Source organism: Arvicola amphibius, chromosome 1 (assembly GCF_903992535.2).
Source record: "Arvicola amphibius chromosome 1, mArvAmp1.2, whole genome shotgun sequence".
Lineage (NCBI taxonomy): Eukaryota > Metazoa > Chordata > Mammalia > Rodentia > Cricetidae > Arvicola > Arvicola amphibius.
The window spans coordinates 111,569,197-111,713,375 of NC_052047.1; the positions used below are offsets into that span (position 1 = coordinate 111,569,197).

A 144,179-nucleotide genomic window follows, 5' to 3' on the forward strand; every position below is an offset into this window, starting at 1 on the left:
ACCACCATCGCCCAGCCAGTTTCATAATTTTTATCAGAAATTTCTGACTACTGTTAAGACTAAAGCTACTGCAAATATACTCTTAATTGTTTTTCTCTTGAGTCTTCCTATTGGGTTAAATATCTACATTAGAGTGTTATACAAAGTAAGTACAACTCTCCCACATAGGCATAGAAAGGAAAAATTTCTATTTTAAGTATAATAATCTGTCTGATTTTATAAATTCTCTTTTTGACTCTCAGGGTTAAAAGAAGACAAATTGAAAAAAGGATAGAATATTTACCTTCACATAGTAACTCTCAAGTCTCTTGCTTGAAAATAAAGGAATCTAGTAGCCGAATAATTCCCAGAGCTTTCAGGAGTAATGGAACAGGGCCATGGCCAAGAGAAGTCTCTGGATAAAGGAGATTTTATCCAGATCTTATTCCCAACCTTGGCCACCTGACTGCAACCTTTAGTTCCCACATTTGGAAAAAGAAAATTGACTTTCACAAGTTCTCTGATTTCTGCACACACACTGTGGCACACACAAGTGTGAACATACACAAATAAAATAAATAAATGCAATAAAAATTGATGAGCTGGGCTAGGAATGTAATTCAGTAGTAGAGAGTTTGTCTAGCTTGCTCAAGGCTCTAGATTCAGTCTTGAAAAATACATTAATTTTTTTTTCAAGACAGGGTTTCTCTGTAGCTTTGGAGCCTGTCCTGGAACTAGCTCTTGTAGACCAGGCTGGCCTCAGACTCACAGAGATCCACCTGCGTTTGCCTCCTGAATGCTGGGATTAAAGGTATGCACCACCACTGCCTGGCTACAGTACTAATTTTTTAAAATAAAAATAAGAAACCTGGGCAGTGGTGGTATATGCCTTTAATCCCAGAACTCAAAAGGCAGAGAAAGGCTGATCTCTGTGCAGTCGGTGGAGCCTGGTCTACAGAGGAAGTTCCAGAACAGCCAAACCTAAACAGAGAAATCTTGTCTCAAAAAACCAAAAAATAAAAATAAATAGAAATAGGGGTCGAGCATGGGGGTGCATGCCTTTAATCCTAGCACTGTGGAGGCAGAGGCAGGCAAATCTCTGTGGGTTTGAGGCCAGTATGGTCTACAAAGTGGGTTCCAGGACAGCCAAAGCTACACAGAGAACCCCTGTCTCAAAAAACCAGCCAACCAACCAACCAACAAACAGATAAAAAATAGGACTGGTCATTTGGTTTTATTTTCAATCCCAATGCTCAGGAGTGTTGTGCTATATTTGTATGCTGTATGAGGGTGTTTTGCTGTGACAGGTGTGATAAAAAGCTAAATAGCCAACAGCTAGGCAGGAGGTATAGGCAGGACTGTTAAAATGAGCTGCAGGCTGCGTCCCGCCACCCAGCTAGCTTTGCCCAAAATAATTACATGGAAACTGTATTCTTTTAAAACACTGCCTGGCCCATAGTTTCAGACTCTTATTGGCTAATTAACCCATATTTAGTAATTCGTGTAGCACCACGAGGTGGTCGCTTACCAGGAGAGATCTTAACCTACGTCCATCTGGGAGAGGAGAGGCATGGCAACTCACTATGGCGACTGCCTGAAGCGTCTCCCCAACTCTGCTTCCTTTCTCCCACAAATCTGTTCTGTCTACTCCGCCTACCTAATTTTCTGTCTCTTAAAGGGCCAAGGCAGTTTCTTTATTAATAATGAAAGTAACACATAGACACTCCTCCATCACAGGACTTAAAAACAGAGATAAAAAAGAGTAGTAAGAATCTAGAGATGCGAAAGAGACCAGGAGACAGGGAGAGGAAATGGGGTGCAAGCTGGAAGAGAGGTAATGGCACATGATAGGACATAGATTAATATACATGGGTTATTTAAGCTTTAAGAGATATTTAGGAACAAGCCTAAGCTATAGGCTGAGCTTTCATAATTAATAAGATATTTCCATGTTATTATTTGGGAGCTGGCTTGCAGGACAGAAAAGGACTTCTTACACAGGAGGCAGAGGCTGGTCGAGCCACACCATAAACAAACAAATAAATAAAATAAGAGAGCTGGGGACATGAACCAGTGGTTAAGGGTATGTAATTGCTCTGACAGAGAATCTGAATTCAGTTCCCAGCACCCATGTCAAGCAGCTAACAATTGCCTGTAATTTCAATCCAAGTGCTCCAACACCCTCTTCTAGATTTTGAGGGGGGGCAAGGGATGTGGCTTACTTGGTAGGGTACTTGCTTAGGATGTGTAAAAACTTGATACCCAGAACCAAATAAATTGATTGCTATGGTTGTATTAGTTACTTTTCTATTGCTGTGTTAAGACCAGGAAGAAAGCAACTTATGGAAGGAAGTTTGTTTGGTTGTAGATTTCAGAGGGGTGAGTCCATGGCAGAGCAGAGGCATGGTAGCTGGAGGAGGAAGCTGAGCATACACACCCCAAACTCCAGAGTAGGCAGAGTTTTCCTGTCCCAGCAGCCTGCTCCCACATTACCACACATTTATTAATTATAAATGCTCAACCATTGGCTCAGGCTTGTTACCTAGCTGGTTTTTACATTTAAATTAACCCTTATTCCTTATCTATGTTTTACCATGTGGCTTGGTAACTTTTCTTAATACAACTTGACCATCTTGCTTCTCTCTGTGTCTCCTTGAGACTCTACTGACTCTGCCCTTCTTCTTCCTTTCATTCTCATTTTGGCTCTCTCTCCTAACTTATCCTGTCCAGCTACTGGCCAGTCAGCCTCTTTATTAAACCAATCACAGTGACAAATTTACACAGTGTACAAAGAATCATTCTACAGCATATCCCCCTTTTTGTCTAATTAAAAAGGAAGATTTTAACTTTAACATAGTAAGATTGTATACAAAAAACAGTTGTGAAGTTAGAGGTAGTGGTGGTACACATCTTTAATCCCAGCACTTGGGAGGCAGAGGCAGACAGATCTCAGTGAGTTTGAGGCCTTCCTGATCTATGAAGGGAGTTTCAGGTCATCCAGAGCTGTTACACAGAGAAACCCTGTCTCAAAAACAAAACAGAACAAAATAAAAAAAAAACACGCAAAAAACTAAAAAGAATTATAGTTATAATACCTAATCTATTTTGTATTTGAAAAATTAGGGAATATTCTATTATCTATTTTATCTTTGTGACTCCATGTAACTAATTTACCTTAATGATAACTGTAACACTGATTTTGTGTTACCCTCTCGGTATAGTTCACACGCCACTGTACCTTATGCGAGCCAGGCAAGGGCCTGGAGATTGAAAAAACACACAAGGAGACCTGGGTCATTCAAAGAAGATCAGCCAAATGCCATTTATTCCAATTTTGGGGAGATCCTTAAATACCTAGCTGCTGCACAAGGAATTCCCCCCAAGGCAGGTGGGAAATTGCCACACCCAAGATTGGTGAACAATGCCCTACAGCTAATCCACCAGGCAGGGCAGAGGGAGCACGGAACAAACAGAAGGTTTAGCTAGCTGACCAGAAACTGTCCTCAAGTAACCCCAGGAGCAGGGTAGACCTGGGCCCTACACTTAACTATGTAAAACTATAACTATCTGTCTTTAACACTATCAAAACCTCAGAAGGGTAAAATGTTACCTAACAAATGGGACATCTGGTTGCCTGGACAATCACTTTAGGTTTTTCTATAATGTTGGAGCATCCAACTTTGGCCCACAGGCCTGGTATATCTGTGAGATTTTTCTGAGAAGCAAGAGAATTTTGAAGGACTCTCCTACCTTATCTGGCAAAATTTGGCAGTTGTTTTTTTTTTTAAAGATTTATTTATTATGTATACAACATTCTGCCTCCATGTATGCCTGCATGCCAGGTCTCAATTACAGATGGTTGTGAGCCACCATATGATTGCTGGGAATTGAACTCAAGTACTCTGGAAGAGCAGTTGTGCTCTTACCCTCTGAGCCATCTCTCCAGCCCTGGCAGTTGCTTTCTTTTGCATCCTGCTGGTTCAGTTTGGAAAATATATACTATCAGTAATTGAAGCAAGGGCAGTTTCTTTGCCCATATGGCTAGCTTTTGTCATAAAGAAAGTAAGCTCCATATGGAGTTTCTTTGATGTCCATCATCTTCTTTGAAGTAAATTGGTGCTTTCAGGAGAAGATGTGTCTCACTATCATGAAAATCTTTAGGTTATTAAACATTTTTACATACCATATTCTGTAGGTCTTTGAAGTGTTTGAAGACCATCTATTTAATTATATCTGTGTATGTCCTTGAAAACATTCCTAACATGAATATAAGTTTGACTATTATAGATTACTATTAGTCTGTATTTCTTAATTATACATTATAATTTAAATGAGCTGTAAAAGCACAATACTCCAAACAAGAGTAAAAACATATACAGTATAACAGAAATACTTTAAATTGTATTATATACCAAAATCCATACCAATGTAAAATATTGTGATATTAATAGTTGTTTTGAATTATTAAAGTATATTCAGTAGTATATCCTTTTACCTCATCATTTCTATATTATATCCCTCCCTTTTTTCTAAAAAAATCTTGAATTTATTTTTTTTTTAGTTTTTTTAAGGAACATGTAACCAACTCCCCAACTTAAATGATATAAACATCCATAACCCATTTGTTTTGGTGGGTAGTATGAGCATTGTTCTCTAAACTACTACCTGTTCTTTGGGGCCACTTAAATCTTTGGGGGAACCTGAGAAAATCAGGATAATTGTTAAGTCTTGGCTTGAGTATTAAATGAGGCTGAATCCGTCTCAGACACCAAGCATAGACAAACAAGCTGCAAGTAGTTAGACATTTTACACTAAATCGAGCTCCAGTGATATACTTTTTCCAGCAAGGCTGCACCTATAGCCACTTCCCAAACATTGCCACCAATTGAGGACCAAAGTGTTCAAACACCTGAGACAATGGGGGCTATTTCTCATTCTGACCATCATAATGGTATTCACCTATAATCCCAGCACTCTGAAAATAGAGGCCAGAAAGACCAGAAGTTTAAGGTCATCCATTCATACTGATAGATTGTGTGGTCAGCCTGGGCTACATGAGAACTTGTTTCAAAATAAAGAACGAAACAAAGCAATCCAAAAACATGGAACCAAACCTGAAATTATTTCACTGAACAATAAACAAACCAGCTGCTATTTTGGACAATGGCTTGCATTCATGAAAAAAAGATAGGAAACTTTATTCAATCATATAACATGCACAATATCTACCATGTAATTAATAAGTAGTCAACTGTCTCAGACTCATTCCTCAGAATATGGAGCAAGGAGGATCAGGTGTTTGAGGCCAGACAGTGTTACATTCTTAATTTGAACCATCTTGAGTAACTGATCAAGACTGTGCCAAAAAAACAAAATAAAACAGCAAAACTACATAGAGCAAAGGCCATCTATAGAAACAAAATGCCAGATAGAGCTGCAAGTTGCAAAGTAGACAATATTATTAATGTCAGATTGAGAAGACATCACTACAGACACTAGAACCTAAGTGAATATATAGACTTAGAACCTTAAGTGAATAAGTGTCTGGCTTTTTGTTTTTTATTTTTTGTTTTGTTTTTATTTTTTTTCTTTTGTGTATTTATTCCCCCCCCCCGTGTGTGTGTGTTTGTGGTAATTGGTTTTTAAGACAGAGTATGAAGCCGGGCGGTGGTGGCGCACGCCTTTAATCCCAGCACTTGGGAGGCAGAGGCAGGTGGATTCTCTGGAAGTTCGAGACCAGCCTGGTCTACAAGAGCTAGCTCCAGGACAGGCTCTAAAGCTGCAGAGAAACCCTGTCGCGAAGAAACCAAAAAAAAAAAAAAAAAAAAAAAAAAAAAAAAAAAAAAGACAGAGTAGGTATAATGATCCATAGATCTTGTATGTAGTCCCAGATCTTGATAGGTAGACCAACTGGTTCTCAGACTCACAACGATCTGACTACCTTTGCATCCTGAGAGCTGGATTAAAGCAAAAAAATCAAAACATTTTTTATTCCATCAGAAGTTAAACTTAATAGTCAATGAATAGTGGTGTTCTCTGGTGATCCCCGCATTTAGGAAGCAGAGCAGGATTACAGATTTAATGCTGTTTATACTACCTGGGGAAACCTTGTTTCTAAAAGCAAGAATCCCAATCTAAACACACCTAGGAATATAGAAATATAGCTAAGAGCATCTATTTTTTTGTTGTTGTTGGTTTGTTTTTGTTTTCAAGACAGGTGTTTTTTTTTTGTAGCTTTTGAAGCCTGTCCTAGAACTCCCTTTGTAGACCAGCCTGGCTTAGAATTTACAGAGATCCACCTGCCTCTGCTTCCTAATTCTTGGATTAAAGGTGTGCACCACCACTGCCCGGCTGAGAAGCTTTAAAAAGTTTGAAATAATTGGTGGTTGAAGAGATGATCCAACACTAAGAGTAATTTGTTTACTGTTGCAGAAGATCCAAGTTGGGTTCCCAGAGACCACATTATAGGTAACGACTACCTGTAACTCTGGTTTCAGCTTGGACAGCTCTGCAAGAACACGCGTGCTTCAGACATATAAGTAGGCCAAACCGCATTATCATAAAGTAAAAATGAATCAACACTTTAAAGTCCTAATTAAATAGAGAACTATATTATGTTCATGGATCAGAATACTTAATATTGTTAGGGGGCTAATTTTGCCCAAGTTGATTTAGGGATTAAATTTAGTAATTATGAAAATCCCATCAGGTTTTATTTACAGACTAACTTGTATTATTTGCCATACTTGAAAATAACCTTGAACTATCTAACATTTGAAAAATTAATTACAAAGTTGGAGGATTACAACATACTGGCTTCAAGAGTTGAAGAAAACCACTTTAATGAAGATATCATAGTATTGCAGGGGAAGATATATAAATCAATGAAACTGATAGAGTTCAGAAATAGATCTATTTATATTTGGTAAATTAATTTTCTGCTCTAGAGCTCAGGTAATATGATAGTTTATATTTTCTAGGTTACTTTTAATACCCTACATGATATTACAAATAATGGCTGTACTATATTCTTTTTTTTAAAAGATATTTCATTATTTTATGTTTTTGAATGTTATGTCTGTGCACCACCTGCATCCCTGATGCCTGCAAGGCCAGAAGAGATCTGTTAGATCCTTTTGCGGACTGGATTCATAAGTGGTTGTGAGCTGCCATGTGGGTGCCAGGAGTCAATCAGGGTCCTCTGGAAGATTGACTAGAGTTCTTAATCACTGAGCCTTCTCTCCAACCCCTTAACTTTTCTGTTTTTATTATGTATGTATAAACGTGCCTGGTTAAGTTTGTGCAAGTGAGTCCAAGTGCCCACAGAAGCAAGAACAGGGCATTAAATTTCTAGGACTGGGATTTGCTTTTTCTTTTTTTCTGAGACACTGTTACTATGTAATTTAACCTCCAGTTTCACAAGTATTATTATTTGTTTATTGCTTTTTTGTTTTGTTTACTCCCCTTCTCCAGAGACCATGATTTTTCTATAACAATCCTGAGTGTCCTGGAACTTGTTTTGTAGATGAGGCTGGCCTTGAACTCACAGAGATCTGCCTGCCCTCTGCCTTCTGAATTATTAAAAAAAAAGATTTATGCGGGAGAAGGTGCAAAATGGAAATTTGGATTGGTATTTCTTAAAGTAATAAAAAATAAGGAGTAGAAAAAAAAGATTTATTTTTGTTTTCTATTTGTATTTGTGTGCCACATATGTGCAGGTAGAAGAGGTCCTTGACCCCTGTAACTTTAGTCCCAGGGTGGTTGTGAGCAGCCAGATGTGGGTACTGGAGCTGAATTCCTGTCTTCTAAAAGAGCAAGGAGTTGGCCGGGTGGTGGTGGCGGCGGCGCACGCCTTTAATCCCAGCACTCAGGAGGCAGAGGCAGGTTGATTTCTGTGAGTTCGAGGACAGCCCTGGTTTATAAGAGCTAGTTCTAGGACAGGCTCCAAAGCTACAGAGAAACCCTGTCTCAAAAAAAAAAAAAAAAAAAAAAAAAAAAGAGAGAGAGAGAGAGAGAGAGAGCAAGGAGTCATCTCTGCAGCCCCCAGTTTCTTTGTTTTTGAGACAGGTTTGTAGTTTGTAGTCCAGACCTGCCTGAAGCTCAGTATATAACTTCTAACTGGACTCTAATTAAAATTGATTTGGTTTTCTAACTGAAAATGAGTTAAGATGTAATTTAGTTGTTCTTAACCTTCCTAATGCTGCAACCCCTTTAATATCGCTCCTCATGATGTGGTGGACCCAACCATGAAGTTATTTTCATTGCTACTTCATAGCTGTAAGTTTGCTACTGTTATGAGTTGCAATGTAACTATCTGATATGCAGGACCTCTGACTTTTAACTACCGTGAAAGTTTTGAACTCAAAAGGTCGCAACCCATAGGTTGAGAACTACTGAGTTAGAGTGCTGTATACTCATACCTGGGAAGACTGAATTTTCACAGACATTATACATTTACTCTGTATTTAGAAATGATAATGACCTAGCTGAAATTTGAACACTTGTTGGTTAAGACATAACTTTAGTATATTGTAGTTACAGATACTTAAATTGCCATCTTTTATAGACAAAGATATTCAATCCTGTGTGTGTGTGTGTGTGTGTGTGTGTGTGTATTTTCGAGAGAGGGTTTCCCTGTGAAGCTCTGGCTGTCCTAGAACTCACTACGTAGTCCAGACTGCTGGTTTTTTTTGGGGGGCGGGGGGCTTTTTTGTTTTGTTTTGTTTTTGGAGACAGGAGCTCTCTGTAGCTTTGGAACCTGTCCTGGAACTAGCTCTTGTAGGCCAGGCTGGCTTCGAACTCACAGAGATCTGCCTGCCTCTGCCTACTGAGTGCTGACACTAAAGGAGTTGGAGCTGAGTCTAAAGGAGTTGACTGCCACCACCTCCCGGCACATTGGATCAGTGTTTTTCTTAAGATAAAAAATCTCACAAATGAGATTAGTCAATCGGAGTGAAACAATTTTTATGGCATTTAGAAATACATCTCAAATCAATTTTCAGAAAGTTCTATTTGGGAGGCCGAGGTAGTGGCATTGCATCAGTTCAGGTCAGCTTGGGCTACACAGCAAGGCTGTCTCTCAAAAAATAAAACAAAAGTTTTCTTTGTAACAACGGATTGTGTCACACATTGATTGAGAACCTCTAGGGATATCGTAGAAATCTTTGTAACGGTTTGCTTTTCTTTCCGTGGCATTTAAACGTTTTCTCTTTCAGCAGCTGGAGCCAGCCACGTGAGACGTGCCTGCGTTTGCGGACTACATTTCCCAAGGTGCTCCGCGGGTGCGATGACAGGAGTGGCCGGAGCATCTCCCGGCCTCCACGCCGAGGCGAGAAGGTTCTATCCGGGGCCTTGGCGCTTCTCTTTCCTTTCGCGCCGGTTGCCGCTGCGGAGCGCTGGCCGGTCCATGTGGCGCAGTGAGTGGCGCTATTTCTGGCTCAGTAGCACCGGTTGTCCCGGGTCTTGACCGACCGCGCGGCGATGGATCCCAAACACCATCATCGAGGCCCTTCGGGGCACCATGGACCCGGCCCTGCGCGAGGCCGCGGAGCGCCAGCTCAATGAAGTAAGGAACGGCCGGGGTAGCGGCTGCGCTGGCTGGTGGACCGGCAGGCCGAGCCTTCCGGCCTGGCCCGAAGGCGCGTACTGCGTCGTCGACGGGTCCATTTGAGGGGTGGGGGCGGAGATCTGCCCGCCGTGCAGGCTCTGGTGCCTCGCTGTGGGCCCGCGGCGCTCAAGCCGCCTCGGTCGGCTCCGCGAGTGGGCCTCTGGCTGCGGTCTGAACGTGAGGAGTCGGCCGGGCTGGGCGGGCGTGACGGTCTGGACACATGGCCGGTCGGGTGCCCCCGCCCTCTGGCTCTCTCCCAGCTGGTTCCTTGCTCCCGGAGGGGGCGAAACTCTCTGGGAGGGTGTACAGACGTGTCCCAGACCAGTCTCGCCGGCCCGGGGATGCCGGGCTTCCTGGGAAGGCTAGCTGCTCCGCTGGGGGTTTGTGCTGTCAAGTCTTGTCTCGGCACTGGGCGAATCAGTGACCTGCCTGTCGGGTTACAACTTCGCGTCTGCCGAGCTGCTAGGGACAGATTTCAGATGTAAGCCTGCTGCGCCTCCTTGGTAGGGCTGGGGTAGTCGGGTTACATATCCTCTTCTCCGCTCTCATTCTGTCACAGTGCTACAGTTGGAGGCGGGTTGATGTAGTGGGAAGGGTCAGATAAGGTGCGACCTTCTAGGTATCTCCTCACAGATTCGGGAATGACCTTGGGCAAGTCCCTTAACCTCTCCTGGCCCTGAGTTTTACTCATTCACGAAATTAGGGCCGCTGGGTTGCTGTGGATGGTCAAGTGAGATAGTGCAAGTCCGCCTATAGATCTTTCATAATTGCGGAGAGTTGGTCTCTCTCCCACGTGTTTTGAGGAGTGCCCCTTGAAAAAAGTTTACATAGATATTTTACTGTACTGATTTCATTGTCGTTCTTTGTTTCTGAACGTTGCAGTTTTATGTAAGAATTTAAGAGGTTTGTAAAAGCGACTATTTTGGTGTATATATATATATATATATATATATATTACTGAGTCTCAGTGAGGTTTTGTGTGTGTATGTGAGAATGTAAAAAGAAACCTCTGTTTAAAGAAATTTTGAAGCATTGACTTACAGAAAACGTCAGGGAAACTACTAATTAGAGGACGTAAAGTTTCAGCACAGTGCTAGATATTCCTGTCCGCGCGGCTATTTACCGTTCCACCAGAACTACCCACAGTTCAGATAACTCAAGTTATTTCAGAATGAAAAGGTAAGTCTTCTATATGTAAATGAGACAATCATTCTAGAAGATAGACCCTAAGTCACCATGGCAAGAACTTATCTGGGGCATTGAAATGATAAGATAAAAACAGATTGTCCCAGTTGGGTGGTGGTGGCCCACACCTTTAATCCTAGCACCTTGGAGGCAGAGACAGTCCCATCCTGGGAGTTGAAGTCAACCTGGTCTACAGATTGAGTTCTAGGACAGGCTCCAAAGCTACAGAGAAACCTGTCTTGAAAAACTGGGGAAAAAATAGTCCCCTTAAAATGTTATTAAGCCACACAGTAAGTTAGGGGTCACTTGTTCTGCTTTAGGTGGACATTACTTATAATGAATAGTATTTTGCTTATGAAGTGTTAGTGCCTAGAAAACCAAGCTTTGTGTGATATCTCACTCCTGTAATAATCCCAGCACTTAGAAGGCTGAGGCAAGAGGATTGTCCAGGTGTTTGAGGCCTTCCTGGGCTACAGAGTGAGACCATGGCTCTATAAAATAAAATAAACCAAGAACACCTGAAAGTTTTGTCTTAGGTATTTCTATCATGAATACATGTGGCTCATAAAATTGTTTCTTCACAGATTTGATTTCTTTTGTGTAAAGGTTGGGTAATAATGCTTTCTTAAAATTTTGTGAACAGTTACAGTATTTCTAGGTTTTTTGTTTTGTTTTCAGACTGGGTTTTTCACTCTTTAGCCCAAGCTATCTCAGATTCCTGGGAAATCTTTTTGCCTCAGCCTTCCTAGTCCTTGTACCAGCACATCCAGTTTTGCGTGTCTACTTGTGTGCACTCAAATGAGACTTGGAGAAGGTATACTCAGCCATTGATCTGCTGTTCTGGAATGCCAGGGAACAGTAAACACTGATAATCTTTTCTGCCAAAGAAAATGTATTATCTGGCCTGTATTTCTGTGATTTTTCTTTTTTTTCTAAGCTCTTCACTTCTTATAATCTTTCAGTTACTACATTTAGATTTTAAGTAATTTGCCTAAAGTAGCTTTTAGGATATTTACTCTGATTTAGGAAACATTCCAGATAAGTCTTGAAGAAATGAGAACAGAGCATCTTGATTTGTGAGGCTTTTGCTTTTAGTATGGTGTAAGGTGCATGATTTATCATCCATTCATTAAAGCTGTTTTTGCTCCTTAGACATTGAAAATTGCTCATGTTAAAAGATCCTTGTATTTGAACGAGTCCCCCTCATCAGTGAGATAAACATTGTTTAAAAACTGTAGATGTTTTCAGCATTTTTATTTTAACCTACTAATTTTTATTTTTAATTTTTGCTTTTGAGGGGATTTGAACCTCACTAAATTCCTAACTAGCCTGGAATTTGCTGTCAACCTGACTGGCCTTAAATGCAAGAAATCTCCCTGCCTTTGCCTGGGACTAAAGTCATACACCCACCATGCCCAGCTTTTCAAAGTTTTCAATTTGAAAATATGACAGTACTCTTGCTACTGAGCTTGTTTGCTCAGCTTTGGAACTTTTGTCTCTTTTCAAATGTCTTGTTGCCATGGAGGAAGACCACATTTCACGTATCTTCCTTCCCTTGTTTTATAAAGCTTAGCTCTCATGAATATCGTCTGTACTTAAAGGATATTTTAGTTATTTTTTTATATCACATAAAAATGTTAGACTAAGCAACTAGTGACTGGATTTTTTTTTAACTTTGTTTTTTCTTTTTGAAACATGGTTTCTTTGTAGTCTAGGCTAGCTTCAGATTCCTGAGTACAGGGATTACAGGCATCAACGCCACTATGCCCAGCCTAGAAAGTGTCTTAAATCACATGAGTGGTAGAGAACTGAATCTTGCTGATGTCCACGTGTGTGCTGTGGAAAATATGTGTGACCATGTATACATACATGTAATTTTAAAATTCAAAATTCTGTACAGTCTTCCCTAGGCAACAATGTATCTCCCTAAGGATATCAACAGTGGTCAAGTCTCCATGTAAGATGGAATAACATTTATATATTAGCCTATGTACTACTGAGTTAAATCACTACAGCCCTGTACTTTAAATATTTAGTCACCTGTAATGTCCAGTGCATTGTAAGAACAGTTATTATACAGTATTGTTTAAGCAAAAAGGCAGAAGTTTGGTGCAGGTCTTTAATCCCAGCACTTCGGAGACAGAGGTAGGAGGATCTCTGAGGCCAGCCTGATCTACAAAGCAAATTCCAGTACAGCTAAGGGTACCAAAGGAGAACTCTGTCCAGTAAAAAAAAGAAAGAAATGACAAAAAGTCTGTATGTATTAATAGAGGTGCATTTTCTCCCTAAGTATTTCCATCTACATTGGGTTGCGTTCCTGTCAGTGGAACCTCCTGAGCTGGTTTCTTTGTGTGTATAATGAAATAGTATCTGCCTTGTGTTGTATGGTTTAAGGAAGTGGTGTATGTAAAAGTCTAGGGAAATGGCATCAGTACGTCCTCCAAGTTTTTGTATTGCCTGTGCCACTTGCTGTACAAGTTCAAGAAGTCTAGAGTTTGTTTCCTGCCACAGCCTGCTACTTCTGTCTTAGTCATACTACTCAGTTGGAATGATTGTTTGGACACTGAGGTCACTGTGAAGTAGCGTTGACAGGAAAATTGACACAGTTCTAGCTGTATATAATAACTGGCACATAATAGACACAGGAAGTATTTGTTGAATTTAAGACAGAAGAAACTAAATATAGAAGTGTTAAGAGCATTCATTTGGGCTCATTAAGAAACATGTTGATCTTTGAGAGGGTCTGGGTTTGGTTCCCAGGGGCTCTGATGCACTCTTCTGACCTCAGGCACGGGGAGCATATGGTATACTATATGCAGGCTGAACACTCACGCACATATACAATAAACTTCAACAAGTTTCTGTAAAGAACACTTCAAAAATTTATTTTTTAGAGTGTGGTGGTGGTGGCACATGCCTTTAATCCCAGCACTAGTTCGAGGACAGCCAGGGCTACAAAAAGAAAGCCTGTTTAGGGGAAAAAAAGAAAAAAAAAGAATTACGTGTATGGGTGTTTTGACGGTATGTATTTCTGTAACATATACATATGTTCCTGATAGCCTTGGAGGCCAGAAGAGGGCTTTATGTCCTCTACAACTAGAATTATGAATGGTTGTGAGTTACAATGGAAGTGTTGGGGGTTGAACCCTGGAATCCTCTAGAAGAGCAACCAATGGTAACTCAATGGTATTCTTAACCATTGAGCTATCTCTCCAGTCTAGAATACTTGTGTTTTTTTTGTTTTTTGTTTTAAGAATACCTTTTCTTCCTTACAACTTCTTTCATTTAGGCTAAATCTTTTGTTTAGACTTTTTTTTTCATTTTATATGCCAACCACAGTTCTCCCACCTCTCCTCCTCCTGCTCCCTTCTCCCCTGCACCCTCCCCCCATCCCCATCCACTCCTCAGAAAGGGTAAGGCCTCCCATGGGAAGTCAGCAGAGTCTGGCATGTGAAGTTGAGGCTGGACCAAGCCGGAGGAAAATTGAAAGCCCATTTCCAGGCTGAGCAAGGTATCTCCATAGGGAGTAGGCTCCAAAAAGCCAGTTCATACACTAGAGATAAATCCTGGTTCCACTGCCAGTGGGCCCACAGACTGTCCAAGTCATAGAACTGTCACCCACATTCAGAGGTTCTTGTTCATTCCTGTGCATGTTCCCCTGCTATCAGTCCAGAGTCAGTGAGCTCCCACTAGCTCAGGCCAGCTGTCTCTGGGTTTCTCCATCTTGATCTTGACCCCTTTGCTCATATAATCCCTTCTCCCTCTCTTTGACTGGACTCCCGGGAGCTCGGCCCAGTGCTTAGTTGTGAATATCTGCATATACTTCCATCAGTTACTAGATGAAAGTTCTATGATGACAATTAGGGTAGTCATCAATCTGGTTACAGGGGAAGGTCTGCTTAGGTACTCTAGTATTTCTAAGAGTCTGAGCTGGGGTTATCCTTGTGGATTCCTGGGAATTTCCCTAGCACCAGATTTCTCCTTAACAGATCCCTCTATCAAGATATTTCTTTGCTCTCCTTCTCTGTCCCTCCCCCAACTCAACCATTCTGTTCCCTCATGTTCTCCTCCTGGCATCCTAGTTGGTCCTTTGGAAGCTTGCTTGGTTTCTTTTGGTACCATGAATGCTGGTTCTCAAGGAGGAGGCTTTAAGGTCAGTTCCAGCTCAGGGACTTCTGTTTTCAGCATAGGATGCCTATGAACTATGACAATGCTCATTATAACATGGTAACCCTAAGGGTACAATAATGGCATACTTACCTTGACAGTATCCAACAGTTACTCAATTGGACGTAAGACCTTCTCCTCAAGAATAATTTGGTGTATCTAGAAATTAATTGGGATCTTTGGTATATTTTTGAGAGACCAGAGTTGCCTATGTTTTGAACATCTTTATTTGCTTGAACAGTCTTGTGCATGAATCCTGGACTTATCTTGAATTTGAAGTAATTCTCCTGTCTTAGTTTCCCAAGTGCTAAAATAGCAGGTGTCTTCCTTCAATCTTGTTTTTTGTTTTTGAGACAGTAACCTAGGCTAGTTTTGAACCTTGAACTCCTGGGCCTCTGTCTTTTCTCTCTGGCTTATGCTCCACCACACCCAGAAAATTTATAATATTTGTTTTTGTTTGTTTGTTTTGATTTATTTTTCCAGAAAGGGTTTTTCTGTGTAACCCTGGCTGTCCTGGAACTTATTCTTTAGACCAGGTTGGCCTCGAATTCAGAGATCCACCTGTCTCTGCCTCTCGCACCACCACCACCTGGCTCATATAATTTCCTTTTATCTTTCTTTTTAATATATTTTATGTACATTTGTATTCTGCCTTCATGGATGTCTATTTGAGGGAGTCAGATCCCATATAGATAGGTGTGAGCTTCCATGTGGATGCTAGGAATCGGATCTAGGTCCTCTGGAAGAGCAGCAGCCAGTGTGCTTTAACTGCTGAGCCATCTCTTCAGCCCTCATAACATTTATTACCAAGAATACTATTCAGAATTTGGGAAAATCCCTGACTACTTTGGTTATGAAACAAGAACTTAGTGACAGCCTTGTAAAGATTTAGGAGATCTTTAGGCTAAATCAATGCTATAAAATCATCATTTAAAAATTATAAAAAAATTATAAGAACAGGCTGGAGAGAAAGCTCAGTAATTAAGAGCACTGACTGCTCCAAGGGAATCACATTCCCTGGCCTCCGGAGGCACAGAGAATGCAGGCAGGTAAAATAGCCATATACATAAAACAATTTAAAAAGAAAATCATCTGTCGAATGTAGTAGGTGGCTGTAAATATATATATAATATTTATGTATTTTATATATTTATATAATTTCTGTGAGTGGCACTTTTATTATAACTCTAAAGTAGGCTTTTTGGTCTCTTAATTTAGAAGCAAACCTTCCTAGTTTAGAAGCATGCACATAATTTGATGAAAGCAAGATGGGTACAGTGAAAAGGCTCGGCCTGGTCTTGGCCCTACTACTGTGGTGACTTAATACTTAACCTCATTATGGCTCATATTTTTGTATTTTGAGAGAGTTTCTCTGTAAGAACTGTAACAGATCTGATCGTCCTGGAACTTGCTCTGTAGACCAGGCTGGCCTCAAACTCACAGAGATCTGTCTGTCTCTGCCTCCCGTGTGCTAGGATTAAAGACGTGGGTGACCGTGCCTGGTTCCAATATTATCTTTTTAAATTGTTTTAATTTTATGTTTATGAGTACATCATGTGTGTGCAGTGTCTTTGGAGACCAGAAGAGGATGTGTGATCCCCTGGAATTCTTTAGGGGATGGTTATGAGACTCAAACTCAGGATTTTTATGCTTCCACCCTCTGAGTACTTCCTTGTGAACTGAGATTAAAAGTGTGAGCTACTGTACCCAACAGAATACAATCATTCCAGTATATACTTATATAAAATAGCAGAAAGTAGACATTAAGTCTTTGATACCCAAGCAATCCCAGCACTAAGAAGACTGAGGAAGGAGGATGGTGAGTTCAAGGCTTACCTGGAATATGTATTGAGACTGTCTCTTAGTAAATAAAATTATGTTCATCTACAGAAAGTCTTTGTTTTGCTTGCTTGTTTTGTAGGCACACAAGTCTCTGAATTTTGTTTCAACACTGCTCCAGATCACTATGTCAGAACAACTGGATTTACCTGTGAGACAGGCAGGCAAGTTTCTTGAATTATTTCTTGACTATACAAACAAAATATATTGACTGAAAGTTATGTTAATGGACTAGCGAAGTATTGTGGCTTGGCCCTTCAGTAATTTCCTTCCCTGAGTGCTGTGGGACAATGGTCTTTTAGCCTGTCACTTGTATTAATAAAATGCTGATTGGCCACTAGCCAGGCAGGAAGTAGAGGCAGGGCCATGAGAACAGGAGAATTCTGGGAAGAGAAAAGAGTCAGTCTGCAGTTGTCATCCAGAAACAGAGGAAGCATGATGTGACAACCTCGCCGAAAAAGGTACCAAGCCACGTGGCTAACAAAGACAAGAATTACGGGCTAATGTGACTTATAAGAGTTAATAAGAAGCCTGAGCTAATAGGCCAATCAGTTTATAATTAATATAAACCTCTGTATATTTCTTTGGTCAACGCTTGAGAATCCATTTATTTCTGGTGTGTATAGTAACAGCAAGTTTCTGGTATTTGGCAGAATTTAAAGGAAAATTTGAGATTTATTTATTTTCATATTTTGTGTATAGGTATTACATACATGTATGTCTGTGTACTGTATGCATCTATTGCTCTTAGGTCAACAGAGGGTGTTAGATCTGGAAGTGGAGTTAGAGAAAGTTGAGCTGCTTTTGTGGGTGCTGATAATCAAACCCAGGTCCTGAAAAAGGACCCAGTGCTCACAATATACTTGTTTATTTGTTTAATGTGTGTGCCTGTGGAGGCCAATGAAGGGTATCATCCCCTTGAACAGGAGTTAAGATGCTTGCGAGCCACCATGTGGGTGCTCATAATTGAACTGGTTCTTCTGGAAAATAGCCAATGCTCTGAGCCTTCCTTTAAAAAAAAAAAAAGTGTTATCACAATTGCCTGTAACTCCAGCTCAAATGAAGGTTACATTACCTTTAATTCCCAAATTTTACTAGAATGAAAGTGTTTAATGTATAAAAAGTTTGGTTTTTAATACATTGTAGTCTTGAATTTTAGACTTTAGAAGATTACATTATACTTAAATTATTTCAGTGTGTATAAAATGGAAGCATAAATAAACTATGAAATTGATTCGTGCACGTCAGTGGTAGAGCACATGTTATCAAGTTTAAGTCCCTGTATTCTATCCCAAGCACTATAATAAATAGATGAAAATGTGGGCCAATTAGGTAACAACCCATAAACTTAATAAAAATTTAAAACATAATTGTTGATTTTAGGGTGACATTCTTCGGCTGATTGAAATTCTAGTGTATGACTATGGGGACTTCCATCTGTTAGGCTTTGAATGATGAGTTCATTTTGTTAGAACATTTGGGTTAGACTGAATCCTGTATACATGGACTGTAGTTTTCAGTTGTTTATGTTTTGTCAAAATGAAACTTTCACACTACCAAATCAAATACGTATACATTTGATTCCTGTGTTTGTTATATTGGAAATATTTAGCTATAGTGAGGATTACCAGGTCCTATTTTTGTTCTTGCTGTGTTTTGGGTAATAAAGCTAATTATTTAGTAGTGTTAATCTGGAATATGTCAGCCCCATATCTTTTACTGTAGTTATAGTTTAGTTTTTTTAATATCTTAAGATTAAGTAAGTATTCATTAAATTCTTAAGATTCAGTTACCTTTATTTAAATGGGTGTTGGACTTCAGGTCGAATTTACCATCAAAAAGCTAGTCTACAGAATTAAGGGATTGATTTCATGTTATACTTTTGTAATCCACATTCCCTAGATGGCTGAATAAAGAGCCTTGTTAGTGATATACATCACACTGCATCATCAGCTTGTTAACTGTCAGACAGCAGTGTGCAAAGGTAGCAGTATGGTGGCTGGCAGCAGATCATAATTTAGGGGTTTTTTGTTTTTTTTAATAATTTATTTAATGTGCATTGGTATGAAGGTATCATATGAGATCCCTTGGAACTGGAGTTACAGATAGGTATAAACTAACATGCGTGTGCTGGGAATTTAAGCCAGGTCCTCAGGAAAAACAGCCCAGTACTCTTAACCACTGAGCCATCTTCCCAGTCCCTATAATCTAGGGTTTTGAGCACAGCAAATTTTCTCATAAAATAATATGAATTTGAAGTGCTGTGTGATTAAAAATAATCATTTTAGACACTGAGAACCTTTATATACTTTGTTTTTTTCTATGGTCATGTTTATGTAGTCAATTGTAGGAGCAGTAATTTTGGTTTTTCAAGACAGGGTTTTTCTGTGTAGCCCTAGCTGTCCTGGAACATGCTCTGTTGACCAGGCTGGCCTCAAACTCAAGAGATCCACCTGCCTCTGTTTCCCAAGTGCTGGGATTAAAGGCGTGCGCCACCACCATGTGTCCCCCCTTTGGAACTGTATTTGTATGGTTTGGTGCTTAGGGGTTTTCTTTAGAAAATGATTTTGGTATACTTTATATTTTGTGTTCTTTTGGACTGTATTTTTTATTATATGTTTTCATTCTTGTTTTAAGATTTATTTATTATGTATGCAGTGTTCTGCCTGCATGTTTGCCTTCAGGCCAGAAGAGAGCACCAGATCTCATTAGGGGTTGTGAGCTACCAACCATGTAGTTGCTGGGAATTGAACTCAGGATCTCTGGATTGGGCTATATGTTTAATAATTTTGTGTCTAATGCCTACCAGTGAATGTTAAATGTGTGTTTTGATTATTGGCTTGAAATAATTGTTTATTACTTTGCATACAAAAGCATCTCTTCCTAATATTAATGTTTTCAAGAGATATTCTCACTGTTTTTATAGTAAACATTACTTTATGAATGGTCTGTATTTTAGGTGTTATTTATTTGAAAAATATGATAACACAGTATTGGCCTGATCGGGAAGCAACACCCGGGGACATCTCCCCATATACAATTCCAGAAGAAGACCGACATTGCATTCGAGAAAACATTGTAGAAGCCATTATCCACTCACCCGAGCTTATCAGGTATGTTTTTAAAATTTATCCATTATTGCAGATATATGTGTTTTGTGTATGTCTATATAAATTTTCTTTTTCAGAACCCCCCCCCCCACACACACACACACACTTATTTTTTTTGGAAACGGTTTTACTTTGTAGACCAGACTGGCCTTGAACTCACAGAAAACCACCAACCTCTGCCTACTGGTGCTACAATTAAAAGTACTTAACCTGACATTTTTATAGCATAAAGTTACATCACATGTTGTCATAGAATGAATGCACTTAGATTCATTGTATTGTGATTGAATTTTATGTTTATAAAGCCAAGACTTGTAGGACATCGTGTGATCAGACAAATGGTAGAGCCTGGTGTAGTACATGGCTGCAATCAGCTTTCAGAGGCAGAGGTAGTTTACACCGGCGGAAAGCCTCTGTCTCAGAGAAGGCAAGTACTGAGGGTGTGGCTCAGTAGTAGAACACTTTAACACACATACTGTCCCAACTTTTATTTCTGCACTGAGAAGGAAAAAGAAAGATGAGGGAAAAAAATTTTGATTACTGTTTTGCAGTCTGTTGGTGATTTAAAAGATCTCCACTGTCTCTGCAGAGCAGGCATTGAAATAAGGTCTGCTCTGGGGAGTCGAGCGCTCTTATCACTGCCCTGTCTAGCCTGGAACACACTACGTCAGACTGGCCTTGAGCTCAAAGAGATCACCTAGCCAGGCAGTGGTGGCGCACGCCTTTATTCCCAGCACTCGGGAGGCAGAGGCAGGCGGGAGGCAGAGGCAGGCGGATCTCTGTGAGTTCGAGACCAGCCTGGTCTATAAGAGCTAGTTCCAGGACAGGCTCCAAAGCCGCAGAGAAACCCTGTCTCGAAAAACCAAAAAAAGAAAACAAAGTAATCAAAGAGATCACCTGCCTCCCAAATGCTTGGATTAATAGTGTTCCTGCTGGCAACCACTATTATTTTATAGGACATTGCAAATTGCTGGCTGTCTTAATTATTTTGTGCCTACTTTTTGAGATTTTTAAGATAAGGTTTCTCACTGAACTCAGAGTTTATTAATTTGACTAGGCTAATTAGCCAACAAGGTCCAGGGGTTCATCCTGTCTGTCTTCCTAGCACAGTATTGTACAGGTGTACTGTAGCACAAATAATAAAAACACAAAGACAGACAGTGGGGTTCGACCTGAAGATCAGAAAAGCAAAGCAACCAGCTACTGGTTCTTACCTCTCCCTTAGAATGAAAATGGGCAAGATCCTGCCCATAAAATCTAGCCAGTGACTGGTTGCTTTGCTTTTCTGATCTTCAGATTGAACCCCAATATCTGTCTTTTGAGGTTTTATTATTAATGCAATAGTGCACAAAGCTGCACTTGACTTTATCTGTGGGTTTTGGAGGATCAAACTCAGGTCCTTATGGCTTGCACAACAAGTACTGTACTGGCTATGTCATTTGGATTCTGGACTTTTGAGTCTTCCAAAGCAGATCTGGTTAACCTAAGTAGTCCTGGATAGCCATGACTGCTACCAACTTTTTCTGGGAAGTAAATATGAGCCACTATGTTTTACTTTGCAAATGTTTGTGTACTTGATATTTTCTCCAATGAAAACTAGAAAGGCTTTTTATAACTGTGTCTTGTGTACCTCAGACTGACCTCTGCCTCTACCACATGTGTGTATACAATTAAGCTTGGGTGGCTTTTAGTTATTTGTTTCTTTCTGTGACCTTGATTTTCCTGGAACTAGCTCTGTAGCCCAGTCGGCCTCGAACTAAATCCGCCTACTTTTGCTGGTATTAAAGACTTTTGCCACCATACCTGGCTGGGTTTCTTTTAAATTGGTAGTAAGAGACAGTGTTCCTAAGTGAGTTGATGGTGTTGCATTATCTACATTTTATGTGCATCAAAATACTTGATGGATTATTTGAAATTAGACTTTGTTGAAACAACTTATTTTTCTTTGTCTGAGTTACCAAAGTATTATCTAGATTAGGTTTTTTCTTCTTCTTTACTGTTGAGTTTTGACTTTCAGGGTACAGCTTACTACATGCATTCATCATATCATCAAACATGACTACCCGAGCCGTTGGACTGCCATTGTGGACAAGATTGGATTTTATCTTCAGTCTGATAACAGTGCTTGTTGGCTAGGAATTCTTCTTTGCCTTTATCAGCTTGTGAAGAATTATGAGTAAGTGTTCCTCCTAATTCTAGTTAAGTTTTTGAGAAGTGGAAGTAATTGAGAAAATTTAAACCAATTTCAACATAAAAAATGCTTTCAGTATAAGAAAATTAGTGATCTATGATAATTTAGTATTTTCCTATTGAAGTAGGAATCTTATTCTGAATTTTTCTTCATTATACTTACTTATTTTGTGTGTGTGCATGTGTGTTCAAGTGGTTCAGTGCACAAATGGAGGCCAGAAGATAAGCTGGTGGCATTACTCCCTCTACCATGCAGGTGCCAAAACGTAGCTGACTGACTCAATGCAGGGTATCCACCCTACTGAGCCTTCCCACAAGCTCATGGTACATATTCTAATCCATAATGTTTCTCTCTCTTTTTTTTTGTCAATGCCACTAAGAAACTCTGCCCTGCCCAGTGTCCTTAATGTTTTGTTAAAATCATTGACTCTTATTTAAAAATTGTCTCTAAAATTGGGGCTCTTTAGTAAGTACTGACAGCAGGCTTTTAGATTTGTGAGTGTGTGCTCGTTTGGAGGTGATTGGAGTGCAGTGAGCAACAGAGCACTTTATCAGTGAGTTCCTGATCCTTGTGCATTTGCCCTGCCAAGAATTAGTATATTATAGTGTGACACCAGCCCAGCTCTTGATCTAAGAAATTCACAGTAATCTACTTATTCAGTAACCTGAATATTTAAATGAATTATAGTTCATGTAAATAATTTTCGTGAGTTAGTAAGACCAATGGGTTGTCTTAGCTCTGAGTTTGATTCCCAGCATCCACATAGTGGCTTAAAACCATCTGTAACTCCAATCCCAGGAAATCTGAAGTCCTCTTTTTACCTCTGGCAGCACCAAGTATGCAAATGGTGCACAGAACACAAAATATGCAGGTGAAACACTCATACACATAAAAAAAGACTTTAAAAAAAAAGAGTAGTAAATCAAACAGTGAAGGATTTTTTTTCAATCAAGCATGTGGTTAAAGCAGTGAAATTGGTAGGTAGATGAAAGTATGGTGTGGAAAATTTATAAAAAATAATTTAGTATGATATGGTGACTTGACCTCCATTCCTAAGAGCTGGATAGATGCCATTGTGAGGATTCTAGTTCTGGGACTTGTAGGCAACCTCTGACACCTTTCTGGTATCCCATTTCAAAGAACTGTGCTGTTCTGAGTAGGTGTGAAACACACCATTTACACCCTTGGTACTGGTGTTTTCTTGTGTCCCCACCAGCTACCCACCTTCCTGCTAAGGAATGTTCCAGCTGTCGCTCCAACTTCTATCAGAGTGCCAGTTGTAGTTCTGGTAAGTGAGTGACCAAAGCCAGAGAGAATAACAATAAGTTGGCAATGTCATTAAGAGGGTTTGAGTCTCTCTTATAACCTTAGCAGGAAAGAATGTGAAGGATTTTTAAATAAAATATAGAGGAAGCAACTAGGATATTGGAATTTCAGTTTATTTTCAAGCAATGTTTATAGACTATAAGGTATTTACAAGAGATGTGGCTTGGAGAAATTTTATGAAAGTTCATGAAGAAATTCTTCAGCAGCATCTTTTATCCTCAGAAAATGCTTGTTTGTAGGAGGAGATGAAAGGAAACACTGAGGAAGTTATATCACATCTTACTGAATAGTAGTGGCAAACAAGTAAAAGGGTAGAGAGCCAGAAGCATAAACTGGTAATAAGGGGAACACCTACTGGCACAGGTATTCAACCCTTGGGAAAATTTTAGGGGTACAGCTAACTTGTCATGAAATGTTAGGAGTTAAGGCAACTCCTGGTGAGTGTTAGGGTACTAGTTTTGGTCTGTAACTGGGACAGAGCTGGCCTTGCAATTCCTCCACAGTAGAGGATGACTTGAGTTTTTGATCCCATGCCTCTGATCTTAAGTTCTGGGTGTTGCCACACTTGGTTTGTATGGTGCTAAGAATCCAAAGTTGGGTTCTTAGATATGTTAGACAGCACTCTATCAGTTGAATTGTTTTGCTTGACAGGGTAGGAATTTTAGATATTAAAGAACTTCTGGGTTTTTATTTAGAAACAGAAAATTAAGCCAGGTGTGGTGGTGCACACCATTAATTCCAGCACTTGGGAAACAGATCTTTGTGAGTTCAAGAATAGCAAAGACTACACAAGAGAAAGAAAACAAGAAAAAAATTTAAAGGCAAAAGAATTGAACTTAATGGATGCCTATGAGTGAAGTTCATTAGTTTGGTGCATCGCTGGAGATGCTAGGCTTTGTGTTTTTATTTGCAAAAATCTACCTGCCTCTGCCTGCTATAGGCTTCTTATTAACATCACGCATTTAGAAGCTTTGGGTCTCAGCAGTAGGTAGTGTATTTTATGCTGTAAATTACTTTAATTGCTACTAACTTAGATTAGGTTCTGCGAACTAATTCCCAGTCTAATATTCAGTGTGATTAGTGAGGTAAGGGAAAAGAAATTCTACCATAGAAGTTTTCATGTTCTGGATGACTAACTGGGCTGGAAGGAGGGAAGTACATAATATAGTTCTTAACTTTATTGTTAGGGAAATTTGTAGTTTCCATAGTTCAACTGCAGAGTTCACGTGGTATTCTTTCTTTCTATAGGTATGTGAGTGTCAGTTAGTGTATTTGAGTATGTGGTGCATTTGATTGAGTACCTCAGTATGAGCTCTTTGGCCTGCAGGTGCACGTGCACATCACATCGTCAATGAGAGGAATACACAGGCCAGAGGATAAGTCTGGCATCTTGTTCTGTCACTATTGCCTTATTCTCATGAAACACTCAACCTGGAGCTTAGCTAAAAAGAACATGGCTCCCCATAGCACCTTGGCTACATTTGTATGGCCATGACTGCCTTTTTCTTCTTTTCTTTTCTTTTCTTTTTTTTTGTGGATTCTGGGATTCAAATTTAGATACTCTTATGCAGCAGTCTCTTACCATACGCTGAGCCATGTTACTAGCCCACATTATAGGGATTTCTTTTGTAAGTTATTACTGTTTTATTGACTAAGAAGCATGATAATCTTTTAAACATATTTAAGTGTGTGTATAGTATGTATGTGTATGTTGGTGGGGGCACATGTGAATTAGAGGACACCTATTCTTTCCTCCCAGCAAGGATTATGGACATGGAACTCAGGTTGTTAGGTCCACATAGCAAGTGTCTTTTTATTCTTGGGATTTTTGAGACAGTGATTCTCTGTGTAGCCCTGGCTGTACTGAAACTTACTCCGTAGACCAGGCTGGCCTTGAACTCAGAGATCTAACTACGTTTGCCTCCTGAGTGCTGGATTAAAGGTGCGCACCACCATGGCCTGGTTTGTTTGTTAGTTTGCTTTATAACAATTAAAAGCATGTGCGTACCAATGTGCATGTCTTGGCCATAGGACAACTTGTAGCTGTTAGTTTTCTTTCCACTGCATGGATTCCAGAAACTGAACGCAGGTCATTACAGCACCCTAATCTCCTGAACTATCCTATGATCCTGCCACCTTAGTTTTTAATAAAGATGGGAGCTTGCTAATTTATCTAGACTGTCTAGCTGGCAAAGATGCAGTGAGCTTCCTGTCTACCTCCCCAGTAATAGAATTATGAATTTTCTATCCCTAGAATTTTTTCTACTTAATTTTTATAGGTATGTATGCCTGGGCATATGTGTGTGAACCATATGTGCAGGAACCCTCAGAGGTCAGAAGAAGGCATCAGATCCCTGAAACTGGAGTTACAGGCAGTTGAGTCACTGTATCCTTATGAGTATTAGGAATTGAACCCTAGTCTCTGCAAAAGCAGTGAGTGCTTTTAACTGTTGAGCCATCTCTATAGCTTTGCAAATCAAGTCAGGTCCTGATGCTTGCACAGCAAGCATTGTACAGGCTGAACCACCTCTTCAGTCCTCTTGGTATTTTTTTATTCTTGACCATTTACTTTGGTTATCATTAAACTCTGTAAGATAATTGAATGCAAGTTTTTTTGCTATTAAGATAAGGTCTTTTCAATGTGGCCCAGGTTAGCTGTACCATTCTTCTGCCTTAACATCATATTCTGGGATTACAGAAGTGTACTTCTGTGCTTGTCTGGGAAATCCTTTTGTTTTGCTTGGGATAAAACAAAACAAAGCCAGGGTCTCAGTTTATAGCCACTGCTGTCATAGAGCACTGATACTTGCTTATGTCTACCTCCCACTGCTAGCATTAAAAGTGTGAACCAACACACTTAGCCCAGTAATCCAACTTTTAAAGAAAACCTGTCCTGTCTCTCCCTTAAATATGGAATGCTTCACAAATCTACCATCATGAAACAGGAGTCCTGCCAGCTGTCTTTGCCTTGTTTCAATTTCAGTATGTATGCCCTGGAAGTGAGCGCCTGCCTTACCTTTACCTCTTCACTGCTGGGCGTGGTTTTTGTTTTCCTTAGCAGGCTTTTCTTTCCTTATGTGTCCTCAGTTTGGTTAGAAACTGTTGCTAGTACTTGTGAAAGCAGATTTTTGTATGTATCAGTTATGGAAGTACATTCTTACAGAATTAGTTTGTATTCCTGTCCATAGGTACAAGAAACCAGAAGAGCGAAGTCCATTAGTGGCAGCAATGCAGCATTTCCTGCCAGTTCTGAAGGACCGCTTTATCCAGCTGCTCTCTGATCAGTCTGACCAATCTGTCCTCATCCAAAAGCAGATATTCAAGATCTTTTATGCTCTTGTTCAGGTACTATTGTTTTTTGATGTTTATTACATTTATTGTGTGTGGGAGGGAGGGGCTTAGTGCGGAGGTCAGAGGACAGCTTGGAGTTGGCTCTCGCCTTCCACCACCATTTGGGCCCTGGAATTGAACTCAGACTTGATAGTAGACATCTTTTAAAAAGTGCTTTTAGTTCTTTATTTTAAAATTTTTAATTTCTTTTATAATTTCATACATATATTTGGTATATATATATGTATGTATGTACGTACATATATACAGTATATATCCTGACTATATATATATATTGATCATCTCTATTTCCACTTCCCCTGATTCCTCCTAACATTCTCTTCTACCTTCATGTCTTTTTTTTTTAATAGAAAATAATACACAGAGTCTAATTAATGCTGCTTATATAAAGTGACAATTGGTGTGAACTTGTTCCACTTCTTTTTAAAGCAGGGGTCATTCCCCCACTCCACCCTAATTTTTTACTTTCGAAACGTTATCACGTAGCCCAGGCTAGCCTTAAATGCTTTAATCCTCCTGCCTCTGCTTTCTGAGCGCTAGAATTAGAAGCATGTACGACTGATTGTAGCTACTTATAAGGAGTATGCATGCATACATGTACATGTAAACGCTGATTGTTATTTATCCTTATTTAGAAAAATAATTTTATCATTTGTGTTAATAATTAGATTTGACAATCTAAATTGAATGTGGTAGTATGTGCCTGTGGATGCTAAGACAGGAGAATCAATCATGAATTAGAGGCCAGCCGGGGCTATATGGTGTATTATAGTCTTGTCTGGGTAGTACAGCAGAAGGACCTTGTCTTAGAGAAAAAAAATATAAAAGAACTTGAGTGTGACTGGATGCCACCATTTAGAAGTTATAGTAGGAGAAGCACATTTGAAGCCAGCCTGTGAGGAGCTGTCTTAGAAAAGGTTTGTTGCTATTATTACAGGTCCAAAGCCTAAACAATTATGCCTTCAACAGACGAGCAGTTCTAATAGATCTGATATTGTAAATGGGCAGTTAGAATTTTCCTAGCTGTCCAATGTAACTGATTTTCTATTGTAGAGATGGAGGTTTTGCTGTGGAGCCCAGGCTAGTCTTGAACTTAGTTTCACACCATCTGCTGGCCTCTGCCTCTTTATTAACCAGGACTATGGATATATATCACCACTCCCTGATTAAATTAGTAAAGCTTTTTTATAGTCTTTATAAGTCAGTGAGTCGTGTTGGTGCACACTTGTGGTCGATCCAACCAGGAATTGTTGAGCTTGGGAATTTTGAGATCATCCTGGCCAACACTGTGCACAATTATATGCTGACTTCTGAGGGTACCTGTACTCAGCGTGCATGTATAGATATATACAGGCAGACTGGCCTATCGTGGTACCAAAGTCTAGTACCACCTGACTATGTAATTGAGTGTCCTAATCCTGAATTGGATGACCTGGCATGATAGTGCATGCCTGCTAGCCCAGCACTTGGAGTGGCATAAGGCAGAAGTTTTGTCAGTTTGAAGCTTTCCTGCTATAAATATGAAGTTTCAGGCCACCAGCACTATATCAAGAGACCCTGTCTCAAAGCTAGCAAATCCTGTTGCATGATTTTTATTTCCAAATGCCTATTAAAGCATCCATTATAATTTATTAAGCAATTTTTCCTTTATAAAAAGAGAACAAGCCAGGGAAATACAGTAGAATTTGCCTGGTATACCCAAGGCCCAAGGTTTGATTTCCCATCACTGCAATAGATAAATTATTATACACACACACATACATGCATGCATGCACACATACATACATGCATGCATACATAAATACATACATACATACATGCATGCATACATAAAATGGAGAAAAGGGAAGATGAATGTTCTGGTCTTAATCCAGGAATTCCTTTAACTTGATAAAAATATGTTCATTTGAAATCTGTGGTAACTAGTAAGTTGAGCAAAGTAATAATGCCCCTGGTAAATGCCGTTGTTCTCTAAGGAAATTAGTCCATGTACTGATGTAGAAATGGTGACTGAGGGATCTGATAGGTATTGTAGAGAACAAGGAAATGGCACTTGGAACTTTAAAAATACTAATTCTTGGTTTTTCTTTAGTATACACTCCCACTGGAGCTGATAAACCAACAGAATCTGACAGAATGGGTGGAAATTTTGAAGACCGTTGTGAATAGGGATGTACCTAATGTAAGTTCTTTTGTGTTCCTTCTCTTTCTCGTATGTGTTCCTTCTCTATGGAGACAGGTTTTTTCTTTATAGTCCTGTTGTCCTGGAACTCAGTACACACCAGGCTGACTTCCAACACAGAAAAACACCTTCCTCTGCCTCCCTAGTGTACCACCATAACTAGCTCTTCTGTTTCCTTATGTGCTCAAAGGGCTAGTTCTAGAAAAAAAAAAAATAAGCTGCTTTCAGTTTTCTTTCTCTCTTTGGTTTTTTTTTGAGACAGGATTTCTTTTTGTAGCCCTGACTGTTTTGTTTTGTTTTTTTTTTTTTTCTTCTTTTTTCTTTTTTTTTTTTTTTTTTTTGGTTTTTCGAGACAGGGTTTCTCTGTAGTTTTTTTTAGAGCCTGTCCTGGAACTAGCTCTTGTAGACCAGGCTGGCCTCGAACTCAGAGATCCGCCTGCCTCTGCCTCCCGAGTGCTGGGATTAAAGGCGTGCGCCACCACCGCCTGGCTCACTTCGGTATTTTAATACATTAAGAGCTATCCAACTATTTTTATACTGTTAAACGTGGCGATTTTTACAGTTTTACTATTTCTACTAATCTTATTTTCTGTAGCAGGTTGGGATTAAATAGGTTGTTAAATACTTGTTAACATTTAAGTATTCATATATCTTACCTATAACAATCTTGAATTTTATTTTAAACTTCTACATTATGGTATGTAATTATGACAGAGTAATACTATTATTAATGGAATGAATGAGATCACATTCTTGTTATTTGGTTAATTTTGTATTTTTTCAAATGCTAGGAATAGAACGCAGTTTACTAAGCACAAATGCAACTACATCTGCTCTAATTTAAATATTCAGTTTGTTTAAAAAGTTAAACCTGGTGGTGGTGGTGGTGGTGGTGGTGGTGGTGGTGGTGGTGGTGGTGGTGGTGGTGGTGGTGCACACCTTCAATCCCAGGACTTGGTTGGCAAAGGTGGGTGGATTTCAGTGAGTTCAAGGCAGGCCTGGTCTATAGTTTACAGGCTTTTAAACTACACAGAGAAACCTTGTCTCAAAAAAGAACCATCACCACAACAAAATTAAGTGATTGAGGAAGTACACAAATTATTTTTCTTACTTCTTAGGATACTTGCTTTGTGTAAGTTTTTCCTTGTATATTAAATATGAGATATATAATGTTTCACATATAAATTGTGCAACTTTTGTGTTATAATTTATTTCCAGTAACAAGTTACCCTGCTGAACTTTAGTTCATTAGAATGGTAGAGTTTGTGTACTTTCTATCCAGTTCTTGTCATCTATCATCCTTGTTACCTTTTGTGTTTTTATTTTTGGAGACAAGATCTCGTATAACAGCCCTGGCTGTCTTAGAACTCATTCTGTAAACCAGGTCAGTCTCAAACTCACAGAGATCCACCTGCTTCTTCCTCCTGAGTGCTGGGATTAAAGGCATGTAGCATCGTGCCTGGAACTTTTTCAGTGTCTGTTAATGTTATATCTGTGTGCATGAAGGTTCCTTTGGAGCCCAGATGAGGATGTTTAAGCTTTTCAGCTAAAGCTATAGGGGTCTGTGAGCTACCTAACTTGGGATTTGAGTTCCACTTGTCATAATAGAACAAGTGCTGTCAAGTACTGAGCTCCCTTTCTCATTTCTTACGCAGTAGATTTTTGTCCATTTTGAATTAATAATCTTGCTTGTAATTTCTTTTGCCGAATATATTTAGGATATTTGTTCATGTTTTGTATGAATTGTATATTTTCTCTGCCATATAGTACCCTTTGTACCATGCTGATGAGGATACTCGAGGTGTGCTTTGAGATTGTCCCCGTGAAAGTGTTTATGAATCGGTATTTTCAGTCACATGCTTTTTATTGAGCTATATATTTTTCTCTGCTCCCCTCCCCTTCTACCTTCTACCATGATCCCCACATAGTCACATGCTTTTACTCTTGCATAAACATGGAACGATAGAATGGCTGAATGTTTGACTTTATTAATAGTAATTTCCAAAGTGACTTGTACCTGATTTGGCATTCTTCTCAGTGGCAGTGTATGAAGGTTTCAGTTTTGCATTTTCACGTTATAAACTTTAAAAAAAATGTCATAGATGTCTTAATCTAGCTCATTCTTTTAAAAATTATGTTATTAATCATTAATTTGATTTCTAATGCTTAGATTCTTTACCTCTATGATTGAGTCTGTTCTTACTTGATACATAAAGTTCTTTCAAGATTATAGTTTCTCAATATTATTAAATAAATATCTCTTTAAAGGAAACACTTCAAGTTGAAGAAGATGATAGGCCAGAGTTGCCCTGGTGGAAATGTAAGAAGTGGGCCTTACATATTCTAGCACGGCTCTTTGAAAGGTGTGTCCTTGTCCATGTGTGTCCTTGTCCATGTGTGTCCTTGTCCATGTGTAGCAATTTATTGTTTTTCAAGCTTTTGCTATAATGAATATAGATGTAAAGCATTATAAGGAAATAATGGGTACATTTATGTTTGTGTAGATATGGAAGCCCTGGGAATGTTTCTAAGGAGTATAATGAATTTGCTGAAGTGTTTCTGAAGGCATTTGCTGTTGGCGTCCAGCAAGTAAGTTGTTTTTTTTTTTTCTTTTTTTTTCTTCCGAGACAGTGTTTCCATGTAGTTTCTAGAGCCTGTCCTGGAACTAGCTCTTGTAGACCAGGCTGGCCTCGAACTCAGAGATCCGCCTGCCTCTGCCTCCCGAGTGCTGGGATTAAAGGCGTGCGCCACCACCGCCCGGCCAGCAAGTAAGTTTTAACATTTAGGTAGAAACATGCCACTTTTGTTTGAGTTGCTGTAAAGAGATTAATTTTATGTTAATGGATGTTCGGCATGCATTGTGAACCATTTGACCATTCCTGGTGCCCTGTGGGTTGAGATCCCTTTAGAGTTATCCTTTTCACAGGGTTTGAATATCAGGTAATTGCATTATGATGCATAACAGTAGCAAAATTACACTTACAACTAGCAATGTGGGGTTACTACAACATGAAGAACTGTATAAAGGGCTTAGGGTGTTGGTTGTTGTGTGGTTTTTTGTTTGTTTGTTTGTTTTTTGGTTGTTGTTTTGTTTGTTTGTTTTTTGAAGACATGATTTCTCTGTTTAACAATTCTGACTGTCCTGGAGTACTTGAATTAAAGGCATGCACTGCCATTGCCCAGCCTATTTTTAGTTTTTAATGAATGAAATTACCAAATGGTGGACAAGGGGAAGAAGGAAATATTGACAAATTGAAGGCCTCCAGCAGAAAATGACTTGTTTATGACATTTAGCTGGAGATCCAATTAAGAGATTTGGGGTCAGAGGATAGTGTTCTCTCAGTGAAGCTTCCAAGTCAAAGAATAAATATATGGATAGAATGAAATTAGCTAATAACACCTACCAGAAACTGCCTTGAGTTGAGGCCTGCATTCCCATTTAAGCTTTCTTGTCTTGGGACCTTACCATGCCTGAACTTCAGGCTTCTCTTTTCTACTGTAGACACTTTAAGTATATGTATGTTTGTCTGTGATACACATAGACTCGCTCTTTTGTACATAACTTTGTAGCTAACAGGGCTAAAAAGTAGATAAAATAATATAATATTTTACAGTAGCTTTCCTTTATCTTTCAGAGCCTCTGAAAGGGTCTCTCACTTTGAATTTAGTAATTTAAAATATCAGGTTGAACTGGAACTGTTAATTGTAAATAGTAGGTGACAAACTTAGTAAGGCTTAATAAAAGGAAATCAAGACTAGGACTATCTCAGTAGTGTGGTTGGTATGTTGAGTAGGTAGCATAGGGTTTGTCTTGTTTACTTAGCTAGACACCAGGCCTTTGTCCCAGTCTTACTTAGGTTTATTATTTTATTGTATTTAAAATATTTGTTTTGACATGTACATGTGTATAGGAGTGTGCATTACATTGTATGCCTGTGAAGGTCAGAGGACAATTTACCAGTTCCAAGGTTATACTTAAGGTTGTCTGGCTTGGTGGTCAGTATCTTTAACCCAGAACCATCTTACTGTGCCATCCATTTATCTGTCTGTCTGTCTGTCTACCTACCTGCTTACCTACCTATAGTTTTCAAGACACGCTTTCTTGGTATAGCTTTGGTGCATGTCCAGGAAGTAGCCCTTGTAACCAGACTGGGCTCAAACTCACAGATTTGCCTGCCTCTGCCTTCCGAGTGCTGGGATTAAAGGTGTGTGCCACCATCGCCTGGCAAGTAATGTAGTTAAAAGACCAAGTGGGGTGTGGGGGGTGTGTGTGTGTGAGAGTAGGGGGGGGGTATATGTCTAGGCCTGTATTTTTTATTAGCTTCTGGTTAAAATTTATCTGACTTTTGTTTATGATTGAACTTTCTTTTTTATAAAGGTTTTATTGAAAGTGTTATATCAGTACAAGGAGAAACAGTATATGGCTCCTCGAGTTTTACAGCAGACATTAAATTATATTAATCAAGGAGTTTCCCATGCTCTAACCTGGAAGAACCTGAAACCTCATATACAAGTAATGATTTTTTTCCTCTGGAATGGCTTTTTTGTTTTGTTGATTGATTGGTTTTGCTATAATTATACATTAATTATACATTATTAATTATTTATATCTAATAATATATTTATAATAATATTATTATATTATATTATATTATATATTAATATATAATATAATATTATAATATATTATAATAATATATTTAATAATAATAATTAATTAATTATACATTAATTGCTATAAAGGTTGGATAATTGCTGAGATTTGTTACCTAGTGTGAGTCTGGTAATTATTTGGATAGTGCAGCAGAAAAAGAAGAGAACTCTGACAAAGTAATGAGAGATAGTGTATGAATATCCAGCTACATTTCAGTTTCAAACTCATACTTCGAGCTAAAATTGAAGCTCTGACCATTGGATTACAGTTAATATTTTAGTCATGTGATTTGAACTTAGCAAGAGACTATTTCATCACATTGCTATTTTGATTTGCTTGTCTTTCTTTCCTTGCCTTTTTTTTTTTTTTCTCCCTGCCTTTGGGGTGCTATAGATTGGCCCTGCGCTGCTTGCTGGTCAGGTTCAGCATTGTTGTGCTACATAACTGCTATCTATGTAGACATATGTATCTGTATGTAATCTTTATAAGTAGATGTAGCTTGGATGTTGGTCTAAAAATGCATTAAATAAATTACCGTAGTTTGTAAAATTTTATATATAATTAGTTTTGCTACTTAAACAGATTTGACAGGCTAAATTTGAAAGCTGAAGACTGTTACTTTTCTTAACTTTTAAATTGCAGGGCATTATCCAAGATGTTATTTTTCCATTGATGTGCTATACAGATGCTGATGAGGAACTCTGGCAAGAAGACCCTTATGAATATATACGCATGAAGTTTGGTAAGAAAATTTATCTTGTCTTCTGTGTTTGATGCAGGCCTATAATCTCAAAATTAGGAAGGAAAACGTAAGGTTACCCTCAGTTGCATGACAAATCTGAGGCCAGTTGAACTACTTAAGATACTGTCTCACAAACAAGAGGGTCCACAAAGATGACTCAGGTCCGGTGCTTGCTGCTGAGGCTGATAACCTGAGGAGTCACAGGATATCATCCTCTTATGAGCACCACATACCTGCTGGCTTCAATGCATCTGCCTCTGCCTCCTGAGCGCTGGCAATAAATGCATGTGATGCTACTGTGGGGCTGACCCTGAGCTCAAGATTCTCCGACTTCAGAATTAGAGGTTTGCACCACCACATCTAAATCCAGGGTTTTGTTTTTATAGAACATAATCATAAACTAGGGAATATGTATTTTGCCAAGAAAATTAGTCAACTATGCACCGTATTCCATGTCATTAATCCTCATACTTGGGAGGTTGAGGAAGGAGGATAAGGAGTTCAAGGCCAGCCTAGGATTCCTGAAAGATTTAGGGACCTATTACAAAACAAAGTGAAAACTATTATTTCCTCTAAATTTTCTTCTAAATTTTCATAATTTATTCTCTAGATGTGTTTGAAGATTTCATTTCTCCTACTACTGCTGCACAGACACTTTTGTTCACTGCCTGTAGTAAAAGGAAAGAGGTGAGTTATCAGATAACATTTGCTTTATTAGTTTCAATTTCGTCAAATATATTTCCTTTTTCAGTGTTAATCATGTGTTATTTTTGTCAGTGTGCTCGTCAAAAACCATAGGTTAGTCTATAAAGTGTTGCTTGTCTTTTATTCAGGTACTGCAAAAGACTATGGGATTTTGCTACCAGATTCTTACTGAACCAAATGCTGATCCTCGTAAAAAAGATGGAGCCTTGCATATGATTGGCTCTTTAGCTGAAATACTTCTGAAGGTATTCCTTTGTGTGCAAGAGAGTATGATATATTTGCAATAATATATTTATATATAATTAATCATCTCTATTAATATAGATTTCCTGTCTTCTGTAACAAATGTGTGCAGTACTCACCTACAGAGACCAGAAGTCACTGATGGGTAACTGAGCTGGGGTTAGAGTTGTTCTGAGCCTGCTGCTGTGGGTATGGGAACTGAACTCTGGATTTCTAGAAGAGCAATGAATGCTTTTAACTGCTGGCCCATCTTGCCAGCTTCTAATTTAATAGTTTCCTCGTTTTTAAATTTAAACCCGGGGTATGATATATATAGCATGTAATCTGTCTATTTTAAAGTATTTAACTACAGCTGGTAACCACCAAACCTGATAGTTCAATCTTTGGGGCTCACATGGTAGGAGAGAATTAAATCCTGGAAACATACAGACAATAAATACGAAATACTAAAAATTCTAAGAGCGTGTACCTCAGTACAGTGACAAGTACTGCATCTATCTCATTTCAAGGCATTTTCGTCACCACAAAAGAAATCCTGTCTTGCCTTTAATCCCAGCTGTGGGAAGCAAAGGCAGGCAGATCTTTGTGAGTTCAAGTCCAGCCAGGTCTACAACATAAATCTCAGGACCCTATTTCACAGAAGCAAAAAATGAATAAAAAAAAAGAAATCCCATATCTATAATAGAAGTTTTTCCCTGTTTCATGCCTGGTCTCCTAGTACTGAGCCCATATTTCTATGAATTTATTTTGGACCTTTCACACAAACTGAATGGTATTATGTGTTCCTTGTGACTGGCATTTGGATTTAGTGTAATGTTTTAAAGGTTTCTCATCTAGCATGTGGCTATGCTTATTTCGCAGTACTAAATACTGAATTGAATGTTAACATTGCATTTTCTTTGTCTATGTTTCAGTTGATATATATTATTTATGGCTCTACCTTTTTATTCTGAACCATGTTGCTGGCAAGCATTCCTTTACAAGTTAGTGTAGGGTATCTGTTTTGCATTTTCTAGGAGTCTAAATTGCTCCTTATGTTTTAAGAAAGTTATACAAAATGGCTGCTACATTTTAGCATCAGCAGCATATAAAAGCTTTAATTTCCACCGCATATTTATCATTGATCATTAGTTTTTGGTTTTGATGTTCTTGATTTTTAGCTAACCTCAAACATGAGACACTTTAGTTCCAGCCCCTCCAATGCTGAGGTTCCCAGTCTTTACTCGCTATTTTTTTTCAGTGCTCACTTTATCATTATAGCCATTGTCGGCTGACATGAACCAGGTTCAGTGGTGGTGATCTCCCGCTTTAGCATCCCAGGTGGCAGTCTTAGAGGTGTAGGCCGCCACAACAGGCTACAAAGTAGTTTTTTGACTAGAGCCATCTTATGTGATGTGGCATCTCTCTTTTGAGTGGTTTGTCTGTCGTGACTGACAAAATGACAGTGAAAATCTTTTCATGTGCTCCTTAAACATTTTTCTTTAGAATTGAAGATAAACTGTTTTTTTTTTGTGTGTGTGTGTGTGTGTGTGTGTGTGTGTGTGTACTAGAGTCTCGAGCATAGGTTGTGCCCTCCTTTTTATGCTCAAAATAGTTTTACTGAATGTGTTGTGCCAACTAAGCCATTTTTCTAGCCTCAAAGTTTCTTAGCAGACAAGGTTCCATTGAAGCTTGGTGTGGTTTTTTTCTAATTAGGGAATTCTAAAACGTATAATTGCTAGGACTTGCTGGGAATGGGTGGGGGGGAGTAAAAGGAGGCAGTAAGATGACTCATGCGGCAGACTTAGATATATACTGAGGGCCTGTCTCAGGAAAAAATAGTCACAGTATAAAAATGAATAAGTTGTGTATCATGAGATTTAGGGAGGAGAATAAATGTATGTCTTTTTATTAGTACTTTTTGATAATATGTGTGTTTGCAAATTGAAACTGTTCAGACAACTTTTTGAGATACTTTTTTTGTATTTACAGAAAAAGATCTACAAAGATCAAATGGAATACATGTTGCAGAATCATGTATTTCCTCTCTTCAGCAGTGAGCTAGGCTACATGAGAGCAAGAGTAAGTTGTAAAGTTGATGTATTTATTTGTTTTGTAAGGAATGATTAAAAATTGAAACTCTGTCTTGAAAACGTGTCTCAGTTCTGTGAGTCTTACCTGGCTGCTGTAGTACTGTGTGCATAGTTGTCGTCTATGTCTGGTAGCAGTGTCTGTTTGTGTTTTGCATTCAGATCTTGCTATCCACACAAAGATTGTGCAGCCAAAGAGTAACATGGGATCATAGTACTGGTTTAGTGTTGTGTGCTTGAACACATCTCCCACTGGCCAGCCTCCAAATTCCCAGACACAAAACTCTGGGAAGAGCTCATTTTTGGGAAATCTATTATAAGATGTTTATACTCACACACACGCATCCATCCCTTCCCCCTGTATTTAAAGGCTTGCTGGGTACTTCACTATTTTTGTGAAGTGAAGTTCAAAAGTGATCAGAACCTCCAAACAGCTTTAGAGCTGACAAGAAGATGTCTGATTGATGACCGAGAAATGCCTGTGAAAGTGGAAGCTGCCATTGCACTGCAAGTATTGATAAGCAATCAAGAAAAAGGTATGTGGTTTTTATGTCATAGATACCGTTACCTAACTGTAAAACAGAATTCTAGGAACTAGCTTGATAAAAATCTGTGAAAACACTTGGGGTTTTCTCTTTTTGTATTTAACTTATTATTTACCTGCTTAAGTTCCTTTCTCATCTCTATTACAGCTAAAGAATACATCACTCCATTTATCAGACCTGTAATGCAGGCTCTTCTTCATATTATAAGAGAAACAGAAAATGATGACCTTACCAATGTAATTCAGAAAATGATCTGTGAATATAGTGAAGAAGTTACTCCTATTGCTGTAGAAATGACACAGCATCTGGTATGTTGTTTGAACCTGTTCCTATTGCAGAGATGTTAATTTAGCTTGCTCTGTGAGTCATGCAGTTTGTCACAAGGTCGTGCTTTTCCTAAATGCAAATGTTGTGTGGAACTTACTATATAACATGTAGTCTAAAGCCCTTGAGAAATATTTACCTCGTTTATTTCTCACATGGTTCTAGTTGAAATAACTCTTCTACTTTATAAAAGTTTGTGAAGTTAAAAACAATATGGAGTTACTTGCCAGAGCTAAGCGTAGCGTGACTGGGATTCATCCTTGTTTTGTCACTGCAGCCTTTTAGGTGTGTTTGTCTCAGATCTTTCTTGCACTGGACTCGGTGTTATCTAGTCCTTTGGCACTAAGAATATTAATGATTAGCACATTGTGTACCTTGTCATTAACCTCGCAGTCTCAGTATCCCGCCCCCAAGTGCTATGGCAGAAAGTTTGAGGCCTGCCTGGGATGTGCAGCCTGCCTGCTACTCTCTTTGTTGTGTTCTCACTCTTCTCCCAGTATTAAAATCAAAACATTGAAACCATTTCATTCTCTTTCTTCTAGGCAATGACATTTAACCAAGTCATCCAGACTGGACCAGATGAGGAAGGGAGTGATGACAAAGCCGTCACTGCCATGGGCATTCTGAACACAATCGACACACTTCTGAGTGTGGTCGAAGACCATAAAGAGGTACAAAATAAGCAAGTAATAGAAAAAAGACTCATGCTGCACATTTTTTATGGGATGTTATAAAGCCGTTTCATCTGCTTTTATTTGATCACTTAATTACTTCTGGCTTCAAGGTTAAAATTGGTACCATACAAATGTTATTAAGTTATAGAGTACTTACAGAGTGTTTTGAAGCTGATAATTTTTATTAAAGTCAGCATATGGTGATTTCTTTGAAAACATATACTAGTTTCACTGGGAGGTGTTTTTGGACTAGAGAGGAAAGCAGGGAAAGGTCCTTGTCTCCAAGGCTGATGGCCTGAGTGCAGTTCCTGGACATAGACAAAAATGAGTGAATATACGAATACACAAGTAGGTGTAAAACACTCTTCTGATTTTACCATTATCTTCATCCTTTTTGCCTTTTTACTTTTTGAAATGTAAGGAGAAATAATCGTGAATATTAAAGCTTTAATTTTTTTTTTCGAGACAGGGTTTCCCTGTAGTTTCTAGAGCCTGTCCTGGAACTAGCTCTTGTAGACCAGGCTGGCCTCGAACTCTTGTAGACCAGGCTGCCTCCTGAGTGCTGGGATTAAAGGCGTGCGCCACCACCGCCCGGCAGCTTCAATTATTTAAACCATAAAAATATAGCTAAACTAACTGATTTCACCCAAATTTATATTTATATTTTAGCATTTTCACCATGTTTCCTTTGGATTTTATTTTCCATCAGAAGCCAATTTTATTTTATCAGTTTTCTGGTGTTGGCGTCAAGACAGAGCTTCTTCTATGCTAAGCAATTGCTGTGCCATTGATCTATAGCCTAGCACAAACTATTTTGAATAGAGGAAATAGAATTCCTCAAAGGTTACGTCACTTTTTGGAGATAAGGTCTTGCGGTGTGTGTGTGTGTGTGTGTGTGTGTGTGTGTGTGTGTGTGTACCCCATAATGACTTGAAAATCATTGTACATATAGCCTGTGCTTGTGCTGGTTTTATGTATTCCTTGCATCTTCTTAGACTAGACTACCACCATGCTTAGCTAGTGATAATTTCAACCCTGCTTCTTTTCCCACAGTCACTGTCATGAATTTGGTGTTGATAATTGTACTGTGGATGTTTATACAGGTGATATAGGTCATCGACAAGGAATATTTTCAGATGCCTATTAGCTGTTGCATAAATGGTATTAGAATATTTTTGCATTTTGTATCATAATTACAGATAGGCAGAATCTATAAAATCGTCCTTTGTTTTTTATTTAGCAAATGAAAATCTTTGAGAAATTTAAGTGGTTTATTAACATGCTATATGTTTGAAATTAATATTTCAATGTATCTAATTTGTAAATAAATTTTTCTTCTTTACTTAATGTTCGTATGTTCTTCACAGATAGGAAAAGGGCCAAGGAGGTGGTATTTCCCATTATTCTTAGATGGAGTTGAGACTTAAGTTTATATTTCATGGGTCACTATCTGATGATTTGATAAATGGTACAGGGCATGCTAACATGCATTAAACCTGGCAGAAACAGGTGGATCTCTGAGTTTGAGGTTCGTGTAGTCTGCATTGTGAGTTCTAATCCAGCCAAGGCTACTCAGTTTGGGGTCTTAAGTAAGAACCACTCTTAGAAAACAAAGGAAAAAGTAGGGAAATGGCCTAACCAGAATTACTGGCATTGATGAACACTGTATTCTTTCAGACAACTTTATTATAAATCAACCAGTGACTTTTTAGTTTTGTCTGGACTGAGTATAATGAACATAATCAAAAGAAAAAGACTTAATAGTATTTTCCCATTATGCAAGTGATTTTCTTATTTTTCTTTTTGTTGTTAGACTTGTTTGTCATTTTATGTGTTGTTTCAGAATAGATTCTGAATGCTTTCTTAGAAAAACGTGACATTGCTTAGAAATTTTTTTTCTTTTTTAGATAACCCAGCAGCTTGAAGGAATCTGCTTACAAGTCATTGGGACCGTTTTACAACAGCATGTCTTAGGTATTATACCTGATTTCACCATTTTTACATTATTTGGGATGAGTAAGCATGTCTTGACAACTTGATAATTCTCTTCTAGAATTCTATGAGGAGATCTTCTCTTTGGCACATAGTCTGACATGTCAACAAGTGTCTCCACAGATGTGGCAGTTACTGCCCCTTGTATTTGAGGTATTTCAGCAAGATGGCTTTGATTACTTTACAGGTAAGGTTAAATCAGCATGAAAATATTTACTGTTCCCCTACCCCATTATGATTACCTAATAATTTATAATTTGAATACATCAGTAACAATGAATGCCCAAGAATAGCATGTGGGTATTACTTATTATTTATGTTTGCTTTTTAAAACATATGTATCGTAATTAATGGAAATAAGTATGTATATGTATTTTGTCTGATGCAAAGAAGTTCTTTTTAAAGTAATTGATAGAGACATAATAGTGCCAGATTTGCATTTAAATTAAAGATTAAGTATTTTTATTATAAATATGTATAAGCCCAGTGCCGTGGTACCTATCTGTACCAGTACACGGGCGCAGGTAAGTAGAGATTCAAAGTCATCATTATCTACCTAGCTAGTTTGAGGTTAGCCTATGATATAGGAGATTCTTCCTTGTGGGCAGAGGGGTATTATCACAGGTAAATGATGTATAAATTGATTTTCTTTTTTTCTTTTAACTGTAGACATGATGCCTCTTCTGCATAACTATGTAACAGTTGATACAGACACGCTTCTATCTGATACCAAGTATCTTGAGATGATATATAGTATGTGTAAAAAGGTAGGCTCCTTTTAAAATACCAGGTACATGAACGTGTTACACTAAATGATAAAGATACACGTGCTCCTAGATTGTGCTGAACACAGAACACATTGATCAATGAAGGACATGATTACTCAAGTTGTGGGTTAATATAAGATTGGGAGTTCAAGGTTATGGGGTACATAATAAGTTTGAGACCAAAAAAATTTGAATGAAAATTTTGGGGTGTGTTGAAATAACAGTTCAGTTATAGAGCACTTGATTCTGGGTAGATAAACAGACAAAATATTTTGAACATGGGATTTCTTAAACATCTGACTTTAGACTTGAGAATGGTAGCATGCTGCTTTAATTCTAGCACCGTTAGAAGTTACCCTCACATGTAAAGCAAATTCCAGGCTAGCCAGAGTTATATGGTAAGGCACTGCCTTCAGACAAACAAAAACCCAAAAAACTAACCAAAACTATGCTATTTTGTGTGTGTGCGTACACGTGCGCCCTTAAAGTTGGTGGTAGACCAGTCACCAACTACACATCCTGCTGCCTTCGTCTCTCTAGAACTTTTAATTACAGGCATGTGCTACCACACTTGGGGTGGTCGGTTTTGTTTTGTTCTTTATAGAAGAGCCAGATGTCCTTGAGAAAAGTTAGTGTTCTAGCTTATACCTCTCTACAAGAGAGCTTAATGTTGCTAGAAGATAAGAGTTCAACATGTGCTTTTACCTCACAGACTAGGGTGCCAGAGGGTAAGCTGTTACACACAAATAGCATCTATTCCTTTTATGGTGAACATCACAATTGTTCACAAAAAATAGAACTTTAGATACCTAGAGGGAAGTTATTTCTCTGATTTAAATGTTTCACAAAGCCTTCTTGCCATTTGTATTGTGCGTTGATCAGGTTCTTACTGGAGTTGCAGGAGAAGATGCAGAGTGTCATGCAGCAAAGTTATTAGAGGTCATCATTCTGCAGTGCAAAGGGCGTGGCATCGATCAGGTTGGTTATGCTGATTTAATGCCTGAGGCTTTCGAGTGCTGGTTCTTGGGGTACATTTAAATGCCTTTGGGGCATGTATATTCTGCACATGGTTATAAGCTGATGGCCAACATCGTTAAATGTTGAGGTTACATGTGATGAATGTATATTTAATGTATATATTTTCATGTAAATTAGCTTTGGATAAAGGGCTTTTTTTTTTTTTTTTTTTTTTTTTTTTGGTTTTTCGAGACAGGGTTTCTCTGTAGCTTTGGAGCCTGTCCTGGAACTAGCTCTTGTAGACCAGGCTGGTCTCGAACTCACAGAGATCCGCCTGCCTCTGCCTCCCGAGTGCTGGGATTAAAGGTGTGCGCCACCGCCGCCCGGCAAGGGCTTTCATAGTTTGGTTCAGTGACTGTATTACCATTCACGTTAGGACTCTGAACCCAGGACTGATAACTAGTGAGGTTTTCATGGGTCAGTGAATACTTGCTTCTCTTTAAAATTAGATTTTCCATGAAAGTACTTCAACAATTCAAAGTGCTTCAACTCGTCATCTTTAGACGTTCCCTTTAGGGTCAAAAGGTTCAGTTAAAGTAATGAATAAATTAATATAATAAGCCAACGAGGATGCTATTACAGTCTTGGAAGATCTTGTAATGTCTCTTTACAGTGTATTCCATTATTCGTGGAAGCAGCTTTAGAGAGACTGACAAGAGAGGTCAAGACAAGTGAACTCCGAACAATGTGCCTGCAAGTTGCAATTGCAGCATTGTATTATAATCCACATCTACTACTTAATACCTTAGAAAATCTTCGCTTCCCTAATAATGTTGAACCAGTTACAAATCATTTTATTACACAATGGCTTAATGACGTTGACTGTTTCCTGGGGTAAGTGATAATAAATTACAACTTTATCACAGATTCTACTTACAATAAAATAGACTATAGTGTAATTGCCATTTTTACTTATGTTTTTAGGCTTCATGACAGGAAGATGTGTGTTTTGGGCTTGTGTGCTCTTATTGATATGGAACAAATACCACAGGTTTTGAATCAGGTTTCAGGACAGATTTTGCCAGCATTTATCCTTTTATTTAATGGATTAAAAAGAGCATATGCCTGCCATGCCGAACATGAAAACGACAGTGATGACGATGATGAGGCCGAAGACGACGATGAAACTGGTAAGGGATCTGTGGTGTGTGAACAAAACGTGTCTGCTTAGCATCACCACAGAGTTCTGCATCTCAGGATCATAACCAAATGGTTTTAGATTCACTCATGGGAAAGCCAGGTATAGATAGTACCCCGTGCAGCTGTTGTGTTCTCTCACTGAAGGATTGCCTGAGCTAAGTAGACCCTTTGCTCTTTTGAAACAGGGTTTCTTTGGCTATCCTGGAACTTGTTTTGTAGACTGGGCTGGTCTCAAACTCACTGATATATCCCCCTGCCTGCCAAGTGCTGGAATTAAAGTGTGCCACCACTGCCCATATTTTTTTTAAAATATAGAAAAAATAGACCATATTTTTTGAAAAAGATAAACCTAAAAGCTTGTCTTTAGCAGAAAGGTAAATGTTGTTTAGCCAAATTGTACTAAATGGAATAATGATGCTGAGTTTATTTAGTTTCCTTAAGAGTTTAGGAAGATGAACTGAGGATATAAGTCAGTTGGTAGAGTGTTTGCCTAACATGCACAAAGCCAGAATTGTATCCCAGCACCATATAAACCCAGCACTTTAAAGGTAAAGACAGGAAAATGTCAGCATACTGACCAGAACTAGTCACTCTATCTGTAGGAATCATGCTCTCAACAAAGAAACACATTTAAGGCAGGTTCTCTTGGCTGGAGATATGGCTCAGCACTTGCTGTTCTTCCAGAGTACTGGGGTTGAATTTCTGACACCCACATGGCAGCTCACAACTGTCTTTAACTCCAGTTCCAAGATATGTGACTCCTATACACCAATGCACAAAGAGTTAAAAAAGTGACACCCTCATGCAATCTATAGAGCCCTGTCCTGGAACTCACGATGTGACCAAGCTGGTTTGATCTCAAATACACTTGCCTCTAACCCCAAGAACTGCTGGGGTTAAAGGTGACTGCCACCATGCCTGCCTCACAACCAGTTTTTATGGTTTATTTTTATATGCATTGGTGTTTATTTGGATATATGTCTGTATGAGGGTATCAGTTCCCCTGGAATTGGAGTTCAGCCATTTGTGAGCTGCCATGTGGGTGGTGAGAATTGAACTTCTGTACTATGGAAGAGAAGCCAGTGCTCTTAAGTGCTGCACCATCTCTCCAGCCCCTTGCAACCGTTCTTAAAAGACAAAGCAAAATTCAGGCTCCCTGAAGAGTAGAAGGTGAAAGATTCTTGGGAGGAAAAGTGGTGGGGTTCATTAACCTGAAGCTTTCTATAGTGTTTGATCATGTGACTAGCGTGTTACTTCTGTTGAATAAAGAGCTTTATTAAGTATAATTTATCTTAGAGACAAGTTTTTACTCTGTAGCCGATAATGGCCTGGAACTCTGCTTCTTGCTTTCATTCCCCAGGGTTGGGATTTCTTGACCATGATTGGCCCTGGAGTTCTTTTTAACATGGTGGATTATAAGAGAAAACCATTCAGTATCCTCATATATCACATGGGAACAGTAATCTCCAGGAGATGAGTCAATTATTTCCCTTTTTGTCACCTGTATTTGGATATAGAAAAGAGCCAGGTTTTGTCACACACACCTGCAGTCTCAGCAGTTAATAGGTTGGAGCATGATACTATAAGACCAGGCTGAGCTTGTCGAGAAGCCCTGTCTCAATAAAACAATACTTTATCAGTTGATTTTAGTTGGGTTTCATGGACATCTAAGAGTGGTGAAGTAGTTGTTACTTTGCTGACAGTGTTTCATTGTATACATAATTGACTTGGCAGAAGAACTAGGGAGTGATGAAGACGATATTGATGAAGATGGGCAGGAATATTTGGAAATTCTTGCTAAGCAAGCAGGTGAAGATGGAGATGATGAAGATTGGGAAGAAGATGATGCTGAGGAGACTGCTCTGGAAGGCTATTCCACAATCATCGATGATGAAGACAACCCTGTTGATGAGTATCAGATATTTAAAGCTATATTTCAAAGTAAGCCAACTTCTAAATGAAATATTTAAACAGATCTGTTCTTGTGGTGTCTGATCCTTAGACAATAGACACTCACCTGTCAAAGCATAGAAAATACTTGTGTCCTTTGAGTGTGAGTATTTTCCCTCCTTTTTTGGAGATGGAAACTTACTAGGCAGACCATATAAATGTACCACTATGCCACTCGCGTGTACTACCATGTCTGGCTTCTTCTTTTATTTGTTCATTCTGTTTCTACATTTAATGTACATTTGTACATTTGTCTCAAGAAAACAAAACTTTTGTTTGTTTTTTGTTTTTGTTGTTTGTGGTTTTTGAAGACATGGTTTCTCGTTGTAGCCATAGCCATCCTGGAACTAGTTCTACAGTCCAGGCTGGCCGTGACCTCAGATAGATCTACCTGCCTCTGACCTCCCAGGTGCTGGGATTAAAAGTGTGCACCGCCATAATTTATTTGGGTTTCCTTGCCCTTTTATTTGAAGTCTTGGTTTTTTGTTTTCGTCAGTATATGTGTGGGAATGTGAATGTGGGTACCTTCAGAGTACAGAGATGGCCATTGGAGCCCCTGAAACTGGATTTAGAGGTGGTCGTGTCCCACCCTACACGAGTGCTGAGAACTAGACCCAAGTCCTGGCAGAACAGTTGAAAGCACTTTTAACTGCTCAGCCATCTTTACGGTTTCCCAACCTCTTTAAAAACCAGATCTTTAAGAGGAAAAAAAAAATTAAAGGGGAAAGGCTTAGTGAATCATGCCTTTACTCCCAGCATTTGGGAGGTAGGTCTACCTCCCAGATTCATGGGAGGTAAACTCATACCTCCCAGCCTCTACAAGTTCTAAGACAGCCACTGCTATTACACAGGCTGGCCTTAAACTTGTGAGCCTCTTACTTCAGTCTCCCATAGTGTAGATTGCAGACATGTATAATAACATGAGGTTGACTGCAGTTTGGTACAGGCCACAAAATCTTTGATAGTATTTGAATTTTATAGTATTAAGAACTAATTGATGCTAGTATTGCTTACTTTCACTGTGCATGGGTTTTATTTTGTAGAGATAAACATGCCAGTTACAGGACCTATCCATAGATTTAACAGTAAAACAGAAAATCATGTATTGAATGTTAGTCCTTCTTCCTCCTTAAAAAGAAAAATAATACCTGAGTCAGTTTAGAGCCCTTTCTCTCCCCTCCCTCCACCCCTTGCCAGACAAGGTCTTGTCTGACCTTGATCTGCCTGCTTCCTCCCTAATCCAGATCCTCAGCACAAGCCACACGTGCTGACCCATTTCTCTATTGCCATGTATATATCACTGTTTGTGAGATAGGGTTTTATGTGGTTAATTAAGCCTTGCCTAACTTACTATGTTGCTGAGGAATACCCTCAACTTTTGATTCATTTGCCTCCTCCTCACAAGTTTTGGGATTGCAACAACCAAACATTTAAAAATATATGATATGAGCATTCTATTTTTATGTCTTGGTACAGTATTTTTTTTTTTCAAAATTAAGGAATGATGATTTGGTGTTTTATTTAATTTTGTTGTGAATTATTTGTGGATGTTTGTGTAGGGGGCATGTACATGTGAATTCATGTGCCTGTGGAGGCCATAGACATCAGATCACCTAGAACTCGAGTTAAATATATTGTAAAACCTGTGATAGCTTAATTTTTGTGACAATTTGGAGAAATTTTTTTAAAAAAATATTATGTATACAATACTCTGTCTGTGTATATGCCTGCAGGCCAGAAGAGGGCACCAGATCTCATTACAGATGGTTGTGAGCCACCATGTGGTAGCTGGGAATTGAACTCAGGACCTTTGGAAGAGCAGGCAATGCTCTTACCCTCTGAGCCATCTCTCCAGCCCTGGTTTTAAAATCTTTTGTGGAAATTAGGTTAGCTTTATTTCTGAAGTCTATCAGATATTACTTGTTAAAAACTGATAAGACTCAGACTTTTAAACTACACCTGGAATCAGGCTGATCTGGAACTCAGAGATCTGCCTGTCTCTGCCTCCATGCTGGGATTAAAGGCTTGAGCCATAATGCCAGGGAAACCTTATTTCTTAGATGAGTTATCTAGACCAGTATTATTTGAGATAAATAAAATCGGTTATCATATCTAATGTTCTTCTATTCATCCTCTTTTCTTCCCTGTACAGCTATTCAAAATCGTAATCCTGTTTGGTATCAGGCTTTGACTCATGGTCTTAATGAAGAACAAAGGAAACAGTTGCAGGATATAGCAACTCTGGCTGATCAAAGAAGAGCAGCCCATGGTATGTTAGTTAACCTAACTTCCACTGATAAAATTAATGACATCACACAACTTTACATTCATGTGAAGGGATTTAACATTGTGTAAAGGTATGTCAGCTAGAGGTGTACACACTGAATTGTCTTAAGAATAACTTTAGATTACACTCAGTGTGTAGTAGCTTAATACAGTTGCTTAAATTTTGGGTAATTTGGGGGGGGTCGAGACAGGGGAGCCTGTCCTGGAACTAGCTCTTGTAGACCAGGCTGGCCTCGAACTCACAGAGATCCGCCTACCTCTGCCTCCCGAGTGCTGGGATTAAAGGTTTGTGCCACCACCGCCCAGGAATCGATAATGTATAGAAATCCTGTTGATCTCAAATTTTGCCTTGTCAGTGAAATCACAGATACTTCATCTTTAAACATTTCAGCATTCACTGATTAGATAGGTTTGCTCCTTTTTAAGATTTAATGATTTGCACAATGAAAAATATAAAGCTTTTCTTTTTTTTAGTAAATCAAAATTGGCTAAGAAGTCTAGATACAGTTTACATAGTACATATATCTGTTATTTTGTATTGGCAGTTCCTTTTCCCCAAAGCAGTAAGTGGTCAGATGGCCATTAATGCTTCACCTCTTTCTTTTCTAGAATCCAAAATGATTGAAAAACATGGAGGATACAAATTCAGCGCTCCAGTTGTGCCAAGTTCTTTCAATTTTGGAGGCCCGGCACCAGGGATGAATTGACTTTCCACTTTGTTTCCTGCTGTGTGAGTGTAGTGAAGAGCTTGTGTTCCTCCTAGTAGTGGTTCCAGAGCCGGTTCATGTTATCTACTAACTGAGAAATAGATGGACAGAGACCCCAGCAGGTGGGAGCTGATCGTGTAACCTGGCGCTGGACGAGAAACTAGAGGGGTCTGGGGAGGGGTTAACTTGGGGGGCTATTTTCTTTATTTTTTGAAGAAAGTAAGATCCTGACTCTGAAGCTTCAAGAGACACTGTGGAATTCTGAAACGAGGGGATGTCATGAAGGCAGCTTTTCTTTTTCTGAGGAAAAAAATAGGCATGGGCTACAGGACTATTTAAAATGTCTCATTTACAGTATAAAGTTCAAAGGTAGATGTAATTCTTACACCTAAGTATTTGTCCGATTTCTGTCTCTTCCTTACCATTGGGTATCCTTTATGTGTAAATAAGATAAGGTAATCAGATAGCCTTATTCAGTCTTTATCATTTTCATTCATCAGATTGTTCCTATGTAGATTGGACATTTATTGTAGCACTACATAACTGATTTTAAAATCTGTAAATGAATTAGCACTTTCATATTGAAACAAGCCTGCTAGCCTATGTATAAAAGCAAAACTGTTTGCTGTTTATAAAAAAAAAAGGGATGTAATGGGGTGGGGGGGGCGGGTGATTTCAGGTTAATTATTAATTTAAAAATGAACTAGCAATTTTGTATCTGGTGACTTTGTGGTGCACTCACCTCTGGTAGTGACTTGAATTCGGTATGTAAAAAGGGGTTAGTGATGTTTCATTGCTGCTAAAAATGGCAACTCCCTCTGTCCTTTTTGTTCCTTAAAGCTCTCAGTGTACAAGTGGACATTTGGACACAAGACCTTATGTAACAAAGGTGATATCTGAAGCATGTAAATTGGATATAAAAATTCTACTCTTAAAGAGTTGATATAGCGTATGGCTAAACATCTATATATGCAATCTATTAAAAGAACTTAATTCGGCAATTATGTCTTGATCTGATTGCAATTTATTCCTAATTAATCCTGTCCCCGTTGACCTGTTTTTATCCTGTACCAGAAAGAGTGCAAAATGTACTTAATAATAATACCTGCCCGTTCCCCTTTCCTCATCTCTTCTACCCGCCTTGATTATGGTATTTTTATCCTAACTGTAGACAGAAGGCACATGGTTCCCTCTAAAAACCACTATTGATACCACTGCAGAAACAAGCCAGCAACAACAGGGTAGCGAGGTGGGCTTCTCCCCTCTCTTCCTAAATAAATGCATGTTCAAAGATAAGCCTTTATTGATCTTAAACATCTGTCAGATGACTCATACATTGGATTATTTTTTATATACATGTATACACAATATTTCAAATTGAAAGCAACATCTCAGTGGATTCAAAACTACTACATACTGTTGTCTAAAACAAAATTTATAAACTGTACAAATGAAATGCACATATTGATATTTAAAATGCATAATTAAGAAAACCCTTTGGTGTTGTGTTTTTCTTGTATACCAATATTTAAGCCACTAATGTTGGCACTGTTAGGTTTTCTATTTTAACTCTGAGGGAGTGAATGTATTTTTTAATTTAATACTAAAGTCTTGGCCAACAGAAAAAGATGTCTAAATGTGTCGGTACAAACTTAATCAAGTGTGCTTCTATTACTGTCTCATAGTTGGGCACCAAGTGTATACCCTAGGTTGCTTAAGGAAATGTCACTATTCTATAAAATCAATAAAATAAAAATGGAGTAGTTACATATGCAACATTGAATACAGGGGGAGATACTGAATATTAACATCGTCTTTTATGTTTTGCACCCTAATATCTATTCTTTTTAAATTTTCAGACTTCACTGATCTTTGAATTGATCCAGGTTACCGGAAAACCATATCTAATAAAGGTTTTAGTTAGTCCCATACACAGAATGAAAATTCTCATTTGGCGAGTTTTTTGTTTCAAGAAGATGTATTGGCATATCTTTAAGAACACTTACTGTCAGGCACACCTTTAATCCCAGCAATTGGGGGGGGGGGGCAGAGGCAGGCGGATCTCTGTGGCCTGGTCCACAAGAGTTAGTTCCAGGACAGGCTCCAAGTTACAGAGAAACTGTCTTGAAAAAACCAAAGTGAAAAAAAAAAAAACATTTACTGTCAAGTCATCCAGTCAGCACTCTGAAAGTAGAGCCAGGCAGAACTTTTTTTATTCAAGGTCAGAACTATTAACATGGAGAAGCCCTGACTCCAAATCCCCCCTCCCGAAAAAAAGCGCATATTCTTGCAGAGGACCTGCTTTCACCCGCCACTCCAGGGTGGCTCACAACCATCCCTCATTTCAGTTTCAGGGTGACTCTAATGTTGTCTTCTGTCCTACTGTGAACTACAATATACAAGGTAGAGTATTGGTCACCCTTGGTATAATATGATATATACTCTGCTTTATACACTAATTACAAGAACTGGGTCTCTGAAGGTTAAGTATATTGGCTGCTTTTCCACAGGACCCAGGCAGGTTCAATTCTCAGAAGCCACGTGACTCACAAGCACCTTAACTCCAGTTTCAGGGTATCTGACTTCCTCTTCTGGCCCCTTTGGGCACTGCATGCACTTGGAGGCTAAACCACATGTATACCTCAAATAGAAATTTACAAGGAATATACTTTTGCAGGTGTTTAATGACCTACTAGGGAGGCATTGAGTTCAAGGCCAGCCTGTAAGTTACAGGAAGCAAGGGTTAGAGACCCTGTCTCAAAAATACCCACCCACGATTTTAATGATGGGGGTTATGATCATCTAGAATGAAACTTAAAATCACTTGAACACTAAATAAATGGAGATCCTGTAAATGGAGATTATATTACAAAAAAGATAGTTTGGGGTTTTAGAAGTAATTTTTTAGTTTTAGAAGTAATTTCTTAAATTTTTATGATTTACTTGTATGTAGCTCTATGTACCAAATGAGGTCAGTGAGGTGTGCCAGCTCCCAAATAATGAACAGACTATAAAGGTTGGCCTCACCTCAGCTTATACCTCTCACTAGCTTTTATAACTTAACTCATTTATTTTCTGTTGTGCTGCCCGTGCTGTTTTCCACTTTTCTTCCTCTCAGTCTCCAGAAGCCCTACCCAATCTCTCTGCCTAGCTGTTATCCATTTGGCTCTTTATTAAGCCAGTTAGCATAAAGGAATATACCACAAGTGTCAGCTCCCTAAAGCTGGAGTTCAGACAGCAGTGAGCTCCATGATGTGGTTGCCAGGAATCAAATTCTGGTTCCCTGGAAGAACAATTTGTGTTCCTACCAACTAAGCCATTTCTCTCGCCTCAGATTTTCTTAAATTGGGGGGGGGGGGGGGTGGCTCTGTGTGTGTGTGTGTGTGTCTATGCCCCTCCTACACAGTGCCCAAAGAGATGAGCAAAGGGTGTTAAATCTTCAGGAACTCAACAATAAGGGTGCTGAGAATTGAAACCAGCTTTTAACCTGATCCATCTCCAGCTGCAGAACACAGGTTCATAAATTCTTAAATACCTAATAGTGCTTTTCCGGAGGCTTAAGAGAACTAGGATGTAACTGGCTAGCTAAAGTAATAAGTTAGTGGCACTAGAGGCTCCTTACATTTGAGTGCATCATGAAATGTGAACAAGGCAGCTCAATACTCATACACTGAATAAATCATATGTGATGAGGCGTATTTCAAAAGAGCTACACGTTCATAAAAGGCCAGAATTACTCTCCTATAGCAATGTCAACCACGATTTTTTAAAAATTGGGTTCTCTTAAACCAAGCAACTAGGATAAAGGATCTTCCTGTACCCGTTAATACTACAATGTACTCCTTTAAGTTGATCTACATGCAGTCCTCATACAACCCCGACCAAGAATTGACAGATTTATTCAGTTTGAGTACACAAAAGCGACCAGAATATCTGAAACAAGCTTGACAGTATAGTGGTACTGGTTTTGGTCAAAGAACAAAGAGCCACAAAAGAAACCTTATAAACAGCCATGATACAAATACTTAGATGCAAAGGTCTCTCAGCTCACATATCCTAAAATTAAATGGATCAATGATCTCTAATCTCTAGAGATAATTTTAGATTAGACAAAGCAGAAACAATTAGACAACTAAAAATTTATGGCTTTGCCAGTCATGTTATATATATGTACATTATAAATCTGGCACAGTCTCAGGTGCTTAGCAAGTTTTTTGTTTTAATTTTATTCCTTAGAGAATTTAGTACAGGACTGAAAACCTGATAGATTTAAATAAGGTAGCCTAATCCAGTGTCATGTCCCATTTTTCTCAAGGGCTAAAGAGTAATCACAACTTTGCATTCCTGTGAAGAAAGCCCAGGTATATTGCAATTCCAAGTACTTCTAACGCAGGGTTCTCAACCTGTGGGCCATGACCCCTTATTGGGTCAGACTGCCTTTCACATTGGTCATGTATGACTAGCAGAATTACTGTTATGAAGTATTAACGGAAACGATTTTATGGTTGGGGTCACTACAACTAATAAAGGATTGCAGCGTTAGGAAGGTTGAGTACCGCTGCTGTAAAGAATATTATATTGGCCGGGCAGTGGTGGCGCACGCCTTTAATCCCAGCACTCAGGAGGCAGAGGCAGGCGGATCTCTGAGTTCGAGGCCAACCTGGTCTACAAGAGCTAGTTCCAGGACAGGCTCTAAAATAGCTGCAGAGAAACCCTGTCTCGAAAAACCAAAAAAAGAAAAAAAAAGTATTATTATATTGTTCAGAACCAGAAATGGTGACACATGCCAATTATTGGCCAGATGGAGGTAGAAAGACCCTGTCTAAGGACAAAAAAAGGTGGCATACACCTGTAATGCCGGGATTTGGGAGTTGGTGCCTGTTGGATCATTCTTTCAGGGTCGTTATCGCCCACTACATAGCAAATCTGAGCCACAGAAGACCTCTCGAGTCAAAAAAAAAAAAAAAAAAAAAGTTATGTTTAAAAGCTCCAAGTTCTATTCCCTTTCAAATGGCATTTGCGTATCAATTATGTAGTTATGCCTAACTGAAACGACTTATACCCAAGTGGAATGATGTTGGATCTGGTGGCACACAGACTTGTACTAGCACTCTTCGAGGCTGAAGCAGGATGAGCAAGTTTATAGCATGGACTATACTGCAAAGCTCAGTCTCAAAAAACGGGGTGAGGGTAAAGAATATGTAACACTCAAGTTTCAACTAGATTCAGTTACAAATGTAAATATTTTCTACTTGTCTTTAACATATTTTTACTTATTCTTTTATCTATTCCATCCTTACCTGAAATGCAACAAACTGAATAAAATGTGCTACTGCTGGTTATCCTGTCTATTTTATTGGAATAAAAACTGCCAACTCTATTTAACTGCGTACACTGCCGTTCACGTCATCTTTACCGAGTACAGCCTGAAATTCCTCCTATTTAAAATGATTTTCAAAAGGACTGGGTCGAGAGCACCAATAAACATCATACCCACACGCCACAACTAATGTCTCAATAGATTCAAAGAGCACGACGGATGCTTTCTCTATCCTTCAGTTCGGACACAACAGAGACGCCAAGTCGGTCGACAAGTTCACGGACAGTCTCCCAGCGGAAGCGCGGCTCCGCCGGAATTGCAGAAGCAGCAGAGAGCGCAAATTTCCCCGCACGGCCGCGCCCTGGGACGGAGAAAGGGCAGACAGGTCCGGAAGCCGGTGCCGCCATCGGCGACAGGGACAGAAGAGCCCCAGAGCGAAGGCCTCGGCCAGCTCAGAGCCCCTGGGGAGCGCGTGGGCCCCACGCCGCCCTCCGTCCCGACGGAGTCACAGTCGCCAGGAGCATGGCGAGGCCCATCCGTAAGCCCACGGGATCCACAGCCGCCACCTCCGTTCTGTAGGGAAAATGGCGCCCATCACCCCATTTCCCTCCCGGGCAATCAAAAGGACCAACCTCCCTCCCTCGCTACAAAATGGCGCCTCCCGCTGGGGCCCCGGACTCGGCATAATTCCCTCGTCGGCAGGGTGGGGTGGTCTGGGACGGGCGGTCCTCCCAGCCAGTCAGACACGGAAGCTGTGATGCTGCACTTGGCGCCAGCCACTCCGGCGCGGGGCGGAAGCCCGGTCTGCGATGACGCACAGAAAGTGGGCGTGGTCGGCGGCGCCTTCCTGCCCCTCACGATATGTCGACCAATAGAGAGCAAAAGTCTCCCGGTGAGTGACGTAATGGCAGCCCAATGGAGGCTAGGGGCGGGCTCCAGAATTGCTATGCGGGTTGCGGGGCCTGGGGGCCGGGCGGCTGTTTCCTGTCCTGGTGCATGGTGGTCGGACGAAGGAATTGTTGGAAAATTTTCTCGGAGGTTCGTATATAAATGTGTTTTTACCCAGTGTGCATTATTCTCCGCCCGGCCGCCGCCCTCAGCGCGACGGCGCGGGCCCACTCGGGCCCCGGCTCTCCCTCCAGCTCTGCTCCCGCCGGGCCTGCGGCCTGGCCGAGCCCACGGCCGCCTTCGGAGCGCAGCCTGGGCAAAAGCGGAGTTTATTAATAACCCAAGGCCGCCACTCTGGGGCGGCGGAGCTCGTCTCGCTGAGGACGCCACCTCCCCCCCTCACGCCGCGCCACGCCTGTTCCCCTCCGGGGGCCACTAAGGGGAGGGAGAGCGAGAGGGGAGGGTGGAGCTCTCGGGAGCCGGGCGGCTTAGCTCTGTCTGACCTTCCGAGCGGAGAGCGTCCCCAGGCGCGCCGTGGCGGAGCTCGTCTGCCTGGGCCTCCGGGCCTCAGTTCACCGCAAGGACCGGCAGGGACGCGGGCCCCACGGCTGGGGACACCGCCCGCACATCGTACCCGGGTTTCTTCCTATTCTGATCGTGGGCATAGTTGTTCTTTTTCACAATTTTTCTTTAAAGGCCTCTGAGATCTAACATCGAATATTCAAAAATAGCCATTTGTCATTTCCGTTTGCTTTCCTTTTGGCCAAATGAAAAAATGGTTTATAGTAGGACTTTTGTTCACTTTTTTATTAACTTTTTCCCTTTCATTACATGTAATGAATAGAAAAGAATACCACTGCCCACCTATTATTTGTTTAGAAATACCCAAATCAGCTGGCATAGTACGTTGGAAATGCTAAAAATTGCAAGTTTCATTGTATTGTTTGGTTCTTAATTTTCCTAGGAAAGATGTGTTCTGTAGTAGGCAAAAACCTGTGTAACACTTTTATTCTAAGTATATGTTGTGAAGTGTTTGAGACTACAAATCATCAATAAGCATATATTTAATCCTGATGTTTTGACTATTTGGAGGTTTAATCAACTACAAATATTCTTTCCTTTTATTTGGAATAATTTTATCTGTACTTAGTGCCTTTGTATATAATCCCAACATTCAGAGTCTGAGACTGGAGGAGTACCCCAATTCAAGGCTACCCATTATTGCATAGTTACAGCTAGCTACACACTGTAAGGTACTATCTCAAATGAATTAAGTTTTTGACAGAATTCACATAACTTCAAATTCACCTTCCAAAATATAATCAAAACTTTGTAATCTTCACTCCCAAAACTGAGATAGGAAAAATTACAAATTCATGGCCTTCTTTGACTACAGATTGAGTTTAAGGCCAACCTAAGCAACCCAGTAGTGAGGCCCTGTCTCAAAAAAGTAAAAAGCGGGTTGGGAATGTAGCACAGTGGTGGAACATACTTACTTGTGAGGTAGAAGGCCTTAAACTTAGCCCCTGAGACTGCAGATGAAGTCGCCATGCTAATACTTAAGAGTAGAGACAGGAGGGTCAGGAGTTTGAGGTCATTTTTGGCTACATATTGAGTTCAAGTAAAGCCAGCCATGGTTACACTAGACCTTGTGTCAGGGAGGAAAAAAAAGCCAACTAGCCTGGGAAGGCGGTGCATGCCTTTAATCCTAGCAGCACTCAGGAGGCAGATGGATCTCTGAGTTCAAAGTCAGGGCTACGCAGAGAAACCCTGTCTCAGAAAGAAAATTATTATAAATAACCTGTCTGGCCTGGAGTACAAGGAGGACAGAAGAAGGTGTCGGGTCCCCTGGAGCTGGAGTTACAGTGATTGTCTGCTTCCACGTGGGTGCTGGGAACCAAACCCAGGTCCTCTGGAATAACAGCCAGTGATCTTAACCACAGAGCCATCTTTCCAGCCCTCTAAATAGACATTTTTTTTCTCTGTGCATGTGTGTGTGCCACACTGTACGTGTGGAGGTTAGAGGACATTTGGATGGAGTCTCTCCCTACACCATGTGGGTCCCAGGGAGTTAACTCTGCAAGGTTTGGCAGCAGGCACCTTTCCCTTAAGTCATTGTGCTGATCCTCCAGTCACAGAGTTTTATGGCTCAGGTGTAATGTCCTAGTCACGGAACTGTGTTCACAGCTAGGTGGCACCCATATATAATCTCGGCAAGTGGGCAACAGAAGAATGTTTGCTGCAGGTTCAAGACCAGCCTGGGCTTTATAATGTGTTCCAGGCTAGTTAGCAGGGCTACATAGAAAGACCCTTCCTCCAGAAAGGGGAAAAAGAATGAGATTGCATGTACCATTTGCACATTTACACTGCTAACTGCAGGTATAGGGGTTCTGAGTTCCTTATCTTTGCAACTTTTGTTTGGGGTTTTTTTGTTTGTTTTTTTGTTTGTTTGTTTTTGAGATGTTTCATTTAGTCCTAGCTATTCTGTTTTGTAGGCTAGGCAGGCCTTGAATTCACAGAGATCCTCCTGCCTCTGCCTCCCAAGTGCTGGAATTAATGCCCAGCCTTCTTTGCCAGTTCTTATTTCTACAGTCTTTTGTTCTCTTCTGAGACAAATCATGCTATGTGGTCCATGATGCACTTAAACTTAGCATCCTGCCTGACCATCTGTATGCCACCACACGCACAATGACATTCTGTTTCATCATCGCCATCCTATTGAGTATAGAGTAGTGACATCTCTGTGGGTTTGGTTTGAATATCTCTGATTGCTAGTGAAGTTGATCATTTGTTGATCTTAGAAGAAACGTCTGTATACTTTCCCTATTTAAAAATTGGGTTAGGGCTAGAGAGATGGCTCAGAAATTAAAGGCTTAGGCTCACAACCAAGAAGTTAAATTATGTGGTGAGTTATGAAGCTTGCTTATGTACTTTTTTTAGTTTATTACGTGCGTGTGTGTGTGTGTGTGTGAGAGAGAGAGAGAGAGAGAGAGAGAGAGAGAGAGAGAGAGAGGAGAGAGAGAATGAGTTTGGGTGCTCATGTTTGTTAAAGGACAAGTTGTGATAATCACTTTTCTCCTTCCACTGTGTGAGGCCTGGGACTTGAACTCAGGTTGTTAGACGTAGCTACAGCTCAGTGGTAGAGCACTTATGCACTTATCCTGGATGGATCCTCTGCAGTGGGGTGGGGGGCAGTGATGGGGTGGAATATTGAAAGTCTCTTCTACATTATCTTAGTCCTTCCTATTCCTGGGAAGAAATCTTGATTTTTTTATACACATGCTTGCTTTGTTATTACATAAAGTTTTCAAAACCCGGGTGTAGTCATACCAGGCGTACCCCGCTGCCACTTGCTTTTTTCCTCCCTATATACTTTGGACACATTTCTCACCATTTTATGAAGATCTCTCTCCACTGCTGGCTGAGATCAAGCCCACCATCCTGCAGATGGTAGCCAGGAGCTCTAGAGCAGAGCTGTGCCGTGAGAGGTGGTTTCCTTTTACTCTCTCATGCTTCATTTAGTCTTTTTGATGGACTTTTAGATTGTTGATAACTTTTTCCTACATACAAATAAATATGGTATCATATAACTAATATATAATGTATATCTGTCTATTGCTGAGTTCCCTCTCTGGAATGTATGTCAGTTCCATAGGAGCAATAATCTTAACTACTTTCAACACCACCTTTCATGAAAGAATTCTCAAAATGCAAATAATGTTCTGTTGAATGTTATTTATTTCAGGAAGGTCATGCATTTGTTGCAGTGCCTGGGTGGAGGTCGGAGGAAAACTTGAGGGGATCTTTCTCCGTCTCCTCTGTAGGTCCCAGAGATCCAATTCAGGTTATCAGGTCATTAGTGGTTGGATATCTTTGTGTTTGATTATTCTGTGGTTGCATGTGATATCACATGCCTTTAATTCTGGAGAGACGGAGGGGATATCTGAGTTCAGGCCAGCCAGGGTTGCATAGTGAGGCTGTATCTCAAAAAAGCGAAACAAATAAAAAGATTCCTTGTTTTAATTATGTGTATATCTATGGGTCTATATATGAGTGTTGTTCAGGAATGCCTGTGGAGGCCAGAGGCGTCCGATCCTCTGGAGCTATAATTACAAGCAATTGTGAGCTGCCTGATGTGGGTGCTGTCAATTGAACTTGGGTCTTTTCCAAGAGCAGTTTGTACTTTCTTAATGGCTGAGCCTTCTCTTTGGCCTTCATATATCTTTTTAATAATTAGTACCAAGTTGTCCGATTACAGTGTGAATTTTTTTAACCTCCACACTAATTTTTTTTTTTTTTTTGTTTTTTCGAGACAGGGTTTCTCTGCAGCTTTAGAGCCTGTCCTGGAGCTAGCTCTTGTAGACCAGGCTGGTCTCGAACTCACAGAGATCCGCCTGCCTCTGCCTCCCAAGTGCTGGGATTAAAGGCGTGCGCCACCATCGCCCGGCCCCTCCACACTAATTTAATGTCCAATTTTCATCATGTCTAGCTCTGAAATGATCCCCCTTTTTTTAAATTTATTATGTATACAATATTCTGTCTGTATGTATGCCTGCAGGCCAGAAGAGGGCACCAGACCCCATTAGAGATGGTTGTGAGCCACCATGTGGTTGCCGGGAATTGAACTCAGGACCTTTGGAAGAGCAGGCAATGCTCTTACCCTCTGAGCCATCTCTCCAGCCCCCCTCCTCCCCTTTTTAATGTTTTTTTGAGACAGGGTTTCTCTGTATCTTTGGAGCCTGTCCTGGAACTAGCTCTTGTAAACCAGTCTGGCCTCGAACTCACAGAGATCCACCTTCCTCTGTCTCTTGATTGCTGGGATTAAAGGCGTGCGCCACCACCGTCTGCCCCCCCCCCCCCCCCGTTTTTTAAAGACAGGATTTTCCTGGAACCAGCTCTGTCTATAGGGCTGACCTTGAACTCACAGAGATCCACCTGCCTCTGACTCCCCCCAGTGCTGAGATTAAAGGCGTGGGCCCCATCACTGCCTGGCCTCAGTGATTGTTTTTAGTGAGAAAACAATATATGTCTGGTACATAATAAGAAATGATAAATGGTGTGGAAGCAAAAGATTTGTCTTGTTTGGTGCTAGGAATTGAACCCAGAGTAGTGTGTATATTAAGCATTTAGTTATGTGAACTCAATACCCTGTGCTCTTAATTTGCTAGAAAAGTAACAGCCCACCTCCCCAAACTTTTATGTCAGTGAAGAATAGTCGTTATGAATAAATGTTGACCTAATAAAAATTTACAGATGTGAAAAATGCTGTAGAGTATAATTTTAGAGATCATTTCTGTAGTTTATTAGAAATTGGGCTGGTTATGATGTAGGTGACTGCACTCTCCCACTGATCCATCATCTCTCTAGCTCAGCTTTAAAGTCTTTGTCTGCACCAGGGCCTGCTTCAAGGTAATGGTGGCACACACCTTTAATCCCAGACTCGGGAGACAGAGGCAGGTGGATATTTGAAATCAAGACCAGGCTGGTCTATAAAGTGAGTTCCAGGACAGTCAGGGGCTACACAGAGAAATTCTCCCTGTCTCAGAGAACCAAAAAAGAAAGAAAAGTGGGCTAGGGAATCTAGCACAATGGAAGAGCAGTTGTCTTAGCATGTCTAAGACCTGGAAAAGCTTCAGCACCAAACACACAAAAAAGATGCCTTGATATAGTTTACTCAAAAAAAAAAAAAAAAAGAAAAAGAAAAACCTCAGTGAATACAGTGTTATCTCTAATAACACCACTAAAATATAAGTGAGAAAATGGACAGCAGGCAGTAGAGAATAAAAAGAGAAGGAATTTGATTCGTTAAGTGATTGAGAATCATCTTTCTCTCTTTTCTTCTCTTCTTCCTTCCCTCTTTTCCTCCCTCCCTTCCTTCCTTTCTTCCTTTTTTTTCCTTCAAGACAGTTTCTCTATGGCTCTGGTTGTCCTATAACTTGCTCTGTAGACCAGGCTGACCTCAAACTCAGAGATCTACCTGCCTCTGCCTTCTGAGTGCTGGGGAAAATCATTTTTTCTTAACTTTAAATTTTATATTATAATAAGAAAAATGTAATAGTGTAGAAAACAAAGTAATTGGGCATGGTAGCATGTGGCGTATTCCTTTATTAATCTCAGCACTGGGAAGTATAAGCAGGTAGAGATCTGTGAGTTTAATGCCAGCCTCATCTACATAGCAAATTCCAGGATAGCTAGGGCTACACAGGAACCCTGTCTTGAAGGAAAAAAATATATTTTTGGAGGGTATTTGTGACAGGGTTTTCTCTATGTTGCCCTGGCTGTCCTCTGAATTTCACTGTGTAGCCAGGCTGGCCTCAAAACTCAAGAGATCCGCCTGCCTCTGCCTCCCAAGTGCTGATTTTATAAGGCGTCTGTCTGCCACCACTGCCAGGGGATTTTCTTTAGTTTTGTTTAGTGTATTCAGATTTTGCTTGCTGTTACTACTTGTGTAACTTGGTGATGCAGAGGCCAAGTAAGAACATGTTGGATCCCCTAAAGCTGGAACTACAGGTGGTTGATGAACTGCTTTATGGGTGCTGCCAACTGAACCCAGGTCTTCTGCAAGAGCAGGTAAGCACTCTTAATGGAATGAGCCATCTCTGTAGTCCTGAAAAAGAAAATTTTTTTGTTTGGTTGGTTGGTTTTCTTTTTTTTTTTCTTTCTTTGTTTTTTGAGACAGGGTTTCTCTGCAGATTTTTTTAGAGCCTGTCCCTGGAACTAGCTCTTGTAGACCAGGCTGGCCCTCGAACTCACAGAGATCCGCCTGTCTCTGCCTCCCGAGTGCTGGGATTAAAGGCGTGCGCCACCACCGCCCGGCTTGGTTGGTGTTTTGAGACACGGTTTCTTTGTGCCTGCCCTGGCACTAGGTCTATAGACCATCCTGGCCTCAAAGTCACAAAGATCTTTTTGCCTTTGCCTCCCAAGCGATTAAAGATGTGTACCACCACACCCAGCTTTGAAAAAGAAAAGTTTAGAAGGGTAAAAATCATGACAATTCATGACTACACTGCTGTAATTGTAAGAAAACAGTTTAGTCACAGGGGCCTTGAGAAGTTTCACCGCGAATGTCTGTGCTGGAAATAGGCAAGTACAGATGACAAACCTGTCAGAGCATAAAGAGGAATTGGCAGCCTTAGTGGGGTGTGTGTAATGGGAGGTGTTTATTCTGAGAATATATTCGATTTCAAAGGAATGCAAGATAATCTATTCCCAGGAGATTGCCCAGCTGTTATTCGGACTCTTTCTTGAATCTTAGGCTGAGGGACAGAGCTGGGGTTGTGCTCTTGCCTAGCATTTTGTATAAGATTCTTCCCCAGCACCACAAAAGGCTTCATTAAAAAGACAAGGGATATTCTAATTTATTCTTTCTTTTTCCTTCCCTTTTTTTGTGGTTTTATTTAAGTATGAAGGAAATGAAATGTACATGTGAATTGTCTGTTCATTTCTTCTGCTGTTGAAACTGGTGACCAGCCAGGCCACTCTTTCCAGGATGGCTTTGAGGAGGAAACGTTGTCCCAGGTTTCAGCACAGTAAAGTTGGTTGCATATCAGAAACCAGCATGTGCTTGTGTGCTTGTGGCTTCCATAACCTATATTGGGCATCAGGGTTCGGGCCCTGAATCTTCAACACATGCTCCCACCAGTAACCTCTGGGGCTTTTGACAGTTAAGCTTAATTTTGACCTACAGATCTGACTGGTGCTGGATAAAATTCATCTTGGGCTTCACCAGAATTCATTAAAAATATGGAGTTAGAGATAGTAGCCACCTCCAGAGGCAAAGTCTCATTATGTAGACCAGGCTGGTCTTTAACTTGCAGTGATTCCCCTACCTCTGCCTCCTTTTTTTTTTTTTTTGTTTTGTTTTGTTTTGTTTTGGCTTCCTTCTTTTTTAAAAATATTTTTATATTTATTTTATTGTGTATTTGGTATCTTGCTTGTATTAGATTCTGTTTCCCAGCAACCCAGTTCACCGCTTGTCTGTAACTCTAGTTCCAGGGAATCTGACATTCTCACACTGATATACATGTAGGCAAAACAACAATGCACATGAAATAACTAAATCTTTTAAAAAGGAAGTCTTTGGTAGGTAGTTTTTATTTCTTTTGGGTAGGATTCTAGAAATAATTTCAGCTCATTTAAAGATCACTGTATCTACAGAGGATTTACAAAAAATTAAAGGTACACACTAGCAGATAATGAGAAATTAAGTATGATCCCTCACCGTGTGTGTGTGTGTGTGGTGTGTGTGTGGTTTAGTGGGTCCTTGACACAATGAGTTACACCCTCAGTCTTCAGGAAGTGTTCTTGGCCTTGAAACAAACAGTAGTTGTGACGAGGGAGAGTGTAATAAGCTGGCATATGAGTGGTATTTGGCGTGCTTTATTACACTTTCTTGGATCCAGGTAAATGGATGGATGCTGATGCTAAGGAATTGGGGGTGGGTAGTTATAGCATTCACACAAGGCCCCTGAGCTACTTGAGGAGGAGAGGTGAGAAGTGTAGCAAACGGGAGAAATTAAGTGCAGTTTGGCACTGTAATTTTGATGGTGGGTGTGGTTTATGTTATTGTTTGAGATAGGGGGTCTCACTGGTGTAAGCACCTTGCTGGCCTAGAACTATATAGATCAGACTAGCCTCAGATTTTCCAGAGATCCTACCTCTGGAGTGCTGTGGTTAAAGGTGTACACTTAACACCCTACCAATAAGTTTCTCAGAATTGCAGAAAGCAAGCCTGGGCATATTTGCCAAACTGTGCTATGTAGATGTTCCCTTTAGCTATGCCATTAGTATGTCTTGCTGGAGTTTTAAGAGATGTTTGTTAGTTTTAATAGCCCTACCCTGCATATTCAGTGAAATTTTTTCTTATCTTCTGTTAAGTACCATTCATATCTTTAACTTTTGTGTGTGTGTGTGATTCACAAGTATTATTTACAGCTTTTTTTCAAATAAAAGGGTTTTTGTTTGTTTTGCTTTTTGAGATAGGGTCTCACTACATAGCTCTGACCGTTCTAGAATTAACTGTGTGCCAGGCTGCCTCTGCCTTCTATTTATTTATTTATTTATTTATTTATTTATTTATTTATTTATTATGTATACAATATTCTGTCTGCGTGTATGCCCACTGGCCAGAAGAGGGCACCAGATCCCATTACAGATGGTTGTGAGCCACCATGTGGTTGCTGGGAATTGAACTCAGGACCTTTGGAAGAGCAGGCAATGCTCTTAACCTCTGAGCCATCTCTCCAGCCCCTGCCTCTGCCTTCTGAGCGCTGGAATTACAGACGTGTTGCCATGTCTGGCCAAGGTTTTACATTTGAGTATTTAGTGTGCTCACTGGTGTGTGTGTGTGTGTGTGTGTGTGTGTGTGTGTGTGTGTGTGTGTGTGTGTGTGTAGGTGACTTGTAGAAGCCAGCTCTCTCTTTCCTCTAAGGGAATTCTGGGGATGAAACTCAGGTCACCAAACTTGAAAGTGAGTGCCTTTACCACCTTAGATTTATTTCGTGTGCATCTTCCCTTGTTCTCAAGTGTTCATATTTTTCTTCAAGGTAGAAAATGTTGTTAGCGCAAATAAATCGGGATTCTCAAGGAATGACAGAATTTCCTGGAGGAGGAATGGAGGCTCAGCATGTTACCCTATGCCTGACAGAGGCAGTAACCGTGGCAGGTAAGCAGTCTTGCTAGAAAGGATCAAGGAAGCATGGAAGTTGTAGTTTAATGAACTTTTTTTTTAATTTTTGAAAAAAATCCCATACATGTTTCCAGTGTATCTTGATGATATCTAGACCCCTCTCACTCGCTGACATTTTCAATTTGGCCAGATAATTATTTTTGTAAATTCTATAAAAAGATTCTACTTGAGTCTCTTTAAGAATTAAACAACTTAGCCGGGCGGTGGTGGCGCACGCCTTTAATCCCAGCACTCGGGATGCAGAGGCAGGCGGATCTCTGTGAGTTCGAGACCATCCTGGTCTACAAGGGCTAGTTCCAGGACAGGCTCTTAAAGCTGCAGAGAAACCCTGTCTCGAAAACCAAAAAAAAAAAAAAAAAAAGAATTAAACAAACTTGCTTTTGCCTTGTTTTTCATTTATATAGAAAATAATTTAATGTCATTAGCATGCATATATGTAGCTATCTGAAAAATAATTTTGTTTTTTCATAGATGGTGACAATTTAGAGAATATGGAAGGTGTGAGTTTGCAAGCTGTAACACTTGCAGATGGCTCTACTGCTTACATACAGCACAACTCTAAAGGTATGTGCCCATCACATGTGGCCGCTGGTTAACGCTGATGACTCAGAATCCTCACCCACTAAACCTCCATCCCAGCCTCCTAAGGACTAGCTACCATTGCATATGATGCTTGAATGGTTGGTTGCTTTGATCATTTTGGCTACCCTTTGGAGATAGCTTGAAAGATATTCTGGGAACTAAAAAGGGAAGGGGGTGAAGAGTAAGACATTTTTTACTTTTTAGTCTAGGTTGTAATTCAGTGTGTTTACAAAACATGTAAAGATGTATTTGGTTTTTCTTAAAATGACATTGTCTCTGAATTGACATTTAGTTGCTTCAGGAAATAACTCAGTTCTGAAAACTCCTTTTTTGTATGAAAAACTGCCATGTGTACGTGGACAAAAGGTATATACAGCTCTCAGGGGTGAGAGTGTCAACTGAATATCACATACACTGATGTGTCTGTTTCAGCTCTTCCTCCGTGCTCAGGGTCTTTGGTACTAAATGGCCTCTGAGAAGAATACAGAGGTTCAATGCATGTAGCTTACTGTGATGAGCCACTCTTCCTCTTGAATTTATCTGATTGGAAATTGGAGGGAGGAAGGATGGCTGAGGGAGGATTTTCTGCTTTCTGTAGGATCACTGGATGTGATATTGAATTGCCTCAGAACATTGAGGGAAGAACCAAGATGAACATGAGCTTAAGTAGTGTATGTTTTTATAGTTGATATTATTTTGAAATTGTATAAAGTTTTAATTTTTTTGCTTTTAATTTATGGGCTTGAATATTTTATTCTAGATGGGAGACTCATTGATGGCCAGGTCATTCAGTTGGAAGATGGTTCTGCTGCCTATGTTCAACATGTCCCTATACCTAAAAGTAGTAAGTATTTAAGACACAACAGCCAGGCATGGTAGCACATGCTTTTAATTCCAGCACTCAGAGTGGGCGGGCAGGTCTCTGTGAATTTGAGGCATCTTAGTCTTTGTAGTGCAGGGTATCCAGGGTTACACAATGAGACCATAAATAAATAAGTAAATAAATAAGCACACAAAAACCTGCCCTGACTCTCAGACTTCAGAATTTGCTGCCTCCAGCTTGTCTTACTACCTAAATTTGGTCTCATGTCTAGTCTTTTTCAGAAGAAAGGTCAATAGATACCAGACTGAGGATCAAACTTAACCAAGACTCCTCTAAAAGATAATGACAGAGACATTGCTGCGCTGAACCCGGGAGATTGGTAGACAGCAATCCTAAGGAAATATGGCTATGTTGGAGCTGAATCCCATGTCGCTCATTTTCTTTTATTCTCCTTCTTTCAATTCTCCTCATCCCTGGAGTACATTCTTAAAACAAGTCTCGAAATGCCCTTTTCCTTGAAATAAGTTTCTCAAAGCAGCTTTACTGAGATTACTAAGTGTCTAGTGACTCCTAAAGCAGGTAGATGTGTTAGTCTGACTCTGCTGCTGCTGTGTGAGTTCCCTGGAACACGCTGAAAATGAGGTCTAAATGTAAGCATTGCTCTTGAGCAGGGGACAGTTTGCGGCTGGAAGATGGGCAAGCCGTGCAGCTAGAAGACGGAACGACTGCGTTTATCCACCATACTTCTAAAGGTACTATAGTTCCGTGGGAGTGGTGTGGGAACAGCAGAAGAACTGTCTTTGGCTTGTGAGTGTTGTTCCATGGGAAACAACTTGAAGTCCAAAGCAGCTGGTCGGGGTGTTATTTAAGGACAGAACCGTGTGGGCAGTTTGAGTTGTCCAGGAACAGCTTATCACAGCAAAGAGCATAGACTGAATACCAGGACCTGACATGAGTCCAAATTTTGGTTTCTCTATTTGTACTCAAAATGAGTATGGTTATTCTTTTAGGTTAAATGTTAACTGTTATCAGTAAATATTGAGCCCCCTCCCCTATTTTTAAATGTTCCTAAGGAAGTGACTTTAATGTCCCAGACCTCAGGTTCCTATCTATACAATAGAGGTGGTGAATTCTCTGCCTCACAACACTTCTGTACAGATTAAATGAGTATAAGACATATAGTCAGTATAGATATGGGAGCCTATGCCTGTAATATGAGCGTTTGGGAAAACAGCAGACAGGAACATCACTACCTTTAAACATAGTGTTGCCTCCATAGTGGGAACCAGGACAGCCTAGACTACAAACAAAGTAAATAAATTGCGTAGTACAATGCTCATAGTAACTACAAAAAAAAAAAGTTTATTTCTATTTCTCCTTTAAGTATAAAATGATGCTTCTGTGTCTGTGTGTGTGTCACAACTAGTTCCTTGATTTGAAGAGTCTTTCACTTCAGCTCTGCTCCTTTGCCCTTTGTAAACCACATTTCTTTCTGATGGAAGAAGACTATGAGAACTCTCCCAATTTTTTATGTAGGCACTTAGTGCTGTAGAATTTGCTTTTTAGAATTACCTTCATTGTGTCCCATAAGATTGGATATGTTGTGTTTTCATCTCATTCAATCTAAAAAGTTTTTCATGTTCTTCTTGATATGTCTTGACCTGTTTTTCATTCAGTAGTGAGTTTGCTCAGTTTTCATGAATTTATACTTTCTACTGTTTCTGTTGTTGATAATCCAGCTTTAAATCCATTATTGTCAGAATGCAGGGAGTTATTTCAATTTTCTTATCTTATGTGTTTTGAGACTTGCCTCTGTTCAGTGTCGTGAATAATTTTGCAGAAAGTTTCATGGCTGCTGTGAAGAAAGTGTATTCTTAAGTGTTTAGGTAGAGTGTTCTGTTAGGTCTGTTTGACATATAACATTTAATGCCAGCATTTCTCTGTGGGTTCAGTATGTATCATAGTGTTTCTTTTATGAACTTGGGTACCTGTGTATTTGGTGCAGAAGTGTTTACAATTGCAATATTGTCTTGTGGTGGGTTTTTTCCTTTATGAGTAGTTGTCCTTCTATACTTCCCTATCTTTTTCAGTTAGTTTTGGTTTAGAGTCTACCTTTGTTATTAAATGATGGCTACACCTGCTTGCTTCTTAGTCTAATTGCTTGGAATATCCATCCATTTACCCCGAAACAATGTTTGTTTGACTTTGATGGTGAAAGTATATTTCTTGGATGTAGCGGAAAAGATGGATCCTGTTTTCCTTCCTCCCTTCCCTCCCTCCCTCCCTCCCTTCCCTTCCTTCCTTTCCTTCTTTCCTTTCTTTCTTTTCTGGTTTAGTTTTGGGTTTTTTTTGAGACAAGATTTCTCTGTGTAGCTCTGGGCTGTCCTGGGAAAACTTAGAGACCAACCAGGCTGGCCTCAAACAGAAATCTGCCTGCCTCTGCCTTTACACCACTAAGTCCAGCTTGGTATTTTGTTTGTTTGTTTGTTTGTTGTTTTTGTGTTTTTTGTCTTACTCCTGTTTTCTAATCTCGTCTGTTAATTGTGCCTTTTAATTGAGGATTTGAGACCATAAAATGCTGAGGATCATCAATAAGCATTGTTAATTGGTTCCTATTATTTTGTTCTGGTGTGGGCTTCCCCCTTCTTTTCTTTTTGCTCTTCTAGAATTATTTATTCTTGTGTTTTCTTTGGTGTGGTTAACCCTTTTCTGGCTGACCTTTCTTTCTTGTGCCTTCTGTTAAAACTGGGTTGATAGATATTATTAATTTTTATTTTTATTGTGGATTTTTTTCTCCAATTTTGGTTGGTAGTGTTGCCTGGATATAGTAGTTCTGGGGCACCTGTGTCTCACAGAGTTTGTAGAGCCTCTGCCGGGCCCTTTGACTTGTAGAGCTCATAGTTCGGGTGTTAGTCTAATAGGCCTGCCTTTATATTTGACTTGGTCTTTTTTTCCCTTGCAGGTTTAATATTCTTTGTTCTGTATGTTTAGTGTTTTATTATGTGACATGGGGAATTTCTTTCTGCGTCCTATTTGGTGTTTCATTGTGCTTTTTTGTTGTTTGGTTGGTTGGTTTGAATTTTCAAGACAGGGGTTTCTCTGTAGCTTTGGGGCCTATCCTGGAATTAGCTCTTATAGACCAGCTGGCCTCGAACTAATAGAAATCCACCTGCCTCTACCATTCCCGAGTGCCGGGGATTAAAGGCATACACCACCACCGCCCGACGTTCAGTGTGCTTCTTATACCTTATAGGTGCATCCTTCTTTAGATTGGGGGGAAGTTTTTTTTTTTCTTTTCTTTTTTTCCCTTTGAGACAAGGGAATTCTCTGTGTAGCCCTGGCTGTCCTGAAACTTGCTCTGTAGACCAGGCTGGCCTTGAACTCAGAGATTAGCCTTCCTCTGCATTCCAAGTGCTGGGATTAAAGGCGTTTACCGCCACTGCCCAGCTCTATGATTTATTAAAATTTTTATTTGTATTTTCATATCTTGAACTGTTTTCATTATTTCATTCAGCTGTTGTGTTTTCACAGTCTTCATTAAGGCATTTATTCATACCTTCTTTAAGGTCCTTGACAATATTCATAATTGCTGTTTTGATGTCTTTGATTTTTTTGTTATTTGTCTGTTTGTTTGTTTGTTTTCGAGACAGGATTTCTCTGTATAACCCTGGCTATCTTGAATTCACTCTGTGGGCCAGGCTGGTTTTGAACTCATAGAGATCCACTTGCCTCTGTCACCCAAGTACTCTGGTTTTGTGGGGCTTTTTTGTTTTGTTTTGTTTTTTTCCGAGACAAGGTTTCTCTGTAGCTTTGGTGCCTGTCCTGGAACTAGCTTTTATAGACCAGGCTGGTCTCAAACTCATAGAGATCCACCTGTCTCTGCCTTCCAAGTGCTGGGATTAAAGGCATGCACCACCATCGCCCAGCTCCCAAGTACTCCGATTAAAGGCATGCGCTACCACCTCTTAGCCAAAGTCTTTTGTTTTGTGCTTCAGCTAAATTGCATTTCTTGGGGTCTGTTGCAATAGATGTTACTGGCTTCTGGCTGTTTGTATTTTTGTGCTGGATCTAGGCATCTGGTGTTTTTGGTGTGGACATCTGGTCTTGTCTTTGTTAGGTGGGTGTTCCATTCTTTGGTAGCTGTTGCGCTCTCTGGGTCCTATGCAAGTGTGGTAGCGATGGGGTCCTAGTAGAGAGTGCTTCTGTGGGTGGACCAGTGCCACAAAGGAATGGAGATAGGCTAGGAAGAAAGGCTGATACAGCCATGGGAAAGAGCAAGGGGGACTAGGGCCTGCACCAAGAGGCAGAGTTTCTAGAGAGTAAAGGTAAGAATGGGAGGAGGGGCTCCTGCACATAGGAGAAAGAATAAGTTTAAATAAGAAAATAAGAATGAAGAGCTAGGGAGACCAGAGGCCGAATCCCCAGGGGAGGTGTTGGAGAGAGGGACTCCTGTAGGCAGTCTGCAGTAGGGGGGAAGAGTAAGTCTGGAGAGATCAGAATGAGGGGCAGGAAGAACAGTAAAAATCACCTACCTACATCTTAACCCAGTCTTAGCCACTGTGGGTCCATGGTAGAAAGCATTTTTATGGATTAGGGACTGACACAGAGGAATGAAGATGAGCTATAAGGGAAAGCTGAGAGGGTTGTTGGACTACTGTGATGCTTTTAATGTAATGCCTCTTTTTCCCATCCCCCAGATAGTTATGACCAGAGCTCACTTCAGGCAGTTCAACTGGAAGATGGCACAACAGCTTACATCCACCATGCAGTGCAAGTCCCACAGTCTGATACCATCTTGGCAATTCAGGCTGATGGGACAGTGGCAGGCCTGCACACTGGGGATGCCACAATTGATCCAGATACCATTAGTGCTTTGGAGCAGTATGCAGCAAAGGTATGGCATTTTTGCAACTTCAGTACCATCCTGACCACAGTGTATTTAGTTGTTACCGTGTTTGCTGTTGACGTGCACAAACCCTAAGTCAGCACTAGCATAAACCAATGTGGTAGCACTCACCTACAGTTCCAGCACTTCAGAGGTCGAGCAGAGGGTCAGGAGTGCATTGTCATTCTCATCTACCTAATAAGTTGGAGGCCAGCCTGGGATAGTGAGACCATGTCTCAAACACAAAAACAAACAGATAAACCACCACCAAAAAAGAGAAGCAGTACTGGGGAGAAGACTCAGCAGTTAAGGTACTGACTGCTTTCCAGAGGACCCGGTTCAATTCCCCAGCACCCATAGACTGCTAACTATCTGTAAACTCCAAGATCTGACACCCTCAAAGAGACATACTTTTAGGTAAGACACAAATGCACATAAAATAAAAATAAAATTATTTTAAAAAAGAAGCAGGCTGGAGAGATGGCTCAGAGGTTAAGAGCATTGTCTGCTCCTCCTGAGGTCCTGAGTTCAATTCCCAGCAACCACGTGGTGACTCACAGCCATCTGAAATGAGATCTGGCGCCCTCTTCTGGCCTGCAGACATACAGACAGTATACTGTATACATAATAAATAAAATATTTTAAAATAAAAAAAGCAAAAGCATCAGCTAGCAATTTAAAAAAAAATATGTGTCAGTACTAAAGAATTCAGCATTTATTTTCAAATAAGTGAATGCCAGGAATATAGTGCATGCTTATAGATGATCACAGGTTCAAAGACAAACTTGGGCTGCATAGTGAGATCCTGTCTCAACAACAATTAAATGTAGAAAGAGGGCTGGTAAGATGGCTCAGTTAAGAACACTTGTTGTGGCCGGGCAGTGGTGGCACACACCTTTAATCCCAGTACTTAAGAGGCAGAGGCAGGCAGATCTCTGAGTTCGAGGCCAGCCTGGTCTACAGAATGAGTTCCAGAACGAACTCCAAAGCTACACAGAAAAACCATGTCTTGAAAAACTGAAAGAAAAAAAAAAGAACACTTGTTGTATTAGGCAATGGTTATGCACATCTTTAATCTCAGCACTTGGGAGGTAGAGGTAGGCCAGTTTGAGACCAGCATGGTCTACACAGTGGATTCCAGGACAGCCAGCACTCCACAGAGAAAAAACTTTGTCTCAAAAGCCAACAACAAAAAAATAAACCAACAAACCAAAAACTATTTACTGCTCTTGCATGTGACTCCGGTTTTGACTCCTAAAACCCATCCAAAATTCCAATTTTAGGGACTCCAAAACCCCCGTCTGACCTCCACAAGCACCAGGCACTGCAGTTCAGTTGGTATACTAATACACAAAGGTAACATACCCATAAAATCAAATTTAAAATTAAAAATTTTAAAAAAATAATTGAGGACGAACAACAATGATGTAAGCTTTAAAAATAAATGTTGATGACTTTGCAGAAAAGAAGTCATGGAGGCCGGGCATGGTGGTGGTGCATGCCTTTAATCCCAGCACTCAGGAGACCGAGGCAGGTGAATCTCTGTGAGTTCGAGGGCAGCCTGGTCTATAAGAGCTAGTTCTAGGGCAGGCTCTAAACCTTCAGAGAAACCCCTGTCTCGATACACACACACACACACACACACACACACACACACACACACCACACACACACAACAAAGAAGAAGAAGAAGTAGAAGTGAAGGGATGAGTTCCATAAAGGATATATAGAGTAGAAATCAGAAGTAAATTTGTAGATTAGCAAGAAAGTGAAGGAGGCTGGACAGATGACTCGGCAGTTAAGAACACTGACTGCTTTTCCAGAGGATCCGGTTCAATTCCCAGCACCCACATAGTAGCTCACATCTGTCTGTAGTTTCAGGGGACCCAAAATCCATGACAAAACACCAGTGCACATAAAATAAAAAGTTTAAGACAGGCTGTGGTGGGGCACACCTTTAATCCCAGCACTCAGGAGGCAGAGGCAGGCAGTTCTCTGTGAGTTCGAGGCCAGCCTGCTCTACAAGAGCTAGCTCCAGGACAGTTAGGACTGTTACACAGAGAAATCTCTGCATGTTATCCAGCCTAAACCATTATCAAAATATAAAACCTGGGGCTGGAGGTATGACTCCTTTGTACATTGCTTGTCTAATGTGTGTGAGGTCTTAGGTTCAATCCCCAACACTACAAATAAATAAATTAAGCCTTTTAAAGCTTTCTTTTATTCTTTTAGGTGTCCATTGATGGGAGTGAAAGTGTAACAAGTTCAGGACTGATTGGAGAAAACGAGCAAGAGAAAAAAATGCAGGTATGTAGAGCTGTGTCGTGTTAAAGGTTTTTTAAATTATTATTTTAAATTGTGTGTGTGTGTGTGTGTGTGTGTGTGTGTGTATGTAGTGCACATGGAGATGTCTGTGCAGGTACCTATGAGTACTGGTGCCCATGTAGCTTAGGGGTATGTGGTTTCTTTGGAGTTGAAGTTAAAGGTGCTTATGAACTGCCTGACATGCTGGTAATTGAACTTGACTCCTCTGGTTGTTATTTGCAATTTTTATGGTTTTAGAATTTTGGGGGTTTGTTTTGTTTTGTTGGCAGTACTAAGGATTGAACTTAGGGCTCATACTTGCTAGGCAAGATCTAACTCTTGGTGTCATAATTTCTGAAATCGTCATCTTACAAAGAAATACCTTAAAGGAAGTGCTGCTGTTTAAATTTTTATGGTGTGGCATCCAGAAAAATGACTCTCTGCTGAATCTAAGTGTAGATTAGGATCACATGGATTCTATCTCTTATGAGGGATTCAAATAACCTAACACCCTCTTGTCATTGCTTTTGAAATAAAATACATTTAATCATTGTTTTAAGGTTCCATTTCCTTTAGACAACAACAAACAAGTATGGCTGTTGAGATGGGTCCCTGAAGTGTGTCAGGAAATAGTAAGGTGCAATGGAAGTTTTGTTTACTCTGGGTATTTTAGGTAGATTCTCACTATATAACTCAGCCTTAATCTCGTGATCCTCCTGCCTCAGTGTCCTAAATTCTGGGATGTGTCACAACAGTGACATGCATCCTGGAGGGTTTCTAGGTGGAAAGGGTCTTGAGCTCCAGCTGTACTCTGAGAGTGCCCCTTTGGGCTGTTCCAGAGCACTGACTTCAGCCTTGGATGGAGTGAGTCTTTGTAGTTTGAAGGGCTAGGCTTTAGCAAAATGATATAGATTAATAGCTAGCAGAATGATACTGATTTATAGCTTATAACGTGGTTTTATGGTTTTTATAATCATATTTTTCTTTGGGCTGCCAGCTCACAAAATACGACATGTACGTTCTACCACGTGGTGTTCTTTCTTCCATCTTGCACCTCCTGTTTCCTCTCAGTGTCTGCCTGGAGAATCCATGAGTCTAAATTCTTCCTCCCAGTTTCTCTTTCTGTTTATTGTGAAAACAGTAATTTCATCTACTGTATTTCTGTGTAGGTACGTAAGTTGTATTTTTTTCTAGATTGTCTTACAAGGACATGCTACAAGAGTAACTCCTAAATCTCAGCAGAGTGGAGAGAAGGCATTTCGGTGTAAATACGATGGATGTGGAAAACTCTAACCAACGGCCTCATCATCTTAAGGTAAGAGAGAAGTAGCCAGTCACAAGCACACTATGGCCTGCACTGACTAGTCGCATGGTCATTCGTGTTACATGTTAGACATCCCTATTCTCTCGCATTCAAAAACTACTGACACACACTCACACTAAGATACACAAGAACATGGACAAACTCAGCAAATGTCTGTTCTCTGATAACTTGGATGATTTATCTATGTATCTCTAATTCCCGCATATTTCCTGGCAGAAACTATATATTAAATTCAATACAATTACTACATTTCATTTATGGAACTTAAATAATTTTCTTCTTTCTTTCTTTCTTTCTTTCTTTCTTTCTTCCTTTATTTCTTTCTTTCTTTTTTTTTTTTTTCACTTTTGAGATAGGGTTTCTCTATACAGCCCTGGCTGTCTTTGAACTCACCCTGTAGATCAGGCTGGCCTCGAACTCACAGAGATCTGTCTACTTCTGCTTCCAGAGTCCTGTTTTGTCACTACAGTGGCAGTGAGTCAGTGCAATCTGGCAGCAGTTGGTGTTAATTTACCCTGCGGTTGGTGATGTGGCTCAGTGATAGAGCAGTTGTCTATTATGTCCAGGCTGTGGGTTCAGTCCTCAGCATGGAAGGAGGAAAAGACTATCCCACTTCACAAATATTCACCCAAGCATTCTCATCACTTTTTATTTATTTTCCTCTAAGAATCCAGCATCTTGCCTGTTGGGGTGCACACCTTTAATCCCAGCCCTCGTGCGGCAGAGGCAGGTGGATCTCTGTGAGTTCAAGGCTAGCTAGGTTTACAAAGTGAGTTCCCGGATTGCTAGTGGTTTTACACAGAGAAACCCTGTCCCCACAACGAAACAAAAACAGAATTCAGGGTTTTACATTTGCTAGGCCAGTGTTCCACCATTGTCCTATGTCTCCAGCCCTTGGTTTTTTGAGACAGCATCTCACTGTGTAGCTCAGATTGACCTTCAAGTTCTATCCATCCTCCTCTACCATCTAATTTCTGGGGTTGTAGGCATATGCCACCACACCCAGCAATATTAATTTGCTGGAGGGCTAGTTTTAAGGTGTTTGCTACTACTGTCAGGGCCCGTGAGAAGTCCCCTAAAAGACCACTAGTCACCTTTGCAGTCAGCAAGAGTGTTTATTAAAAAAAAAACCAAACTGCCAACGTTTTGGGTTGGCAAATGGCGGCAACAGGAGAGGCTCTTGGGCCCCTTTAAAGCTGGGTTAGGGGAATTCCAGGGAGGAGAGATTAGTCTGGGGGCAGATTAGTGGGTATCCCTAGTGGTTAAGGACTTTCCAGCAACAGGGTAGGAAAATCTGTCTTTAGCTACCAAGACTCTATGGGGCATCTGTTGAGCTAGCAGAAGGCTGTGGGGTGCCTGCTGGTTGGTTGCTCTTGAGTTGTGGTTTTCCTGAAAATTACTTGCTCAACTAAGGCCTAGTCTCTGGGAGGGCTACTAGCAGGATCTGTCATGGTTCTGGTCTGGCTCCCTGGCCCTCTCATTACACCAAGCCTCAATATTTTTATTTTAATTGCAACAAATCACAAAAAACTATGCCATGATTTTTAACAAACAGCTCAGATTTAATGAGTTACTTACCTTGTATAAAGAAGTATGTATTTGGAACAGTGGTCTTAGAGCAGTGATCTTGTACTTATCAATGTGACTTTGGCATGTTAAGTGACCTCTTGGTACCTAATTTTCCTTATCTGTAAAGCTGTTTGACTGGCAATGGTGGCACATACCTTTAAACCCAGCACTCAGAAGGCAGAGCCAGGCAGACTTCTATGACTTTGAGGCCAACCTGGTCTATAAATAAAGTCCCAGGACAACCAGAACCCTGTCTCAAAAAAAAAAAAAAAAAAAAAAAAAAAAAAAAAAACCTGGTTATCTCAGACTGGAATGTCACTTGCTCACTAGAGTACTTGCTGGGTCCTGGGTTTATTCTCCAGCCCCACATAAACTGGTCATGGTGGCACATGCCCTTAATCAATGCTCAAGGGGTGGAGACGGGTGCCTCAGAAGATTAAGGTCATCCTCACTGCATCCAGGATGGGACTGATGAGACCCTGTCTATAACTTATCATTGTCTTACAGAAATGATGTGAAAATTAAATAAGTTAATACTGTTCATATAAATCACTAAAATGAATGAGTCCATTAAAGGTTCGGTGCATGTTGGGCATTAGCATAAGTACTCATATTTTACTTCACTTTACAGAGAGGATCTTGAGGCTTAAAAAGGCAGGCACAGAGTTGGAGATTGTAGCTCAGTTAGTAGAGTGTAGTTAGAATTTTCTTTGTGCTCCCAACCAGCTAACAAATAAAGACAGAGACTTATTATTAATTATGACTGCTTGGCTTTAGCTTAAGCTTGTCCCACTAGCTCTTTTAACTTAGTTTAACCTGTTTCTAGTCATCTATGTTTTGCTTTGGGGCTTTTTTTTTTAAAGATTTATTTATTCATTATATATACAGTGTTCTGCAGGCCTGAAGAGGGCACCAGATCTTACTACAGATGGGTGTGAGCCACCATGTGGTTGCTGGGAATTGAACGCAGGACCTCTGGAACAGCAGGCAGGGCTCTTAACTGCTGAGCCATCTCTCCAGCCCCTGCCTTGCGGCTTTTTACCTTTCTTTTATGCCCTACTTTTCTGCTTCCTTTGTATCTGGCTACTCGCTGGCCCTGGCATCTCCCTGTTGTATCTTTTTTCTTTCTTCCTCAAGCCTCAATTTCTCTTCCTGTTTTCTCTCCCTGCCTGGAAGTTCTGCCTATACCTCTTCCCTTGGTATTGACCATTCAGCTTTTAATTAGACCAATCAGATGCCTTAAGCAGGCAAGGTAAATAGTGACACACCTTTACATAATAAAACAAATATAACACATCTTTTGCACTCAACAGAACAGTGCTTGACTAGCATGAATAAGATCTATCTGTAGCACCCATAAACTGGGCATGGTGGTGCACACCTGTGATCCCAGTACTCGGAAAAATCAAGAGCACAGGTCATCCTTGTCTACTTAGAGTAGACAAGTAGAGTGAGACCATCGTGGAATGCATGAGACCCCAACTCAGATAGAGAGAATAGATATGTAAGTAGGTGGGGAGAGAGAGACAGAGAAAAACGGGTACCCAAGACCACTCCTCTAGGCTGTAGTGTAGCCTTGCTTTAGATTTGAGATGCATGACTTTCTAGCACAGGTTGCATGCCGCCATTTGCATTGAGAAGCCTGATGTTCTCTTCCTCATTCTCTCTTTTTTTTTTTCTTTTTGGTTTTTCGAGACAGGGTTTCTCTGCAGCTTAGAGCCTGTCCTGGAGCTAGCTCTTGTAGACCAGGCTGGTCTCGAACTCACAGAGATGCCACTCTGCCTCTGCCTCCCGAGTGCTGGATTAAAGGCATTGCGCCACCACCGCCATGGCTCTCTTCTGCATTCTCATCATGCATGTGTGGTCATAGGATTTCCAGTGACCACTTCCAAAAGCAACTCAAATGATACCATTTCTTATTTTAAGAGTCCTTGTTTCTATGTAACAATATGGGTGTGCAATTGATAAGTACTGGGTATAGTTTTTGTGGAAAGTTTTGTTTATTTTTTTAAAGTATAACACATAGGAAATAGTGATTAAAGCTCAGTGATAGCTATTGCATCTCATATCCGAGGTCCAGGGGTTCAATGCCCAGGTAACTGTAAAAGGAGAAGAAGTGGGGAAACGCATAAACAAAGTAGAGGAAAAGTAATATTTAACTTGAGAACAATTTTACTCATAGAACACGTAAAGGAAACAAATCTTGTTTGTGTTTAATAACAGGTCCATGAGCGCTCACACACGGGAGAACCGGCCTTATCAGTGTGAGCATTCAGCTGTGGGAAAAGCATTTGCGACAGGTAAAAACATATTTTCTTTGCTTTCTCAGTTCAATGGGGCATTGCCCAGGGCAGGCCAGAGGCAGAACCCCTTCTGATTTCTGAAACCACAGAGCACATGATCAGTTTTTACTTTTATACTTTTTAAAATATTCGTATATATGCGTTCCTGCATGAATTTATGTGTACCATGTATGTGCAGGTGCCCCTATAAGCCAAAAGAGGGATTAGATCCCTGGACTGGAGTTAGAGGCAGTTGTGAGCCACATGATGTGGGTGCTGGGAACCCAAACCTCTGTCCTCTGCCGTATGCAGTCTGAACTGTTGAGCCGTCTGTTCAACCCTTCCAGTCGTCTTTCCTAACTGCCTCTTGTCCTGCTGCTCTGGACCTCCTCTGTGTTACCATTTTTTCTCCAAAGATCTAGCTCTGACCACATACTACTTGCTGTTTACTCATTCATCCTCTATTTTCTTCTACCATGAAAAGTAAAAGCCGTGTGTTAAAAGTCAATATGTCAGTAGACAATTTTAATCCCAGCACTGAGGAGGCAGAGGCAGGCAGATTTCTGAGTTTGAGCCCAGACTGGTCCTTCTAATGTGTGTGCAGGCCAGCCAAGCTACATAGTAAGACCCTGCCCATCCCTCCCCTACCTCCACTCCACCATGAAATGCTGACTTAAGATGTAATTAGTACAGGTCTAGAGAGCCACAGAACTGAGCCATCTGTCATGGAGGTGCTGGGACTCCAGCCCAGATCCTCTACAACAACAAGTGCCTTGAATCACTGAGCCGGCTCTCAAGCCCCATCCATCCTTTTTTAACATTAAGGTTTTTCTGATTAGTTTATTAGTTTTTGTTTTTGAATATTTATTTATTATTATATATACAGTGTTCTGTATGCCTACAGGCCATAAGAGGGCACCGGATCTCATTACAGATGATTGTGAGCCACCATGTGGTTGCTGAGAATTGAACTCAGGGACCTCTGGGAGAGCAGCCAGTGCTCTTAACTGCTAACAATTTTTCCAGCCCCTATTTGTTCTGTTTTTTGAGGCATCATCTCAAGTGGTATCCCAGGCTTGCCTCAGATTGTTGACAGTCCTCCTGTGTCAGCTTCCCACATTCTGGGATTGGCAGGTGTGGCTACCACCCCTAACTGTCCCGTGTATTTTAATAGTCATCCTCTTGTATATGGCTAGTATTTTATCCTGGTTATTTGCTGTATATTTCTATAAGTTAATCTAATATTTGTTTGAAGAGTATTGTATTTCTAAATTTATTTTTCTCTTTTTATTTTTTTGAGACCACATTTCTTTGAGTAACCCTGATTGTCCTGGAACTCACTCTGTTGACCAGGCTGACCTAAAACTCACATAGATCCTCCTGCCTCTGCTCCCGAGTGCTGGTATTAAAGGTGTGCGCCACCACTGCCTGGCACTAAATTTCTTCTAAATTGTTTTTTTAAAGGTTATGGATTAAAAAGTCATTTCAGAACTCATACTGGAGAAAAGCCATATCGGTGTTCAGAAGATAATTGTACAAAATCTTTCAAAACTTCAGGAGATCTACAGAAGCACATCAGAACCCACACAGGTACCAGTACAAACAGAGTAACACAGCTAGACCAGGAATTGCTTTTGTGACTGTAGCACAGGCTGATGTTGGATTTGTGGTGCTTCTGCATCAATTACAAACTAGTACTATTAGACTAAACCAGGAATTCTTAATCTGTGGAGGTGAGGATGGTATCTGTGAAAAAATTAGAAACTCCTAAAATTCCATCCAGTTTGCTGTTTGTGCATGTGTACCTCTTTCCAAGGTGGCGTCCCAGAAATGCGATGGTAGCCCTAGATCACAGCCCTTTCAGCTTTCAGAAATTCCCTGAACGACAAGCTTATTTTCCTGGATTGCATATTTGATAAGTAGCTGAGTTGAAAACAGACCCTAAGGTGAAGAATTCCTCTCCTGCTGCTAAAGGAAATATCCGATGTCAAGTATGGTAGTTCCAGTAGGTGGAGGCAGAGGCAGAGGCAGGCAGATCTCTGAGTTACAGAGTAGTCTGGTCTATAGAACTAGTTCCAGGATAGCCAGGGCTACACAGAGAAACCCTGCCTGGAAAACCAAAAAAAGAAAAAAAAAACATTCTCTCTAATAAATAATATAAATAAATAACTATACTATGTTCACTAGATATTTTAGGTGTTTTGTGGGAGGTACTAGATTAAAGAAATAGCAAATTATTTTCTTTTAATTGCTGTTAAACCAATATGGGTGCATGCACTACGCTGTGTACGTGGAGGTTAGAAGACAGCCTGCAGGGGTTGGCTCTCACTTTCTGCCCTGTAGTTCTCAGGGATAGAAGTCAAGCTGTTAGTAAAGTTGGTGGCAGGTGTTTTAGCTACCACCTGCCGAGCCATCTCACAACCCCAGAAATTATTTTTCTTTGTGGTATTATAGAATAAATAAAATAAGAAATAATAGTTTGAACTTAATTATTTTTTTTAAATAAAGTTGTATTATACTTACTTTTGTATATATCTATATCTACATGGTATCCCAGGCTTGCCTCAGATTGATGACAGTCATTCTGTGTCAGCTTCCCACATTCTGGAAATTACAGGTGTGAGCTACCACTGCTAACTTGTCCCATGTATTTTTAATAGCTATATATAAAAGTAACTATATATATATATATATACATATATATATATACATATATAAGTATATATATATGCGCATATGTATGCACCATAGCACACGATGCGGGCTGACTCATTTTCAGGAATTGATTATTCTTCTATCCTTTAGGTTCCAGGGATGCAACTCAGGCAGTTTGTTTTGGCAACAAGCATCTATACTTATGGAACTTATGGAGCCATCTTGCTGAACCTTAGTCCTTATTCTATTTTTCTTATATCTTTTCTCTGACGTTTTGGTCTATGCTTTTCTCAGCTCAGTTTTCGGTATGCTCACTTGATGATTATAGCTTGGAAAGTCACAGTCACTGATGAGTGTTGCATGACATTCAGTTTTCTTGTGTCAGCCCAAGTTTGGAGTGGAGGAAGCATTCTCCAGGGACACAACAGAGCTTAGAAGGGAAATTCAGGCAAGCAGACTGCGGCAAGACACTGGGCAGAGCCAAGTGATGAGACATTTCCATTCTCTGTGTATTTTATTTTCTGCACAGTTTAATTTATTTCCTTTTCTATCTTCAGGAGAAAGACCCTTTAAGTGTCCTATTGAAGGCTGTGGTCGGTCCTTTACAACATCAAATATCAGAAAAGTGCACATCAGGACACACACAGGAGAAAGACCTTACTACTACTCTGCACAGAACCAGGATGTGGGAGGGCATTTGCTAGCGCGACTAATTATAAAACCATGTGAGGATACACACAGGTAATGATTGCTGATGTCTTGGCCCTGTCTTTCAAGGCTTCCAACTAGTCTCTTCCTCCCAGTTCACATAGTGAGAAGAGATTAGCAGCTTCAAATTTCTTTAACGAGCCAACATAGGTGGTAATACATGCCTTTTTTTCCCCCAGTACTGGGAAGGCAGAGCCAGAGGCAGGCATGTAACTGTCTCAGTGCTTGAGTGCTTACATGTGTAAGGTCTGTTTTGATCCAGACACTACACAAATAAAGGAAGAAAGCTGATCAGGTAAGTCTTACAGCCAACAGTAGGAGCTCAGAAGCTTGTGAAGGAGGAATGCTGGCGCACACCCGTAAGCCCAGCACTTGACAGAGGGAGAGAGCAGGATTGGAAGTTTAGCATCATCTTTGGCTATATAATGAGTGTTGAGGCCAGCCTAAGCTACATGGACACTTAAAAAACAAAGACACACACCCAACCCCCCCTGAAAAAAAAGAAAAAGCTTCCAGCCCAGTCTGTTCCCTTTTTAACTGTTTGGTGCCACCTAGTGTTGGTGTTCCTGCTTCAGCCTAGACAGCTGGACTGCTGCGGCCCAAGTGGTAATTGGCAGCCATTTCCTGTTAGGAGTCATCTGCAGTTCTTTCCCTTTCACCAAGTCTCATACCCTTCACTGAAATAAGAACTTTTACTTATTGATTTTGAGACAAGATCTCTCTTCATAACCCTTGCCGTTCTGGAACTCACTATGTAGACCGGCTGGTCTGGACCTCAGAGAGGTCCAACTGCCTCTGCCTCCTGAGTACTGAGATAAAAGCATGAACCACCACAACCAGCCAAAATAAGAACTTTAAAAAAAAAAAAAAAAAGAGGCCAGACAGTGGTGGCATTCTCCTTTAATTTCAGCACTCAGGAGGCAGAGGCAGGCAGATCTCTGTGAGTTCAAGGCCAACCTAGTCTACAAGAGCTAGTTCCAGGACAGGCACCAAAGCTACAGAGAAACCCTGTCTTGAAAAACCAAAAAAAATTAAAAAAAAAAGAAGAAGAACTTTTATCCTGCTTACTTTGAGAATAACATCTAGGGAATAAACAAGAATCTATTTTCAATTACTTTATGTCTAAAAATATGAAATATTGTAATTTGTGAATGATTTCACTGTATAGAACTGTAGGAAAAGATAGTTACACAAGTAGATGGAAATAAAAATTACATAGGACACGAATGAGTATGCCAGTATATCTGTTTTCTCCCCTGAACTGACCTCCAGCATTGCAGTAGTATTCTAATTCCAGGTCTTCCCGTGGGGCCCTTTTAGTCTCCCTCTATTCTATATTTATATTCCTTTTCATAGGGAAGACCTGGCTTCTAACAGCATCAAAACATTTACATATTCACTCAGACTTGTCTCTTCTCCTCCTCCTCCTCCACCCCCCTTTCTCTCTCGTTACAGTCTTGCTGTATAGTCCAGGCTAACCTCTGGAAGAGCAGCCAGTGCTCTCAACCTGTGAGCCATCTCTCCAGCCTGTGAATGTAATTTTTAAAAGCTTACAAATATAGGCTGGAGAGATGGCTTAGTAGTTAAAAGCACTGCTGCTCTTTCAGAGGACCAGACTTAGTTTCCAGAACACACATGAGAGCTTAAAACCATCTGTAATTCCACTTTCAGAGAAAATTATGCCCTCTTTGGTCGCCTTGGGCACTGCACACAATTGGTACATGGATGCGTGTGTGTGTGTGTGTGTGTGTGTGTGTGTGTGTGTGTGTGAAAAACACAATAGATGAGCAAGAAAAAAGTAAAAATACCCATACACATAAAATTAAATAAATAGCTGGACATGGTGGTACATGCCTTTAATACCAGCACTCAGGAGGCAGAGGCAGGTGGATCTCTGAATTAGAGGCCAGTCTGGTGTACGTACCAAGTTCTAGGACAGCCAAGGCTACGTAGAAAAACCCTGTCTTACACAAATAAACATAACTTTTGTTGTCTTTGTTTTTAATTTATAGAGGGCTGAAGAGATGGCTCAGCAGTTAAGAGCAAGCACTGCTCCTGCAGGGTCTGAGTTTGGTTTCTAACACACATGCTGTCAGGTAGCTTCACCTGCCTGTAACTCTGATGGTTTGGGTTGTGAGCCTAGCCTCTAGAGGCCGAGCCATCTCTCTAACCAGACAGCCTGACAGCGTAGCACAAGGGGATCTGATGCCTCTCTTGACTGCTTTGGGTACCTGTGTGCGCACACACACAGGGAGACACACATATACACTTATTTTCTTAATTTATAAGAAGAGTTAAGGACTAGTTTGTAATCCTTCCTGGCACCTAGCCCAAAACCGAAAGCATCAGTCAAATGCTACAGTACAGATTCTGTAATGGGGTGCAGAAACACCTCACTTGATAAACGCTTGCCATGCAAGCATGAGGATCTGAGTTCTGATCCCCTGCACCCACAGAAAAGCTGAACATCACAATGTACTTGTATTGTATCTCTGGGGAGACAAAGAAGTTCAGCCAATCTGGTCAAATCATTGAGTTCCAGGTTCAGCAAGAAATGGAGTCAGGCCTGGTGGTACATATATCACACTGTACCCACACTGACTTGGAATTTGCTATATAGACCTGGCTGGCCTAGAACTCACAGAGATCCTCCTGCCTCTGCCTCCTAAGTGCTGGGACTATGGTTGTGTGCCACAAACCCCACAAAGATTTTATTTTTTAATTATGTGTATGGGAGGGGGTGTGTGCACAGAAATACAGTGCCCATGTAGACCAGAAGCGATATTGGGTGCCCTGGAGGTGGAGTTACGTTGGTTGTAAGCCACCTGATGTGGGTGCTGAGAACTCAACTCCGCTCCTCTACAAGAGGAGCAAACACTTCTAACCACTGAACCATCTCTCCAGCCACTCAGCCTGTTTTTGAGCTGAGTCAAACCATAGGAAATTTTTTTCTAGTGTGCTATTTCATTTCAAGATGAAAAGGTACACCCCTCACAAGTATCTCCCCAGTGCTGGGAACTGAACTCTGGGTCAGGCGCTCTAACAATGAGTTATAGTGACAGATAAGTTGGCTGTTTATTTTAGAAGTCCCACTTTCCAGTTGTGGAGTAATTATGTCTATCTCTGTAAAAATGACCTTTTTGTGTATCTTCTTCTCTTAGGAGAAAAGCCATATGTCTGTACAGTTCCTGGTTGTGACAAAAGGTTTACAGAATATTCCAGTTTGTATAAACACCATGTCGTTCATACTCACTCGAAACCATACAACTGTAACCACTGTGGGAAGACATACAAACAGATCTCCACGCTGGCTATGCACAAACGGACAGCTCACAACGACACAGAGCCCATTGAGGAGGAGCAGGAAGCCTTCTTCGAGCCTCCCCCAGGTGAGAGCTTTGACAGTTGTATTTGTTTTGAGTTTGAGAATTAGTTATGAGCATTTGAGCCATGCTTCTGTTTGATTTGTATGATCACACACACTGGACTTAGAGCCGTGGTGAGTGCTGCGGGAGGACATGGGGGCTCCAGGTTGTGGAAGGAGGGCTTGATGTCATTGTGTGCCAATAGCTTGCTGTCAGTCACGTGTGTAAAAGACTGAGCAAGATATAGATTGTGTGTACAAGCCATTCTGGTTTTGTGGTTAATGTTTACAGAGACCTTTTATTACCTTCATGACTCTTAAGTGACTTCAGGAATTGGTATAGACTTGCCCTTCTGGGAGGGGCAAGTGTGTCTTTGTGTATAATTCCTCCCTTTGTGTCCCAGCATGCTGTGCGCAGTGGCACATAATCATTCCATCTAAATGTAAAGGAGCGGCCTCCTCAAATCAGAACACTTAAAAGTTCGTGGATAGGGTTCCCTTTGACTTGGCTTGGCAGAAGTGAAGACAGAAGATAAGAAGAGGTCTTGAAAACTATTTTCATGGTTTAAAATATAAAAATAGGCTTTGTTTTGGTTTTTTTGTTTTGTTTTGTTTTGAGACAAGGTTTTATACGACCCAGATTGGCCTTGAACTCTCTGTATAGCCAACTATCTTGAACTGCTTCCACTTCCTAAGTGCTAGAATGACAGGCAGGCACTACCACACCTGGCTCTATTTGGTTTTTTTTTTGTTTCATAGTTACATAGTTAGAATCTCTAATGTTGTCTAAATTGATTTGTTGTTCAAATAAATTATTCATTTATTTTCAACAGGTCAAGGTGATGATGTTCTTAAAGGGTCCCAGATTACATATGTTACAGGTGTAGAAGGAGAGGACATTGTATCTACACAGGTAGCCACAGTAACCCAGTCTGGGTTGAGTCAGCAAGTTACACTTATATCCCAGGATGGGACTCAACATGTAAGTATCTACTAAAAGCCAAGAAAGTTAAGTATTTCTCTGCACCTGGGATTGAAAGGCAGACTGAGTCCCAATGGAAGAAATCCTTGAGTAGCAAAGTATGAAGTTTGGACTTCTGCCTAAAGGCCAGTGGTTCTCAACCTTCTTAATGCTACGACCCTTTACTACAACTCCTCGTGTTGTAGTGACCCCCAACTACACTTGTTTTTATTGCTACTTCATAACTGTAATTTTGCTGTTGTTTTGAATCATAATGTAAGTATCTATGTTTTCTGGTGGTGTTAGGAGATCCCTGTAAAATGCTTATTTGATTGCCCAAGGAGTCAAGAACCACGACTCTAGGCATGGTAGATCTCCATAGTCTGCTGAAAAAGGTAGTACGAAGTAATAATAGTATCTGTAGAATCCATATAGTGTTGGCTGGTGTGGCTCAAAGTGAAATAGCAAAGATCAGAATCACAAGGAGACTGTGAGCTTCAAAACTAGTGGGTCTGAGCTGGAGAGATGGTTCAGCAGTTAAGAGCACTAGCTTCTCTTCCAGGGGTCCTAAATTCAGTTCCCAGAACTCACATGCTGACTCACAACTGCCTATAGTGGAATCTGATGCTGTCTTCTGATGTGCAGACAAAGTACTCAAATATACAAAATACATAAGTAAATAAATCCTTTTCTTTTAAAAAAATGAAAAAAGAAAAAAAAGTTCTGGGTGGATACAGTGCATGCCTTTAATCCCAACACCTAGGAACCTAGTGCTAGTTCCAAGACAGCCGGGGGAAAAGAGTAATGAAATGGGTATGCTCTGAGAGCCAAACCTGCCATGGTTTTGTGGGCACCAGTAGACTAAAAGAATTCTGCTTTGATGTGATTGGGAGCCTTTTTTTGAGGGGGGGGGGTGTCAAGACAGGGTTTCTCTGTAGCTTTGGAGCCTGGCTGTCCTGGAACTCGCTCTGTAGACCAGGCTGGCCTCGACAGAGATCCGCCTACCTCTGGGATTAGAGGTATGTGCCACCACCGCCTGGCTTGATGTGATTTTTAAGCTCCTGCTAGAGTTGTCTTAGTTTGGTGAAACAAAACAAAACACAAGCAGATGGACTATAGAGGCTCTTTATTCTCCTGTGTTCTGTCTTCCATGGAGAGCTCTCTTCCTACACTTCTGTATTAGAATTTGCCTCCTGCAGTCTGTATACCCTTTGCTTTTTGTTTTGTTTTGCTTGTTTGTTTTGGGGATTGGTTTGGTTTGGTGGCTTGACACAGGGTTTCACTATGCAGCCCTCACTGGCTTAGAACTCTATGTAGATCAGGACTTGAATTTACAGAAATCCCTGTCTCACCCCCTGACCCAAGGTCTGAGGTTATAGTTGTGTGCCACCTTTCTTTGTTTTTGATAGCTTTTGTTTTTATTTATTTATTTTTTATAACTTTTGTTTTTAAAACAAGGTTTCATGTAACTCAGGTTGGCCTGGAATTCTCTATGTAGGCTGACCTGGATCTCCTAGTCTTTCTGCTTTTCATCTTCCAAGTGTTGAGATTACAATTGTGCAGACCATTCCTGTCTTGGTTTTATAACTGTTAACTTGTTGATACTAGCTAGGAGGCAGAACATTCAGGACTGAGAAATGCCAAAGCATTCATACTGTCACATGCTCCCATGTCCCCTACCTTTGTCATGTGGTTCCACAAAGGACTCTGTCCACTGACTAACAGGCACGATTGGCCACATTTGCTTGACCCAGTGTTTGGTCATCTTCTGTCATGACACTTTCTAAAACAGGTTAGGGTCTAAGCTGGGCATAGTGGCTCACAAACATAATCCCAGTAAGCAGAAAGCTGAGGCAGGAGGATTACTGCAGTGTTCCAGGCAAGGGAACAAAACCCTGTCTAAAAAAACTAAACAGAAACAAACAAACAAAAGAAAACAGATGTTGATTTGTCTAATGAGTTAAAGAGTTTATTTCATTGTAAAAAGTTTATTTGCTCCCACAGAGTAAACTTATGTAAGGATTAGACTCTGTCCTTAGTTAAGATTGCCAAATGTAACAAGAAATATTGACTGACTTATAAAATGCACTGTTTTGCAGGTTAACATATCTCAAGCTGACATGCAGGCCATTGGCAATACCATCACCATGGTAACACAGGATGGCACACCCATCACGGTCCCTACTCATGATGCAGTCATCTCCTCAGCAGGAACTCACTCTGTTGCTATGGTCACCGCCGAGGGCACAGAAGGGCAGCAGGTAACTACTTTTGTTCACTGTTAGTCAGCACACATCACTGTCAAAACCTGCACAGAAGCTGTGCTGTATGCTCCTGTGTAGGCATATGAACTTCAAGCTATTTCCTAGTTTTATAACATCTTTTAGTCAATTAGTCCTCGAAGCTGATTTTTTTCTCTATCTGTAAAATAGGAGTGATATTTACATCAGCCTCATAAAGTTCACGGTAGGCTGAAAGAAATGAGGGACTGGAGAGACAACTCAGTGATTAAAAAAGAGCACTTACTACTCTTCCAGAGGCCCTAAATTCAGTTCCTACTTCCCATAGTAGACTTTTTTTTTCAAGACAGGGTTTCTCTGTGTAACCCTGGCTGTCTTGGAACTAGCTGTGTAAACCAGGTTGGCCTCTAGCTCACAGATATCTGCCTCCTCTTTCCAAATGCTGGTATTAAAGGTGTGTGCCACCATCCCCAGCCACATTAAGAGTCTTACTACTGCCTGTAACTTCAGCTGGCCTCCAAGGGTACCCTCACACACATGTAGCATATACTTCCATAGACATAAACACATTAAAATTAAAATTTAAAAACACCCATGTTGTGGGCTGGAGAGATGGCTCAGAGGTTAAGAGCATTGTCTGCTCTTCCAGAGGTCCTGAGTTCAATTCCCAGCAGCCAACCACATGGTGGCTCACAACCATCTGTAACGGGGTCTGGTGTCCTCTTCTGGCCTGCAGACATACACACAGACAGAATTGTATACATAAATAAATAAATAAATAAATAAATAAATAAATAAATAAATAAATAAATAACACCCATGTTTTCACAGTGCCAAGCAGTGATGGCGCACACCTTTAATCCCAGCACTTGGAAGGCAGAGGCAGGCAGATCTCTGTGAGTTTAAGGGCAGTCAGGTCTACAGAACGAGTTCTAGGATAGACTCTAAAGCTATGCAGAAAAACCCTTTCTCAAAAAAAAAAAACAACAGAGCCGGGAGGTGGTGGCGCACGCCTTTAATCCCAGCACTCGGGAGGCAGAGGCAGGCGGATCTCAGTGAGTTCGAGGCCAGCCTGGTCTACAAGAGCTAGTTCCAGAACAGGCTCTAAAAAAGCTGCAGAGAAACCCTGTCTCGAAAAAAAAAAAAAAAAGAAAAAAGAAAAAAAAAGAAAAAAAAAAAAAACAACAAAACGACAAAACAAGCAAAAAAACACATACAGCTAGGCATACAAGTACATGCCTTTAGTCCTAGCACTTGGGAGGCAAAAGCAAGCAGAATGAATCTGCCATGTCTAACTTCACTGGCTAGGGGGATGAGGCTGTCCCTAGGTTCTGCTGTCCTAAGGATGCTGAAGCTAGACATGGCAGATTCATTTCTCCAGTACACTCTACCTGTTTGGCCATCAACTTACTTCATGATCATAGGTGAATCCCTTCTGAGGGAGACTTAATTTCCTCAAATGAAAGAGTCCATCCTAGACAGTGCATAAAGTCTGTTCCAGCAGTAAGTGCTTACACATCTTTGGTCCTTCACACAAAGTAGACTTTAACCTATTTGAGTCATGGATAAATTTTTTTTCATGTGTGTTTTATTCATTTTGTTTCACTTAAGGTTGCAATTGTGGCTCAAGATCTGGCAGCATTCCATACAGCCTCTTCAGAAATGGGACACCAACAGCATAGCCACCATTTAGTAACCACAGAAACCAGACCTCTGACCTTAGTGGCAACATCCAATGGCACCCAGATTGCAGTTCAGGTGAGTGCAGGTATAGGTGGAGACTGCTCATTCATTTCCTAGCCGCCCAGACCCAAGTAATCACACAGAAACTATATTAACCATAACACTATTTGGCCAATGGGGTAGATGTATTTCTACCTAGCTCTTATATCTTAAATTAACCCAGTTCTATTAATCTGTATATTGCCATTAGATTGTAGCTTACCAGTAAAGTTCTGGCGTCTTTCTCCTTCATCAGCTATATGGTGTCTCCTTGACTCTGCCTGTTCTCTCTATAGATCTCTTTTTGAATTTCCTGCCTGGCTATATTCTGCCCTAAACTTATTTATTAATCAATGGTAATAAAACATAATCACAGCGTACAGAGGGAAATCCCACATCATCTAGGTTAGGTAGACAGCAGCAGTACATAGTTCTCAGCCTGGGACTCTGGGTCTTATGTGTGACTTTTCTGTTTTTATGCCGTGCACAAAATCATCTGGGTGTCTAACTTGCTTTAAGACAATTAGTATAATGAGGTAATCTGAAAATGACCAGAAACCATGCAATGGAGGCATGTGCATTTAGTCCCAGCACCCAGGAGTTCAAGGCCAGCTTAGTTTACATAGCTCCAGAACAGCCAGGGCTATATAGAGAGATGCTTTCTCAGACACCCTCACCCTCGCCCCCATGTGGCTCAATTGGTGGAGTGCTTGTTTGGAATTCATAAAACCTTGGGGTCTATCCCCAGGACCACATAAACTAGGTCTGGTAGCCCAGGCCTGATCTGAGCACTCAAAAAGTGGAGGCAGGAAGATCAGAAGTTGAATGAAGGCCATTGGCCTAAGCTATATGAGGCCTTAATCAAAACATAACTAACAGTGTTCTTTACTACCTTTGCTTTGAATGTTCTTGGGGAATACATAGCAAGAGAAAAATTGTCAGGCGTGTGTCCTTGTGTGTACCCAGACAGCCATGTTCATTGTTAAGATGGAGTCTAGCAAGGTGGGGTTTTAATAAAACACATTGGAGCTACTCACATTGGAGGTGAACTTGCTGTGAACAGACCCTAGTGATTTCTCCAACAGTGCCCACACAGCCCCAAAGTGAGCATATCACAAGATGTGAAAGGAGCATTCTTTGGGCAAGAGTCCCTGTTCCCAACAGAGAGCACAAACCCTACATGCCAGGTGCGCATACCCTCTGTCTGGGGAGTGCGTTCTCCTTATGTTTACTTGATAAACAGGGAAATGCCAGCCATTGGTTAGTTTTTTTAGCACGTGAATGCAGAAGCTAGCTGCTGAGCAAGCTTTCCATTGGCTGTGTGACTTGGCATTTGAAGAACTTAAAGTAAATAAGAACTAAATAAATAATTGTTCTCATGTGTAGAAGTTTTGATTTTATGCTTTAGTGATCAAATTAACTAAAATTTTAGCAACCCTAAGCATCAGAATTACTGAGAAAAATTACATCTCTACCATTTAACAATTCTCTGGCATTATCCAGATCAGGGCTTTGGATTATTTATGTGTGATGTATGTTCTGGTTTCAGCTTGGAGAACAGCCATCTCTGGAAGAAGCCATCAGGATAGCATCTAGGATCCAACAAGGAGAAACACCAGGGTTGGATGATTAATATCAGAACCACAGAGCAATAAAGCAGGAGGAAGGAGCCTTTCGTCTTCTGGCTGCAGAAATCCCCGAGGCCTGGCTCAGCAGAGCAGAAGTTCCATTCCTGAAGCACTGTACACATTTTTATGCAAGAGTGGAGAACATTTTCTTCTTGACACTTTTGTGTGCATAGCCCCTGGAATAAATTCCCAAAGTGATTGATTGTGTACAAGGAAGTGGGACAGGAGGGCGCTGCAGCAATTCTTCCGTCACTTACCACACAGCAGACGGCTGGGCCCACCCACAAGACCATCCAGGTCTATACAGAGTCGAGATGAGATTTTAACTTACTGTGAAAAAAAAAAAATAAAGGCTGTATCTAATGTGCCGAAGGTTCTACATGTCAAACAATCATAACTTCAAAGCCATCACAGGAAATAAAGGATGCAAGCCTTCAGATGTTCCTCCAGTCAGTGTCTGGATTCTTTGTCCCACTGCACACCCATTTCATTCCGAGAGTCGAAGACCTCATCTATAGTGTCCCACCCTGTTAAATAACACTTCTTCAAACTAAAATACCAATTATTTTGGCATTACATTGGATTGTTTATAAAATTTAAAAGTTTGGTTGTTTTAAAGTAAAGCATTAAGTCCAGTGTTTGAAGCTAGGCATTGTAGCCTGTGCCTATAATCCCAGTGTTGAGGAAGTTGAGTCAGGATTACCGTAAACTTGAGAGTGACCTGGGCTATGTGGTGAATTCCAGGCCGTTCTGGACTACAGAGTAAATATTTCCTCAAAAACAAAGAAATCAGTGCTGGGCTTGTTAAAGTTCTACTCAGGCTCCTCAGTTTTTCTACTGTTTTTTATGATAATCAACATGAGAATTTCCCACCGGTCTGTCATAGGCTTAGAGTCCTACTGCTGAGGATGGATTTACTGAAAGAAACTGGGTTAGTGAGTTGTGTAAAATTATTTATTTTTGCTCTTAAGCTTTTGTTTCAAAGCTTATTTAACCTAAAGTTTATTATTATTGATTTTGAATACAGCAGTTTTTAAAACAATGCTTTTTGTTTGCTTTATTAAATTGGTCTGGTGTTGGGGAATGTTGCACCAGCATCCACAGTGTAACAGCATGACCCTGTATACACAGGCCAAGAGTGTATCCTAGACAGGCAGAGAACAACCACTTCCCTGTGTATTACTGTCTACTCAACAGTCTTGGGAAAACTTAGGATTTATTTCCTCCAAATTACTCAGGCTTGACAGTCCTAAAAGGCAGAACAGGTCAAGATTGGACAGCTCTGGCCTTCTACCCCCTTGTCTGGTGTGGGTTTTATACTGTACTTCTGTAGCCTGGAATGATAAAGCCACTGTAGCAGGGGGCATCCAGATGGCTTCTGTTTGACAATTTCTGCTTGGTTAATAACAAGAGTTGAAAGCCTTTAAAAATATTTGAGGGGCCAGAGAGATGATTCCGCAATTGAGAGCACTGGCTGCTCTTCCAGAGGACCCAGGTTCAATTTCCAACACCCACATGGTAACTCAGAACTGTCTGTAAAGTTCCAGGGCTTCTGACACCTTCACATGGACATACATGCAGACAAAACACCAATGAATAAAAAAAGAAAAATCACAAAAATGTTTATTTTGTATGGGTATTTTATTTACATGTATGTCTGTGTACTGTATGTATGCAGTACCCATGGAGATCTGAAGAGGGCATCAGATCCCTTGAAATTGGAGTTACAGATGATTGTGAACAAATGTGGGTGCTGGGAGCTGAACTCAGATCCTCTGCAAGAGTAGCTAGAGCTCTTTACAGCGAAACCATCTCTCCCCGTGGTTTTTGTTCTGTTCTGTTTTGTCTTTTTGAGACAGGGTCTCACTCGATAGCCCTGCTTGACCTGAAACTTGAAGCCATCTTCCAACTATGCTAGGATTGCAGGCAAAATTCACCATACCATTGTCTAATGTTTAAAAAGTTTAAAAGGAGTTTAAAAGGAGAAGGTGCAGCCGGGTGGTGGTGGTGCACAGCTTTAATCCCAGCACTCAGGAGGCAGAGGCAGGTGGATCTCTGTGAGTTTGAGGCCAGCCTGGTCTACAAGCACTAGTTCCAGGACAGGCTCCAAAAGCTGCAGAGAAACCCAGTCTCGAAAAAATCAAAAATAAATAGATAAATAAATAGAGAAGGCCGAGAGGTGCCCTCCAGCCAATACTTGTAAACTACCTTTCGCCTAGTTTGGGTGTCAGCCCTACTGCGGCTACCATGGCTATTTTTCGTGTAGGGCTGTATACTTTGAAGGGGAAATGCTGTTTGATTTAATGTGTTTCCTTTGATCAAGTTCTCTGATCTTCTGAGTCCAGGGTCTTGACTAGTCATTTAGAGGAGCCCTCTGGGGCTGGTTGATTATCATGTCAGTGTGCTAGTTATCCCCGATCCAGCCTTCATTCACAATGGCGTACACATCCGTAGAGTACCCATCTGAGGCGTGGAGGGCAGACTGGAGAAAATGTGAGGTTTCAGGGTAGCCCAGCATGAAAACCTAAGCTGGGGGGCCTCTCTGAGCCTTTATATCCACCTATGCTCAGACTCTAGGGTGCTTCACACCAGCCCAGGCCCCATACCAGCTGGGTAGGGCAGCACTTACCTAGAGATTTCTGATAAGCCCTATTATCCAGAGGTTTAAAACAAGAAAGAAAAGGCCTTCCTATTGGTACCCGAATAAAATGGGACATAGGATGCCATTCTTTGTCCCCAGCCCATCTAATGTCTAGCAAGCTAGCGTGCTCCCTCAAGGTATAGTCCAGCTGCTGTGGGTCTCAGTGCAAAGAGTCCTCCCAAAAATCAACCTACCAAAGGCACTTGAAAGCAAGTCTGTGTCAGCAAACAGCAGGTTGAATATCAGCCTGTGTGATAAGATCCAGCCAGCTGTTCAGTCCAGGAAAAACAGCCAGCTCTACCCTGAAGTGGCTTGAGCCCCCAATAAGACCTGTTGCAAGCCCAGGAAGACAACAGCCCAGAGGGTAAAAGCACTCACCGTGAAACCTGACCTCAATCACACAAACCCTGGAAGCTGGAAGGAGAGAACTCTGCAAAGTTGTCCTCTGACAGGCACACACACACTTGTGATTCTTTGTTGTTTTATATGAATGGGTTATGTGCACTGCATGTGTGCTTGGTGACTACAGAGGCCAGAGAGGGCATTGGATCCCCTGGAACTGGAGTTACAGACAGACCATTGTGAGCTGTCATGTGGGTCCTGGGAATTGAACCCAGGTCCTCTGGAAGAGCAACCACTGCTCTTAACCACTGAACTGTCTCTCCAGTCCCCATAGTGTTTTTTGTTTGTTTGTTTGTTTGCTTGCTTTCTTTTTCTTTTTTTACTTTGCATTGTTTTAGGATTTGGTTTAGTTTGGTTTGGATTTTTGTTTGTTTGTTTGTTTGGTTGGTTGGTTGGTTGGTTGGTTGGTTTGGTTTCTCAAGACAGGGTTTCTCTGTGTAGCCTTAGCTGTCTGTCCTGGAACTTGCTCTGTAGACCAGGCTGACCTCCAACTCAAAGATCTGCCTGCCTCTGCCTCCAGAGTGCTAGAATTAAAGGCATGCACCACCACTGCCTGGCAAACTTCATACTGTTTTAAATTAATGTGCATGTATGTGTCTGAGTGCAAGTTTGTATTGTTTTAAATTATGTGTATGTGTGTGTCTAAGTGTGAGTTTGTATTACTTTAAATTGTGTGTGTGTGTGTGTGTGTGTGAGAGAGAGAGAGAGAGAGAGAGAGAGAGAGAGAGAGAGAGAGAGAGAGAGAGAGGGAGAGCATGAGTTTGTGCACATGAGTGCATGCCCTAGGATAAAAGAAGACATTGGATCCCCCAGCTGGAATGGGTGCTAGGAACTGAACTTGGGGCCTCTAGAAGACACATCACTGAGCCATCACTCCAGCCCACCTTTGAAGTTCTTACAAACTTACCTATGAAGTTCCATGCAACAATGGGACATGCACTTGGTGCCATGCCTGGGAACACAATGACAGGCTGGTGAAGTACAGGCGGTGAAAGAATTCAATAAGACAAGAACACAAAGCACTAGGTTTATTAGATGTATTGCACGACAGCCCCAGCAGGTAAGACAGTAGAGGGAAATTGCACAAAACTTTCCCCCCTTTGGCTGGGAGGAGTAGTGTCTCTGTGGTCAGCCAGGCAGTATTCGATGTGGTGGAGTTCAGGGTTGTAGTTCTTTGAGATACCTATGTGGTGCTCATGTCCGGATGATCGGGCAGCACCTTGTTATTTGCTGATGAATGGGACCTACAGTATGGATTGTTTCTCCTTGGGGCGGGCATATTGTGCATAGCAAATGTCAGGAGGGTTCAAAGCCTGCTCATCTTCTAGAGTAGTGTCAGGATGCCCGAAGACAGACTGCAGCCAAGCCTTGTTAAAGAGTAATTCCTTTGGATCCTTCTTGGAGGCAGCAGGGGCTTTACTCTTGAGCCCAGCCTGATCTGAGGCCGAAGCAGTCTTGTGGAGAGGTGCATAGCTTAGCACTTAGATTAGTTGCTTCACCACAGAGTGGCATCCACACTCCCCACACAGATTAGTGCAGGGTCAAATCACCTCAGAGGACAAAGGTTATCTTCTAGCTAGTTCAGAGGTAAGTAGGAATATTGGAGGAAAAGGAATACTGCTTAGTGGTGGCATTCTGTCATGTGATAGAGCGTAGTCTGGAGGGGTTCTCCGGAGAAGAGGGGGGGTGTCGGTTGAGGGATCATCTGAAGGTCCTCAGAGGTGGAGGCATAGATGACAATGGTAATGTAGCTAAACCTGAAGCATCGTAGCTTAAGGGCCTCAGTCTAGATAGTTTCAGAAGCCTCTCAGGGGGCTCAGTGGTTGGGAGCACTGACTGTCCTTCCTGAGGACTTGGGTTCAATTCCCAGCACTCACATGGCAGCTCACAGCTGTCTATAAGAGTTCCAGGGGATCCAACACCCTCACACAGACATGCATGCAGACAGAACACTAATGCAAATAAAATGGAAAAAAATGAAATTAAAAAAAAATAAGCCTCTCTGGAGGATCAGGTGTAGAATAAATGTCGCAAAATGGATTGGATCCCTTTTTGGCTGCAGCCAAAGAATACTAAGAGTGGGACTATAGAGATGGCTCAGTGGGCAAGAACACGTATGTGCCTGGAGCCAGAAGACAGTGCATTGGCTGGACCTAGAGTTCCGGGAGTCATGAGGCACCGTGTTATTACTGGGAACTGAAGCAATGGCTCTGAAAACCCAGCCAGAAGAGCACCCTCTCAACCGCTAAGCCATCTAGCCTCACACTTTGCTTCCTTCCTTCCTTCCTTTTTTATTTATTTATTATTTTTTCTTTTTTGAGATGAGTCTCATTATGTAACCCTGGCTGGCTTGCAAGCAAGCTGGCCTCAGACTCACAGAAATCTGCCTGCCTCTGTCTCCTTGGGATTAAAGACGTGAACGTCCATGCCAGGCTCACGTTTTTCTTTCTTACTGGTTCCCTTTTTCTCAAGTCCTAACATAGAGCAACATAACAAACAAATTTACCAATTTCTTAAAAGAGAGTTAAATCGAAGTTATAATCATGGCAGAATGTAACAAGTTCAAACTGCCTGTTTGCATTATTAAGCTATAAAGTCTGATCTGTGGTAGATCTCAGGCGTCCTGGACTGTTCTTGGACCAGCTGAAGGGTCTTTTACACATCTTCTTGTTTGTCCCCTAAGCGTCTAAGAATTACATAGCCTTACAGTTCTACCAGATCTGGGCATGATACCAAATGACCCCGGATAATGAGCAGTCTATTATGGACAAAGGCAGAGGAAACAGTTGAGAGTCTTTATATGTTAACCTTGTAAATTTCAGTTTGGGATACAAAAGGCATGTGTTTCCCTAAAGAGTTAGGGGAGATACTAAAAGGAATCTTGGGCCGGGCGGTGGTGGCGCACGCCTTTAATCCCAGCACTCGGGAGGCAGAGGCAGGCGGATCTCTGTGAGTTCGAGACCAGCCTGGTCTACAAGAGCTAGCTCCAGGACAGGCTCCAAAGCCACAGAGAAACCCTGTCTCGAAAAAAAAAAAAAAAAAACAAAAAAAAAAAAAAATAAAAGGAATCTTGGGTGCTGGAGTGATTAAGAGCACTGACTGTTCTTCCAGAGGACCTAGATTCAATTCCCAGCACCCACATGGTCGGCTCCTAACCATCTGTAACTCCAGTTCCACCGGATCTGATACCCTCTTCCTGCCCTCTCTAGCAGTAGACACATTTGAGGTACACACGGAGATTCATACACATAAAAAAAGTTTTTATAGGCCGGGCAGTGGTGGCGCACGCCTTTATTTTTTTTTTTTTTTTTTTTTTTTAAAGATTTATTTATTATGTATACAACATTCTGCCTCCATGTATGCCCACCCGCCAGAAGAGGGCGCCAGATCTCATTACAGATGGTTGTGAGCCACCATGTGGTTGCTGGGAATTGAACTCAGGACCCTTGGAAGAGCAGGCGGTGCTCTTAACCACTGAGCCATCTCTCCAGCCCGGCGCACGCCTTTAATCCCAGCACTCGGGAGGCAGAGGCAGGCAGATCTCTGTGAGTTCGAGACCAGCCTGGTCTACAAGAGCTAGCTCCAGGACAGGCTCTAAAGCTACAGAGAAACCCTGCCTCGAAAAAAAAAAAATAAATAAATAAATAAATATAAAAAAAATTTAAAAAGTTTTTAAATGTTTGTTTTTATTGAGACAGAATTTCTGCTATGGATTATTCCTTTACACTGTGAGAGTATATGTCACTGTGATTGTTTAATAAAGAAACTGACTGGCAGGCTGGAGAGATGGCTCAGCAGTTAAGAGCATTGCCTGTTCTTCCTGAGTTCAATTCCCAGCAACCACATGGTGGCTCACAACCATCTGTAATGGGGTCTGGTGCCCTCTTCTGGCCTGCAGGCATACACACAGACAAAATATTGTATACATAATAAATAAATAAATAAATAAATAAATAAATAAATATTTTGAAAAAATGTTTTTAGCAGCCAGTTGCTGTGGTGCACACCTTTAATCCCAATCCTCAGGAGATAGAGGTAGGCAGATCTCTGTGAGTCCAAGGCCCACCTCATCTACAAAGTGAGTTCCAGGACAACCAGGGCTACACAGAGAAATACTGTCTCAAAAATAAATAAACAAACAAGTAAATAAAATAATAAAAACGTTCTTTAAAAAAATTGTAAGTGTAGGGTATGTGCACATGAATGTAGGTGCCTTAGGTGACCAGGTGTGTCAGATCCCTGGAGCCACCTGATGTGAGTGCAGGGATTCCAACTCGGGTCCTCTGCGACAGCAGTCTTTCCTCCTAACTCCTGACCCGTCTCTCCAGCCCCAGGATGAAGTATATCTATGTGGGTATGTCACATTCATCAGTCTCTCATCACAAATCACCCCAAACTGAAGCTTAGCACCCTGTTCCTCCCTTCCCTGTTGCTGCTGCTGGCAATCACGTTTTCTGCTTCTGTGAATTCTACTCGTGTAGACAACTCATGCCAGACTTGTTTGCTTTGTCCCCCTTTCTGACAAAGAGGACTCAGGATTTCATCCTGCTTTTCTGGGAGTACGCCTGTCTCAGTCCCTCTCTTCAAGCTGTGAATGTTCAACTTGTGTTTTGGAAATATGTGTTGCTTGTGTTTTATTTCATTTAACATATCTATGTATCTTTGTGGGGTTTTAAAAAACATTTTTGTCATATTCATTGTATGTGTACACGCGCGCGCGCGTGTCCCAGTATATTTATGTGGAAACTGATCCTCTTCCTCTACTTCAGTCCCCAGGATGGAATGCAGATGATCATGTTTGGCAGCAAATCCCTTTACACACCGAGCCATCTCCACAGACTTTCTTAGAGAAGTTGTACAGGTGGCCTCTAGTTGGTCCCCTCTACTCTGAACTCACTTATTAATAAAAACTAACAAAAGGTTTTTGTTTGTTCATTTTGTTTTTCAAGACAGGGTTTCTCTGTGCAGTTCTGACTGTCTTGGAACTCACTCTGTAGACCAGGCTGGCCTCAACTCACAGAGATCTGCCTGCCTCTGCCTCTTGGGAGCTGGGATTAAAGTCATATGTCGTCGCCACCTGGCTAACAAAAGTATTTTTTAACTCTTTTCTGCATTTAAGTGAAGAGAACAAAAATGGACGTAAGATCTATCTTGAAAGTCATCTCAGGGCTGAGATGTAACTCAGTGGCACAGGGCTTGCTCACCACCCTCAAGGCCCTAAATCATTGCTTTGCAGCCTGTGGGTTGTGACCCCTTTGACAAACCTCTGTCTCCAGAAACATTCTGCAAGGGCATTCCAATTGTATTCTAATAAATAAAGCTTGCCTGAAGATCTGAGAGTAAAACAGCCCCACTGGTCAGCCTTACAGACCAGGCAGTGGTAGTCCTTTAGTCCCAGAAGCCACACTAGTTTGCCCTAGAAATTGGGCGGCGCATGCCTTTAATTCCAGTGGTGCACGCCTTTAGTCCCAGCCCTAGAGAGGATTATAAAATGGGAGGAAACAGCTCTCAGCGCACAGTCTCATTCTGAGATTCCTGGAGGCAAAATCGCCATTTTGGACCGAGGTCAAGGTAAGAGCCAGTGACTGGCTGCTTTGTGTTTCAGATCTTCAGGTTGAACCTTAGTTTCTCTCTCTGAGTTTTTATTAATTATGCTTCAATATTTACATTATAATTCATAACAGAGGGAAATCTACAGTTATGAAGCAGCAACAAAAATAATTTTGTGGTTCGGGGTCACCACAACATGAGAAAGTGGATTAAATGGTCACAGCATTAGGAAGGTTGGGAACCACCGCCCTAGTTTCTTTTTCTTTTTTTCTTTTTGGTTTTTCGAGACAGAGCTTCTCTGTAGCTTTGGAGCCTGTCCTGGAACTAGCTCTTGAAGACCAGGCTGGTCTCAAACTCACAGAGATCAGCCTGCCTCTGCCTCCCGAGTGCTGGGATTAAAGGCGTGCGCCACCACCAGGCTCCACCACCCTAGTTTCAATCCTCACATTTGTCCCTGATGGTCTCACCTTTTGTAGGGTTCTCCGATAATCCCAGAACTTGTGGGCACCCATAACTCTGCTCCAAAGCCCCAAGGTGCTAAAGAAGTAAACAGCTCCACTCTGAGCTGCAGACTCAGCCCCCAGATCTTCCACGGAAACCCTGCAGTTTCCTTTTTTAAATAATTTATTTATTGAGTGTGGAGAGGTGGCTCAACAGTTAAGAGCACTGACTGCTCTTCCAGAGGTCCTGAGTTCAATTCCCAGCAACCACAAGGTGGCTCACAACCATCTCTGTAATGAGATCTGGTGCCTTCTTCTGTCCTGCAGGCACACATGCAGGCAGAACACTGTCTACATAATAATAAATCTCTTCTTTAAAAAAAAGGGGGGGGGGGCTTGTGGTGGTGGCACACACCTTTAATCCCAGCACTCAGGAGGCAGAGGCAAGTGAATCTCTGAGTTCAAGGTCAGCCTGGTCTACAGAGCGAGTTCCAGGACAGACTCCAAAGCTACAGAGAAACCCTGTTTCAGGGGGAAAAAAAATCTTTTATTTTTTTAATTTTTATATGCATTGGTGTTTTGCCTGTGTGTGAGTGTCAGATTGAAGTTACAAACAGTTGTGAGCTACTATGTGGATGCTGGGAATTGAACCCTTGTCCTCTAGAAGAGCAGCCAGTGCTCTTTACTGCTGAACCATCTCAGCAGTTTCTAAAGGAAAATGAACAAGTTAAAATCTTGGTGTCCTGGAGGTGTATGTGCCTATCTTATCTTTTAAAACGGGAAACCGTTGCTTCACACCAGTAACTTTTGTGGGCTAGGACCCTTGGAGGACAGAGGTAACAGCTCACCCGGTAAAACTGCTCAGACAGGTTTTCCTCTTCCTCCAGGCTTTTCTAACTGCCACAAACTGCTTCTCTGTTGCTATTTTTAACCAGAAAGCAGTAGCTACAAAAAAAAAAAAAAAAAAAAAAAAAAAAAAAGACTTTCCTCCACTGCCTAAGTGGTCTTTGCTGTTGTGACGCTAGTGGAATCCAGCTTGCTCTTCAAAGTCAAAAAGAAAGGCCAGGCAGGTGCTGCCCCAGACATCAGAAGACACACTATGAGGTGGAGGACGTACTGTGAGCTGCAGGACGCACTGGGAGGTGCAGGACACACTGGGAGCTGCAGGATGCGCTGGGAGCTGCAGGATGCGCTGGGAGGTGCAGGACACACTGGGAGCTTCAGGATGCACTATGAGCTGAAAAAGGCACTGGGAGCTGCAGGACGCACTGGGAGCTGCAGGACGCACTGTGAGGTGCAGGAAGCACTAGGAGCTGCAGGACGTGCTGGGAGATGCAAGATGCGCTGGGAGCTTCAGGATGCACTATGAGCTGAAGAAGGCACTGGGAGCTGCAGATGGCACTTTGAGGTGCAGGGCACACTGGGAGCTGCAGGATGCACTGGGAGCTTCAGAAGGCACTGGGAGTTGCAGGAGGCACTGGGAGGTGCAGGACACACTGGGAGCTGCAGGATGCACTGGGAGCTTCAGAAGGCCCTGAGAGCTGCAGGAGGCACTGAGAGGTACAGGACACACTGGGAGTTGCAGGATGCACTGTGAGCTACAGATGGCACTGGGAGCTGCAGGACGCACTAGGAACTTCAGAAGGAACTGGGAGCTGCTGAACGCACTGGGAGCTGCAGAAGGAACTGGGAGCTGCCGGACGCACTGGGAGCTGCTGGACGCACTGGGAGCTGCAGGAGGCACTGAGAGCTGCAGGAGGCACTGAGAGCTGCAGAACGCACTGTGAGGTGCAGGATGCACTGTGAGCTGCAGGACACGCTGGGAGCTGCAGGATGCACTGGGAACTTCAGAAGGCACTGTGAGCTGCAGGACGCACTGTGAAGTGCAGGATTACTGTGAGGTGCAGGACACACTGGGAGCTGCAGGATGCACTGGGAACTTCAGAAGGCACTGGGAGCTTCAGGACACATTGGGAGCTGGAGAACGCACTATGAGCTTCAGAAGGCACTGTGAGGTGCAGGAGGCACTGGGAGCTGCAGGAGGCACTGGGAGCTGCAGGGTGTACTGTGAGGTGCAGGATGTACTGGGAACTGCAGGACACGCTGGGAGCTGCAGGACGCACTGGGAGCTTCAGAAGGCACTGGAAGCTGCAGGAGACACTGGGAGCTGCAGGGTGTACTGTGAGGTGCAGGATGTACTGGGAGCTGCAGGACACACTGGTAGCTGCAGGACGCACTGGGAGCTTCAGAAAGCACTGGAAGCTGCAGGAGGCACTGGGAGCTACAGGATGCACTGTGATCTTCAGAAGGCACTGAGAGCTGCAGGACGTACTGGGAGCTGCAGAAGACACTGGGAGCTGCAGGACGCACTGGGAGGTGCAGGACGCACTGGGAGGTTCAGGATGCACTGGGAGCTTCAGAAGGCACTGTGATCTTCAGAAGACACTGGGAACTGCAGGACACACTGGGAGCTACAGGATGCACTGGGAGCTGCAGGATGCGCTGGGAGCTGCAGGAGCTGCAGGATGCACTGGGAGCTGCAGGAGGCACTGGGAGGTGCAGGAGGTACAGAATGCCTTGTGAGTTGCAGGACGCTGTGTGAGCTGCAGGACACACTGAGGTGCAGGAGGCACTGTGAGGAGCAGGCAGCCCTCTACAGCCCCACCAGTGCTGGGAAGTGGTTTTTTTTTTTTTTTTTTATTTTGGCTTTGGCATGATAGGAATAGAGTTCATCTAACCTTTCTAAGAGCTAAAGAAACTTCCCTGTGCTCCCTGAAGGTTCAGATACTGAGTCTGGAGACTGGAGGTACTGTTAAGCAATAACGATCACTGGCTTCTCTTCCAGAGGTTCTGAGTTTGGTTCCCAGTGGCTCACAGCTGCCTGTAACTCCAGCTCCACGGGATCTGAGGTCTCTTCCTCAGACTTCTGCACTTTTGTGCACATGAAGACACAGACATGTATACACAATTTTTTAAAATATATATTTATTATGTATAGTGTTCTGCCTGCATGTATGCTTGCAGGCCAGAAGAGGGCACCAGATCTTATTACAGATGGTTGTGAGCCACCATGTGGTTGCTGGGAATTGAACTCAAAACTTCTGGAAGAGCAGTCAGTGCTCTTACCCTCTGAGCCATCTCTCCAGCCCCATGTATACACAATTTAAAATAATAAAAAAAATCTTTTTTTGGAAAAATTTAGTCTGAGGAAATAAAAGGATATATGGGTATGACAACTAATTCCTGTAGCCCCAGCACTCAGGAAACTGAGGCAGGAAGGGCTACAGAAGCTATGCTTTTTTGTTTGTTGTTTTTAAAAGAGATTAGATCTTTAGCATAAAATTGGGCATCCCAGTATCTAGAACTATGAGATTTTTTTAAACTTTATTTAACTTTATTTCATGTGCATTGGTATAATGATGTCAGATTCTCTTGAACTGGAGCTATAGACAGCTGACAGCTGCCATGTGGGTGCTGGGAATTGAACCCGGGTCCTCTGGAGGAGCAGTCAGTGCTCTTAACCACTGAGCCATCTCACCAGCCCCGAGATTTTTTTCTTTAACAGTGCCTCACTATGTAGTCCTGGCTGGCCTGAAACTAATTATGCAAATTAGGCTGTGGCTCAATGGTTTGCTCTTTCTTTCTTTTTTTCTTCCTTCCTTCCTTCTTTCCTTCCTTCCTGTCTGTCTGTCTGTCTTTCTTTCTTTCTTTCTTTCTTTCTTTCTTTCTTTCTTTCTTTCTTTCTTTCTTTCTTTCTTTCTTTCTTTCGAGGGGAGAGTTCATGAAAGGGTTTCTCTGTGTTGTCCTGGCTGTCCTGAAACCTACTCAGTAGACCAGGTTGGTCTCGAAATCAGAGATCTGCAAGCTTTTGTCTCCCAAATGCTACCTTTTGAGACACACACACACACACACACACACGTTGTTGTTTTGTTTTTTGTTTTTGTTTTTTGATACAAGGTTTCTCTGTAGAACAACCTTGATTGTCCCGGAACTCACAGAGATCTGCCTTGCTTCTGCCTCCTGAGTGCTGGGATTAAAGGCATGTGCCACCATTTCCCGGCATATGTGTGTGTGTGTGTGTGTGTGTGTGTGTGTATTTTTAAACAGCCTAATGTAGCTAAGGCTGGCTTTTATCCTCCTGTCTTGCCTTCAAGAGCCGAGATTACAGGTATACGTTGCAATACCTTACTCTATAAATGGCCTAGTCTGTGTTATTCTCTTACAGAGACAGAAAAGGAACTGAACAACCAAGTCAGGAGTCAATAGTTCTTTTTGTGTTTGTTTGTTGTGTTTTTGCATGTGTTCCTAATTATATGTTCTCACGATATACCCTCACTCATGGAAGAATCGTGTCAAGGATAATGGTGACAGTTTGGAACTAGCTTAAAAGAAAATTCTGCACAGAAGCTGTGGGATTCATGCTGCCTGATGCTCCTGTAGGCCTGTGTGGTATGGTCCTGTGGTGTAGGAGGTTCTTCTGTTCACATGTTGCTCTCATTCGTTAATGAATAAAGAAACTGCTTTGGGCCTGATAGGGCAGAACTTAGGTTGGTGGAGAAGACAGAATTGAATGCTGGGAAGAAGGGCAGAGTGGGAGATGCCATGGATCTCCTGTCTGAGATGGACGCTGGTTAGAATCTTGCCGGTAAGCCACAGTCACGTGGCAATACACAGATTAATAGATGGGTTAATTTAAGATGTAAGAGTTAGCCAATAAGAAGTTGGAGCTAATGGCCAAGCAGTGTTTTAATGAATACAGTTTCTGTGTGGTTACTTCGGGGACTAAGCTAGCCGGGTAGCCGGGAAGAACCCTCCTCATGCCACAGTCCTGGATTGTAGTGTGAAATATATATATATTTAAGATTTACTTATTTATTTATTATGTATACAGTGTTGGCATCAGATCTCATTATAGATGGCCATGAGCCACCATGTGGTTAATGGGAATTGAACTCAGGACCTCTGGAAGAAGAGTCAGTGCTCTGAGCCATCTCTCCATCCCTGTAGTATGAATTCTAACTAGTCTTTTTTTTTTGGGGGGGGGGTTGGTTTTTTGGTTTTTTTGAGATAGGGTTTTACTGTAGTTTTAGAGCCTGTCCTGGAACTAGCTCTTGTAGACCAGGCTGGCCATGAACTTACAGAGATCTGCCTGCCTCTGCCTCCTGAGTGCTGGGATTAAAAGTGTGCACCACCATTGCCTGGGCTTTATGGCTAACTAGTGTGGCTAGCTCCCCACTCTGATCTTCAGGCAGCTTTATTTGTTAAAGCATAAACCAAGTATCACCACACTGGCTGGTGGCTCTGGAGAGGCAGGATCCACGGCTTGTGAAGTAGCTGACTAGTAGTACTCTCTCGATGCAGTCAGGGCATAATTTACTGAAGCTTTTATTCTTCTTTTCATTGGCAAAAGGGACTGCAGATGTAAGGAGACAGAGAGGCAGTGCTGGACTACCCGCGTGGTGCCTGCTGTCTGACACGCTCCTTAGGAGAGCAGCGGTGATGTGGGAAGGGACGCTGCAGACGGAGTCACGTGCCTCGAGCCTCACACCTGTAATCCCAGCCTCGGAAGGCTGTGGTCAACCTTTCTCTCAACAAAGGTCGTGAAAGGACTTTGTAGGGTATCACTTCTGTGTTCCCAACACCCAAAGGGTGTCTGGTCTGCAAATCTTATTATGGATTTACTAAAAGAACTAATAATGCGATAGACTTTCTTTTGTATGTCCCTTGTGTTTCGCAAATCTGTAGAGCTGTTTCAATAAGTCCTCCAGGCAAACTAAGATGAATAGTTACATTATTTCAGAAATTACTAAAACAGTCTTTAAAAACATTTTTAACAGCTGGGTGATGGTGGCACACGCCTTTAATCCCAACACTCGGGAGGCAGAGGCAGGCGGATCTCGGTGAGTTCGAAGCCAGCCTGTCTACAGAGAGAGATCTAGGAGAGGCTCCAAAGCTACAGAGAAACCCGTCTTGGAAAACCAACAACAACAAAATTTTTCAATAAAAAATATTTTTAATACTAAATTTATTTCTATTTATTTTCTGTGTGGGTGGGGACTGCATGCCACAGCACACACATGGAGGTGAGAGGACAGCCTTTCCTTAGCTGCCCCTTGAATGTTCTCTGCCCTCATAGCTCCTCCAAAGCACTTCCTGTAGCGTGTGGGATGAGTCCCTGTTCTGGCCTCTATTAAGACAGTGTGTAGTTGGTAGGCTGGTGTTTAAACACGACAGAAGGGGATTTGCTTGCTGTGCTTGGAAAGTGACATTTTTTCCTCTGTGTGCGCATCTATGCTCCCAGTTTGATTGATCGTGTCACACAGCTGGGTGTCCTTCAGCTTGCTCCTGGTGAGTTTGTTTTGATCCTATCTGAGGTGAAGCAAGGCCTTTACAGAGCTTTAAAACTGACTCTCCACTGAGTCATCAGCACCCAAACACTGTTCAGTTGCTGACTAAAAACCGGCACAGGAGGCGGGGAGGCTGCCTCCTCTCCCCTCCCCCTCCCCACAACGTCTCTGAGTCACTGGAGAATTCACCACATCTTTTGTACCTCCCTGATTCCAACAAAACCTGCTTAACTCATCACAGTGTGACCAGCCAACAAGGAGTTGTCCTTGTTGAGCCTGGTGGTCACCTGGATCATTTCCTGTATGTGTCACAAACCCCCGGGGACAAGCAATCACTCAATTACCTGCTTTCCCAGTGGTTTAACCTTCTGTTCTGGACTGGGATTCTTTGTTTCGGAAGTGAAGTGCCTTTTTACTTAAAAACCAAAAAGCAGCTCTTTAGGCCTCTGTAAAGAGTGAAGTTCCGAGGACTGAACCCTAAGCTTTGCATCTCAGCCACACGCTTTTTCCTGCACTGTATCATCAGTCGGAGAAGGGGGTTACAAGATTCCAACTAACAGGTTGGAAGCACAGACACAGAGACAGAGCACTTGCCTAGCAAGGCTCAGTCTCATCCCCAGGACTGCAATAAAAAATGAAAATTAACACAGTTGATGGTAGTGCATGCCTCTAATTCCAGCACTCAGAAGACAGAAGCAGAAGGATCTCCGTGAGTCTACAGAGCGAGTTCCTGAACAGCCAAGACTACACAGAGGAACTCTGTCTTGAAATGTACCTCCCGACCCCCAAAAGAGAAAAACTAAAAGCAGAAAGCAAGTAGGAAACACTACGTGTTGCTTTGGTTGGATGCTTCAGAGTTGCGAGTCTGAAATATGCTACTTGAGACTACTCTTATGTTGCAATGATGTGATAAAAGTTCATTATCTAAAGGATATACTGGCATCTGCCCTTGACCTATCTTATTCAAATATTAGAAAGGTAAGTAGACATCAGTGTCTAATAGCCCCTAGAGACTAACTAGACATGACAAGAAAAACAAATTCGTATTAAACTACAAGCTCTCCCCTTGCTCATTAGACTCTTCCCGTTCATATTTTATGCATACTTTGTTTGTTCTCATTATCTCAACTGGTTGTGCACAGCTCAACTCTTGTAAGTATTAAATATCTTTTGGTGGGGGGGCATCAGAAATCACATGTTGTATTTAAGTGACTTTAAGACAGACATTGTTCTCAGCCAGTAGTGGTGGGACGTGCCTTTAATCCCAGCACTCAGGAGGCAGAGGTGGGCAGATCTCTGTGAGTTCGAGGTCAGCCTGGTTTACAAGAGCTAGTTCCAGGACAGGCTCCAAAGCTATAGAGAAACCCTGTCTCGAAAACAAACAAACAAACAAACAAACAAAGACATTGTTCTCAAACAATTGCTATAGTCAAGGCGCACATAATGTTTCTGGAATGTTCCATGCAGAGAAGAACTGCTGGTGTCACATTTCACATGCTGAATAACTTCAGAAGAATTAATTTGATTACACTCTGAGCTGTTCCCACATTCAGCAGAGGGTATTGAGGGGGGTGAGAAGTGAAGAAATCTCATATTACCTGGGGAGTCGACCCAGAACAGCTCTAGGGTTGGCCTCACTCTAGCCTGGGATCTGGATTCCTGGGGCTGAGTGGCAGTTGGTAGCAGTTAGAGCTGAGGTGATGAAAGTTTTGTTAAGGGATGGAGGAATGGCAGAAGACAAAAGATACAGATGATAAGGAAGAGAGTTGAACTACTTAATATATTTTTTAAAAAAATATTATCTTACTCTATGCGTGCAGGCATTTGGTCTGCATGTATATGTCTGTGAACCACATGGAGGCAAGGAACTGGGGTTACAGATGGTTGTGAGCTGCCATGGGGGTGCTAGGAAATGAACCTAGGTCCTCTGGAAGAGCAGTCAGTGTTTAATTACTGAGCCCTCTCTCTAAGAAAAATTTATATTAGTTAATTTTTTTCCTCATTTGTTTGTATATGTGTGTGGCACAAGCCAAGGTGCATGTGTGAAAGCCAGATGTTCTGTCCTGGCCCTTTAAGAGACAAGCCACACCCACTACCCCCCCAAGCTGATTTTTCAGCTTTCAGCTGAGTCTTTTCCTTTTTTCCTTTTCTGTCTCTGTCTCTCAGAGGCAGCTTTTGTCTCTCTCCCTTCTCCCCACTTCTCCCCCTTCGTCCCCCCTTTCTCTTTTTTACTCTCTCTCTGCCTCTCTCTGCTCTTCTCCCTTCTCCCCCCTTTCCTTCCCTTCCATAACCCACTAAATAAATACCCACTTTCACTGCATGGCGTGCCTATCTGTCTTGGTCTCTCACCCACCCCGGGCAGCTTCCTGCCTGGGACCCAGCTGCCTTCGTGGCCTGCCGTGGTCTCAGGGTGAGCTGCCCACTGCCACGGCTCAGGGACCTGCAGCATTTTACTTAAACCATCACAAGACAAGCTGCGGAGTTAGTTCTCTCCATCAAGCAGGCACTGGAGATGGAGTTCGGGTCGTTGGGTTGGGAAGTACGCCCCTGTGCCAGCTGAGCGGCTTGCAGGCCCTACACTGCTGTGTTGTGTTGAGTGTGCACTCGGCTGGGCACAGTGGCCCTGTGGAGCCAGAGGGCAGCTTTTGGGAGTTGCCTCTTTTCTTTCTCTGAGTCCTGGGCCTTGAACTCAGACCAGAGAGCACTTTAATCTGCTGAGCCATCTCCCCAGGCCCTAAGGAAGAGTTAAAAACCAAACCAAACTAAACCAAACCAAAATCCAGAAATCTACCAGAGGTGAACTTCAGGGTTCTAAACACAAACTAGAAAAGACTCTGCTTTGGGAAAGCCCCAGTCGCCTCGTGAACCTTTCCTCTGAGGAAAAAATAGTTCTTGGTTCTGAAGAACTTTGCCTAGAGCAGAGTTGATGTTAATGAGAACGCTGGCACCCTTGGCTGTCTTAGGAGTCTCAACTAAAATCCTGTTTTGCTGGTAAGGAAGGCGAATGATCCAGTAGCAGGTACTCAGGGCTTTCATTTGCTGAGTCACTGGACTAAGGAGGATAAATAGGTTGTTCTCCCTACTGCTAGAGACAAGATTTCCGTCCCCCCCCCCCCCTCGGCTAACAGTACGTACGCCAGAGTGTGATTTTACAGAAGTTGCCAAGCAACATTACAATTAGGAACAACACTGGGTGAGGAAAGAACTAGAAATTTTTCTTCTTCAGCTCCAAGGCAAGTGGGTGGAACCCTTCTGTCTAGGTCAGCACGTACCGTACTTAGAGCGTGAAATTAAAAAAAAGGAAAAACCAGAATAGTCACCAAAAATTTCAGTTAGGACGTTGCAGTAATTAAACCGTAACACTGTGCCTTGTGCTTTGCCGGAGGGGGTGGAGCCTGGGTGTCTTAGTCATTTGGGGACTTCTGTCACAAAGATTACTACTGTGTTTTCCTTCAATAACATCCAAGGATTAGAGGCAGGGCGGTGGTCAGTGGAACTGCAGAAACAAAACTTGGTTTAGCCCCAGGAAGGAGAGAAGAGAGACGAGTGAACAAAATACATGCTTGCAGTATATGTAGACAAAAGGGAAAGACCCCTGGTCTCATATTCTCTTTTTTTATTTTTTTGTTTTTGTTTTTGTTTTTTCGAGACAGGGTTTCTCTGTAGCTTTGGATCCTGTCCTGGAACTAGCTCTTGTAGACCAGGCTGGCCTTGAACTCACAGAGATCCGCCTGCCTCTGTCTCAACATTTATTTTTTTTTAAGACAGACCCTCATATAACCCATGCTGGTCTCATATTCTCTCTCTCTCTCTCTCTCTCTCTCTCTCTCTCTCTCTCTCTCTCTCTCTCTCTTGCTTTTCGAGACAGGGTTTCTCTGTGTAAGAACCCTAGCCCTAGCTGTCTGGGAACTCGCTCTCTAGACCAGGCTGGCCTTGAACTCACAGAGATCCACCCCCTGCCTCTGCCTCCTGAGTGCTGGGGTTAAAGGTACACACACCACTACTGTCTCATGTTCTTTATGTTCGCTTTTGAACTTCTCTGATTCTCTTGCCTCCACCTCCAGGTGCGGGGAATACAGGTAGATGGCACCACATTCAGGTTACGGGGTACCAGGGAGTAGATCCAAAGCGTCATACATGTTAAGCAAGCATTCCCGTAACTGAGCTACATCCCCAGTCTGTGGTTCTGGCTTTTTTAGACAGGGTCTCACTCTTGGCCCAGGATGGCCTTGCGGTTTCGAGGATCCTCTCCTCCCATTCTAGACTCTCAAGTGCTAGGATTACAGATAGATACGAGCCACTGAGTCTTGTTTATTTTGCCTGAGAGCCAATGTGTGAAGTTAGAGGACAACTTCTGTGAGCTGGTTCTTTTCTTCCACCATGTAGGCTCTGGGTATAGAACCCAAATGGTTAGGTTTGGCTGCCAGCCCCTGTAACTGCTGAACCATCTCACTGCCAGGCAGGCAGGTATTTTTAACTTTCTTACTCTCATGCCATACAATGTTTGGGAACTGACCTCTTCTGTTCTTCCTGAGGACCGGAATCCAAATCCTAGGTCTATGGACCAAGAGTTCTTTCTATTTGAAATCAATGTTCTTTGGGCCATCAAGCCTTCCTTTGCGGGTCTCCCAGCCTAGGGAACTAAGCAGGTGGCAAAGTATGAAATAAAATCAAAGCAAACACTCTTAACAGTATTAGCTTCAGGAAGGGAAATTGGGCTGGGAATGAAAGGGAGAGCTTGGAGATTTCTGAACCATTTAAAATACTATTATTTGAAAGAAGGGGTGGGGGCCTATGGAGGAAGATAAATGGTATAATTGTAAGGAAAAAAATCCTAACATGGGTGGCTCCACCAGCACAAAGAAATCCAATTAGGTTAGGTCAAACTGAATTAAAATGCCCATCGTTTTATTAAATACGGCGCTCTTGGGTGGCTGAGTGCATGGCGGAGAGGCAGGAAAGGGGGGAGCAAATGCAAATCTGGGAGCCCACTTAAATACCCTGTGGGAGTGGTCCTGACCCCTCCTTGGCATGCTGGGATTTGGAGTCCAGAGCAAGGCAACCCCCCAGGCCAGGGGACTGGGATGGATGCCAGGAGCTGGGGCTGCTCTCTAGACTTAACAATAATGCCTGTTATAGTAATCTTCTGTTCAAAATCCTAACTAGGCAAGTTTACTTGAAACAAACCATCAAACATTTTAATTAAGGACTCTTCTATCAGTTAAAAGATAATGAACACCAAAGCCACAAGAGAACATTGCAGTAAACTAGATAGAGACCATTTATTCCCTGATGGTAGGGATAGTAACACGCAGAGGCTATAAAACAGTGTGCTACAAGCTGGGTGGCTTAAAACAACAGAAACTTCCCAGCTCACAGTTCTGAGCCTGGACATGGAAAAGGAACAAGTCGGCAGGTTGGTTGCTTTGTAGCTTTCTGAGGGGGACTTTGTTCCCTGCTCTTTCCTGGTGCTGGGGGAGGCTGGCAGACCCTGTGTCCTGTGTCCTGTAGATCTATAGTTCCAGTCCCTGTTTCTACCTGGATTCTGTGCATGTCCCTGTGCCTTTGCATGGTGTGAGTCATCTCTCTGTAACTGTAAACAAAATAAAACAGAAACAGAAAACAAACAAACAAAAAACAGTGTGCTAAAGTAGAAGGTGGGGCCTGTGAGTTTGCACAGTCAGCACAGCAGAGTTCTGTTCTTTCTTTTTTCTTTTTGTTATTTTGTTCCCCTCCCCAACTGAGGATGGAACCCAGGGCCTTGAGCTTGCTAGGCAAGTAAGTGCTCTAGTATCACCAGAGTTAAATCCCCAACCCCTGGTTTTTTTAAAGACAGGGTTTCCAGAAGGTTTATTATCCATATATTTAAAATACATGTACCAGAGTGTACATGTGGAAGTCAAAGGACAACTTGTGGAACTTGGTTCTCTCCTTCCAGCACATGGGTCCTGGGGACCAAACTCAGGTTCAGGGTGTCAGGTTGGTGGCAGGTGCCTCTGTTTACCAGTTGAGCCATTGCTGCCTGGGCACAAAATTCTTATACAGAAGGGGTTCAGAAGCATCTGCTTAATTGCAAACAGGAAGTTAAGGAGCTTTAATGTTTCCCTTTACCTAAAAAGCGCTATTTAAGATATAGCTCAAAGCTCAGATAAAAGCAGTTTCCTTTTTTTGGTTTTTTGAGACAGGGTTTCTCTGTAACTTTGGAGCTTGTCCTAGAACTAGTTCTATTTATTTACTTATTTATTATAATAAAGTGTTCCTTATTAAGAGGTAGATTCACAGATCACAGGGGAACAGGAACTGAATTCAGCAGCAGAGAATGCGGCTTGCTTTACCAGACCACACCCAGGTGGGCTGGTATCTATAAGGCTATTGGCTGAAGGAGTTCCCACGGCACACTTCTAAGCAGGATTTGACTCCAACTCACTGAACAAATATTAGCATGTTTTTTAATCAGAGGAAAAATGATATCACTGTTTCAAGCATCAGTAGTCTAAATGACATACTCTTAGCAGGGCGGTGGTGGCTCACACCTTTAATCCCAGCACTTGGGAGGCAGAGGCAGGCAGATCTCTGTGAGTTCGAGGCCAGCCTGGTCTACAAGAGCTAGTTCCAGGACAGGCACCAAAGCTACAGAGAAACCTGTCAAAAAAAAAAAAAAAAAAAAAACTCTTATAAGCAAAAAAAGCAAGAAACTAAAACAGATTTCTCTAAAGTGTCTACAATTTGAAATTTCTTTCTACACAGCTTTATTATTGAAATAGTAAGATTTTTTATTGTTTTTATTGAGCTATATATTTTTCTCCACTTCCCTCCTACCCTCTCCCATGCTTCCCATGCTCCCAATTTACTCAGGAGATCTTGTCTTTTTCTACTTCCCATGTAGGTTAGATCTATGAATGTCTCTCTTAAGGGCCTCTTTGTTGTCTAGGTTCTCTGGAATTATGAATTATAGGTTGTTTTTTCCTTTGTTTTATGTCTGAAAGTCACTTATGAGTGAGTACATATGATATTTGTCTTTCTGTGTCTGGGTTACCTCACTCAATATGATGTTTTATAGATCCATCCATGTGCTCACAAATTTCAAGAATACGTTGTTTTTTTCTGCTGTGTAGTAATCCATTGTGTAAATGTACCACATTTTCCTTATCCATTCTTTGGTCAAGGGGCATTGAGGTTGTTTCCAGATTCTGGCTATGACAAACAATGCTGCTATGAACATAATTGAGCACATGTCCTTGTGGCAGAATTGAGCATCCTTTGGGTATATACCCAAAAGTGGTATTGCTGGGTCTTGAGGAAGGTTGTTTCCTAATTTTCAGAGAAATCACCACACTGATAGCCAGAGGGGTTGTACATGTTTGCAATCCCACCAGCAATGGAGGCGTATTCCCTTTACCCCCACATCCTCTCCAGCATAAGTTGTCATCGGTGTTTTTGATCTTGGCCATTCATACAGAAGTAAGATGGAATCTCAGAGTTGTTTGATTTGCATCTCTCTGATGACTAAGGATGTTGAACATTTCCTTAAATGTCTTTCAGCCATTTTAGATTCCTCTGTTGAGAGTTCTCTGTTTAGGTCTGTACCCCATTTTTTTTAATTGGATTATTTGTTCCTTTAATGACCAATTTCTTGAGTTCTTTGTATATTTTGGATATCAGCCCTCTGTCTGATGTGGGGTTGGTGAAGAAATTTTCCCATTCCGTAGGCTGTGGTTTTGTCTTGACCGTGTCTTTTGCTTTACAGAAGCTTTTCAGTTTCAGGAGGTCCCATTTGTTAATTGTTTCTTGCAGCGTCTGTGCTGCTGGGATTATATTTAGGAAGTGGTCTCCCGTGCCATGCATGGAACTAGTTCATGTAGACCATGCTGGTCTTGAACTCACAGAGATCTGCCTACATCTGCCTCCTGAAGTGCTGTGATTAAAGGCGTTTGCCACCATTGTCCGGTTTAAAAGTAGTTTTCTAAAGTTACTTTTATTTGTACACCACATATTGAGAAAATGTTAGCTTCCATTGTGGTGATGTTTTTTTTGTGCTGTAACAGATAAAGCCGCCTGGAGATCAGAGTGTGGAGTGAGCCACACTAGTCAGCCCTAGAGGCCAGGCAGTGGTGGCGCACACCTTTAACCCCAGCACTAGGGAGACAGAGGCAGGTGAGTTCAAGACCATCCTGGGCTACGCGAAATTGAATCAGTCTAAAAGAAACAGCTCACACAAAGGTGATCCCAGTACTTGGGATCCCACACCTTTAATCCCAGCTCCTGGAGACAGGAGAGATAAGGCTGGGTGGAGAGAGGAATAAAAGGTGGAGACAGGAGCTCAGAGCATTCAGTCTGAGAATTCAAAGGGGAAGGATCGCCCTACTTTCCCCTCCTTGGTCTGAGGATTCAATAGAGGTAAGAACTAGTGACTGACTGCTCTGCTTCTCTGATCTTTCAGCTTTAACCCCTACATCTGACTCAAATTTTTTATTATTAAGTCAAATTAGAATTCATGCTACAATCCATAACAAAGAGTAGAGGAAGGGTGATGGAAATCACCTCCGGGGTTCTCACTGAAACAGACCAGTGTAAAGTTCTTATCCTACGCAGAATTAAAGGCGTGTGATCCAGGTGTGGTGTACCCCATAATCCCAATACTCCCTAGGCAGAGGCAGAAGGGCGGAGACCACCCTTCACTGTCCCACACTGAGCAACCAGCTCAGCATAATGACAGTTTGGGTTAGCATATGAAAAGACACATCAGACAGCTGTGCTTCACAGCATCAGCTGGGATCTCAGGAAATCCTCCATGCTAGGTATTAGTTAAAATGGGCTGCTATTAAAAATGCGGCTTATCAGGGCTTGAGAGATGGCTCAGATGGTGAAGGTTTGCAGTGTAAGCCTGACAAACCCGAATTTGTTCCCTGGAATTCATGCAAAGGTTGATGACCCCCATGCCCACACCACAGCACGCTTGCATGTGCACATACACACTGATAATTCATTTTTGAGATGGACTCTTACTGCATAGGTCTGGCTGGACTGGAATTCACAGGGATCTGCCTGCCTCTACCTCCTAAGTGCTGGAATTAAAAGTGTTTGCCACCCGACCTGCCAATAATAATAATTTAAAAATTTAGCTTGGAAGCTGGGCCTGGTGCCTCACACTTGTAATTGAAGGATTACAAAATACCCCAAAAGCTTCACGTGAGCTGAGATACTGCAGCAGAGGAGTTGACAAGATGATAAATTTTGCCCATGAGGTCAACATTACCAACAACCTCCTTTGGTATTTACAACCTTGAGACAATTTAAGCGGAACAGATGTGCAGATGGAAATTTCCACCCAGAAGTTCCCTTTTCTGTCCTAAGAAACCCCCAAATCCCTGTACCACGGAGCAGTCTCCACTCCTGAGGAGACTCAGCTGGCCTTTGTTGTTCTGAAGACAAGACAATCTCCTTCTATTGAGGTCGGTCTTTATTATTTTCAGGTCACTTGATCAATCCTTATCTAACAGTACCTGATCTAGCCAGCACTTGGGAGTCAGATGGATTCCTGTGAGTTAGAGGCCAGGGCTACACAATGAAACTTTTATCTTGTAAAAAATGGTCAGTCAACCAATCAAAGAATCACCCTGGCCTGGCAGGTTGTGCTAGAATCCCAGCACTCTGGAGGTGGAGGTAGGGAGACTTGCCAGGAGTTCAATTAATTTGGGCTACATGGCAGAGTCTGGCTTAAAAAAAAAATTTAAATCAGTTGGAGTTTTCAGTCCCTGAAGTGTTAAAACAGCATACACAATATCATAAAAGTTAATTCTCATAACTGCAATAAAAGACAATAGAAATAAGTATGAACAGCTATTATCTAGACAGTGTAAATCTACAGCAGGAAACATTAAATTTTCTACAGATAGCCTCAATTTTACTAGCTCTAATCACTAGTAAAAAAGAAAATTACTTTTCTGTAGGACAGTCCGGTCTTGATTCCCACTCCAGCAATGAATGGTAAAACAAAACAAAATAACAAAAGCCTTAAAATAAGTCATAATAAGGATAGCGTACAAAATAAGTACACACGTGTGTATGTGTATATATATTAAGAAACAGATTAATTATGATTTGACAAGATAGTGGGAAATTTTATTTTCCCTGAATTTTTGTTTTGTTTTTAGAGATAGGGTTTTTTGTGTAACAGCCACAGTTTTCCTGGAACTTGCTCTGTAGACAAGGCTGCCCTCCCACTCGCAGAGATCCGCCTGTCTCTGCCTGCCCGGCGCTGGGATTAAAGGGGTGCGCCATCACCGCCCCGGTATTTCCGGCAATTTTTTTTTTTTTTGTGACAGCACCGTTACACAGCACAATGGCTTTGAACTCTGATCCTCCTGCCTCAGCTTCCAAACTGCAGAAATTACAGGTGTGTGCGTTCGAGCACTGCACCGCTAGTTCCCTTAGGTTTTGTTTGTTTTTTTCTCCCGGGGCCAATCAGTTAGGCCAGCACGTTCTCACGTGCTAGCGAACAAATATAAACACTAGGGCAGCACGGTGGGCCCTGGGTCTGTGGCGGGACCAATCACCACCGACGTGTCTGGCTGTGCGGGACTCAGGGCTGGACAGGCCGCCTTAGAGGACGTCCAGAGCACGGTCACCGTTTCCGGCTCAGACCGCCACTCCGGAACGCCTAGAACGCCCAGGGGTCGGGTCTCGGAACACGGGCTTTGGCCAGGCTTCTGGCCGTCCCTAAGGGCTGCACGGTGCCCGGATGCTTCGGAACCCGGGGACACAGGCTGAGCCACGCCGACCACGCCCGGGTCGGAGACACGCTCCCACGGCCCTCAGCCCAGACCGCCTCCCGGCAGGCTCCGTTCCCCCGGGCGGAGAACGCGGACGGGCGTCTGTGCAGTCCGGGCTCGCTGATTGGTCCGCGACGCCGCGACCCGCCCAGGACTGGCGGCGCGCCGCAGCTGCGGGGCGGGGTCAGCGATTTCGCGCCAAAATCGCGTAGTTGGGCCCGCCCCCGCGGGCTACGTCGCGCCTCCCCTGTTTTTTCAAACCCCGGGCTGGGCGGGGATTGGTGGGCTGGGCCGTCACGTGGTTAACGGTCGCGGGAAGCCGCGGAACGCGAACTTGCGGCCGAACTTGCGGAGACCTTCGCCAGCTACCTGGACCGGTCAGTGGCCACTGGGCAGTCCGCGCCGCAGCCGCTGCCGTCGCGGCGTCGGGAGCTTGGAGCGCCTCGGAGCCGCTGCCCCGGGTACCGCCGCGGCCGCCTCCACGCCGCGCAGGCCTGCTGCAGCCTGAGCCCGGCGCGCCGGATCGCACGTGGCGGACCCGCCCCCTGTGCCAGCCGAGACCTGGACACCGCCGGCCTGTGCTCGCCCGTCCTCCGCTCTCCCGTGCTTCGCCGTGACTGCAGCCGGGAGATGAGCTTCCTGAGCAGACAGCAGCCGCCGCCCACCCGCCGCGCCGCGGCCGCCTGCAGCCTGCGGCAGAAGCTCATCTTCGCACCGGGCAGCGACTGTGAGGAGGAAGAGGAGGAGGAGGAGGAGGAGGAAGGCAGCGGCCACAGCACCGGGGAGGACTCGGCCTTCCAGGAACCCGATTCGCCGCTGCCCTCCGCGCGCAGCCCCGCCGAGGCCGAGGCCGAGCGCCGCCGCTCGCCCGGCGCCGAGCCCAGCAGCCCCGGGGAGCTGGAGGACGATCTGCTGCTGGGGGGCGGCGGCGGGGGCGCGGAGGCGGCGGGCGCCGGCGCCGAGGGCGACTCCTGGGAGGAGGAGGGGTTCGGCTCGTCGTCCCCCGTCAAGTCACCGGCCACCGCCTACTTTCTGGGCCCGTCGTTTTCGCCGGTGCACTGCGGCGGCCCGGGGGATGCGTCCCCGCGGGGCTGTGGGTCGCCGCGGGCCGTGGATGGCCGCTGCTCGCCGCTGCCCGGCTATCCCAGCACCCCGCCGCACAAGACGTTCCGCAAACTGCGACTGTTCGACACGCCGCACACGCCCAAGGTACGTGGGGACCCGGGACACCCGGTTGCAGGGCCTTTAAAAAAACAAAAAACAAAACAAAACAAAAAAAACCGCGGCGCTGCAGCCGAGCGCGCCGCTGTCGGGGTTCGGTTACATAACCGCCTCGCCGCACCCCTCTCGTTGTCCTGCGCCGCCACCAAAAAAAAAAAAAAAAAAAAAAAAAAGTTGGCAGCCCCTCTTTTTGGCTCTGCCCAGAGGTTGTCGGTTAAGATTATGTAACTGAACAATAGGCCTGGGTTGGAACTTCTTCATCTTACGGAGGGGCTGGTCCCCGCCGTCCAGGTGGCTGGGGATGTGGCCCCGGTGGCGCGGTGTGCTAGACTGCCGGTTTGGTGCGGGCCACCTGACACTACGAGCCATATGGTGCCATTTAAACCCGGTGGTCGGGCCTGTAATTTGGGGAGCCCGGGTAGAAGGAGTTAGGCTTATTAAAGGGGTTTTTCTCCTCCTGTACTTCTGGTTTCGTGTTGCCCTCTGGGAGTTCTCTGCGTTTACAGCCACAGTCATGAACACCCCAGGTAGCTTTTGATTGTCTTTCTCGGGACTTAGTAATAGCGAAGCTTTGTGTTTACCCTGGGGTTTGCTCTGAGGGTGTGTTGGCCTATGTGTTAAAATGAATGTGTGTGGTCAGCACCTGTCCGGAATAGCCTGTGTACGTATACACTGTCACTAGTAACACTCGAGAAGACACACAGACACACACACACACAGAAATTAAGACATTTCCCCAAATTAAGACAAGCACGCCACCTTAAGTTTAACACGGAAAGAAGTGTTAACACGGAAAGGGAGTCGCGCATTTACAGATTTCCACGCACCCTTAGTCATAACCCTCGAGACTACGTGTGTTTTGGAGCGTTGCTATTTTATTAGCCGACTTGCCTAAGGCATGGTTCTTCTAGTAGTGGGAGGAGTCCAGTGAGGCCGCCTTCCAAAGCCCTCTTGAGGTGGATGTGGGGACTTTTTGAGACCGATCGCTTTTATTTTTAGAATGTTGAAAGAGCTTGTTAATTTTTAGCCACTGATATGAAGTTAGTTTTATTCGCTGTAAAGGTTCCTTTTAAGGACTTGGTTCCGGTTTTTACTTTGCTATCTTTTACAGATAAATAGTGTGCAACCTGACCCCTAAGTCAGCCACTGTTTATTTTACTTGAAATGTACGGAAGGCTCGTATATTGCCCCTTCTTTGTTCTTTCTTTTCTTTCCCCAAGTCGGGCAGTTGAACCTGTCCTTCACTATGTGATACTTTCGGCTACACATCAGCCACCTAGAAAGGCCAGTTGAAGCTTGTGTCCTGAAGATTGTTTTTCCTTTCATAGAGTTTGCTTTCCAAAGCTCGAGTAATTGATTCCAGCTCTGTTAAACTCCGGGGTAGTTCTCTATTCATGAACACAGAAAAATCAGGAAAAAGAGAATTCGACACCCGGCAAACTCCTCAAGTGAATATTAATCCTTTTACTCCGGATCCTGTATTGCTCCATTCCTCAGGACAGTGTCGTGGGAGAAAGAGAGCATATTTTAATGAGTAAGTCTTTACAGTTTGAGTCTTCTGTACACCTAAGCGGGGGTTCCATGTACTATTCAGTTTGTACTGAGTGCGTGAGTGTCTGCTCTGAAAGGCTTCACTAATGAACATTAGCACCTAGCTCTCAGGAGAGGGATGGATGCAGGGAAGAAGTGGAGTAAGAAAGGAAAAGAATAGGAAACCTCGATTTCTGGAGAGATGGCTTAGCTGTTGAGAGCTCTTGCTGTTCTTGGGGTTCAGTTCTTAGCACCCAAGTGGTGGCTTACAAATGGCTGTAACTCTGCCTCCAGGGGGTCCATTGCCCCTTCTGACCTCTTTAGGCCCTGGGAGTGCATGCAATGCTCATACCTGCAAAAACTCTTTTACACAAAAGGCCTAGACCAGGCAATGGTGGTGCATGCCTTTAGTCCAAGCTTTCCTGTAGAGGCAGGTGGATCTCTTTTAGTTCAAGGCCAGTCTGATCCACAAAACTATTTCCAAGACATCCACGACACAGAGCAACCTTGCCTTGGAAAAAAAAAAAGACTAGAGTGTTAATTCATTAATTATTTTAATGTGCATTGGTGTTTTGCCTGTATGTATGTGTGAGGATGTTGGGTCCCCTGTAACTGGAGTTACAGACAAGTGGGTGCTGGAAATTGAATCTGGGTCCTCTGGAAGAACAGCCAGTGCTCTTAATGGATGAGCTATCTCCAACCCCAAGCCTAGATTTCTTGTCAGACATCTAATTTCAACTAATTTGAGAGAGTTGTTATTATTACACGTATTTATTTTTTGTGTGTGGAGGTTGACTTTAGGGACTTGGTTCTCCTTCCACTGTGTGGGTGCCCAGGCTTGAACTTGGGTGTCAAGCTAGAACCTTTACCCTCTGAGCCAGTGGTTCTCAACCTTACTAATGCTGCCATAAAATTATTTTCATTGCTTCGTCATAACTAATTTTGCTACTATTATGAATCTAATGTAAATATAAGTATCTAATGTGTATTTTACATTACCCTAAAGGGATCTCAAACCACAGGTTGAGAACTGCTGCTCTGAGCTATCTTGATGGCAGGGATTTGATTTCAGAAATGCTTTAATTTTGGTCTCTGTAGCAGTAGTCTAGTTAGTGAGCATATCTCAGTAGGGATTTTTTGTTTTTGTTTCTGTTTTTTGAGGCAGGGTTTCTCTGTGTAACAGCTCTAACTGTTCCTGGAACTAGCTCTTGTAGACCAGACTGGCCTTGAACTCACAGAGATCCACTTGCCTCTGCCTCCTGAGTGCTGGGATTAATGGCATGTATCACTACTGCCCGGCTGGGTGTTTTTTGTTTTTTTTTTTTTTTTTTTTTTTCATCAAATGAGCCGGATTTTAGGGTTACAAAATTAACTATATGCTTTTTTTTTTTTTGTTGTTTTTTCGAGACAGGGTTTCTCTGTAGCTTTAGAGCCTGTCCTGGAACTAGCTCTTGTAGACCAGGCTGGTCTCGAACTCACAGAGATTCGCCTGCCTCTGACTCCCGAGTGCTGGGATTAAAGGCGTGCGCCACTGCCGCCCGGCTATGCTTTCTTTTTTGTAGTGATATATCATTTGTGTTTTAACAAATAAAGCTTGTCTGAAGATCAGAGAGTAAAACTGCTGCACTGATCAGCCTTCCAGACCAGGCAGTGGTAGCACACTTTTAATCCCAGTAGCCACTGTAGTTTGCTGTAGAAACTGGGCATACCTTTAATCCCAGCATTAGAGAGGATAAATATAAGATGGGAGGACACAAGTTTCAGGCTCAGTCTCATTCTGAGCATTTCTGGAAGCAGGGTTGTCATTTTTAGACTAAGGTAGAGGTAAGAGCCAGTGGCTGACTGCTTTGCTTTTCTGGTCTTCAAGTTGAACCCCAATATCTGTCTCTGGGTTTTTATTAATCATGCTACATTTTTTTCTATCCATTAAAAAAATCTATTTCACTCTATAGTTATGTAAAGTTAATCTTAAATTGATGTATCTTCTGATAACATTTAATTCTTTTTTTCAGTTCCTCTGAAGACATGGAAGCCAGTGATTATGAATTTGAAGATGAAACAAGACCTGCTAAAGTAAATAGCTTTTTATAATTTAGTTAATATATGTCTGCATGTCATGTAAACAGTAGAACCTTGGGTAGAATAATTTTTTAATTTTATATCTTTGTATTATAAATGGATATCCTTCTATATTACAGAGAATTACAATTACTGAAAGCAATATGAAGTCGCGGTATGAAACTGAATTTCATGAGGTCGAGAAAATTGGTTCTGGAGAATTTGGTTCTGTGTTTAAATGTGTGAAGAGGCTAGATGGATGCATTTATGCCATTAAGCGATCAAAAAAACCATTGGCTGGCTCTGTTGATGAGTATGTATTAAATGTTTCTGTCTTTTGTATTTTGTCTCCTTTGTTATTGGTAAACAAAGTTCTAGGTAACCAAACACTTAATGCTTTTATTAAGACTAGATCTTACGTAGCTTAGGCTAGCCTTGGTGATCTCACTGTATGCTGATGATTTTAACTCCCCTTCTCCTGCCTCAATTTCCCTGATGGTTACAGTGTGTACTATTATGCCAGTTTGCATAATTCTTAGTTCTGTTAAATAAGACACTTTTTAGCATAATGATAATTTAAAAGGTCATATTTACTTTATGGTGCTTCAGGTGATTTGATTTAATCCTGAGCAGAAATGGTTTAACATTCTGTTAATATTTTTCTTCTAGGCAGAATGCTTTGAGAGAAGTATATGCTCATGCTGTGCTTGGGCAGCATTTCCATGTGGTTCGCTATTTCTCTGCATGGGCAGAAGATGACCATATGCTTATACAAAATGAATATTGTAATGGTAAGTTATGTCATGTTCATTCATAAACTTTTTTTATATTTATTTATTTATTATGTACACAATATTCTGTCTGTGTGCATGTCTGCAGGCCAGAAGAGGGCACCAGACCTCTTTACAGATGGTTGTGAGCTACCATGTGGTTGCCGGGAATTGAACTCAGGACCTTTGGAAGAGCAGGCAATGCTCTTAACCACTGAGCCATCTCTCCGGCCCCCTTTCATAAACTTTTGAGTTTAAAAAATAAACACTGCCAGGCAATAGTGGCACACACCTTTTATCAATCTCAGCACTCCAGGGAGGCAGAGACAGGCAGATCTCTGAATTCGAAGCCAGCCTGGCCTACGGAGCGAGTTCCAGGACAGGGTCCACAGCTAAAGAGAAAACCTGTCTTGAAAACCAAAAAGAAAGAAAGAAGCACCATGGGAAGATTTATTACGATCTTTCTGGTTGCCTTTCTCTTGTGTCTGTGTGAAATTTTTAAGATAGGGTCTTACTATGTAACCCTAGCTGGCTTGGAACTCAGATTCACATGCTTCTGCATACCCTATGTGGAGATTAAAGACATGCACTACCTTACCTGACTCCCTTTCTCATCTTTCATCCATGAATGATATAACATAAATTTCAAGTTGGAAGTCTTAGCCCCTCTGTGACATCTTTAACATACTTCAGTGGGAGAACTTGTTCTATTTATATGCTTGTCACTCAGTGCTGAGCTTCATGAGAAGACAGCATACTGGTATGCCTTGCCATGTTGTACATTTTGTTATTTCTGAGCACACAGCACACAGGAAAGATTATCTTAGTCTATTCCCTTCGGCTGTACAAGAATAATACAGTGAGATGAGGCGATTATAATAAATTTGTTTCTCTGTTTTGGAGGAAGGGAAGTCTAAGAACATGACAGCATCCGAGGTGGTCCTTCATGCTGCATCTTTGCATGTAGAATGTAGGGTTTCACTGTATATTCTTGGATGAAGCTCTATATATGCAGACTAATCTGGCCTTCCTGGGTGCTGGGATTAAATGCATGTGCTACCACCCCTGGCCCTTTTTATTTTTCAATGGCAAATTTCATGACAGTCCTTTCCTTTGTGGTGCTGGGGATTGACTGAGAGCTCCTCGACTGCTCTCAGTGCCCTGCCTCTGAGCTGTGTAGGCAGTTCTTTGTGTGCGTTGTGCTGTGACTGCTATCACTAAGCAGCTACCTAGGACTCTAGCCAAGGCAGACCTTGATCTTAAGATATTCCAGGAGGCTAGTACCACGAGGCCAGACTCAATTTCACATTAATCCCTTCTGGAAGGTACAGCTCTCTGACCTATTTACTGTTTACTAGGGCCCAGATTTCAATACTTTAACACGTTCAAATAATAAAGTTGTTTTCAATGAATTTTCACTGCATTTAGCTTTTGCATTTTGTGAGCTTCTAACAGTGATGTTGGTTTCTCATAAAAGGACAATGATTCCATTCATCTAAATTTAGCCATTTCTTGAAGCCATTCTGAAATCCTGCTTTATCCACCGTCTGTCCAGTCTAGTTTACAGCTAGAATTCATTAATACAACTGTATTAAGTAAGTTATGTTTTGTTTTTGTTTTTGTTTTGAGGCAGGGTTTCTCTGTGTAGCCCAAGATGTCCTTGAACTCACAGAGGACAGTGGGTTGTTTCCATTTTTAAGTTGTTTCCATAAAGATTAAAGAATGTATTGTTAGGGAGCCCCTCCCCCCAGGGGCTCAGTGGGTAGGAGTGCTTGCTGTGCAATTACGAGCACTGGAGTACAAAGTCCAGTGTCTATGTAAAAGTTAGAACTGCTGGGGGCTGGAGAGATGGCTCAGTGGTTAAGAGTACTGACTGCTCTTCCGGGACCTGGGTTCAATTCCCAGCACCCACATGGCAGCACACAACTGTCTGAGGATCCAGTTGCAGGGGATCTGACACCTTCACACCAATGCACATTAAATAAACCATAAAAAATTTAAAAAAAAGTTAGAACTGCTGGATTTGCCTCGGACCCCCCCAGCTCTCAGGGAGGCAAAAACAGAAGCATCACTGGGACTTACTGGTTTGTAGTGTAGCTGAGACAGTGAATCAGGGAGAGACTTGCTCAGATGTGTGGGAAGACACCAAAACCCTTTTCTACCTTCCAGATGTACATACATAAGAGCATTGACTTATACTTACATACATACACACATATATATGTATATATGTGTGTGGTGTGTGTGTATATATAAATCTTTGTTTAAAAGACAAATGTAGCTGGGTGTGGTAGTGCACACTTTTAATCCTGGCATTCAGGAGGCAGGAAGATCTGAGTTCAAGGCTAGCTTAGTCTATAAAGCAAGTACCAGGACAGCTAAGGCTGTTGCACACATAAATCTTGTCTCAAAAAAACCAAAAAGAAAAAAGGAGATGTAGCTGAGTGTGGTGGTGGTATTCTAGTACTTGAGAGTCAGAGGCAGATGGATCTTTGAGTTTGTGGCCAACCAGGAGGGCTACATAGAGACCCGTCTTTAAAAAAAAACAAACCAAAAAACAGAGAAATAGAAGTTTTAGGAATACTTGATGGTAAGGTTTATTCTTGTTCATCTTCATAAATAACTAGCAGTCTAGTAGTTTATGAATCACTAAGTGATATAGGTAGTAAAGACCTTTCCTGATTTAATCAGTTTCTTAGTTTATTTAGAGATAGGTTCTCGCTATCTATCTGCCTATGTAACCTGCTGTGTAGACCAGGCTGGTCTCAAACTCATAGATATCCATCTGCCTGCCCCTACCTCCAGAATGCTAAGATTAAAGGTGTGCGCCACCATCCCCTGCTCTTGTTCCACTCCAGAGGTTTCCCCTCAGAAGGAGAAAGAAACTGCTGGTTTACTCTGAGAAAGTGAACTGAATTGGTTGTTGAAGTTAATAAGCTAAAAGAAAGTTTAAATCTTTTTTTCCCCTCGGCGCTGAGGATTTAACCTAGGACCTATCCATGTTCATTAGGCATTGAATCCTGCCCTTTTTACATTTTGAGACTGTCTTACTAAGTTGCCAAGGCTGCCCTTAAAACTCATTTTGTAGGGCTGGAGAGATGGCTCAGAGGTTAAGAGCACTGGCTAATCTTCTGGAGGTTCTGAGTTCAATTTCCAGCAACCACATGGTGGCTTACAACCATCTGTAATGAGATCTGGTGCCCTCTTCTGGCCTGTAAGCATACAAGGAGGCTGATCACTGTGTATACAACAAATAAATAAATTAAAAAAAAAAAAACAAACTCATTTTGTAGCCACAGCTGGCCTCAAACTCATGATTCTCCTGCCTCAGATTCCCAAATAGCTGGTATTATGTAACTACATCACCAGGCCTGGTGTTCTATTTTCTATATTTGTTAGTATATTTTATACTAAAACAATAAATAAAAGTTGATATCCCAAGCAAGTTGTCGAGGGGGACTCTATAAAATGTAATTTTCTTGGTGGAGAATTGCAGTTGTTCCATATAGAGAGAAGGGAAAAAAGGGTTTTTTGTAAATAAGGGGAAAATGAAAAAAATGTTAATTTTTGCTGTCTTTGTTAGGTGGGAGTTTAGCTGATGCTATAAGTGAGAACTACAGAATCATGAGATACTTTACTGAAGGAGAGCTGAAGGATCTGCTTTTACAAGTTGGCCGGGGCTTGAGATACATACACTCAATGTCTTTGGTTCACATGGATATAAAACCTAGTAAGTATTCCAGATATTTGGCTGTGCTGTTTGGAACCTGGGTATTGGAAATAAATTACTTCATTGTAGCAATATGAAAACATCTTTCTGCTTTTCATTGATTACTTACTAGTATTGATTTATGATGGGAAGACTAGACCACCCTCACCTCCAGCCCCCAACAGGCCCAAATATTTCATAGTTAAATCATTTAAACTGTGCGTCTGATTATCATTTTCCCTTTTCAGGTTTTACTCTTCTACTTTTTTTTCCTTTTTAATATATAATTTATTTTTATTTGCTGTTCATTGGTGTTTTGCCTGCGTGTATGCCTGTGAGGGTCTCAGAAGCCCTGAACTGGATTTACAGACAGATGTAAGCTGCCATGTGGATGCTAGGAATTGGACCTGGTTCTCTGGAAGAACTAACTGCCAGTGCTCTTAACCACTGATCATTTCTCCAGCCCCTCTACTTCAAAATGATAGGCTTAACCCTACAGATAAACTTGTCTGTTTAACCAATTGCTTTCTTGCATTTTTAGTTTCTCTTTCTTATAGTTCCTATAAATTGGAAGTTAGAAAGGCTGATGAATTCAAACTAATTATTGCAGGCAAGGTGCTTTTCTTAAACAGCAACAACAAGAACAAACTAGTTAGCTGGTATGTTACACACACCTTTAATCCCAGCACTCAAGAAGCAGAGGCAGGTGGATCTCTCTGAGTTTGAAGCCAGCCTGGTCTACATAAGTTGCAGGACTGTCAGGGCTGTTACACAAACCCTGTCTGGGCAGAGTGGGCAACTAATTTTTAATTTAGTTTAAATTTAAATTAGTCTTGGAGGCTAGACAAGCATGTTGGATACCCTGGAACTGAGGCATTTGTGAGCCACTATATAGGTGCTAGCACCGAATCCCAGTTATCTACAATATAGCAGTAAAAACTCTTGGTTTTTCAAACAAGGTTTCTCTCTGTAATTGCCCTAGCTGTCCTGGAACTATCTCTGTAGACCAGGCTGGCCTCGAACTCAATGAAATCTGTCTACCTCTGCTTCGCGAGTCCAGAATTAAAGGCAAGCACAACCACTGCCTGGCACAGTAAGGACACTTAACCATTGATCCATCTCTATATCCTGACAAGTTTATTTAAATTGGATTTTACAGATTAAAAAATTTGTTTTTATTAAACATGTTGGTTTGATAAAATTTAAGTAGCTTTATACAACTTGTGAGTTACAGTTAAATTATTTTCACCTGACCAAAGTTATTTTTTAAAGGAGTTAAAAAACAAGTATAGTGTACACACCTTTTGTACCAGCACTTTAGAGGCAGAGGCAGGAGAATCTCTGGTATTTGGAAGCCAAGCTTGGTATATATAGTCCAGGCTAGCCACGACTGAATAAGTAAACCCCTATCTCAAAAAAAAAAAAAAAAAAGAAAGAAATAAAAAAGAAAAGAAAAAGAAAAAAAGGAAGGAAGGGGAAAATGTTTGGATATAGGTATGAGAGCAGACTATAAGGTTAGGCAGTACTGCTGTATCTTATATTAAGCAGCAAACACAATGAATCTTTGTATAACAAGGTTCAAAGGCTAGAAATACTAAGGGACATAAAGGATTTTTGTTGGGGTGGTTTGTGGTACTGAGATTGAAAAAATTAAAATTTACAAATATCACCATGAATATATTGTCCTATAAAGTGAAACTTCACAGATGAGTAATTATGATATACTAGAATCAGTGTAATATTGATAAGTCTATTAAAATGAAATACTCTGGTCTGGGGAAATGGTTCGGTGGTGAGAAGTGCTGGCTGTGCGACCGTGAGGACAAACTGCAGACCTCTAACCCTGTGTCAGCCGGGTGCAGGGTGTGCGTCTGCGACCCACACGAGGGGGGGGGGGAGGGATGAGCACAGATGGGGGCCAGCCAGTACAGCCAAAACTAGAGGTTCAGGTTCATAAAGTAAGATGAAAAGGATGGAAGAAGACTTGACATTATTCTCTAGCCTACATACCCATATGTCATACACCCACATACTGAGAAACAAATATGCCACTCAGACTTAAGTCAGTTATGAGGTGATTTTTAAGAAAAAGAAGTATTGTTTGTAGTAGGAAATAGGCCATAAACAGTAGTATTGGGGTGTAGGTACTGCATGGTAGCTAAATGACCTGTTCTTCTTTTCCAGCCTGATAGCATCAGATTAAAATTAAGTTGTGGCAGGAGAGAGATCCTTTGGTAGTTTAAAAGCTCTTGTTCTTGGAAAGAACCCAGCACCCACCTGGTGGTTCACAACCGTCTATAACTCCATTTGCACAGGAAGCAATGCCTTGTTCTGACCTCCATGGTCAATGACCATACACATGGTATATATACATATATGCTGGCAAAAACAATCATGCATAAAATAAAATGAGTAAATCTAAAATATAACATTAGTGGGTCTTTTTTTCAGCATTGAATTACTGTTTTTATATTATTTCTAAGTTAATAGAATACTGAAGATTAATATATAAGCAAAAAGGGTCTTGGCAGTGACTCCCAAATGTTTAGAGGTCATTGCTAAATTAAAAAATTGTATTCCCTACTCAGGAATGTGAGGCTGGCAGATCTCTGAGTTCATAGCCAGCCCCATCTACAGAGTGAGTTCTAGGATAGGCTTCAAAGTTACACAGGAAACCCTGTCTCTATAAACCAAAACCTACATATATATAATATATATAACATATGCATATTACATATGCATATGTTATATATTATATATAATACATATATACATAATATATGCATAATATATGTGCACATATACATTTATATATACACATATATGTATGTATATAATATATACATATATATTATATATATGTAGATGAGGCATAGAGCCTCATCTTTATCCCTTGAGGTTGTTATTCTCACTAAGATTGGGTTGGAAAAAAATATACATTTTTAACATTGTCTGGATGATTTTTTTGTGTTTTTTTTTTTTTTCTCCTTGCACCATGCGGTTTCTGAGGATTGAACTCAGGTTGTCAGGCTTGGTAGCAAGTGACTTTACCCACTGAGCCATCTCACCAACTTTATGGATTTTTATTTTATTTTTTTAAATCTTGTGTTTGTGGTGTGTAGGATTTCCTCTGTGTAACAGCCCTGTCTGACCTGGGACTTGATTTGTAGACTAGGCTTGGCCTTGAACTCACTGAGATCCACTGCCTCTGCCTCCTGAGTTCTGGGATTAAAGATGTGTACCACCATGCCTGGCTTTATTGGTAGTTTTTATATTTGGCCTTGTTTGTTAATATTGTTATTCAACAGGTAATATTTTCATATCTCGAACCTCAATCCCGAATGCTGTCTCTGAGGAAGGAGATGAAGATGACTGGATATCCAACAAAGTTATGTTTAAAATAGGTAAAACTTTTGTTAACTGTTGTGATAACTGTTATGTTAAAGTTAAAAGGGGTTGGTGGGGGGTTGGTTATGTGTGTAAGTGTAGTATGGACATGGTGGGCATGCATGTGCAACAGAGCACGTATGATGTTAGAGGACAGGCTTAGGTGTTAGTCCGCATGTTCCATCTTGTTTTATGTTGGGGACTTTTGTTTGTTGTACCCTGTTTTGGATTCCGGACTAACTGGCCCGTGAGTTCCTGGGATTTTCTTGTCTCCGCTTCCCATCTCAAGGTAGTTCTGGGTTTGCAGACATGTGCTCCTGTGTTGGCTTTTACCTGGGTTCTGGGAATCTGAACTCTGCTCCTTACTCTTGATAAATACCTTCTCCACTGAGCCATCTCCATAATCCTCTTTTTGAGTGTTTGCCTTAATATAAATGCATCATGTATATGCTTAGTGCCCAAGGAGGCCAGAAGAAGCATTCCCAGAAACTCAGTAACAAGTAGTTTTGAGCTACTATGTGCATGCTGGGAACTGAATGTTGGTCCTTGACAAGAGCAAGAAGTGCTCTTATCTGGTGAGCTATCATCTCTCCAGTCCATATTTATATACTTTGAGACAGCATTACATGCATCTCAGTATGCTTTGAACTTGCTGTGTAGCCTGGATAGACTCTACCCTGAGTCCTAGGATTACAGGCATGTGTTACCATGCCTGGTTTATGTGGTTATAGATACTAAGTCAGGGCCTTGTGCATGCTGGGTGAGCTATTGTACTTTTCTAATTCGTCTAGGTGATCTTGGGCATGTGACAAGAATCTCTAGTCCACAAGTTGAAGAAGGTGATAGTCGTTTTCTAGCAAATGAAGTTTTACAAGAGGTAATTATTTTTCCTTGGTTTACAGTACTTGATTTGTCCCACTTAAGCAGTTGTCAGAAGAATGATTATGTTGTATTTACTGAGGAAATGAAAGGTAGATTATGACATTGTGTCACATGACATCTAATTGTTTAGTCTCCTTGCTCTTCTCTCCATACACATTGTCTTCATATGCATCTCCAGCGGGCAGGATACTTGCTTCGGAGCATGTCATTGGGCACCTGATAAAGCAGCATCTATTTTTAGATATGTACTTAACCGCTACCCCAGTTTATTTATTTATTTTTTTTTAAATTTTTTTTTTCCAAGACAGGGTTTCCCTGTAGTTTCTAGAGCCTGTCCTGGATCTAGCTCTTGTAGACCAGGCTGGCCTCGAACTCAGAGATCCGCCTGCCTCTGCCTCCCGAGTGCTGGGATTAAAGGTGTGCGCCACCACCGCCCGGCTACCCCAGTTTATTATTTGTAATTTAAAAAAAAAAAAGTCAACATCCTCCTAAATTTAGCAGCTTATTTTCTGAATAGATGCTTAAATGTGGCATTGAAAGGTTTTTAATGTGATTTTACCTAGACTATCATTGTGTACAATATTTTATTTTGACCACTAATTTTTTTTTTCTTTTAAATTTTACAGAACTATAGCCATCTACCGAAAGCAGATATTTTTGCTCTTGCTCTCACGGTTGTATGTGCAGCTGGTGCTGAACCCCTACCCCGAAATGGAGACCAGTGGCATGAAATCAGGCAGGGTCGATTACCCAGGATTCCACAAGTGCTTTCCCAGGAGTTGACAGAGTTGCTAAAAGTGAGTGTTGTAGCCAGACGTTTCCTGTCCCTACCACCAGGGACTCAGAGGCTTAATATTTCTCAAATTCTCTACCAGTAGCTCAGGCTTGTTACTAGCTAACTCTTCCATTTAAATTAACCCATTTCTATTAATCTGTGTATTGCCATGTGACTCATGACTTTACCTGTCCTCTAACGTGTCTTGCTTCCTGGACTGCCACTAGCATCTCTCTTGACTCCACCCTCCTTTCCATCTTTCTCAGTTTAGCTTTCCCGCCTAACTTCCTGCCCAGCTACCAGTCTGTTAGCTTTTTACTAACCAATGAGAGTAATACATGTTCATAGTATAGAAAAGGATTGTTCTACGTAGTAGTCTTTCTTGTTTGGTTGGGTTTTTTAGAGACAGGGTGTCTGTATCTCGTCCTGGAACCTTGAACTATATGGACCAGGCTAGCCTCAACTAAGGTCTGTCTGCCTCTGCTTGCTGAGTGCTAGGACCTAAGGGCATGCACCTGGCCATAAGTAGTAGATTTATTTTTTTGTTTTGTTTTCCAAGACAGAGTTTCTCATTTCTCTGTGTTGCCATGGCTGTGCTGCAACTCTGTAGACTAGGCTGGCCTTGAACTCAGAGATACACCTGCCTCTGCCTCCCAGTGCTAGGATTAAAGGCATGTGCCTCCATGCTTAGCCGTAAGTAGTAATTTTTAACCACAATTTTTGCTTTTGTTTCTCAGGTTATGATTCATCCTGATCCAGAGAAAAGGCCTTCAGCGATGGTGCTGGTGAAGCATTCAGCATTGCTGTCTGCATCTAGAAAGAGCGCAGAGCAATTACGAATAGAATTGAATGCTGAGAAATTCAAAAATTCTCTTTTGCAGAAGTAAGCAGATTTTTTGTTATTTTTTTTTTAATTTTTTAAATTTTATTTTCATTGATTCTCAAATTCTGAGAGATCCTTTATGGTTTTTGTCAAACTTTGCAATTATGTACTTTAAGTGGGGTTTGGGCAGTGGCTCAGTTGGTAAAGTTTTCCCACATAAACATGAGAACCTGAGATTGTAAAAAGTTGGTTACCAACCCATTTGTAAAAAGCTGGGCACAGAGGCTTGTGTCTGTAATCTCAGCACTGAAGAGGCAGAAACAGGTTTGTCCTTACCAGCCCAGCTGAACCATCAAACTCTAGATTCAGTGAAAGAGGGCTAGAGAGATAGATGACTCAGCAATTAAGAGTACTGACTGCCCTTCCAGAGGACTAAGGTTCAATTCCCAGCACCACATTGGAGACTCACAGGTGTTTGTGATTTCAGTCCCAGGGGACCCATTGCCCTCTCCTGGTCTCCTTGGCACACACATGAGTCATGGACATACATGCATATGAAACAATCACCCATACACTATAATTTTTTAAAAAAGCTTTATGTTGCAAACATTAAAGATTTTGGATGTCAATTGAGGAAAACATCTGATGTTGACCTCTGGCCTCTGTATGCGCTTGCACAAGTGTGTACCTGTATAACTAGACACATGATAAATATTAAGGCTAAGTCAGATGTGGTGACATACACATAGACATGTGATCCCAGCTGTGTGGAGACAGAGGCAGCAGGATCTCAAGTTCAAATTTTTCAACAGTGTTGAGCCTCAGCCTGGGCAAGTTGGTGAGAACCTGTCTCAAAAAGTAAAGGATCAGTGAGTGGTGGTGCACACTTTAATCCCAGCACTTAGGAGGCATCGGCAGAGGCTGGAAGAGCTCTGTGAGTTAGCGGCCAGCCTGATCTACAGAGGGATTTGACAGTCAGCAAGGATTGCAAAATGAGACCCTGTCTGAAAAGGTGGGGACTTAGCCAGCCAGTGGAGCATGACTTTAATCCCAGCACTTGGGAGGCAGAGGCAGGCGAATCTTTGAGTTCGAGGCCAGCCTGATCTACAAAGTGAGTTCCAGAACAGCCAGAGTTGTCACATAGAGAAACCCTGTCTCAACACCCCCCCTCAAAAGGTGGGTACTTAGTGTTAAGAGTACTTAGCCCAGTGAGCACAAGGTCCTGGATTCATCCCCAGCACAGAGGCCTGGGGAGAATGCTATGGGATGTAAAGAAAGAGTAAAGAGAAGGCTCAGTGGTAGAGCTTTTGTTTCCTAAGTTTTGTGATATTCTGTGTTCAGTTTTCATGCTTTTGTGTAAGTGGTCATTTTCTCAAAGCTCTAAATCATGGTACAAGCTGAATCAACCTGTAAGATATTTCTCCCAGACTCTTACCAACATTAAATGTTTCCCTACAGCATTTTCTTCAGCCTGTTGATGAAACTGAAATTAATGTCAATTATGTTGCTACATTTTTTTTTTTAAATTGAGTTGAGGCCAGCCTGGTCTACACAGTTCCAGGACAGCCAGGGCTACACAGAGAATCCCTGTCTTGATGAAGAGTAAGGTCTGGCCTCCACTTGGAGATCTACCTGCTTCTGCGTCTCTCTGCCTCTGCAATTAAATGCATGCATGCATCACTATAAAAGACTTAATTTTTGAAATAGGGTTTCTCATGAACCTGGAGCATGGCAGCTCATATAGACTTCTAGGCTGTCTAAAAGGATTCTCCTGTCAGCCTCACAGCTCTGAGATTACAGGCATGTGCAATCACACCTATACTGCTTCTCACCCCCATAGCTGAGGCTCTACCACCGAGCTAAATCTTCAGTCTTACCCTGCTTTCTGTGTGGGTGCTGAGGGTCCTCATGCTTATTTTTAAATTACATTTCATTATTTTGTGTATGTGCAAACATATGACATGTATTGATCTTTCTACCATGTTGATTCTGGTGATCAAAACTCCAAGAGTGTCATATACGTGACATACATGTCATACACATGTCATGTATTGATCTTTCTACCATGTGGATTCTGGTGATTAAAACTCAGGGTGTCAGACTTGGTGGCAGGTGTCCTCACCAATGAGCCTTATCATCAGCCCAGATGTGTCATACCATATAATGACATCTCCTGCACATCAGGGCTAGGGATTGAACACAAGCCTTTTCCTATGTTAGGCAAATTCTGTAGCATTAAGCTATACCCCTTGTCCTCTTTATTTTTTGAGGTAGTAATTCATCATATAGTCCTATAGTCCAGGCTAGTCTCAAACTCAGTATATAGCCAAGGCTAGCCTTGAACTCCTCATCCTCTTCCCTCTATACTCCCAACCTCACCCCTTAGTGCTGGGATTGTAGGCATGTGCCACCATGCTCAGCTTGTTTCTTTTTTGAAATGGAACTCATGCATCCCAAAATTACCTCAAAGTTACTATAGAAGAGGTTGACCTTGAACACTTTCTAATTCAACTTGCTATCATTTTGACTTTTAACTTGAAGGGGTTTTATGTTAAATAAGAATTTTATAGATTTTAAAATTAAATTTTGTCCTTTGATATAAATTGAAGTGCAATTTGAAAATTTAAGACCCCAAATTCTTGCTAATGTCTTTATAGTTTAATCCTAAAAGCACAAGTCATAAATTTGAGTATATAAGCTAAAGCTCTGTTATATTTTTGTTTCTCAATTGCATCTCAGAATAATTGATAGTATTTGAATGTTTCTCAATGACAGTTGTCCTAGTTAGCATTATTATTACTATGATGAAGCACAATGACCAAAACAACTTGGGAAGGAAAGGGTTTGTTTGACTTACATATCTCTGTTCATTGAGGGAAGCCAAACAGGAACTCAAAATGGCAGGAGTATTGTTTTTTGGTTTGTTTCTCATGGCTTACTAAGTCAGCTTTTTTTGTTTGTTTTATTTTTTCCAAGTCAGGGTTTCTCTGTCTAACAGTCCTGGCTGTCCTGGAAATTGTTTTTTAGACCAGGCTGGCTTTGAACTCACACATAGACACTTGCTTCTGCCTCTGAAGTGCTAGGATTAAGGGTGTGTGCTGCCACCCCACTAGCCCAAGGAAGCATCACTTACAACAGGCTGGGTCCTCCCACACCAATCACTAATTAAGAAGCAGGCTTGCCTACAGCCTGATTTTGTAGAAGCATTTTCTCACTTGAGGCTCCCTTCTGTCTGACCCTAGCTTATGTCAGGTTGTCATAAAACTAGCCAGCACAACAATTCAGTTTGTATTTGGCCTCTTAGACTCTTTCTATAAGATTAATACAATAGGTAAATTAAATGTCTTGCTTCCTTTTTTATTTTTGTAGAGAACTCAAGAAAGCCCAGATGGCTGCCAAAGTTGCAGCTGAGGAACGAGCACTCTTCACGGATCGGATGACCACTAGGTCCACCACCCAGAGTAATAGAGCTTCTCGACTTATTGGAAAGAAAATGAACCGCTCTGTCAGCCTTACTATATACTGAACTGCTCACATTCTCCACTGCCCCCTCCAAAAAAAAAACTGTGACAAGAGGAAGCTAGGTTAAATCACTGCTAGAATCCGCTTTGCAATTTACTTTGTCCATTGGTATCAGTAATTTTCCTGAAATGCCTTTTAGGACTTACGTGAATTACAGTTGAGAGCTATATTCTGACTTGGCTATGTCAGGCTTTTGTCTCATCTTCCCGTCTGTTTCATGTAGGATTTCAGTCACTGTTGGATGTTCCACCAGCCTTTGCAGGGTTAACCACTGTGGTGTGGGCTGCGTGTCAGTCACTACTGCAGCGTGAGGAAAGGATCTTTCCTTGCTGGGACCCTTAGGAAGGACTCAAGGCCCTTACTACGAACATCCTCTCCCTTCAAAAAGGGAGCTGCTCAGAGACTCAGTACTACTACTCAGCCTCCGATGTACCTGTGTCAGTCTTACGTTTCTTTTTTCTATTGTGAATTATACTTGTATATCCAACTGGGAGCACTTTAGGCATCGTGTGTACATGGGATGGTCATTCTGTGGAAGCCTTGCCTTGTGAATTTGCTGCTATTTTAGTTTCCTCTTGTTGTAAGACTAGCATTAAACAATCATTGTTGTTAATAGGCTCTCTTTCAAAACAATTATGTGAAATGTGGAGCTGCTCTTCCTGGAGAGCAGCTTGCCTTTTGTTCTTTGGACTTTCAAGCTAGTGCATTGAAAAAATGCACCTATCCCTCTATGTTTGAACGCTGTATTAATGTAGTATAATTGTTACTGGTTTTGTAATTTTTTTCTTATAATGTCCTTCTCTTTAAAACATGTTTCCTTCTGTCAAGTCTTGTACTTGGTTGTATAGGTAGCCTATTTTTAAATGTTTCGCCCAGCTTCTCTTCAATGTTTATGTATATAAACTGATCTTGGTAATACTGTACATAGCTGTTTGAAATGCCAGAATGACTTCTGATTATTCCGAGTTTTACACAAAATACGTTTTACATGTGGTTAGCCATTTGACTAACAAGGTTTGGCTAATATTAGATGTTGCCCTCCAAAAGGAAAAAAAAATGTCTCATTTGTTTTCCTATTAACTTTGGTCTGAAAAACATTTGCACTTGTCTGTTTGACTTGTGTTTTATTAACATTGACTGGTGTATTAAAAGTCACTCTGTGCTTACCTTACTTGTCTAAATCTTCTGGTGCCTGTTTTCTATTTTATATCCCCTCACTGCTGCATTGCAAAATATAGGATATAATGTATAAAGTGCTAAGAACAGAGTATGCTTTGCTCCTAGTTGCTGGCTCTTGGAAGTAGATTCTCACCTTGTAACCCACGGTGGCCTGAAACTTAACTCTCTCTCACCTCCATCCCAGTGCTGAACTTTAAACTCGTAATTCTTAATTTGATAGGATGTGGAGCTTACTGACTCTTTAATGTGTGCTTTAGTGCATAGTTATATCTTGAGATTTCATGAAAGTTTTGAGTGTTATCAGTATAATACATATTTAAGCATATTGTATGTCTTTGCATGTGACACTAGAAATGAGGTATAATTTAGAAAGGTTAAGTGGATAAAATACATATAGTTCATAGCTTTTTAACTAGATTGAGGAAAGCTTATAGTTTTAAGAGGCTGGCTTGTGTGTGTGTTTGCACGCAAGACAACCCAGGGCCACCTTTCCCTTGCTAATCACTCCTAAACACCCAATACCATTATTTTAAAGATTTTGTTTGTATGCACGTTTTGTCTGTGTGTATGTATACCAGATCAGAAGAGGGCATCAGATCCAACAGGTAACTAAGCTACCTAATGTTGGTCCTGGGATTAGAACATGGTCCCGTGCAAGTGCAGCAAATGCTCTCAACTGCTCAGCCATCTCTCCAGCTGTTCTTGATATTTTTACAAATACTTATTGTGGCTGGGTGGTGGTGGTGCACACCTTTAATCCCAGCATTTGGGAGTCAGAGGCAGGTGAATCTCTGAGCTCAAGGTTAGTCTGGTCTACAGAGTAAGATCCAGGATAGCCAGGATTGTACAGAGAAACCTGGCTGGGGGAAAAAAGCCAAAACCTTATTTTGTGTGAGAGTGTTGAGGTCAATGCATGTTATGGCACATGTGAATGCATGCTATGGCACATGTGAAGCGCAGAGGACAACTGGTGCAGTCTCTTCTTCCGCTGATTCGCCAAGCCACCTCCCTATCCATAATGATGTGATTTGTTTGGTTTTGATTCTTTTAGACAGGGCCTTGTTTTGTCATTCAGACTGTCCTTAAACTCAAGACTTTTCTTAGCCTCAGTGCTGAGTTAGCAGTGTTTGTTACTGTGTCTGGCCTTATGGCAACCTAACTAAATTCAGAGCTGGATGTGGTAGTTTAGGCATGAGTTCCTCTCAGGAGGATAAGGGAGGAAGATTGCCTTTAGTTCAAGCTCTGCTTGGGTTCCACAGTGAGCTCCATGCTAATCTGCAAGAAAGTAAGCAAGCAGCTGTGAGATAGATGGCCTGGAAAGACTGAGGAAGCAGAGGAGATGGCTCAGCCTGGAACAGAAGCCCTGGGAAGGCTGAAGCAATAGGATTGCTACAAGTTGCGAGACAGACTCGCTATTTATTTAGCAAGACTTTGTCTCAACAGAAGAAAGGTATAAAAAACGGATAGGCCAGGCATAGCGTCCCAACTCCTTTAAACCCAACACATAGGCAGAGGCAGGTGGGTCTTGGTGAGTTTGATACCAGCCTGTCTATATAGTGACTTCTATGCCAGCCAGGACTACACAGAGACTGTCTCAGAGCAAAGAAAAGTGGATATTTGGTATCTGTTTTGGTTGTTTTTAAGTATCTAAGATACATTTTTCTAGTGCACTAGCTTTAAAGAAACATTTGAGTTTTTCATTAAGATTTCTGGTAATATTTCACATTCTTTTAACAGTGTTAGCTTAAGAATTAAACAATCTGATATTTGCTGCACAAAGGGAAATCTTTTTTTTTCCAGTTTATTTATTTTTTATTAAAAATTGCCATCTCCTCCCCTCCTCCTCCCCCTTCCCTCCACTCCCCTCCACCCACACCCCCACTCCCTCCCTCTTGAGGCCAAACAGCCATCAGGGTTCTCTACACTATGTTGAGTCCAAGGTCCTCCCAACTCCCCCCAGGTCCAGGAAGTCAGGACCGTGAGGAGTGCGTTTACCCATTGAGACGGTGGGACAGATCTAACGGGAGACTACCAAGTCCAGTTGGAACAAAGGGAAATCTTAAACCATCTGAAAGTTGCCAAAAGTGCTTAGATTCAGCATAAGGTTTTTGTGTTTTTTGTTTTTGTTTTTTGTTTTTTTTTTTTGCTTAAAAGATAGACCTACAACCAGTAAAAAAAAAAAAAAAAATAGTTTGGGAGCTGGCAGGATGGTTTACCCTGAGCTTGGTAATATTAATAATCCCTCAGGTCTATATGGTAGAAGAGAATCCACTCAGTTGTCCTGTAACCACCTGCATGGCCTGTCACATGTGTATGGGCACATACATCAATAGATGAGTATAATTTTTTTTAATTTAAATATGTGGTTAGAGATGGCTCAACAGTTAAGTGCACTTATTGCTCTTACAGAGGACTAGAGTTCATTTCTTAGCACTCACATGGCAGCTCACAACTTAACCTATAATTCCAGATCCAGGGCATCCAATGCCCTCTTCAGATCTGGCCACCAAGTGCACATACACTCATTAATAAAGTTATTTTATGTGATTATTTTTCCTGCATGTATGTATGTGCACCAAATGCATGCTTGAAGCCTGTGGAAATCAAAAGAGGATATCAGATCCCTGGAATCCAAGTTATAGATGGTTGTGAACTGCCATGTGGGTTCTGAGAATTAAACCTGGTCCTCTACAAGAGCAATAAATGCTCTTGATCACTGAGCCATGTCTCCAACCCCCTAAAAAGAAATAGTGTTTGCATACTAGGGACTCAGGAAAAGTTAAAGGAGAGTCTTAGATATGCATAATAGCAATAAAATGTGCTGTCTAAGAGTTGGGTAAGGTATCTTAAGTAATGATTCAAAAAATGTAGATTATCCAAAAATAGTAAGATGCAAAGTTGTGTTGCTGTTTGAGGAAGATATTTTCCATTGATAAACTTCTGAAGACTGACTTTAATAAAAATCAAAAGTTGGGAGGAGAAATCAATATAATTCACTGCAGCTGGGCGGTGGTGGCACACGCCTTTAATCCCAGCACTCAGGAAGCAGAGGCAGGCAGATCTCTGAGTTCGAGGCCAGCCTGGTTTACAAAAGCTAGTTCCAGGACAGGCTCAAACTAGAGTGAAACCCTGTCTCAAAAAACCTATATATATTTCACTGCAATATTAAAACTTGCTTTATCAGAGAAAAGAATGTTATGCTAAAATATGAGCAGTTCCCCTTTAATTAATGAGCTAATGTCTTTATTTTGTGTTTGATACTTGTTTGCGGGATGGGTAGTGCTCATGTACTTCAATGTGCCTGTGGAGGTCAGAGGACATCTTGCAGGATTCGGCGTGTTTTCTCTGTCATGTGGGTCATGGGGACTGCTCTCAGGTCTCCATGTTTGGCAGTGAGCACCTTTACCAGCCCAGGAAGGACGATTTTCAAGCTTTGATTTTTTTTTTTTCTAGCTGTATACCAGAGGTCAAGAAATCACAGAATTAACAAAGTTCCCAGGTTGTATAGAGGACCTGAGTTCAATCACAGAACTCATATAAAAAAGCCAAGCATGGTGGTATGAGCTTGGGTCTTGCTCGTCAGCTACCCTAAGCTACTTGAAAAGCTTCAGACCAGTGAAAAATATCATCTCCAAAATTATGGTGACTGTGTGTGCACACATGAAACACACCCTAAACTAAGGGGCTCAAGAAATGTCCCAGTGGCTAAGGTCATGTGCTGGACTTGCAGAGGACCTGGGTTCAATTCCAGCACCCATATCAGGTGGTTCACCACTGCCTGTAACTCCAGTGCTTAGGGATCTGACCCCCTCTTCTGCCCTCTGGGTAACAGGAATACGTGTATATAAACATATATGTATATATGTGTATATATATGTGTATATATATATATATATATATATATATAAACATAGGTAAAACAAAAAATGTAAAAAAAAAAACCAATCACACCCTAAACTAAATCTACAGTTCCTAACATGATCTTATGTGTTTGTTTCTGCATGAATATGTGAGGGATCCTGCACACTGGTGGGAGGTGGGAGGGGGTGTCCACACCTGCACACTGGAGTTGGAAGCGGTTGTGAGCCACCTGATGTGGGTGCACTGTTGGGAGCTGAACTCCTCCACAAGAACAAGATGTGTTTTGTTTTGAGGTTTGTTTGTTTGTTTATGTACACTGGGGTTTTATGCCTGTGTGAGGATGTCAGATCCCTTGGAACTGGAGCTAAGGACAGTGGATTACTGCCATGTGGTTGCTGGGAATTGAACCCAGGTCCTTTGGAAGAGCAACCAGTGCTCTTAACCGCTGAGCTATCTCTCTAATCTCCAGGATGTGTTCTTAATCTTTTAAGCATCTCCCTGGTCCATTTTTGGACTTCAAAAGCAATTTCTGAACTATTTAAAGCAATTTATGAAGAGGATGATGCATGAAAAGGGTTGGGTTTGGAAGGGTTTTGGATATTGTGAAAATATTTGTTTATTTATTGAGGCACAGTTTCTCTGTCACACAGTCCTGGGTGTCCTGGAACTTGCTCTATAGCCCTGGCTGGCCTCAAATTCACAGAGATGCACCTGCCTCTGCTCCCCGAGTGCTAGGATTAAAGGTGTGTGCCACCACCGCCTGGCTGGATATTGTGCATGAGAATAGCATCACTGAAACTGATTTGCAGAATGTGTGGGTCTTTCCCCCTCAAACTTGGTTGTTAGAAGTTTCTCTGAAACAGTCTATTTTTTATAAAAGTGGAAGAATAAGATATTGAAACTGTTCCTCTCCCAACATTTAGCATTCAGAAACTTTTGAGACGCACTCATCTGAACATCTTTGAACTTCTTTTTCTTTGTGGCAGATGTCCCTAATTTTCAGTGCAGCTCAAATGTCTGTGGAGTAAAGAGAAATATCTGTGTATGCTCTAGGAAGATTTACCAGGAAAAGATGACATGTTCTGTCAAAACTTCATTAAGCTAAAAGTCTGGGAAACCTCAGCCATTCCAGCCTTTCAAGAAAAATGCCTTGAAGAAACAGAACTCATATTGTTTAGTTTTGTACAGCTAATAAATATTTTGAAGAGCATATATTTGTTTTGAGTGCTGACATCCTTATGGCATGAAATGGGTTCATGGTACAATAAATTTGGATGATTTCCAGGAGGGGGTCACCTCTGTGAAGGTAAAAGTTTAGTCTGGAGAGATGGCTCATCAGTTAAGAGGACTCAGCATAGGACAGCTGATGACCTCCTGTTAATTCTTGTTCCAGGGGATTTATTGGCCTCTTCCGGCACCTATGCACATGTGGTACATATAGACAAGCAGAGAAAGATACACATAAATAAAAATTAAATATATGGAGATTTGTTGTGGAATGTTAGTTTAAGAGGTGTTTGTTACATTTGTTTATGCTGTGGAATATTAATGATGCAAAGATGTGTTGTATTCTTTTATGTTGCATTTGTTTAACTCTAAAGCTGTGTAACTTTGCCTGTCTAAAACATCTGATTGGTCCAACAAAGAGCTGACCGGCCAGTAACTAGGCAGGAGAGAGGGATAGGTGAGGCTGCCAGGCAGAGAGAATAAACAGGAGAAGAAATCTAGACTAAGAAGAGAGAGGGAAGAGAGAAGAGAAGAGGAGGATGCTAGGGGTCAGCCACCCAGCCAAAAAACTAGACATGGAGTAAGAAGTAAAAAAGGTATATAGAATAAACGGTAAAAGCCCAGAGGCAAAAGGTAGATGGGATAATTTAAGAAAAGCTGGCTAGAAACAGGCCAAGCGAAGCTTGAGTATTCATAAGGAAGAATAAGACTCTATTTATTTGGGAGCTGGGTAGCAGGACCCCAAAGAGTAAAAAACAAAACTACAGAGATTCAAACAGGAATAGGAACTAAGTAAGAATAGAGAATTCCAGCTCTGACCTCATTGCAAAGTATTGTGCTTTCTCTGGATGTGTGAATGTGAAAATGAAGAATTAGGAAAATCAGGAGCCTTTAGTGTTGAAGACAATAAAAGTTGGAAGGAGAAATTAATACAAAGAGGATTCAGAAATGACTCAAAAGACCAAGAAATTATCTAAAGTTCATTTAGATCTTTGATGGGCCAGCACTGCTGGCAGTGGGCTGGGTCTAAGGGAAGATAATGGCATAGGGATAGGCCCGCATCATTTTCAAGAAGGAGAAGGCAGGAGGGCCATGGGCTAGGGGCAATCTATATTGATGGTCTTACCACCTACCACAAGGTGTTTGACAAGCATGCTTCATCCTTTTAAGAACTCAGTGACAAATTATAGTGATATTTTGTTTGTGTTTTAACAAATAAAGCTTGCCTGAAGATCAGAGTGCAGAGCTAAGCCATTGGAGGCCAGGGAATGATGGCTCACACCGTTAATCCCAGGACTCGGGAGACAGAGGCAGAGGAGTATCTTTTAGTTCAAGGGTATTCTGGGCTACACAAGATTGACTCTGTCTAAAAGAGAAACAGCTCACAC

The 144,179-nt window shown here is 41.6% G+C and overlaps 3 protein-coding genes and 1 non-coding gene across 5 annotated transcripts; all 4 read left to right on the forward strand.

Annotated features, from left to right (window-relative positions):
- The first annotated feature begins 9,279 nt into the window (after positions 1-9,279).
- Positions 9,280-50,245, forward strand: Ipo7 (importin 7). Of its 2 annotated transcripts, none has more exons than XM_038329088.2 (25): positions 9,280-9,544; positions 16,860-16,941; positions 19,737-19,890; positions 21,905-22,063; positions 26,593-26,749; positions 28,848-28,937; positions 31,206-31,300; positions 31,442-31,526; positions 33,316-33,450; positions 34,234-34,333; positions 34,944-35,020; positions 35,167-35,283; positions 37,253-37,342; positions 37,721-37,886; positions 38,043-38,203; positions 38,762-38,890; positions 40,801-40,867; positions 40,947-41,072; positions 41,555-41,652; positions 42,535-42,630; positions 43,283-43,503; positions 43,594-43,799; positions 45,544-45,750; positions 47,912-48,028; positions 48,655-50,245. In XM_038329088.2, exons 1-25 carry the CDS (start codon positions 9,500-9,502, stop codon positions 48,750-48,752), a joined length of 3,078 nt encoding a protein of 1,025 aa, XP_038185016.1. In that variant the 5' UTR covers positions 9,280-9,499; the 3' UTR covers positions 48,753-50,245. The 2 variants fall into 2 exon arrangements, with proteins under 2 accessions (XP_038185016.1, XP_038185022.1); XM_038329094.2 differs by lacking the exon at positions 9,280-9,544 and adding an exon at positions 9,911-10,067.
- Positions 37,448-37,631, forward strand: LOC119806083. Its single transcript, XR_005284117.1, has one exon. It is a non-coding gene; the product is annotated as a small nucleolar RNA SNORA23 (small nucleolar RNA).
- Positions 50,246-57,916: 7,671 nt separating the features above from the next.
- On the forward strand, positions 57,917-92,737 carry Znf143 (zinc finger protein 143). The gene is given in 20 exon segments (XM_038331251.1): positions 57,917-58,812; positions 64,510-64,624; positions 65,120-65,212; positions 65,991-66,074; positions 66,725-66,805; positions 70,751-70,947; positions 73,171-73,245; positions 74,437-74,544; positions 74,546-74,557; positions 78,359-78,385; positions 78,387-78,435; positions 79,882-80,007; positions 81,630-81,736; positions 81,739-81,787; positions 81,790-81,813; positions 84,942-85,169; positions 85,978-86,126; positions 88,205-88,366; positions 89,957-90,103; positions 91,617-92,737. Coding segments are annotated over 20 exon segments (2,040 nt in total). The 5' UTR covers positions 57,917-58,689; the 3' UTR covers positions 91,701-92,737.
- Positions 92,738-118,217: 25,480 nt separating this feature from the next.
- On the forward strand, positions 118,218-137,695 carry Wee1 (WEE1 G2 checkpoint kinase). The gene is made up of 11 exons (XM_038314859.2): positions 118,218-119,056; positions 120,397-120,602; positions 122,611-122,671; positions 122,797-122,969; positions 123,326-123,447; positions 127,010-127,156; positions 130,444-130,539; positions 131,314-131,399; positions 132,031-132,201; positions 132,917-133,062; positions 136,372-137,695. Exons 1-11 carry the CDS (start codon positions 118,478-118,480, stop codon positions 136,526-136,528), a joined length of 1,944 nt encoding a protein of 647 aa, XP_038170787.1. The 5' UTR covers positions 118,218-118,477; the 3' UTR covers positions 136,529-137,695.
- The last annotated feature ends 6,484 nt before the right edge of the window (positions 137,696-144,179 follow it).

What these genes read in the sequence shown, in the direction of transcription:
- Ipo7 (XM_038329088.2), top strand. Translation starts at nt 9,500, where the DNA reads ATGGACCCGGCCCTGCGCGAGGCCGCGGAGCGCCAGCTCAATGAA. An exon ending in CAGCTTGTGAAGAATTATGA is followed by an intron (nt 22,064 to 26,592) that starts GTAAGTGTTCCT and finishes TCCTGTCCATAG; the next exon opens with GTACAAGAAACCAGAAGAGC. An exon ending in CTAGCACGGCTCTTTGAAAG is followed by an intron (nt 31,301 to 31,441) that starts GTGTGTCCTTGT and finishes ATGTTTGTGTAG; the next exon opens with ATATGGAAGCCCTGGGAATG.
- Wee1 (XM_038314859.2), top strand. Translation starts at nt 118,478, where the DNA reads ATGAGCTTCCTGAGCAGACAGCAGCCGCCGCCCACCCGCCGCGCCGCG. An exon ending in ACAAAATGAATATTGTAATG is followed by an intron (nt 123,448 to 127,009) that starts GTAAGTTATGTC and finishes TGTCTTTGTTAG; the next exon opens with GTGGGAGTTTAGCTGATGCT. An exon ending in AGTTGACAGAGTTGCTAAAA is followed by an intron (nt 132,202 to 132,916) that starts GTGAGTGTTGTA and finishes TTTGTTTCTCAG; the next exon opens with GTTATGATTCATCCTGATCC.